A 144,179-nucleotide genomic window follows, 5' to 3' on the forward strand; every position below is an offset into this window, starting at 1 on the left:
CTGCTGCAGAAGCACAGCATCAGAGCAAGGAAATGCCTTTTACCCTCCATCCTCCTTATGGAACATCCCGTCCCCTCCTTGCCTTAACTGAAGCCATGAGGATAAACTCCTCAGAGACCTCTCACGTGAGGCTGGTGAACTCTTTGCCTCCTACAGCAAACTCCAGACGTGTATTGGGCAATGGTTCTGTGAAAAGTGTGCAGTGGAGGAGACCCGGATTTGATTCCTGGGTGGGAGAGAGCCCCTGGAGAAGGAAATGGCAACTCACTCCAGAATTCTTGCCCGGAGAATTCCATGGACAGAGGAGCCTGGTGTACTGCAGTCCGTGGGTCACAAAGAGTCAGAGATGACTGTGTGACTAACATGTTCACTTTCTGTGAAAAACAGCACTGTCTTCTTTGAAGTTTATGCCCTTTGGTCAAAGCATTCCCTCCTCCTCACATTTTCATGGGTTCCTGTTTAATCCTCTTTCCCCACGTCTTGGCCACCAGCCTTGTGCATGGTGTCACCTTTCACATGAACAGCTTAGCTCAAGTCCTGGCTCTTGATGGCTTCACTTCCTCTTATTCAATAACATATTCATCTCCTCAGCAACCTTCTTCCTCAGTCACAAGGAAAATTGTCACCATGCAAAACATCTCCACCTCCAAAACTTCCTATTCCAGGGTCCTCCATTTCTCACACATGCTTTTCCAGCCACTCTTATCACGACTGGGGTTCAGCTTTCTCAATGTGTTCTCCCACTCCCTGCTTTCCTTTCTCCCCATCCACCAGTCTCCTGTTGCTCACACTCCCTTGGTCTTATTGTCATGTGATGGCCACCATATCAACAAAAATCTTGCCAGTTCTCTAGTTGGATTTTGAGGCCTGTGTTTCTGTTACATGCACTGGAAAAGTCCAACCCTGGAGGCCCCAACTGTGCTCTTTTTATATGTCTATACCCAAGTAGTCAAGGAACTCTGAGGAAGAACAAGCAGCAGAGAATCATGATTCATTAGTCAAGATAAGCCATCTCCGATGGGCCCTCAAGTGTGTCTTAAAAGAGTTAGTCACTCAGTCGTGTCTGACTCTTTGACTCCATGTACTATAGCCTGTCAGGCTCCTCTGTCCATGAAATTCTCCAGGCAAGAATACTGGAATGGGTTGCCAGTTCTCTTCTCAAGTGTATCTTGCTGCTGCTAAGTTGCTTCAGTCGTGTCCGACTCTGCGCGACCCCAGAGACGGCAGCCCGCCAGGCTCCCCCATCCCTGGGATTTTCCAGGCAAGAACACTGGAGTGGGTTGCCATTTCTTTCTCCAATGCATGAAAGTGGAAAGTGAAAATTGAAAGTGAAGTCGCTCAGTCATGTCCAGCTCTTTGCGACCCCATGGACTGCAGCCTACCAGGCTCCTCCGTCCATGGGATTTTCCATGCAAGAGTACTGGAGTGGGGTGCCATCGCCACCTTACTAAACTTGTAGGTCATCTTACAGATATTCCTTCTTCCTCATCTTTAGGTTTCCTACCAAGCTATCCGTCCAGCACTCCAACTGGTCTGCCTCCGTCACAGTATATACTCTTTCCTCACAGGAATAGTCATGACTTATCTGAGAACAGGGGTGTGACTTTAAATGGAACCGATGCTACATTCATTTTCAGTAGTTCTATGGGCTTTCCTGGTGGCTCAGGCAGTAAACAATCTGCCTGTATTGCAAGAGACTTGGGTGTGATTCCTGGAAGGGGAAGATCCCCTGGAGAAATGAATGGCTACCAACTCCAGTATTATTGCCTGGGAAATCCCATGGACAGGGGAGCCTGGAGGGTTACAGTACATGGGGTCAAACAGAGTTGGACACCACGGAGTCCACCTGCACTTTGGGGGCTTTTCTGGCTGTTATCATGGCAATCATAGCCCTGGTGGGTGTGTCTTTGGCGTTCTAATGTATTACAATGAGTGTATAAGGAGGTTCAAGGTCTACTGGAAGTCAAGACTTCCACCATCTTGGGCCTAGAAGGTTCTACCCAGTTCTTGTTTTGTTCTCTCTGCAGCTTCCTTCTGAAACTTAGATAAGAGTAGTTGGTTTCCATCAGGGAGAGGCAGGGGTATGATTCTGTGGCAACAGTCTTGGCACAGTTATGCACTGTGCTAAACACATCCTTTGATTCTCGCCACAATCCCCCACCCCCATCCCAAGACAAGCATGTTCTCTAATTTTCAGATTAGCATATTGAAGCTCTAAGAAGTTAATGCTGTCCTCAGTTCACAAAGTTAATTACACAATAGAGGTAGGATTCCAAGGTCTCCACCTGCCATACACAAAGGGCATTCATTCTCCCTCATTGATTCATATCTTACATACCTCAGTAACCTAATATGAACATTCTCAGGAAAGCCATCTTGGATTTTGACCTTCCCCACCTCCCCACACCAAGTGGTTTCCATGCCTTGCATGTGTGTTTTATTTTTTTCCTACTGTTAAGTAGTTAGAATAGGAAAAAGGAATCCAAAATGGCAGTGGCTAAAAGACAGACAAAGAAAGGAAAAGGCCCGCAAAAACGGAGCAAAGGAAATATCCTTGGACCTGAGTAAGAACCTCGGGTGAAACAAACATGCTCCCCTGCTGGCTAGCTCTCATTTGCATAGGGCAGGCTCAAGGGGGAGGAGACAAAAGGTATAAAATGAGGGAGCCAAGAGTTGTTGAGGCTCCTCCTTTGGGGTTGGCCTGCCCTCATGCCTCTTGCTGCAGCAAGACAAAACCAAGGAAATTATGCACTCTCCCAGCACTACAAACTAGGCTGTTTCATCTAGAATAACTTGGATCTCAAGTTCATAGTCATTATCTTTGTATGTCCAAGGAAACATTAAGAAATGTCTTCCCATTACATTTTCCTTTGCAATTTAAAGACAAGCCAGAGTTTACAATCTCAGAAACTGAAACCTTTGCTGTGATTCACTGAGTATATGTCAAGAGTTGGTTACTTCTGGCTCTTGCTAAAAAATATTCACTGCAGCTTATTATTATTCCCTTTTTTCCTAATGAGGTAAGTGAGCCTCAGAGATGTTAAGTAATTTACTTAAGATCAAATTATCCTGAAAAACAGATTCTAATCCAAGGCTCTTTGAAAACTGTATGAAAGTCACACTATTTCAGTGAACTCCGAAAGAAGGGCTTTGTGATACTCTTCCCCTCCCTCTGCCTTCGATAGGAACTGCTGGTTCAAAATCATGGCTTGGTGCCTGGATTGTGTTTACTTCAATATCCTACAAGTTTTTATGTAGTCAGGTTTTATGGCATTTCAGAACCACTGCCCTGCCTTCTGGAAGAGTGTCTTGATGTGAAACCTTTAGGATGGCCTTTTAATGAGAACTTCACATCAAAGACCATTTCAAATTATGTTAGATTCTGATTTAATCCTCCCTTAATCTCCCTGTTACCAACATCTGCTGGATCATGGAAAAAGCAAGAGAGTTCTAGAAAAACATCTATTTCTGCTTTATTGACTATGCCAAAGCCTTTGACTGTGTGGATCACAATAAACTATGGAAAATTCTGAAAAAGATGGGAATACCAGACCACCTGACCTGCCTCTTGAGAAACCTGTATGCAGGTCAGGAAGCGACAGTTAGAACTGGACGTGGAACAACAGACTGGTTCCAAATAGGAAAAGGAGTACGTCAAGGCTGTATATTGCCACCCTGCTTATTTAACTTATATGCAGAGTACATCATGAGAAACACTGGGCTGGACGAAATACAAGCTGGAATCAAGATTGCTGGGAGAAATATCAATAACCTCAGATATGCAGATAACACCACCCTTATGGCAGAAAGTGAAGAGGAACTAAACAGCCTCTTGATGAAAGTGAAAGAGGAGAGTGAAAAAGTTGGCTTAAAGCTCAATATTCAGAAAGCAAAGATCATGGCATCTGGTCCCATCACTTCATGGCAGATAGATGGGGAAACAGTGGAAACAGTGTCAGACTTTATTTTGGGGGGCTCCAAAATCACTGCAGATGGTGATTGCAGCCATGAAATTAAAAGACGCTTACGCCTTGGAAGGAAAGTTATGACCAAACTAGACAGCATATTGAAAAGCAGAGATGTTACTTTGCCAACAAAGGTCCGTCTAGTAAAGGCTGTGGTTTTCCCAGTGGTCATGTATGGATGTGAGAGTTGGACTGTGAAGAAAGCTGAGCGTCGAAGAATTGATGCTTTTGAACTGTGGTGTTGGAGAAAATTCTTGAGAGTCCCTTGGACTGCAAGGAGATCCAACCAGTCCATCCTAAAGGAGATCAGTCCTGGGTCTTCTTTGGAAGGACTGATGCTAAAGCTGAAACTCCAGAACTTTGGCCACCTCATGCGAAGAGTTGACTCATTGGAAAATACCCTGATGATGGAAGGAATTAGGGACAGGAGGAGAAGGGGACAACAGAGGATGAGATGGCTGGATGGCATCACCGACTCAATGGACATGAGTTTGAGTGAACTCTGGGAGTTGGTGATAGACAGGGAGGCCTGGCATGCTGTAATTCATGGAGTTGCAATGAGTCGGACACGACTGAGTGACTGAACTGAACTAATCTCCCTGTTATTCTTATAGATAAGTGGGTTGAGGGGGAAAGTAAATAAAGTACAGATGAATTCCAAGAAAAGTACATTGTTCTTCCTAAGCAAAGAACAAATGAATAATGTGTTGTGCAAAGTAGAAAACAAAACAGTACGTTTGTTGTGTACGTAGAAAGTACACACTTAACGATGTATATACTTTTAAAATTTTTTACCCAGGGTATGTATTTGCCTCAGTGTGAATTCAGTGGGCAGAAGGAAGGAAGGAAGGAAGGAGAGGAGGAAGGAGACAGTGACAATATCTTTTTAGAATTTTACTAGCTGATCAAAAAAAAAAAAAATAGAAGTAGGAAACTTGATGGGAAAGACAAAATGCAGAGGAAGAGAGGAAATAAAAGATTTTAAAAAGTTATAATGAAATTCTGGCTAGCATCAGAAATGTAAGCAACTCTTTTTTGTCTTCTAATTATGTTATTTTGGGTTTTGTTGTTTTTGCTAGTGCGTGTGTGTGTCTGTGTGTACATGTGTTATTTAGAAAACTTAGAATTTGCCATGAATGTCAAGCATTTTTCAGCCCCTGCTAAGGAAAGCAGATGAATAGGTAGCAAGCAAAATATAGGCTCTATTATACTCAGCTTAAAAAAAAAAAAACTATATATATATATTTAATTTTTTTAAAGAAGAAGAAGGAAAAGCACCCTCTGGGGAATTTGCATACTAGTCAGACTCTGGTGGCTGCGGTGGGTGGTTCCGGCTGAGAGGCAGCTCTATTCTTAGCCGTCTGTGCTGAGGATGGAAATTGTTCACTGCTGCTACAGGACCTGCTTCTAGTCAGTGCTTTTAACGGGGTTCACCTGTCAGATCAAATTTCCCAAACCTGCGTAAAAGGTGATTGTAATCAGACGTGTCATTCCCTTCTGCTCATGGCAAATCTCCAAACAGGGCTCTTTCTGTCGGTAAAGTACTGAAATGTAGTCTTTCCCTTCCATTAAGAGGATTGCTTTCATTTTAGGGGCTCAGGGATTTTTTTTTTTCTTTTTTACTTTTTTTCACTGTTCTTTTTGTTAACAAAAATGTATTACAAGTGACTATGGTTTCCTCTAGTTTAAAAAAATAAAAAGTGCCTTTTTCCTTTGAGTAACAACATTGATGGGCCTGAGTTTCTGAAAGTGTGGCTCTTAAATACAAACCAATTGATATGAAGGATTAATTTAGTCAACCAGGCAAGAATAGTCTTTGGTGCCTATTTCAACGTTGTTTCTACTTGAATAAATTCATAGCTTAAAAAGCCAAAAGATAGTGAGGTTGCCAGTAGTCTATCTAGTGATTGAAACTGAGTCTTTAAGATATACATTTTTAATGTATCAGAATACTTACATGTTTAAAATAGCAAATTTTGTTTTAAGCTTTAGTAGACTGTCCGACACCCATGCCTTTGGGGAAGCCTACAGCCTGTCTGGCTTGGTTTTTGTTATCTGAAACTGCCTTAGAATTAGGGAAATAGATGTAAAGCCATATTCAAGATGAGAATTCTTCAATACAACATTTTTGGACTTTTTTCTCTTACTCTTAAATCGTGGACTACATAATCAAAAACATATGTGAAGAAAGCAAATATGAAAGCTTTCTTGATGATTCTAAATTGGTGCTTATCGCGCCATCATTTTGTCATTTGACCAGTAAAGACATGAATCTGGGGGAGTTAAAACAAAAGAAGTAGATACATTATAGAAGGCTTATTAATTTATAAATGAATGATGTTAAATGTGAATTCCCCTGGACTCAGAGGGAAACTTGGGAGAAACATAAAACCACCTTCAAAGGAAATGAAATGAGGAACAAATGTGATATTTGGGCCTTAGGAAAATATGAAGGTCAAGTGTACATGAGATAGAGATATACGATATTGCTATTTGATTTTCTATTTCAATGTGTACAGTTGTACCAAGTATCCTTTTTCAAGAGCATAGTTCTTTTGCAAAAAATTTCCCTCCAGGAATTTAAATGTGTAAGTGAATGGAAGTACACAGCTTCAGAAGAAAAATTGCTTTTAATAAAATGACTGAGAGGAGTTTGGAGAAATGTACTTAACCAATGGTTCGTGGATTTTCAGATTTCATACACTAATAAAATTTCTATCCTTAAAAAGGCACAAGGCATATAGGCTCATGAAAAGAAATAGTTTTTTTATTTTTAATCAAGGACATATATCTTTATTTAAAACTGCACTCTTAATACAAGGAACACAGGTTCAATCCTTGGTTGTGGAACTAAGATCTTGCATGCTGCATGGCACAGTCAAAAAATAAATAAACTTTTAAAAAGACAAATACTTTTATGAAAAACACTCTGAATTACTCTCTTCACTTTCCCATGAGCAGGAAGGGTTAAAAACTCCTGGCCAAATAGCAGTCATTGATTAAACATTTAAAACATGAACTACTTGGCTGACCAAAACAATGTCAGATATAAATGAGGAAAATTTGGTCTCCATTTATAAGGTTGCATAGAAAAATTCATCTGAGTAATCCCACAAATATTAGTGGCACTGCTATTTGGTATATTGTTTTTTCCTTTATCTTAGCATTTTTTTTAATTGGAGGATAATTGCTTTACACTAATTGTGTTGGTTTCTGCCATATGTCAACATGAATCAGCCACAAGTATGCATATGTCTCCTCCTTCCTGAATCCCTCTCCCATCTCCCTCTCCAACCCACCCCTTTAAGTTGTCATAGAGCACTGGGATGAGCTCCCTGTGTCACACAGCAAATTCCCACTTGCTACCTATTTTACATATAGTAATATATATGTTTCTATGCTATTCTCTCAATTCATCCCACCCTCTCTTTCCCACTGTGTCCATAAGTCTGTTCCCTAGGTTTGCATCTCCATTGCTGCCCTGCAAATAGGTTCATCAGTACCATCTTCCTAGATTCCATACATGTGTTAATATAGAACATTTGCCTCTGTCTGACTTACTTCACTCTAATAGGCCCTAGGTTCATCCACCTCATTAGGACTGACTCAAATGCATTCTTTTTAACAGTTGAGTAATATTCCATTGTATATATGTACCACAATTTCTGCATCCATTCATCTGTTGATGGGTATCTGGTTGCTTCTGAGAGAGTCAATTCTTAGGCAAGTTGATCAGAAGTCTGGGGTCTCAGAGGAGTTGAAAGGGGTCTGGGGCTCTTGAGAAGGAGAAAAGGATGAACTTGTTTTCTACATTCCTTCATCTTATAAAATGGCTTTTTTCTTTAAGCCTAGAGCTAATGATTACAAAACAAACAACTCAGCTTAAACCCTGCACCAGTGATTATATAACAACAATGTATCCTGCTCCAGGACATGTTTCTACTTCTTATGACCCTTCTGACTAATTCCGTCATCTTTAAATGTTATATTATGGCAGTGGGTCTAGTAAGATCTTTCTATTGTTAGCTCTAATCCCTTATCTTAAAATGTAAATCATGGGAGTGAGTCTGGTAAGACCTTTACAAAATTGAGACATTCTTTTGATTTACTGTAACAACCAATTGAAAAGGTATATAGCTCTCTTGCTAAGACTAGCAAAGGGGGCATGCTCCGTCCCCCTTCTGATGCCTATGTCAGAAGCTTCCTCTGTCCCTTTTTATACTTTAATAAAATTCTGCTATAGCAAGGAGAGACGAATCTCTTTAAGAAAATTAGAGATACCAGGGAAACATTTCTTGCAAAGATGGGTACTATAAAGACAGAAATGGTACAGACCTAACAGAAGCAGAAGATATGAAGAAGAGGTGGCAAGAATACACAGAACTATACAAAAATGATCTTCACAACCCAGATAATCATGATGGTGTGATCACTCACCTAGAGCGAGACATCCTGGAATCCGAAGTCAAGTCACTACGAACAAAGCTAGTGGAAGTGATAGAATTCCAGTTGAGCTATTTCAAATCCTAAAAGATGATGCTATGAAAGTGCTGCACTCAATTTGCCAGCAAATTTGGAAAACTCAGCAGTGGCCACAGGACTGGAAAAGGTCAGTTTTCATTCCAATCCCCAAGAAAGGCAACACCAAAGAATGTTCAGACTACCGCATAATTGAACTCATCTCACACACTAGCAAAGAAATGCTCAAAATTCTCCAAATGAGGCTCCAACTGTACCTGAACCGAGAATATCCAGATGTTCAAGCTGGATTTAGAAAAGGCAGAGAAACGAGAGATCAAATTGCCAACGTGTGTTGGATCATAAAAAAAGCAAGAGAGCTCCAGAAAAACATCTACTTGTGCTATATTGACTATGCCAAAGCCTTTGACTGTGTGGATCACAACAAACTGTGGAAAATTCTTAAAGAGATGGGAATACCAGACCACTTGACCTGCCTCCTGAGAAATGTGTATGCAAGTCAAGAAGCAACAGTTAGAACTGGACATGGAACAACAGACTGGTTCCAAATTGGGAAAGGAGTACGTCAAGGCTGTATACTGTCACCCTGCTTATTTAACCTATATGCAGAAGACATCATGCATCATGTGAAAAGCCAGGCTGGATGAAGCACAAGTTGGAATCAAGGTTTCAGGAAATATCAATAACCTCAGATATGCAGATGACACCACCCTTATGGCAGAAAGCCAAGAGGAACTAAAGAGCCTCTTGATGAAAGTGAAAGAGGAGAGTGAAAAAGTTGGCTCAAAACTCAACATTCAAAAAACTAAGATCATGGCATCCGGTCCCATCACTTCATGGGAAACAGACAGGGAAACAATGGATACAGTGACAGACTTTATTTTTTTGGTTTCCAAAATCACTGCAAATGGTGACTGCAGCCATGAAATTAAAAGACACTTGCTCCTTGGAAGAAAAGCTATAAAGCAGACATTACTTTACCAACGAAAGTCCATCTAGTCAAAGCTATGGTTTTTCCAATAGTCATGTATGGATGTAAGAGTTGGACCATAAAGAAAGCTGAGCGCCGAAGAATTGATGCTTTTGAACTGTGGTGTAGGAGAAGACTCTTGAGAGTCCCTTGGAGTGCAAAGAGATCCAACCAGTCCATCCTAAAGGAAATCAATCCTGAATACTCATTGGAAGGATTGATGATGAAGCTGAAGCTCCAATACTTTGGCCACATGATGCGAAGAACTGACTCATTGGAAAGACCCAGCTGTTGGGAAAGATTGACAGCACAAGGATAAGGGGACAACAGAGGATGAATGGATGGCATCACCAACTCAATGGACATGAGTTTGAGCGAGCTCTGGGAGTTGGTGATGGACAGGAGTGCCTGGAGTGCTGCAGTCCATGGGGTCACAAAGAGTTGTATATGACTGAGTGCCTGAACTGAACTAAACTGAAAACTCTGCTATACAAAACCTTTTGAGTGCTCAAGCCTGGTCCCTGGTCCAGAAGCTAAGTCTTCTCCTGTGGAGATCATGAATCTGACATCGTTCACTTTGAGCTATCACTTGCATGCCCTAGCCATTGTTAAAAGTGCTGCAATGAACACTGGGTACATGTGTGCGTGCTCAGTCACATCAGTTGTGTCCAACTCTTTGTGACCCTTTGGACTCTCACCTGCCAGGCTCTTCTGTCCATAGGATTCTCCAAGTAAGCATACTGGAATGTGTTCCCATGCCCTCCTCCAGGGAATCTTCCTGACTCGGGGATACAACCCAAGCCTGCCTTGTGTGCAGATTCTTTACCACTGAGGAACCAGGGACACCCAGGGTACACGCGTATCTTTCACTAGTGCTTTTCTCAGGTTATATGCCCAGTAGTGGGATTGCTGGACCATAATGTAGTTCTATTCCTAGCTTTTTAAGGACTCCACATACTGTTCTCGATAGTGGCTGTATCAATTTACATTCCCACCAACAAGGAAATAGGCACCCAAATCCGGGAAGCCCAGAGTCCGATACAGGATAAATCCAAAGAGAAATATACAAAGACACATATTAACCAAACTAACAAAAATTAAACACAAAGGAAAACTATTAAAAGCCACAAGGGAAAAGCAAAAAAAATAACATACAAAGGAATCCCCATAAGGCTAACAGATGATTTTTCAACAGAAACTCTGCAGGCCAGAAGTGAGTGGAAGGATATATTTAAAGTGATGAAAGAGGAAAACCTAAATCAAGGTTACTCTACCCAGCAAGGATTTCATTCAGATTTGATGGTAAGAATATTATCTTCCAGGCATCTGATTTTCAATATTATGTAAATTGGTTAAAAATAAAGACTAAAATAACTGCACTGTTACGCTGGAAAATAGAAATCAAAAGAGTGAGGACTAATCTCATCAATCTTGAGGAAAGAATTTGGATTACAACAAAATAGTAAATTACCTAATTAGTAATTTTTTCCCATAAATAAAACTTGAGTGAAATTTACTGTATGTCAAAGCCTTATGTCTGTAAAGAAACAATGTAAATGTGTGTTCCTAAGCCAGTTTTGACAGTGGATGGACATCAACTGATATGTTGAGTGTTACAATGAAGATAACGTGTTTCAATAGAGCATGGTATTTAATTTAATGAAAATTAAGATTTGGGGATGTTTTAAGAATGCTCAAACTACCGCACAGTGGCACTCATCTCACATGCTAGTAAAGTAATGCTCAAAATTCTCCAAGCCAGGATTCAGCAATACATGAACCGTGAACTTCCAGATGTTCAAGCTGGTTTTAGAAAAGGCAGAGGAACCAGAGATCAAATTGCCAACAACTGCTGGCTCATCGAAAAAGCAAGAGAGTTCCAGAAAAACATCTATTTCTGCTTTATTGACTATGCCAAAGCCTTTGACTGTGTGGATCACAATAAACTGTGGAAAATTCTGAAAGAGATGGGAATACCAGACCACCTGACCTGCCTCTTGAGAAATCTGTATGCAGGTCAGGAGGCGATAGTTAGAAATGGACATAGAACAACAGACTGGTTCCAAATAGGAAAAGGAATATGTCAAGGCTGTATATTGTCACCCTGCTTATTTAACTTCTATGCAGAGTACATCATGAGAAACGCTGGGCTGGAAGAAACAAAAGCTGGAATCAAGATTGCAGGGAGAAATATCAATAACCTCAGACATGCAGATGACACCACCCTTATGGCAGAAAGTGAAGAGGAACTAAAAAGCCTCTTGATGAAAGTGAAAGAGGAGAGTGAAAAAGTTGGCTTAAAGCTCAACATTCAGAAAACGAAGATCATGGCATCTGGTCCCATCACTTCATGGGAAATAGATGGGTGGGGAAACAATGAAAACAGTGGATGGCTTTATTTTTGGGGGCTCCAAAATCACTGCAGATGGTGACTGCAGCCATGAAATTAAAAGACACTTACTCCTTGGAAGAAAAGTTATGACCAACCTAGATAGCATATTCGAAAGCAGAGACATTACTTTGCCAACAAAGGTCTGTCTAGTCAAGGCTGTGGTTTTTCCAGTGGTCATGTATGGATGTGAGAGTTGGACTGTGAAGAAAGCTGAGTGCCGAAGAACTGATGCTTTTGAACTGTGGTGTTGGAGAAGACTCCTGAGAGTCCCTTGGACTGCAAGGAGATCCAACCAGTCCATTCTGAAGGAGATCAGCCCTGGGATTTCTTTGGAAGGAATGATGCTGAAGCTGAAACTCCGGTACTTTGGCCACCTCATGCGAAGAGTTGACTCATTGGAGAAGACTCTGATGCTGGGAGGGATTGGGGGCAGGAGGAGAAGGGGACGACAGAGGATGAGATGTCTGGATGGGATCACTGACTCAATGGACGTGAGTCTGAGTGACCTCTGGGAGTTGGTGATGGACAGGCAGGCCTGGAGTGCTTCGATTCATGGGGTCACAAAGAGTCGGACACGACCGAGCGACTGAACTGGATTATGAGAACAAAACGTGTAGCTACTGCACCTAATTATTTTCCCAACTGAGGCAACTAAAGAATGTCTAGATTTTATCAGCACCAGATGGTTGACAACCATGCGCCCAGTGTACACCGAACCTTGGCCTTGACTCCACTAAGAATGGCAAGTGGGGTTCCTGGATGGTGGCCAGGTGAGGCTTCTGCCTCAGTGACCACAGACAGGCTTAAGATGGCCTGCTTTTAGGGTTGAGGCCAGGCAGGATCACCATGGCACGCAACAGCTCTTGAGGACTTGAGTCCATCCCTACCATGCAGCAGCAGTGTCAGCTACTGGACAGGACATTCAAGGTGAAGGGGACACAGCTGGTCACTGTGGAAAAGCTCATTTCACTCTCTGTTAGTTTTTGCTGTAGGTACATATGCACCCAGTGAGTGTTAGCCCTGGAAGCCTTTCTTCTCCATAAAGCAGATGTTAAACATGCATGAAGTGGTGAGCCAAACATGTGGTGAGTCCCCAAATAACTTGCCAGTGACGCACAAGTCTATGCAGTACCTTCCTTTTATTTAAAATCATTCATGAGAAGGGAGCAATTGAGCTTCCTCCAGAGTCAAAATGGACGCTCAACATTTCCGGGCTGAGTGCATCACTCCCACACACAAAACACGTTCTGCTGAATACACAACTTCAAACCAAGGTTTTCTTTACTACAGTAAAATTAAATGTCATGAGCACTAATCCAGGAGACTGATTTGATTGTTCTAATCATCCAAAAGCCTAGTGAGTTTTTTATGAGAAAAGAATGAAGAGAGTGAATTTATATGACTTTCATCAACGAGCACGTCTATCTACAAGAAATGCAAGGTACTTAATATTAGTAATCATTTAAATATCCTCCATGGTTCAAAGAATCTGTTCTCTCTCTACCAGCACCACTAATCCACCCCCGAGCTATTTTACATAGGCCAGGACACACTGGTAATAATGTGGACATTTCTCTGCTATTTTTCTTACCTAAAACAGCTGCTTGGTGGTTAATGTGTTTACATATTTCTTGCTGTGCTTTCAAGCATTAAGAGTTCAAATTTATTTCACTACAGAAACAAGAACCCGCATTGAACCCTAGTATCCAGTTTCACCATTTCTTCTTCTCCAGTATAACCCACTGGCAACATCTTAAGTGTGGTACAGACTAGACTACTGAGATGATCATTGGAGGGGACTTCTTTCTGCTTTTTAAATCCTGTGTATTGTAACCCATAAAAACCGAATAAGGTCCCTCCTCATCCACTGTTCACTAGTGGATGAGGATGAACTAATTTTGGGAATTAATTCCAGTATACTGGCCCTTCACAAATTCTAAAGAAAATTTCTTAGGTTAGGGTCTATTTATTAGTCTATTACTATTATTTATTACTCTATTACCACCCAATCCACTCTTCTCAAACCTGGCATTTGATGGACTCAATCATGAGAAATCTTTGTCTACGATTAACTTTGGGGCTTCCCTGATAGCTCAAGCTCAGTTGGTAAAGAATCTGCCTGCAATGCAGGAGACCCCAGTTGGATTCCTGGGTTGGGATGATCCCCTGGAGAAGGGATAGGCTACACACTCCAGTACTCTTGGGCTTCCCTAGTGGCTCAGCTGGTAAAGAATCTGCCTGCAATGCGGGAGACCTGGGTTTGATCCCTGGGTCGGTTAGATCCCCTGAAGAAGGGAAAGGCTACCCACTCCAGTATTCTGGCCTGGAGAATTCCATGGACTGTAACAGTCCTTGGGGTCATGGAGTTTGACACGACTGAGCAACTTTCACTTTTCAGGATTCACCTCACTTTTAAGTGCTTTATATTTGAGATTTGGCTTTTAATAACCAACTGCAAAAGACCCAAACCACTACCAAGAGATTTGAGACAATTACAGCACTGATGTACCTGCCTTGCTGCTCCATAAAAACAACTGCTGATAATAATTTCCCAACCCCTTCCCCATCTATGGAATATGAGCAAACTGAGGGTCGCCATTCCAGCCCTGGGAGAGAAATCGAGGGACAGAGGTGACATACCTTCTGTTGGGACATACCTGTCCATCTCATAAAATCATCACCAGGCATATACACAAGCTAGTACTTCAGACGTGAAATGGGGTTTGTTTTAAACCTCTTACATGTAAGAGAGAAGCCTGCAATTAGAAGTGACTTAAAAGCCAATGGCACCCCACTCTAGTACTCTTGCCTGGAATATCGCAGGGACGGAGGTAGCCTACCAGGCTACCATGGTCTGTAGGCTGCAGACCATGGGGTCACTAAGAGTCGGAAACGACTGAGTGACTTCACTTTTACTGTTCACTTTCATGCATTGGAGAAGGAAATGGCAACCCACTCCAGTGCTCTTGCCTGGAGAATCCCAGGGACTGGGGAGCCTAGTGGACTGCTATCTATGGGGTTGCGCAGAGTCAGACACAACTGAAGCGACTTAGCAGCAGCAGCAAAAGCCCTAAGTCATCAGTGCAAAACCAGAACAGGAATCCAGTCACTCCAAAGGCCGGTTCCATGCTTGGTTTCACTCCACAGCTACCACGAATATGGTATACAAACAGATAAAATAACCTTCAGTGGTTTTACAACTTACCTGCATGGCATCTACCTAAAAGACCTTGTGATTCTCTTCTACCCAGCCTTTAAGTTCAAATCCATTTATTGTCTTACAATGTATTTCATTCAAAATATGTGACTTTTAATTAATCACATCCTCATTTTTTATAGAGTATATCTCCATAGACTGACACTGATCCAGCTCATTTTTTTAAACAAATAATCTTGAAGATCCTGCTTTATTTTTCTATCCAAATATACCCAAGAAAACTCCCAATAATTGTTCTGTTCTCTACTGAGGCAATGACCCAGGAGCAGGGAAGGGTCATGGTGGTAAAAAGAAAACCAGTAGTCTTCGTGACTTCATTTTAATTGTTTAACTTTATTACTGTTGCACCATTTATACAATTACATATAATTTCAATGCATCCATTGTACATTTTTTTTTGTTTTTTGTTTTTTGTTTTTTTAATTTTTATGTTTTTCCATTTTCCAATGAGTGGCGTGTTGGTGTCTGTGACACAGAATGGAAGAGAAAACTGGAACTGCAATGAACGCAGACTTTTTTTATTTTTTTTTTTCATTTCCACTGACCAATAAACAGAACTACAGGTGCACCCAACCACGGACATGCATTAACTCGTCATGAGAAATCTAGGGAGGCTAAGTAGGATGAGAGAATGTTTGTTATTCCCAAAAAGACCAGGGGAGGAAAAATGGAGTATTGGCATCAAGATACATGTGGACAGGCTACGGTGGGCTGTCTGAAAGTTGGCATTCATCCACAACATTAAAAAAATATCAAAATAAGAAAGGCTGTAAATGAAAAAGAAAACACAGAAAATACTGCTTTCATAAACATCTGATTGCCTTGGCACAGCCCTGCGGGCAGAATCAAACGCATCACTCCCCACCCCCTGCCCCTTGCAGAAAGACAAGATGTTCAGATCTTAGTGGCAGGATCGCATGTGACCGCAGTTCAGGTACAAAAGATGTACTGCACTTTCAGACATTGATCTTGAAAATCCAGGGCTGATCGGTAGAGTTGACTGAAGGTATATTAGATATTTCCCCACAAAAATACTATTTGGATTCTCCCCACCCCCTCCCTCCCTTTGATGGGACCACATCCTTATTCTTGGGCAATACATATGATTACTTCCGATTTGAAACAAGTTAGTATAGGAGAGAGAGACAAGAGAGAGAGATAGAGAGACAAGAGAGACAGGTCGTCGTTAAGCTGTATTCTTTTTTTTTTTTTCCATAGGCTGTCCTTTGTTACTCTTTCACTGCTACGGTTTGATCGGAATTAGCTGCCGGGGTCTCGGCAGGTTTGACCTCGTCTGCGGGGGCTGCGGGGGCCTGAGCCTTGGGCGTGGAACTCGGCGCTTCCGTGGCTGCCGGCGTCTCCTTGGAGGATGGGGCAGCCTCAGTGCTGCTGGGTTTTGAGTCTGAAGCTGGGGCCCCGTCACTTTTCGTCTCCTGCGCGGCAGGAGCGGCGGGAGCCTCAGTCTTTGTGGGGTCCCCTCCCTCCTTGCTCTTGTCATCCTTGGTGGGGGCTGCGGGCTCCGCTGCCTCGGCCTCCGAAGCTTTGGGGGCATCGCCGCCAGCGGAGGGGCCTGAGGCGGCCGCCGGCTCCTGCTCAGCATCTTTGGGGGGCTCCGGCTTGCCCTCAGCCCCCTCCGTCGGCTCAGGCTCTGCCTTCGGAGCGTCTTCCTTGGCCGCCTCGGCGTCTTTCTCACCTTCCTTGTCTTCGGGCTTGTTGGCGGCGTCCTGGGCCTCCTCCTCCTGCTTCTCCTCTTTGCCCTCCTTCACCTCTGTGGTCTCGGCAGCTGCCTGGGTCTCATTCTCCTTTGGGGTTCCCTCCTCTTCTGTCCCGGCTCCTTCGGCCTTCTTGTCTTTGTCCTTGGCCTTCTCATCATTGACATTGTACCCCTTCTTCTTCTTGCTCAGTTTGCCTCCCATCTTGGAGTTCTGTAACAATACAACATAAAACAAAACGAGAAAGAGTTACTTGAGGCTCTAGGCAGAAGGTCTGCATCCCCCCAAATTCATGGGTTGACATTCTAAACCCCTGGGTGACAGTATTAGGAGGCAGGGTGGGGTGGGTGGCCTTCTGGAGGTGATTAGGACATGCTGGTGGGGCCCTCATGGATATTAGCACCCTCACAGAAGCAACCCCGGCGCAGACCTCTCTGGCCCCCTTCCCCATGTGCCCTCGAAGCCAGGAACCAGCCCCCTATAATCTCAAAGCAGGTCCTCACCAGATACCAAATCTACCCACATCTTGATCTAGGACTTTCCACCCTAGCAGAACTGTGAGAAATCAATTGTTATTGTTTACAAGCCACTCTGCTGCTGCTGCTAAGCCGCTTCAGTCATGTCTGACTCTGTGCAACCCCATACACGGCAGCCCGCCAGGCTCCCCCGCCCCTGGGATTCTCCAGGCAAAAGCACTGGAGTGGGTTGCCATTTCCTTCTCCAATGCATGAAAGTGAAAAGTGAAAGTGAAGTTGCTCAGTCACATGTGACTCTTAGTGACCCCATGGGCTGCAGCCTACCAGGCTCCTCCGTCCATGGGATTTTCCAGGCAAGGGTACTGGAGTGGGTTGCCACTGCCTTCTCCCACAAGCCACTCAATCTATGGTAATTAGCTACAGCAGTGCTAAGATGCTTGTCAAGTATAAAAACTGAAAGAGGCTTCTATTTACAAAGAGAAGGGTTCAGAACACTACTGAACCGTGCACCTTAGAATGGTAAACGCGGTAAATCATATGCTACAAGTATTTCATCACAGTTAAAAATAAAATAAAATTTAAACAATGAATCATTTAAAGTATCTGATCAGTAGTAAGCCAAGGACATACCCAGCTAAAATCAAAGAACAGTGATTAAAAAGACTAAGACCGTCAATTGCAAAGAGAAACGGAGCCACGATTTGTGTATCTGCTTCCTCAAGTCCAGCTCAATCACCAAGGACTGAACAAATTGGCAGTGACAGCCGTTTTAGATTTATGGGAGAGCTAGTGAAAGGTGTCATAATTTTAAAACACATTCCAGAGAAATGACACAGCTGGAAAAAACCACACAGATCTCAAATTTCGAGAAAATAATCTCAAGCTTCAAAGTCCACTATTCGTATATGCACTCACATCTTCAAAGACCAAAGGCAAGGAGGATTTGGTCTATCTCATTAAGAAGGACCCATTAAAGGAAAACGATTGCTCAGAAAAGAGTGTCACCAGTTACATTTGGTTTGTTAATTGTGTCAGACTTGTATTCATTGCTTTTCAAGGTATTTTTGACTTAAAAGAAATAGTTCCATAGTAATATAACAATGTCCTTCATGATCAATTTCCTGATGAGAATTCAAACTAGATTACTCAACTTTAATGGTCATCAACGGCCTTTTCACTCAAAGGTAAGTCGCCAACTTCCAGGAGGCTGACACTGACTCTGGTATAAGAACCTGAGTGTACTTGATCCTCAATCTTTCTCCTCTGGTACTAAAGCATTCATCCAAATCAATAATCAGGTATAAATTTAGTTCAAATGTATTTTCATGGCATCATATATCAGTGGGAATCCACTGAAATGTTGCTCTTTGGAGGCAAATTGGTTGCTTTTCCTTGATGAAGTGCGGCAAAAATCACATGGCAATATTCTCTTTCTTCCCCACAACTAAGTTCAGGAGAAAAACAGAGAGGAAAACGTACCCTGTGCTTTGCGTCCCCGCATACAGGTGATGCCTCTGGTTCTGTTTCAGGTCAGAACTGACCCCTGGCAGAATTATATTGTACTCTGTGATGTGGTTTTTTTAAGTATTTTCCATTTAGAATAGAAAATTTTCTGCTTATTCATTCCATTCCTTGGACTCATGATTCAGGACAGTGATAACCTACATTTATCTTATTTAAGAGCCAGGTGTTAGATACAAAAGTGCTATTCTTCAGTCAAAATTTGTCTCACCATGATGTACGTGAATTTCCTGTCTGGAATGACTTTAATAGTTGGGGAGGAAAAAAGAAAAGCAATAAACCAAAAGATGACGAAAATACCATTCCTGTTCTCAAATAAGACCTTTATTATGTTATCAAAGTAAGAATTTCTCTTATACACATTTCTTTTTCAAAAGGGAGTGACTTTGGTCATAACCTACTTCAGACATCCGACAGGCTATATTTGATTTAATTTTGGGTTATTTTTCCCTCAGAAGTGAGAGCAAGCATATATGGTAAAAATACTTTAAATGCACCTTTATCCTGTAAGCAGTCACAAAACAATAAATGAAAATATGAAGAAATAAACTGGAGCAGTATTTTAAATTATAGTTTAAACTCTTTCACTGAATTCTAAATTACCCAGTGTGTATGAATGGTGCATGTCAAAATGTCAACTCTGATATTTCAAGATATTCTGGTACATTAGGTTAGAGCTGCCGCTGCTGCTAAGTCACTTCAGTCGTGTCCAACTCTGTGCGACCCCATAGATGGCAGCTCACCAGGCTTCCCCGTCCCTGGGATTTTCCAATTAAGAACACCGGAGTGGGTTGCCATTTCCTTCTCCATTGCATGAAAGTGAAAAGAGAAAGCAAAGACGCTCAGTCGTGTCTGATTCTTAGTGACCCCTTGGACTGCAGCCCACCAGACTCCACTGTCCACGGGATTCTCCAGCCAAGAGTACTGGAGTGGGGTGCCATTGCCTTCTCCAGCTAAGAAACAGAAAACCTGGCAGGTCTGTCTGGTAGGATCTTTTCTCAATTCCATAACAGAAACCCATGAACCGACTTAATTTCAAGTCTATTAACTGTTTCCAGGGGTCCAGGAGCAACCCTAATCCCAAATATGTTACTAAAGTATTTTATTTAATCTTCTCAACAGCACCATAAGATCATAAGTACACCATTAGTATCTTCCTGTTATCCCTATCCAAATTCTAACTAGCTGAGTTCATGGAGCAGCATCATAAAAGAAAAAGGCCAAGTCCTACAAAATTAGGTGAGGCAGGGTGGCACTGTCTAGGTTGTCACAGAGAACTCCATTGAGAAATTAGCAAGTGGGCAAAGTTCTCATCTCAGGAAGGGTATCCATCCTGAGTCACAAGGTTGGTACAGATCTAGGGCGACTCAAGATGTTGACATGATTAGGACAAATTTCAGATTTTCTGGTACCTTCTGTCCCTGTAACTTTTTATCATCCCATTTGCTAATGGAGCTTTGTATCAAAATCCTGAAGAAATAAGGGGTGGTGGGCATATATTTTTTCTCTTATTTCTATCCCTTATAATTTTGAAAGAAATCAGTTGGTGTAGAAATTCAGAAGTTTGAACTTCTAAATTAAAAAAAAAAACAAAAAACAACAACAGTTAAATACACACACAAGCACATCAACTAGTAATCCATCCTGGAAGGTACTTAAACCCAAATCTTTCCCTGATAGCTCAGCTGGGAAAGAATCCGCCTGCAACGCAGGAGACCCTGGTTTGGGAAGATCTGCTGGAGAAGGGATAGGCTAACACAGTATTCCTGGGATTCCCTTGTGGCTCAGCTGGTACAGAATCCACCTGCAGTGTGGAAGACCTGGGTTTGATCCCTGGGTTGGGAAGATCCCCTGGAAAAGAGAAAGGCTACCCACTCCAGTATTCTGGCCTGGAGAATTCCATGGCCTGTATAGCCCATGGGGTCACAAAGAGTCAGACACAACTGAGCAACTTTCATTTTCAAGCTACAAAGAAAGGGCTAGGCGACCTTTGCACTTTTCCACATTGGGACATTTCCCAGCCACTGAGTGACACAGCAGGAAAACTCAGACCTGTGCACTGAACTAAGTTCTCCATCTTGATATGACAACCAAACGCTAAAGTTGATTTATTAGTTACAACATCTCAGAGGAAAGCAAACTCAGGAGTTGTCCTTTGAAATTACAAAAGAATTGTATGTTACAATGGCCAAAATTACAGACTGATGGCTTCCAACTGGCCTAGAAAACAACTGACAACCAACAGCAAGAGACAGAAACGTCACTGTTTTTAACCTTGAAAATGTTGGACAGGACTTACTTCATGGAGACGTTGCACATGCCATTTCATGAGCCTGCAAAAAGTGCTAGTTCTTTCCCCCATCATTTAATTTTGCAATTCTTAGATAATTATGTGCTTGTAAACTGTAAGAGAATAGCAGGCCACAGGTTCCACAAACACACTCTAGAATCAGGAATTAGAAGCACTGTGGTTAAAATATTTTTTTAAATGGCATCAAGATTTTTGGTATTTGTGTTTCAAGGATGCTCCTGCTGACTGCATATGCGTGGAAAAGAAGTTTGTGTGGTTATCTGTTGTCGCCATGTGTGCATGAATGCTAAGTTGCTTTACTCGTATCCAACTGTGTGACTCTGTGGACTATAGCCTGCCAGGCTCCACTGTCCATGGGATTCTCCAGGCAAGAACACTGCAGTGGATTGACAGACATACCCTCCTCCAGGGGATCATCCTGACCCAGGGGTGGAACCTGTATCTCTAGTGTCCCCTGCACTGGCACCACCTGGGAAGCCCCTATGGTCACCTATTATCCCCATGCTGCTAATATTAATATTAGTCTACTCCTTTGATTTGATTCTTTAATGTACTTAAGATTCTTGAGGTTAGAAATCTTTTAAAAATATAAACAGTCTACTATACCAAGAAATAATTTCCCAGACAGAAGTAAAAATTATGGATCAGTCATCAAATCTACTTCCTCCCAAGCGCATACTCAGAGTGATCATAGAAGAAACATCATTTTCTCTCCCCACTAATTCTCTGTCACCTGGTCCATGGAAACAAGAAAAAAAACTCCCTCTCAGTTCTCAGGATGAACAGAGAATCCAAATTCTTCAATTAAAACTATTTGTTTTACTCATATTATATACATATGTGAAAGACAAAAAAAAAAAAACCTGACCTACACTTTATCTCAGGTAATAAGCTAAACATAGAATGTTTATGAGGGAAGGTAACAGTCAAATGCTACCACTTATCTTTTTTTTTCCCACAGATGAAACTCTTCTTTTATGAAGTTCCAAATCATTTCATATTTTTCAGGTACTACAGTATTCAAAATGGCTCACAGGTGCCGTGTGACTTATCTGCTCCTCCATTATTATAAAAGTGAGCCTCTATCTAGTTAATTAATACCCCTTGGCTATATACACAAATACTCCAGAAGAATGAAAATTCTGCTCTTTGGTGAAGAAAGTGACATTCTAGCACTGCTATGTGATTAAAGCAACCTGGAAGGGAAGGTGGGGAAACAGGAGAGAAGCCATGAGAATCAGAGGGAAGATCAGTGGCGGGTATGAAGCCCTGGAGCCCAATTCTTTGCCTACACCTCACATCAGGACTCAGATCACATCCATGTGATAGAGTACCTTCCTTGCCTTACCTTAAGTAAGGTAAGGCATTTTTTGGCCTCAGAAATAAATCCATGAAGTAAATAATAAATGGCCTCAAAATTAGATTTTAATTGTTTCTCCAAAACAAAATATTTGGAGGATTTTGTTGAGTCTTTGAGCTAACAAATATTTATTTTCTTGTAAACGGAATTCCTGTTTACAAGGTAATGGTCAACGACCAAGTTGAATACTAATATATATCTATGAAGAGAAAAAAATGTAATTCTACATATCACCACTACTGCAAAGCTTAAAAGAATTTTCTTTGAGGCATTCAGGCGAAGAAATAACTTGAAATATTATATGGTAATAATGATACTCTAATAGACAAAGATAGTCACTTCCACAAAGCTCTTCAAATTCTTTGATCCTTTTGCTCCAGGAAGGCCGTCAGAGAACACAGAAGATGGTCCTTAGCCATTCAAATCATCTAAGTCTGTGTTTATTTTGTACACACAATCCCAGGACACGCTAGGCAAAATTACATCTGTATTAGATGAACCACAATTCTTACAAATTCTAATATGATCAACTCATATAGGACTTTCCCAATATGTTTTTAAAGAACGTGCCTGCAATGCAGGAAACGCAGGTCAGAAAGATCCCTTGGAGTAAGGCATGGCAACCCACTCTAGTATTCTTGCCTGGAGAATCCCATGGACAGAGGAGACTGGTGGGCTGCAGTGCATAGAGTCACAAAGAGTCAGACACGATTAAAACAACTGAGCATGCACATCAGCATAGCCTACCAAATTAAAACTTGGCTTTCGTTTTGGGAAAATAAAAGTAGAGAGGCAGAGGACAAAGTGTCATTTTGGAAAAATTATAAATATTTTCTTTACAACTCATGTCAAAAACAAGCCACCTAGCACTCACTCACAGTATTATCATTTCCTTTGGAAGCAACCATTTTTGCTTTGTTTTGCTTTGAACTGAATTGAGCCTAGGAAATGGAATATTTCTTCAAAGAAAAAAAAATGTTTTTCATTTGCTTATAAAGGCCTGTATCTTTTCATGGATCCCCTTGCATGTTTAGAATCTGACTAGAAAATAGTTTTACCTAAGAAATCTCTCATGAGTTGCTTGTTTCCAAAATCAAGGGGTAATTCATTTCTACATCTATTGTAATGGAAAGCTATACCACACAAAACTAGGACACAGCTGCATTGTTACAGAGCTACTTAGAATGCAACATTTGAGAAGATTTTGTTTGGAGTTTATCATAAGTTGGGAAAGAGTTCCAGTCAGTTACAGATTTTTAATACCAATATCTTTGCTTTGGGAATATTAGCATGAGGTCATGGTGACTTTAATACAGTAAGAGCAAAGATTCACTGCGTGCTAAGTTGCTTCAGTCGTGTCTGTCCGACTCTGTTCAACTCCATGGACTGTAGCCTGCCAGGCTCCTCTGTCCATGGGATTCTCCAGGCAAGAATACTGGAGTGGGGTGCCATTCCCTTCTCCAGGGGATCTTCCCAAGCCATGGGGAACCTGAATCTCTTTTGTCTTCTGCACTGGAAAGCGGGTTCTTTGCCTCTTCTCCAGGGGATTGCAACTATCTCCCTTTACTGCGTATGAATATCTGCTCTTCGTCTGGATCCAGTTGTTCTCTGCACTTTAACTTATAGAAACTGAAGCCAAATATTCAATCCTACAGGCTTCTTGAGTAGGACAGCTTCAGAGGCAAGATAAAAGATCTAGCAGTGAAGGATTTAAATCTTGACTCCATCCTGCACCAAAGGCAAAGCGATGGTAGTAGCAACTGGAAGCCCACTGGGATAGTTTCCCTGTTCCCAGCTAAGAAAAGGAGCCCACTGGTAGACTATGGGAGTGGAGTCACTGAGCCAACCTGGTGCTGAGTAGTCTCTATAGAAAGCGGTTCCACCCCTTCCACTGACTAAGGTTCTCAGATAACCTGGCTACCACGTGAAAACACATGGCTCAGCCACTCTGCTCATATATTCCTTTGCTTTCCATCATGACAACTGTCTGTGTTTTAAGACACAGGAACTCAAAACCCTACCTATCAGGATAGGACTTAATCAGTATTTTAGCCATTGTGAAAGTGTTATGATTTTCCAAAAAAAATAAGATGTTTCTGGGACTCCTATTTACTCTTTCCTTTCTTTAGTCTGAAATAAAGCACTAAGTAATCTGGTTGTGTTCAGTGAGAGAGAATGGGGTAAATATTGAATTCCAAGGAGTTTTAAATTGGAGAAATAATGTTGTCATCACCAACTTTAAAATTTCAGTTCTTAGAGGCAGGTCTAAGGAATAGCATGCCACTGGGCATTCTAGAAGCAAAGAACTCTCAGGAACCATTCTGCATTCTGAAAGGAAAACTATTGGTGATTAAATGTAAAATGTTTATCTTGGCCCATGTACTGAATTGTAGATGTTCTGATATGCAGATGATCACCATCATTTAGGTAGCATTTTGTTGGTTACATTCATTAGTTGGCTTCCCATATCTTCAGATGAAAAATGCAAGTCCCAAGTATAGCACTGACTCTCTTCAGAAAATGCAACCTTGCATAATGTCACAGTTTCTAGGCATTAACCACCTGGAAACCACAGGGATTATGTGTTTCCTAGATTCTTCCTACAATGACTACATACTTCACGACACTTTCCAGTTCCATTTCTCCTTAGCATAATTCTGTATTTTTGTTACTTTGTCGGTGAACAATGATGTCATTCTGTGACAATGAAAATCACTGGCATACATTAACTGGTATATAAAACAAAAGAAGAAAATGATTAACAGAGTATTTCTCCATATGGCCTGAAGGTTACAATATTATGACTTCAATGCGATTCCTATTTATATTGCTCTCTGAACTATTATATAGGCATTTTTCTATATAGGACAGCTTGAATCATACAAAGGTCCCATCCACTGCCAAGTTTCTACTTTGAAAATACAAATTTGGATTAATTAATCATTTCATCTAGAACCAGGAGACTATAAAGTTCTTAGGGATAATGTCAAACAGATTACAGTGAAAAAGATGACACCAAGTCTATGGCAAAACCTAACATGAATATGCAACAGTATGTGTCGGAGACTGAAGTGTCATTTCTGGTTTGATTGCTGCTTCATCGTGTGATCAAGATGAAGAATAGTGTCTCCTTTTGATTCTGTTTCCATCTGTGAGGCAGATATATTTTCTGCTGATTATAAGAGGGAAACAGAATCAAAAAAAGATCATCCATCTTGATCACGTCATGAGACCCAATCAAGATTTCTTGACGAAGTTAAACATGTGGTCATAGCAAATTAAACTGTGTCACTCTGCAAATTCAGGGCTATAAAAACTCAACAGGTTTAAATACAAGAAAATCCAATTATTGTTTTTTTAAGGTAACATACAAAGTTAGAACTGACTCATAAAATGCATCTGCAGACAAATATCACCAGACATGCTGGTTTTATAATGATTCTGGCTGAAAAAATCCAACTTTTGATCAAACCTACCTGCATTTGCTTCAGGTAGGTTTGATCAACAACTTTGGTTTTTTTCTTTTTTTACCTTAAGGAAAGAATTTTAAAAGCATGGAGAAACACAACAAATTCAAAATACATTTACAATAAGAGTGGGGGGGGGAATCTAAAACATGATTGTTTATGTCCAGAAATTTCTGTTTTTAATAAATGACCTTTCAAATGCCAAAAGTTTTATTCTAAAGAGGAAAATGAAATAAAGATAATATTGCCCATGTGTATTTTCAGTATTCCTACCAGGGTGCACTATGTCATAATGATTTGCTCTTACGTGTTATCAATACCTGGTGATAATGTCCATTGTTGGAATTGTTGTCGGTATCTGATTCAATGAAAGCTTCCATTCGGTAACATCACCAACATTTAGGGATGGGAATGTCCTCCAGGGAGAGGGTACTACAGTAAGAATTGTCAACCCATGTCTAAATTTCTAAGGCAAACCTATTAAATACGAGTAAAAGTTTAGAGAAACATTTTCAAAGTTAATTTATTTCCCTGTCACAATAAATGTTCAACATTGTAAAAATGTACTGTAAAATGTGCAAATCTGTGGAAGGCACACAGATACACAAACACTCACCCAACTTTCCTAGAGAGCTGGTTAAGATGAGTTATAACTACAGTCAGAAAGCTCTCTTATAGAAAGGGAAATTAATCACCAATGACATTTCCGTTCTCCTTTATGAAGTCCAGGCCCTATAGAGCACCCTCTAGTATCTTTAAAGATCTCTCATCAAAAATTCAACACGCAGGGGCTTCCCTGGTAGGCCAGTGGTTAAGTCTCCGTGCTTCCAATGAAGGGGGTGTGGGTTCAATCCCTGGTCAGAGAACTAAGATCCCACATGCTCGGATAAAAACAAAAATCCAACATGCGGAGTTGACTTAAGAACTTAAAATCTTCAGAAATTATTCCAGATTTAAAAACAGACTTGCTCGTTAGTAGGAAAAGAAAAATTTTTTCAAGTTAAGTAAGACACAGCAGAGAACACATAAGAGCAAAAAGTCTACTCTAGTCTAGCATGAGGGTTCAGTTCAGTTCAGTCGCTCAGTCGTGTCCGACTCTTTGCGACCCCATGAATCACAGCACACCAGGCCTCCCTGTCCATCACCAACTCCCAGAGTTCACCCAAACTCATGTCCATTGAGTCGGTGATGCCATCCAGCCATGAGGGTTAGACTTACAGAAACAATTAAAATGAGACAGCAAAAAATTAGTTTTCCTAGAAGAGATGACCTTTAGTTGAAGTTGGGAGACAGACAGGTGGAGTTGGAAACAGCAGAAATAACCAAAGTATTTATACACTAGAACTCTGTCTGGGACTGTCTTACTATTTAATCTTTACATATATTAACCCATTAGGCCATAATCTCATCAATCTTATAAGAAATTATCACCACTTCCACTTTATCACAAGGAAACTAAGCCAAATAACCAGAGAAGGCGATGGCACCCCACTCCAGTACTCTTGCCTGGAAAATCCCATGGCTGGAGGAACCGGGTAGGATACAGTCCATGGGATCTCGACTTTCACTTTTCACTTTCATGCATTGGAGAAGGAAATGGCAACCCACTCCAGTGTTCTTGCCTGGAGCATCCCAGGGACGGGGGAGCCTGGTGGGCTGCCGTCTATGGGGTCTCACAGAGTCGGACACGACTGAAGCGACTTAGCAGCAGCAGCAGCAGCCAAGTAACCTACCCAACATGACACAACTGGCACTCTGGAAACTGGTGTGAAGCCACACACTCTGTCTCTGGAGTGAGGTCTCTTAAACACTATGATTTTCAATGAAAATGGGGAATTGGAAAGCATTTATGTTAGAGCAAACAAACAGGATGCTTTCAAATTGTGGTGTTGAAGAAGACTCTTGAGAGTCCTTTGGACTGCAAGATCAAACCAGTCAATCCTAAAGGAAATCAACCCTGAATATTCACTGGAAGGACTGATGCTGAAGCTCCAATACTTTGGCCATCTGATGCAAAGAGCCAACTCATTGGAAAAGACCCTGATGCTGGGGAAAGATTGAGGGCAGGAGGAGAAGGGGACGACAGAGGATGAGATGGTTGGATGGCAACATCAACTCAATGGACATGAATCTGAGTGAACTCTGGGACACAGTGGAGGACAGGGAGCCTGGCGTTCTGCAGTCCATAGGATTGCAAACAGTCAGACACAACTTAGTGACTAAAAAACAAACAACAACAGCAACAAATTCTTGACTGAAGAATCTAGCCAAGAGTGTATGAAAAACTTATTTACACTTTGGAGCTAGGTGAGGACTTATCTACCTGGAGGGAGGGGTGACGGAACATAATCTATCAAGGTTGCCTAACAGAATGTTTATACCTACATGGCAGAAAGCAGAAAACCAGATTTTTCCAGAAAAGGGGCAAAAATAAGGTGTCAGAAGTCAAGAAAGAATTTTAGGAAGCAGCTTGGAGGAGTTAGATTCTGCTACAAAATGAGTTTTTAAAAAAACAAACCAAGAACAGAAATTGTGCAATTTGATCTTGTGATGAGTTGTTTACTACTGACCCTGGAGTGACTCAGGTAGGAGTGAAGACATTCACCTCTTTGGAAAAGGCTCAAAAAGGACATGAGCCAGAAAAGATATCTACAAAAGCCCACACTGAAGGGTTTTGGTGAAGTGAAAGCAATCTCAGGGCAACACTTTACAATTTTGTCAATATTGGATTTTATTTGCTTATAAGGATTTAAAAGAACTGAAAATACATTTGGGAAGATGGGACGAGACAAAGAATAAAGAGAGAAACTAAAGTGGAAAGGTAAAGGAGAAATAATGGACAGGGCACAGTTCTTAAAGACTGCCAGTCAAGATTAAGCTTGGTAAGCAGGAACCCTTGCTATACAGATGGAGGAGGGAGAGGGGTTAAGTGAATTTCAGATCCAGTGGTTTTCCCAGACTGGTCATCGGCATAGCTCTCTTTTAAGTGCATGTAGTCAAATCCGAATTATTCCAGACCAAGGACTCAATAAGGTCTCTCTAGAGTCAACATGAGATCACGTGTCTTGGAAATAGCCATTGACCTAAGGTACTTTATCTTCTCAGTTCTTTCATGTAACAGTTAAGAGATTTCTCAAGTACTGGAAGGAAAAGGACTGATATTTCATCAACTAAAATGTGTGAAAATGCTAAAGAATGAATACAGTGACCACTAAACCAAGAGAGGCCTTATTGTGAAAAATCTGATGTGCAAAAGGAGAGCAAATAGGTTTAGTGCATTACAAAGGAGTTTAAGAGTTTCTTAGACAACAAATGCATAGTTGATATCTAGACCCATATTTTATATAAATATAAAAATGAAATTAATTTCTTTTTTGCTAAAGCCAAATTTATTTATTTATTATTAATGTTTACGTTGGAGTACAGTTGATCAACAGTGTTGTGTTAGTTTCCGGTATAAAGCAGAGCGACTCAGTTTTGCATATACATGCATCTATTCTTTAAAGGCAGGAAGAGAAGCGTCAAGAGGATGAGATGGTTGAGTGGCATCATCAACTCGATGGACATGAGTTTGAGTAAGCTCCAGGAGTTGGTGATGGACAGGGAAGCCTGGCGTGCTGGGGTCGCAAAGAGTCGAACACGGCTGTGCAACTGAACGGATTCTTTTTCAAATTATTTTCCAATTAAGGTTATTACAGAGTATTGAGTAGAGTTCCTTGTGCTGTACAGTAGAACCTTATTGGTTATCGATTCTAAATATAACAGTGTATACAAGGAACGTTAATTCTTAAGAACCTAATTACTACCCTATTATTTCCTTATTATGCAACCTAGTCTTAGATAAGCCTCTATTTTTGGTTATTTATCTATACCATCATTTCTTAACCCTTTTACATTGTGTTGTATTGTGTAGGAAGTTTTAGCAGTAAGATAGACTGGACCCATTTCAACATCAACCTGTAGTCTAACTTCAGATTTATTCAATGTAAATATAATGATATCAGAACAAAGATTCAGTTTTCAAGTTATAGGCTCAGAAGATGAGTTTATACAACCGTATAAATTGAGTTATATAAACTGGGCCTTCACTTAGCAGTAGAAATAAGGCTAAATTAAAACTGAAACGTCCGTTCCATTAAATGGGACATGGCCAAGTTCCAGGGATCATCCATGATGAGAAACTCTAAAGCATTAGAAGCCATCACATAATTAAAATGAGAATACACAGAAAATACTGCACTAATATTGACAAGGCATTTTTCTTTTAGATTACTATGTGTATATTGTAAACATCAATTTTTCAAAGCATATCTCCTAATTTATTCTACAAGCTTTGAGCATAAAACCCTGAATTGATGCTGTTGTTATAAATATGGCAGATGATGGTTAAGCTTGTCTTAACTAAATGCAGGCCTCACACAAGGGTTTCTTATCACCCCACTTTTAAAATATGCTACCACACAGAGCAAACACTATCAGAGAACATGTATTATTCATTCTCATTAATTGTCTAATATGCTTTTAGACTCTGCTGTATACACATATCGTTATTTATTTGCACTTAATGGGTGAGGTGGTCCTTTCAGAAGCCATGCTTAACTGCATCTAACATATGAGTTTAAATGAATCACCTGCTCTTTTAGTCAATAAAGCTGGTAAAGGAACAACAATCAGCCCAGGAAATGCAAGCCACTGAGATCACTTCTGAACCATTCCTCTCTTCCAAAGACCCAGGAAACTAGCATGTCTTATCACCACGGCTAATTTTGAACTCTCAAAACAGAGTTTTTAAAGCACAGGGAAAAAACTTACAGAAGCTAAGATGGATTAGACAGACCATCCTGGGCTCTGGAGCTGTACCAGCCTTGCTCTGTGTGGCTCATCTGACAAAAAGTGGCTGGTGGCCAAGGAGACAGAGAGGCGGCCACCTACACTGAGAAGAACTGCAATTTCATTCCAGTAATTTCTACATCCAATCATAAAGGGAGGCCTACACTCTCTGTGAACACCCAAAGTCACCATATATTGACATTTTAATGTGTCTTTTTCTTCTCCCATGGCACCAACAGCAAATGCAGTATTTCCAGACCACTTTTGATGAAAATCATTCTAAAATTCTCTATACGCATCCTTGATTTTTATTTTATTTTTAACTTATTTATTTTAATTGGAGGCTAATTACTTTACAATATTGTAGTGGTTTTTGCCATACATTGACATGAATCAGCCATGGGTATACATGTGTCCCCATCCTGAATCCCCCTGCCACCTCCCTCCCCATCCCATCCCTCGGGGTCATCCCAGTACACCAGCTCTGAGCATCCTGTCTCATGCATCAAACCTGGACTGGCGATCTATTTCACATATGATAACATACATGATTCAATGCTATTCTCTCAAATCATCCCACCCTCGCCTTCTCCCACAGAGTCCAAAAGTCTGTTCTTTACATCTGTGTCTCTTTTGCTGTCTCACATATAGGGTCATCGTTACCATCTTTCTAAATTCCATATATATATATACGCATCCTTGATTTTTAAACAAAGAATCTGCCTTTTTTCTTGGTGTTCTGCTTAGCACAAATAGGGATTCAGTAAACATATTCTGAATTAGGATACAATGCATTAAATCCACAGGCAAATAGTATGTGCTATACCTGTCTTCAAAAGGCTACTGCAATGGAATTTAAGCAAGAGTGTAACATTTAATGTCATCTGTCATCTGCCCTCTCCATACAAATCAAGTTTATTTCTCAAAACCTCTCAATCAAACATTCTATCCCAAGCTGTCCATGTTCATACTCCCTGCCATGCTTTTGCCTTCTTCAGAACTGAGCATCTTGGCTACTTAATGAAGCACTGAAGAGACATTAAAGGTTTGAGTCTCAGGGGGCTGTGAGATTTAAAAACACAACTGAGGGGTATTTCTTCCTAACCACGCAACTACCGAAAAAGAGACTGTCTTTTATTCCCAGACCAGGCATATGGCAAAAGCTCAATAGATACCTTTTGAAGTAATGAATCAATGGGAAAGAATTCTAATTAAAGCAACTAGAATTCAATACCAGTTCGTTCCTTATTCATGATGTCATTTGAAGCAAAGTCACTCAAATTTTCTTTTTGGTGGATATTTCAATATAATGTGTCAAACAGTAGTAGTGAAATCTATGTATGTAGAAATCACCAGTGAGGAGCCTGTTAAAAATGTAGAACCAGGGTCTCGTTACAGAGGTTAATTAGGGGGTCCAGAGTGGATCCCAAGAATCTGTTTTTCAACACATTGAGCAGGTGGAGCCAAAGCTAGTAAGTCAGAGTCATTATTGAGAAATACAGATATATGGAGTTTGAAGAGACACTGAGACAGTTAAGGGATTTTTCGCCATCTGTAAAAACTGAAATATGAAACCAGTGTGATTACTGGTGGTTACAAAGCTAAAAGCAATCACGGTAGAACATCTAGCTGGGTCTAACCCGGAAATAAGGGTGGAGAGAACAGGGTGGTATCAGCCCCAGTGAATGAGCCATTTTGTCTTTGAGTTCTCTTTGCTACCAGAATTATCTGGGCTTATTCTCCTTCTCCCAAACGTCCCAGTATTCAATCATCCCCAGCCTCCCTGGTGGCTCAGATGGTAAAGAATCTGCCTGTGATGTGGGAGACCCAGGTTCGATCCCTAAGTCGGGAAGATCCCCTAAAGGGCATGGCAACCCACTCCAGTATGCTTGCTTGGAGAATTCCATAGACATAAGAGCCTGGCAGTCATGGGGTTGCAAAGAGTCGGACACGACTGAGCGTGTAACACACACACACACCAGCGCTCTACCACCCCCTCCCTACCACTCTCCTCCCTGGGCCCCTCTCATTTTAGCCATGTGGGACACCGCACGAGCAGCCCACTTAGAAGAGCAAGGCTCCTTCCCTTGTTACCCTAGCAACTCTGCCCATTACTGGAGCGGAAACACAGCTCAGTGGATATTCGGCTCTATAAACTCCCTTCTTACATAACATGAGGTTTACACTGTTGTTCAAGGTTTACAGTCCGCCCTGTTGAGACAATACCGTTTTCAGAAGCATCCATTTTATGTAATTGAGAGTTCACGTTTCAGAAAACAGGTTTTCCTTTTTTAGTTTCAAACAGAACTTTGATGGCTTGCCAATGAGTTTTGAGACCTGATCCAACACTCTGTGGGGGAAATTGTACGGGCAATGGGGTCAGCAGGCCAAGTTCAGCTATGTGAACTTGGGCATGAACATTAACCTCAGCAAACGTGCCTCAACGATAAAAGAAACAAGAGGGAGAGGAGGCTATTAATGGAGAATTTTCAGGAAAGGACATAGTTCAACTAAAAACACACAGTAGATATTCAGTAATTTTTTTGTTTACTCTTTTACCTAAAACCATTTCTCAGCTGTGTCAATATATAATACAGAGTAATCTTGAATTTCAAGATTAAGGGAAACAGAGGTGTATACAAGTTACTATATTCAAAACAGGCAAAAAAAAATGAAAATGGATCCAATTGTAATCAAACTAGTAATCACTTCCGTTAATGTTTACATTCTATATTGAAGCCCGCAATATCCATTCTATAATCTGTAGATTTTAAAAGCAATAAATGTTACTATATGGGCAAAATCTTAAAATGATGAGAACAGATGTTGGTTCTTGGACATGAGTCCGCCTTCTCCCCAGGTTACCGGCCTCCTGAATAAAGCAATCTTTCCTTCCCAATCAACAGTCTCTAGTATTGGCTTTCGAGCAGTGAGCAGCCAAACCTGAGTTAAGCAACACTGGGAAAAGATGAATGCCAAACCAGAACACTGAAGGACCAAGTGTGCCCAGCATACATGAGAAAATGCTACAGGGAAAATCAGAAGGGGCAAAGGGTCTTAAAATGTGCTTTAAAGCAACCTTGGGAGAAGGGAGAGTCTTTTCCTGACTATTTTCCTCTCTTACTGCTTTAGACTGAGCAACTGTGGTGAAGGGCCATACAGGGTACCCCTGTTTTGCCCACGTCACCTGTCTGGAGTTCACACCATAAGAAGGAATGAAGTTTGGGCACATGCTACCCCATAGATGAACCTTGATGACATTACAAAATGAGCCAGACATCAAAGGACAAACACTGTATTATTACACTTATATGAGGTGCCCAAAGGAGTTAAATTCATAGAGAGAAGAAACAGATGAGAGGCTACCAGGGGCTGGGGGATGCTGATGGTAAAGGGGAATTTTTACTTAATGGGTACAGAGTTTCTACTTGAGACGATGAAAAAGTTTCAGAAATAGAAGTGGTGATGGGTGCACAGCACTGTGAATGTAATTAATACCACTGAATTAACTGAACACTTAGCAATGGTTAAGTTGACAAATTTTATGTTGTATGTATTTTTCCATAATTTACTGCTGCTGCTACTGCTAAGTCACTTCAGTCGTGTCCGACTCTGTGCGACTCCATAGATAGCAGCCACCAGGCTTCACCATCCCTGAAATTCTCCAGGCAAGAACACTGGAGTGGGTTGCCATTTCCTTCTCCAATGCATGAAAGTGAAAAGTCAAAGTGAAGTCGCCCAGTCATGTCCGACTCTTAGCAACCCCATGGTCTGCAGCCTACCAGGCTCCTCTGTCCATGGGATTTTCCAGGCAAGAGTACTGGAGTGAGGTGCTATTGCCTTCTCCGTTCCATAATTTAATGGAGTTTTAAATGTAATACACAAACTATTGAGTGTACACTTTAAACAGGTGGATGTATGGTATGTGAATTACATCTCAATAAACTGGTTACAAAATGATAATATCAATAAACCTTTTCCTTAGGAATATCTTATTCTTCACGTACAGCTATAAAATAATACATTTAAATACAAAGTAAAGGAAGGAATTACCAGATATCCTTTCTAGGTCTCAGGAAAAAAATTCAGGCAAGAAGCCAGTCGCTTCTCTATTTTTGCCTGTAAACTGAGAAAAGCAAGCTAAGAAAATCCAATTGTCTGAATCCATAAGCATGTTTCTTGGGAGTTGGACAGGTCCTGGGAAATGTGGCATTGAGTTCTGAGCCACACCAGCATCATGCTAAGACTCAGTCTGTTGACCAAGTGCTAAATACCATCCCAACATGGGGAACTTATAACAGGCCACCCATTTCATGCCTCAGTGGAGTCCCTCTGGGGCAGTTCAAGCCACACAAAAATTCACCTGAATCGCCCTCCCTCAAAAAAGAACTGACACCACTCCTTGTGAACCTAAATTTTTACGAGTATCTGTTAAGCCTGAGCTTGAGTCTCACCATAACCAATGCTGGCTGCTTATGTTAAAAAAGCCCCGTTACTTCCCACGGCTTGGTTATTTCATTCGTAATATAAACAACTAGAACTATATCCCTTATGTCTATAATCTTTCATCTTTACCCAAAGAAGCTGTAATAATGCACAAACTTAATGAGATGTTGCTGAGTACTCAAATCTGCTAATGTGTATATTTCAAGAATGCTACTAACGCCCAGGCGCTGTGCTGGATGGCCAATGGGAAACAAAATCAACTCTGACAGCCCCATCTGTTAAGTCCAGGTCAGAGGAAAATTCTTTTTCTGAAAAAGGTCAAAGGTAATGCTAACTTGTGGGCTGGATGCTAATGGTATAGCTTAAACTATTTCAACAAAAACATTTCAGCTCAATTTATTTTGCAAAAGTTAGAGCAGAAAATACAGAAGTAGGGACCAAAATCTTTGCCAATGAGGCTTTCTTTGGGGTGTCCTTCAAATTTTTTCCACAGTATCTGAGATGCAGACCAAGGTGGGAGCTGAAAGGACCAAGAAAAGCACTAAAAAGTGGGGTGGGAAAGCATGCTGATACCAGACAAAGGAAAGACGAGGGACACCTCTGACGTCAATGACAGATACATCAGGAGTCACTCAGTCGGGCACCAATTCCTTCTGACCAGGAAACCAAGGGTCCCATCTGTGCACTCAACCCGTGTTTCCTAGATGCGGGTACCTGGAGTTCAGTCTATAATGTGTTCTGATCTGTAGGACGTTGCTAAATGGAATACACCAGTGACGGTCTGAGTCTTAAGCAACCCAGGCGTTGTGACAGATACATTTGATGAGAGGTGTGCTGTCTTAATAAGAAAGTCAAAGGCAAACATAGTGTCCACTGAAAACAGAAGGTGGCGGTGATAGAGAAGATGCATTAACGTGACAAAGTTTACCTGATTTAGACAAGCAGGAAAAAGTAAGCCTCACTAGAGATCCTGAGGCTTCTACGACTCATCCCCACCACCAAGCTTGCACTCCCACAACTTCCTGCCTGGTAACACTTTCAAGGGTACTGGGTAACAATTACCACACTTCCTGATTGACACTAGGCATCAGTGTGGGGCAAGAGATTTCAAAAGACACAAGAGCCTTAGTCTGGCACAGGTACCACAGATGCTACACTACTCTTAAGATCCCTACATCCCAACAAGTTCCGTTCCAATCAGTTCAGTCACTCAGTCGTGTCCGACTCCCTGCGACCCCATGAATCACAGCACGCCAGGCCTCCCTGTCCATCACCAACTCCCAGAGTCCACCCAAACCCATGTCCATTGAGTTGGCGATGCCATCCCACAATCTCATCCTCTGTCATCCTCCTGCCCTCAATCTTTCCCAGCGTCAGGGTCTTTTCCAATGGGTCAGCTCTTCGCATGAGGTGGCCAAAGTACTGGAGTTTCAGCTTCAACATCAGTCCTTCCAATGAACACCCAGGACTGATCTCCTTTAGGATGGACTGGTTGGATCTCCTTGCAGTCCAAGGGACTCGTCCGTTCCAACAGCACATTTTAAAGTCCAATTTGTTCTTAAGTCCCACAGAGTTAGCCCAGGTACCCAACTAACACAATCGGCTATACAGTACTGTACCGCAGTGAGTTTACAGTATTACTGTTGGAGAAAGAAAGGGCACCCACTGCACCATTCATACCTAGAGAAATCCATGGACAGAAGAGCCTGGCAGGTGACTGAGCAACTAACACTTCACACAAATAATACACAAAAAAACATGTATACCTAAATACATAAAAAAAACATATGTATACCTATGGCTGATTCACGTTGACATGTGGCAAAAACCAACAAAACATTGTAGAGCAATTATCCTTCCATTGAAAATAAATAAATTTATTAAAAGAAATATAAAAAGATAAAGGGAATTTTTTAATCTTACAATACAGAACCTTGAAAAGTACAACAGCTGGCACTGAGTGAACAGACAAGTTACCGACTGGAAGAGGAAGAGGTAGGAGATGGTGGAGCTGAAGAATCACCAGCGATAGGGGGCAGAGAACAAGCTGTGCTTCACTCATGTCTGACACTGATGGCAACGGTTCCGGTTCCTTGCTGGAACCAGATGCATGTCCACATCTTTGAAAGTTTGCTCGTAGGGCACTTACTGCACAGAATCAAAGTGTGGAAGGTAACACTAGGCTATGACTCATGAATCTACATTAATGGGAAAATCCTAGTAAACCTCTTGCTTTTATCACTGTCCACCTGCTCCCCACCTCTCTAGACCTGTAATGCTTTTCTGTAAAACAAAGGGGCTGAGCTATTTCCTCTCTAAAATATCATGTGTCTAAATGATGATGACAATGAACTCTAGTATAGAAAAATTCACATGCCCCAAATTATTAACTTGTTTGCCAAAATGGGTCCAAATAAGTGAATAAATAAATGTTGCTGGTTAGAATTATCATGCAACATGAAGAAAAATCAAAGCTACACCTTCAGTCAATTGGGAGGCTAAAAGGAAGCACAAGGTGAGTTAAAATTACCTAAGACCACCTACGAAAGATGGAGCATCTATTAAAGGGCAAGATCGGTGTCTGAACCTTGTTACTTCTTTTGGTGCCAACTGAAATAGGCCAGCCAAGGTGCCATCCAGTGAAATAAAAAAATTCAACATAGACACTGCCTTAAGATTTACTCCCTCCATTTTAATATTGGATCACGTACTAACTTAAGCCTAACATGTCTTAGGGATCATTATGAAGCATGGCGTAGAGGAAAAATTCCTTATGATAAATCAGGATTCAACTTTGTGATGACTCAAACATGGGCTTTGCGATTGTTCCCAAATTCTTACCTGAGAAATGAACATAGTTATTCAAAGCTTATTGAATTCTTCATTAAATACAGAAGCTCTTTTTTGCAAATTAAACACGTCTAACAACTTACCTTACTTTACTTATTCACACAGGTTTATTCCATTTATAACACATCTGTGAAGCAGACAACGTTAAAATCCAAACCATCTTTTTTGGCAAAACTCTCTCCTTTTACTTGGAATTAATGAAAAGTGTCACAGGTGATTATAATAGATTCATTATAATAGACACCCAAAGTCCACCAGGACTTTTCAGTTCCCCCAGGCACTCAAATTTCAAAGACCTTCTGTACAAGAATTGTATATTTCCTGTAAGTCATGAGGAGAGCCAAAGGGCAAACAGATAAGCAGGACTCAACAGCCACGAGGGGGCCATTCCCCAAAGGTGCATCCTGTATTAAGGATGCACACAGCCAGCCTGGCCCGGGAGAGGAAGGGCACTCTGAAATGAACACACACGACGGATGAAAATTATTTTAGCAAAGATTTGCTTTTTCAATTACAAATAAATGAGAACTGCTAAAGAGACTCAAGAATCTGCTTATGACTCTTTTACAAATTCATTAGGCTCATTTGTTATAATCGGCACTTATTTGCATACAAAGTCCCAGGAATTTGTTCTTTCATGAGAAAAAGATAATTCCCTTAAAAACCCCCGTGTAGCTCATACCACCCCAAATTCTCTACTATAATACAGAAGAAGATTTGCAGTTTGAACCTACTGGAAAACTATCAACAGGCAAATTCCACCTAGAATGCTTCAGGCTCCCCCGTCCCTGGGATTCTCCAGGCAAGAACACTGGGTTGCCATTTCCTTCTCCAATGCATGAAAGTGAAAAGTGAAAGGGAAGTCGCTCAGTTGTGTCCAACTCTGTACGAGTCCCCTAAATGTCATACTGGTCTTTTCGTTGGTAAGTAAAATGCATGAAACTGCTAATAATGCAAGTAGCCAAACATTCAGATTCCAGTCTATAACACCACAGATGTTGGGATACACACATACGGATGATGATCAAAGAACTCAATGTCTCAGTTAGGTAATCAAGGCTTTCCATGATTTAGGGACTGACTTAAAAGATATTGATTATTTTGAGAGATGTGGAGGGACCTTCATAGCTCAGAATTCCATCAAGACTAGGCAAGAGAAAATAAAGTAGAGAACAAAGGAAATCCAATTTCATATTTTGCAGCTACTCTGCCCAAATTGTCATTACACTTATAAAAGACCATTATAGAGATAAGCTAATTTTAAAAACAATATTGGCTAAATATTTTGAGTTCTAGAAATGAGAAAGAACAACTGCATTTTTTTCACAATTTTGTCAGATGATTTTACTCGCAGCATTAAAAGCAGAAATTCTAGAACTTAGCTTTCTTCTAGAGTAGGGGTCAGTAAACTGGGCCACCTGCTCGTTTTTGAAAATAAAGCTTAACTGGAACACAGCCATCCCATTCATTTACACATTACAGCTGCCTTCATGTCACGAAAGCACAGTGGAGTAGCTATGGTAGAAACTGTAGGGCTGGCAAAGTCTCAAATATTTACCATCTAGTCCTTTAAGAAGATGTTTTCTGACCCCTGTCTAGGCTAGAGTCTTGGATGAACATACTTCACCAGTGACTCAGTTCCTACTATCAGATGAAAGTGTGATTCAAACCTAAAAGATGCTACAAAGATTAATCAGGCTCTTTTGAGCCTGCAACAATATTATCAGTAAAGACGAATGTCACATGGGAATGTTTTAAGATTGGGAAACAAGATAATTTTTTTAAAAAAACCTCTTATCACATACTTTGTATTCTGACTGCCTGAGATCAGAAAGACTTAGGTTTGATATCAACACAGCACCTCCAGTTTAAAAACTCTGGACAAGCCAGTAACAGAAAATTAGGTTGATTTTTCATACTTCTATAAATTCAATGCAGGTAATCTCACACACATACAATAGACAAGTTCACCAAAGAACACACTTTCTGTTAAGTGCAAAGTTTTTATAAAGAACAAAGTGACTTTTTATAGTCAGGAAGATCATGTATCAACTGAAATAGGAGGTGCAGTTTAGTCAAGACTGATTAAACAGCACAAGCAAGAGTGACTCTTAGCAATAAGAAAAAAGGAGAAAGGAGCTCTAGAAACACATGCTTAAGGGTGGACAAGAAAAAAGTTGTGGGTTGAAAAAAAGTAGGAAGGAGCAAAGCAAGCAAAGATAGAGACGTGCTGGTATGAAACATGATAGAAACTATTGGGTTGGCCCAAAAGTTCATTCAGTTAGTCAATCCGTTATTCAATCAAGTTCTTCATGAAAACTGAAAATATGTCTTTTATTTTTACTTAAAACCAAATGAACTTTTGGACCAACCCAAGAAAATGGCAACTCACCCATTCCTGCCTGGAGAATCCCATGGACAGAGGAGCCAGGTGGGCTACAGTCCACAGAGTCGCAATAGTCAGACAGGACTTAGCAACTAAACCACCATCAACAAATTGATGATTAAACAAAGAAAAAGGCTGTGTTTAGCAAGTGACTTTAAATAGTGTGTGTGTGTGCGTGTTTTTTTAATGTATGATGAGAAATACTGCCTTGGCACTGATTAAACAGGACTCCTAGGGTCTCACTGAACTAGTACCTGAATCTGGCTTGGAGAAGTACCACGAAGAAGGACCTGTACACTGCAACTCAAAGAGATGCAAGCTCAGATTTGTTGCTACAGGCTTAGAGGAGCAGATGTCTTCTCACCTGTGGCCAAATTTTTTTCCGGGTGAAAAATAAAAGGCTTCAGGAAGACTGACAAACACTGAGTCCCTTGGATAGCAAGGAGAACAAAGCAGTCAATCCTAAAGGAAATCAACCCTGAATATTCACTGGAAGGACTGATGCTGAAGCTAAAGCTCCAGTACTTTGGCCACCTGTTGTGAAGAGCTGACTCACTGGAAAAGACCCTGATACTGGGAAAGACTGAAGGCAGGGGGAGAAGGGGATGACAGAGGATGAGATGGTTGGATGGCGTCACTGACTCGACGGACATGAGTTTGAGCAAGCTACGGGAGATGGTGAAGCACAGGGAAGCCTGGCGTGCCACAGTCTGTGGGTCAATAAGAGTCAGACACAACTGAGCAACTGAATAACACAGGTCAGACCCACCCAATCAAGAGCAGAATTCAGCAAGGCAGAGCCAGCAACAGGGATGGTTCCAAGTCAGGCCCTGCATAACACGGTGAGGGTGTCTGAGCTCACAGGGGGCCCTGGAATGTATAAAATGTTGTGATCTCAAAGAAATTAAAGACAGCTTCCAAAATGCAAAAAGACCTCCAGATTTTAATGAATAAGTGTTTAACTGTTGCTACAGATTGAATGTTTGTTTCCTCCCCTCACCCAAAATCCACATGTTGAAATCCAGTCCCCAAAGTGATGGTGTCTGGAGGTGGGGTCTTTTCGAGGGAGCCCTGATGAGTGGGATTAGCGCTCTTATAAAACAGGTCCCAAAGAGCTCCTTGTCCCTTCTAGACACAAGTCTGCTGACATCTTGATCCTGGACTTCCCCAGCCTCCAAATCAAAGTGAAATTAATACTTATTGTTGAAGCCCAATGGACTCAGACAAATGCACCTACAGTAATACTTATGCCGATGAGCACCTACACTTCAACAAAGCAAGATTTAGTTATGTAAATTATATTAATTTGGGATGCTAGTGTTTTCATATTTAATTTGACATGGAATAAACCTTCCATAATTAAGAGATGCTGGAACTTGGAGGAATGGTGGTATGTGACTAGAAAAAGGTAATGAAGGAGCCTAAAGGAAGTGCAGTCATAGGCAAAAGTGCTCAAAAGGGATGAAAAAGCACAATGGCAATGTGGCCTGTGTTTATGAACAGTATTTGTTACTGTTCTAACAATGATACTGTCTGATATTATGGTGTCAGAGTCACCCAGTGCCCTCCTGTTTGACAGAGGCCCCCAGACATGCTTGTTTTAGGACATCATGCTCTACCACGGACTGCAAACCACCCAGGACAACACACTGCTCCTTCCTTCTGAGTTCAGGAGAACACTTCCGTGACTGAACTTGGTTTTACTAATCTTCTGGTTTATGCAATGGGAATGTCCCATAGAATAAACATTGGGAAGTGTAATGGTCAGCTCAACCTGAAGCAGATCTTTTTTAACGGTTCTGCTGAAGGGACATCCCATTTAAATTCACATAGTCGACTACAGCAGCAACAGTCACTGACATTCAGAAATAAATTTGAGTTACAAAATCCTTATCTGGCACATACAGCAGCAGCACATGACGAAAACATCTTTTATTTTAAAGTATGATGTAACTGTTTTCACACCAAATCAAGAAATTAAGGTCACAACAGAGGCTGCTCTGAAGTACACACTTGGTCACTTTCTCCAGGTAAGAGACACCAGGTGTGAACGGGGTCCTTTCGCTGCAGTAGGTTTATAAACAATAGCTATACTTAGTGTGTGCAGAGAAAGTCACACCTATAGCTTAAATGAGAATTCTGACAATATGACTATAGGTGACCATCTAAAATGTCATGAAACCATTTGCTCACTATCTTAGATCTGGAATAATTAAATGTTTGAACTGAAAAAAAAAAAAAAATCATAAGCAACTGAGAACAAGACAGAGGAAGCCTCAAGACTGTGGGGCTATGGATCAGCCCGTGCCTAAGGCAGCTTCATGGTGGCCCAGATGCAAAGAGATTCACAATTTCTCTGATCACTAATGTTGCTTTTCCAGGCAACGGTGGGGTACTGCTAAAGAGACCACAAAAATGCTAACTATTTCCCAAATCCTCTGCAATACATTTATCCCCTGCTTCTCATAACACAAACTCCTCTGATTCTTTTATGTTACATCTGGGCCATGTGAAGTGCCAAAGGATTTCCTAGCCACACACGTACCTATTCCTATCACTGTCTTAAACACGGAAAGAGATACAGTTTCAGACACATTGCTTATATCTGACTGAGGGGCGATTCCATCAAAGGCAGGCCTAAGTGCTGGCCCAGGAAGTTCATGAGCCACATCAAAGCTGGTTCCCAACCACAGATACCTTGGAAGGATCAGCATCCATGATACAGTTGCAGCTTCACATCAGTCTCGACAGCCTGACAGCATAGGGAACACACACCCACTGGACAATCTGGTGCTCAAATAACTGCTTCCGTAGTTGAATGAAGACACGGTAACATTTATGTTTTCCCAATCTCAGAACTAAATGAAAACATCTCAAAAACCCCTTGCATGTATCAAGTCAGGATCCACATCCCTTAGAGCCCATTGGAGCCCCCTTTTCACACGGAAGACTCCTGGCTCAACAGCCTCCCAGATCGAGTGGCCAGTACTCTCTATGCTGACAACTTTAATCCAACTTTCAGAAATCCAGATGACTTTTATAAGGTGACACAAAATGACAGAGAAGACAGGGCAACTTTCGTCCACAGTCACAGAGCTCAAAAGCCCAGAGACTCAGAGGTAGAAAAATGCATTTTGAAAAAGATCCCTCTCTTCAGATTTTGCCAAGTTACAAGTATCTATATAAGCTTGTATCTAGATGCAGGGATGTGAGCTGACCCAAAGCACAGCACCGTTCCTTTCACAGTGAGCTGCACTTAACAGAGTTTGAACTAAATCACCCATTACTGAAATAACAACCTGGGTTTCAGTCTAAACCTAGAAGTCCTCTAAGTTTACTAGTTTTCAAGTCGTCTAAGTTTACTAGTTTGCAGGTTAGCCCCTGGCACATGAATTTCTTTCTCTCCCTCCCAAGTAACACCTTTATGCATTGGAGAGCTGTGGATTTGGGAAACGGTGTATTCAGTTAGTTACCAGTCTAACTCCCCACAGCCATCTTGCAAGCGTCCGTTTTAACCTATTAATATTGATGGGATTCCCTGGTGGCCCAGACGGTAAAGAATCTGCCTGCAATGCAGGAGACCAGGGTTTGATCCCTGGGTCAGGAAGATGCCCTGGAGAAGGGAATGGCAACCCACTCCAGTATTCTTGCCTGGAGAATCCCATGAACAGAGGAGCCTGGCAGGCTACAGTCCATGGGATTGCAAAGAGCCGGACCCGACTGACTAATTATTATTATTATTATTATTAATTACTATTAATAGGGTTGTCTTCTGGTTCCTGTGAACTAGGCTCTCTCCCTTCCAAAGGTCTTTATGGGGAATCTTTAGTTCTTGTCAACACGGTTGAGACTGTCCTCTGAAGGGACTGATAAGTCTATACTCAAAGCAGGGACAAATCTTGTTGATAAAGCCTCCTTCAAATACCTTTGGGGGGACTTCCCTGATGGTTCAGTGTAAGACTCCATGCTTCCACTGTAGAGGACAGGGGTTGGATCCCTGATCCAGGAACTAAGATTCCACATGTCATGCAAAAAACAAACGAATGAACCAAAAAACACACAAAACCTTTGAGTATGATGGGGCTCTACCACGAGGCCTTTCCCAGTAATTCTAGAAAATTCTAGGGAAAAAGTTCTAGAAAAAGCTATGCCCTTTCCTTTTCGAGAGTGCTCTTCACACGTTTGTCTCTGTCTGTACATTTACTGACATCATTCAACACATCAGGGCCTCACTAATGGAGCCCAGGTTTGTTCTGACTCCAGGAAGACAAGCACAAGTTCAAGCTTTGCACACACAGCTCCTGGTACTTCGGGGTTATCCGATGTATTCATGCACTCTGACCTCAGTTTCTTCTCCTCTCTCTTCTTTTCTGGTCTTCCCTCCCTTGGCCTTTTCTCTATTTTTACCTTTTCCCACCCAGCAAGTTTTCTCTCTTTTGTTCTTTTCCAAGTGAGACAAACAGTAAAGACCAACGAGATTCTCTTCCTAGAGGGGAAAACTGTAACTTTCTATGTGCAAGTGCGCATGCTCAGTTGTGTCCAACTCTCTGCAACCCCATGGACTTTAACTCACTAGGCTCCTCTGTCCACGGGGTTCTCCAGGCAAGAATACTGGAGTGGCTCGCCATTTCCTATTCCAGGGGATCTTCCCTACCCAGCGGTTGAACCCATGTCTCTTGCATTGGCAGGTGGATTCTTTTACCATTGAAGCACCTGGGGAAGCCCCAACTTTCTATGTAGAACCTAGTAATTTTTAAAGGCCTATAAAATTATAAGTTTATCCTTAATCTCAGGATCTCAGATATTAAATTGCTGAGGTGAGAGTGTTTATAAAAGAAATAAAATTAATAAGGGAGGCAAGGTGGCATTTATAGATTTGTATTAGTTTATATACAAATATTATTTAGTTGGCGTTTATATTTAGCATTTATAAAATGTCTGTTAACCATTAGAAGAGTAAAACCAATCAGTGTTACTCAAATAGCTCCACTGAGACAAAACAGCATAAGGATAAAATGAACTCCATCTTCAAAATCAGTTAAAAAATAATTTTTAAAATTTTAATTTAAAAATAATTTTAATGTTAAAATATTAAAATTTTAAATAACTTATATATAATGTATTTGACATCCACTAAAAGAAAAAAGGTCTTAACTACCTTTTTAAAAACTGTAATGACAGTATTTTGCACATAAATATACATATATATTCAATGCCTAAACACCTATCAAGGCCCCTACACATTAAAACATGACTTCAGGATCTGTATATATATAACAGCAGTGTGCATGTGGGTAACTCATAGACCCTTTGGTCATCAGTTCCCTCACCCCTAAAAGGGAGAACCGAAAGACAGGGCTTCCAGGATTCAATGTCAGACCTCAACTCAGCAGAAGTTACTGGCTAGAATGTATGTCCCCAGACATCCATGGATACCATACTCCTAAGTCATTATGTGTTTCTTGATACTGGACAGCTCTTTGATGTTTTATTCATGTTTGTGACTTGATATAATTTTTACCTGTCCTGACAAAGCAAATCAAACAAAACTGACATTATACAAAATTTGGTCTGAAGTTAAAGCAAGGTCACTCAGAAGTATAAATCCAATTATTCTGGCATGAGTTAAATTACTAGTTTGGAAGAAAAAAATAGCATAACATTGGACCAGCCTTTCACCTACTTATTCTGTCCTCCAGACCTTGTGATGTATAATACATACCAAAAGGGCATATATTGAAATATTTAACATAGAGATCCTTACTGAAGAAAACGTTATCATCCAATATTTGAGAGCCCGAACTATCAAAGAGAAACCTTCAGTGTAAGGATATATTTGCAAGGAAATGGACTGCAAGGAGATCCAACCAGTCCATTCTGAAGGAGATCAGTCCTGGGTGTTCGTTGGAAGGAATGCTGCTAAAGCTGAAACTCCAGGACTTGGGCCACCTCATGTGAAGAGTTGACTCATTGGAAAAGACTCTGATGCTGGGAGGGATTGGGGGCAGGAGGAGAAGGGGACGACAGAGGATGAGATGGCTGGATGGCATCACCGACTCGATGGACATGAGTTTGGGTGAACTCCGGGAGTTGGTGATGGACAGGGAAGCCTGGTGTGCTGTGATTCATGGGGTCGCAGAGAGGCGGACATGACTGAGAGACTGAACTGAACTGAACTGAACCGAATGTTACCTACAAGGAATTCCAACCAGTCCATTCTAAAGGAAATCAGTCCTAGAAGTTCACTGGAAGGACTGACGCTGAAACTGAAACTCCAATACTTTGGCCACCTCATGCAAAGAGTTGACTCATTGGATAATACCCTGATTCTGGGAGGGATTGGAGGCAGGACGAGAAGGGGACGACAGAGAATGAGATGGCATCACTGATTTGATGGACATGAGTTTGAGTGAACTCCGGGAGCTGGTGATGGACAGGAAGGCCTGGAGTGCTGCAATTCACGGGGTCGCAAAGAGTAGAACATGACTGAGCGACTGAACTGAACTGAATGTTACCTGACTTTACGTAATACGAAGCACGTATGGCACTGGAGAAACCATGTCTGATAAACACTTTGGTCACAGGTCCAGTGCTTGGTTTTCTGCCGCCGGCAGGGGATAGCTATGCACTGAGAACATGTAAGGGGCACAGTGCAGGAGACAGACCTGGGCTGGCAGCAGAGAGCTTCCATTACCGCCTAGTAAGGAGACAGCATCACACACATATAAGACAAGACCATCAACGAGAAGATCGTATGATAGCATATGGTCCACAAATAGGTATTATAACAAAGATCTGGATAAGAGCCACGAGGGGAGTAACAGTAACTATCACTCCTTCTTGAGGCACTACTCCAGGGCAGACCAATCCTCACAGCAACAGGAGGTAGATACAGTTCATGTCAAATTAGGCACAAAGTAACTGAAGCTAAGAAGGATGGCAGAACTGACTCAAGTCAATGTAGATATAAATAAGGCAATGTAAATAAATAAGGCAAAGATTTAGGTCCAGGTGGGTCTATCACTACTCCCTCTTACCTACCATCTATTGCAGGACTCTGGTGGAGACAGTAGGGTACAGGTGTTCCAGAATGTTCTTTTTCCCTTCACATACAAGATCCAGTCTTATACTCAGATTCTGAGGAAAAGGGCAAACTTCTGGGCATGGAAGGGCTTATAAACAAAACACACCATTTCATTGTGCTGGCCAAAAAGTTCATTCAGGTCTTCCCATATGGCGTTGCTGCAAAATCTGAACAAAGTCTTTAGCCAACCTAGTATTAGCACCCTTGGTGGCTCAGATGGTAAAGAACCTGCCTGCAATGCAGGAGACCCGAGGTCGATCCCTGGGTCAAGAAAATTCCCTGGAGAAGGAAATGGCAGCCCACTCCAGTATTCTTACCTGGAGAATCCCATGAACAGAGGAGCCTGGTGGGCTACAGTCCATGGGGTCTCAAATAGGCAGATGTAACTGCGCACGTGTGCGCGCGAGCACACACACACATACACACACACACGAACTACAAATTCAGTGTGGTGGTGGTGGTTTAGTCACTCAGTCGTGTCCAACTCTTTGCAACCCCATGGACTGTAGCCCTCCAGGCTCCTCCATCCTGGGATTCTCCAGGCAAGAACAATGGAGTGGGTTGCCATTTCCTTCTCCAACAAAATCAGTGTAATTGATAGTAATTGCCAAAACATCAAGAATCTTTCCACTCTAAGGAGCAGTCTGAGACGCCAGTGCCTTACGTGGTTTCACTCCTCTCTCTGCCACTGAAGAAACCACACAGAACATAAGGGAACGGGGTGTCTTCTCGGAGATAACCACCTTCCCTTAAAATACAGTGCACCTCGTATTTTGTAGGGACATCACAGTATGGTTCAATATTTCAGTTGAGTCCTCTGATTTAATTCTTTAAGCTTAAATTGGAGTCTCAGGAATTCCAAAGTTTGCATGCTGAATCATTGGACGAGTTTTGCAGCCTGGTGCCCAAGTCCCCATCTCCTGGTCGCCAATGGGTCTGGGGTCTTGGTTTTCTTTTGGTAAATTGACCCACAGGATCAATTCCCACCCACTGCAGCCAAAGGGGCTGGAGGAGAGGCAATGAGACACTGGTAGCCCGCAGTCTCACAGGCAGACACAGGGACCTCTGTGTACACTGGCTCCACTCCAGCCCCCGAACAGACATAGCTTCTGACTCCTGTTCTATTTCCAATACAGCTAATGTATGGCACTTACTTAAAGAGGTCAAGAAAAGTGACCCAAATTGGAAGCAACAAATTAAGTTTTTCCATTGACTGGAATGCTTCTGGCAAGTGAAGCGCATAGACTGTGGCCCAGAAAGGGTTGGTCTCAGAGGCTGTGTGAGCTGGGATTTACGGCTCTGTTCATCAGTCTTCTCATCTGTACAATGGGAGGATAACAACACGTCCCCCTTCAGGTTGCTGTATCCTAAAACGTCGGGATCTGTGAAGCCTGTGGCACTACCTGCTTGGTCTCTGCTAAGCTTGTGTTCAGCACACTAAAAGGGTTATTTAAAAGAATATAAAATGCTGTGAAATGTCATTTGAAAACCATATCTTTGTATGGTTTTACATTCCCTGTAATGATGGTTTCATGTTATCAACTTTTAATCAAAACCATAACATCCCAGGCCTTTTTAGAAGCACCTTTGAAACTGCATCAACTATTAACAGTGTCAAATACAGGCCTACAGGTTGAAAGACTGAAAGAAAACGCAAACACCACCACACTCCTGGGTGGCTTTCCTGAAGACGCCACTCTGCAGTGGTTACCAGTTAAAAGGATTTCACGCACGGGGGTAAAAGGGGAGGGGAAATCCAAACTGGAGCAGTTTTGCTTCCCTAAGGGAAGCTTCTGTTTTCAACCATTAAAGGCCATTAGCAGATGCATATATGCCAGACACATCTCAGTTCCTAACTGGGTCCAAACTGGAATCAGCCTCACATTGCAAAGATCCTGGAAGGAAGGTAACCCAAGCTGTAATTAAGATGATGGCCCTAGCTATCTCAACACATCCTTTAGGACTCTGAGACCTAGGGTCCAGCTGAGTGGGAGGCCAATGGTTATCACCAAATACACGGCCCTCTGTGCATGCACCAGCATCAACCCGGGGTCTTATCTGGACCCGGGGTCTGGTAACTTGAAAGGAGAAAAAGGGGGAAAAAAATGAAGTGAGAAGACTTTTCATCTATGCTACACATTCTTTCAGAAGGAGCTAGAATACTGTATAATATTCGGTTAAAATGAAAGGGAAAGTCACTCAGTCGTCTCCAGCTCTTTGCGACCCCATGGATTGTAACCCACCAGGGTCTCTGCCCATGGACTTCTCCAGGGAAGAATGCGGGAGTGGGTTGCCATTCCCTTCTCCAGGAGATCTTCCTGACCCAGGGATTGAACTCGGGTCTCCTACATTGCAGGCAGATTCTTTACCATCTGAGCCATCAGGGTAGCCCAACATCCAGTCAAGTGCTGAGTGATTAGTCAAGTAAGAGTGAAGGGCTCATGCGGCTTTACTGTCACTATTGTGACACATTCCTTTGGCTCAAAGCAGCTAAACTGGCTTCTTACCGGCCTGAACTGAGCAAGCGCTAGACAGTCGTCCTTTTCCAGCCATTCACTAGAGAGCTGTGTAGTCTTCACCTGAGAAGTTGGGTCCTTAAGACATACTGAAGATAACCAACGTTGGATAGAAAGTAGATGATTAAACAGTTTAAACTCAGAAAGAGGCTTCCACATATTCTTCGGGAAATCATTGTGATATCAATATTTAAATATGATTCCCAGTGAATCACGTTTAAAGAGGCATATCCTTTATGCCACACTTCAGGTAGTTATGAGAAATTAGGAGCCAACGTGGAGCTGGAAAATGGGACGGCAAACTGGAGATGGCATGAGGCCCAAGAAGAAAAGGAGACAGGGAAAAGGCGGGACAAGCTCAGATGGGAAACGGCTGGGGCTGCACGTCAGTGCATTTGGTCATCAGGGAGCCAGGTGAGCATTTTTACTCCAAGCTTTCATGGATTCCACAGAAACCCATGATCAGAGAGTATCAAATGCTCAACAAAAAATATTAAAGCTTTCTGCACACGGTTCTGAAACTTGATATTAGTCTCTATTAACACTTGACTACATGTTTCATCAAATAAACCTCAAATTACTCCCAAGATAAACACTGGTAGGTGTTAGTTGAAAGGGAGAGAAGGGATGCTCAAGCTTCTTCGGCGTCTTTGAAGTTTTATTTTGCCTTCAATAAAAACTCAGATAGGCAGCTATGTGAAGTGAGTTGGCTGAAAATGGTGACCACTCTTCCTGGATGAAACTAAGCTGCCGAAGAGAACCAAAGAAATCTGCAATGAGTTTAAGAAGAAAGCGCAGCGCTGTTCTGAAAAGAGAAAGCGACTGAAACAGAGGGGGAAAAAAACAAACGAAAGGCACCTGGACAATTGAATAAGTATAATTCGCAAATATATCCCAAGTCACACACCAAGGAAAGTGTTAGGGGAAGTGTCTCAAAGTGCTCAGACCCATCCAAGAGAATGTGACTGAGAAACTCAGAGAAGACAAGACTCCAAATAAGCATTTATAACGCACGTTTCACACACGTTTAACAAACGTCTTCACACACGTTTGTACTGGCTTGGTGACACACGCCACCATCATTGTTCAGTCACTCAGTTGTGTCCGACTCTTTGCAACCCCATGGACTGCAGCATGCCAGGCTTCCCTGTCCATCACCATCTCCCGGAGTTTGCTCAGATTCATATCTACTGAGCTGGTGAGGCTATCTAACCATCTCATCCTCTGCCACCCTCTTCTTCTGCCCTGGCCAGGTTACAGAAGCCTCATTTAAACACCTGTCTCTAGAGGTCTACACAGTAATGCCTTCAACCCCAAGCCCAGATTTAGGCAGTTTTCATTCTTCAAAATGAAAAGTGTACAAGTCAGTAATGTTAAAAACAGATCTTTAATCTGTGCTTTAATTCAGAAATGCATTCCTGATGCGCTCAAGAAAGGTTCTTTGCTTCCCTCTCAGAAAGCCTTATCAGTCTTGCTTACAACACCTCCAGAAAGAATTTGTGGTTGTTTACTACAAGGTGAGCTGGGAAATTCCATTAACAAACTTTAAAAGGTATACAGAAAAATTCTAGCTCTTGAAAATATCAGGATTTACACAGTGGTTTGTTTGATATGAAGACCTGATATATTTACAACAAGACTTTCTGTTAAGAATTTTTTCTTAAGATGGATCTAATTAGAAGTGTGCTTTACCCAGTACATTTGACTTACTCAACATCTAGATATTAGGGTCTACAAAGATGATATAAATAACAATGACATGAAAACTAAACTCTTAGGACACGGTCTCAGGATATATTCACTAGCCATTTAACTACTTAAAAGAATATCAACAGAGCAATACTACTATAATTCCCATCTATCAGCCAGAAAATTAGTTCTCCGAATGACTTGCCCTAGGGACTCACAAATGTATCACTGGTTTAAATTCATGTAATAACAAATGTTTAAAATGTACAAAATAATCATTCTTGCATTTCTCCCTCAAGGCAGATAGTTTCTAAGACTAATACATTGATTTACACTGAACAATATTTCTGAGACAACTACTGCCTAAGTTGTAGAAGAACAGCAGTCAGTGGACAGGGTTTCTATGTCCAACAAGTTTCCCTGTGGGGTTGAAAAATAAATCAGTCAGCTGGTACAGACAACAGGTAGTACAAATCAAACTAGAAGGTGAAGGTTAGAAGAACAATATGAGATTGGTTACCAAACTTGCCATGAAGTCATTGAGATTTCTTTTTAAAGTCATGTTCACGAATCTCTGTAAGCTATCTGCAACACAGAAGTCAAGAGAAACCAGCACTTTAGAGCAAAAAGGATTAGACACATAAGGAAATATAATTCCTATGACAAAACATGGAATACTAACTGAAAAATGATCTGTTACTAACTTTAGCACTGCAAACTTACCCAATCCAAGAAACTCTAGAATTAAGATTTTCAAAAGCACCTTTTATCAAAATGAACTTTGTGCAGAGATACTCCTTAGTCCCAGGTCTGAGTCATTTCCACACACCTCCCATTGTGTTCCTAGAGATTCCAACTCTCTCTAGAACAAAGGACAAGCGTCATTCATTCCCGAATTCAGGAACCAACTTCCCAAGAATAAAGATTTGAAGGATCCTACAAAGCATTAAGTGTTTTTCTGAGACTTTCAAAGGAAGAACAAGAGAAATTCTTCCCTTTTATTTCTCAGGCTGAGCAGCCTGTCTTAAACTGGTCAGGGGGCACCAGCTGGGAACCCTTCTCAGATACTGAAGAGGCCGCTGTGCTTGAGACCTAAAGCATATTCATATGTGTTCTGAGAACTAACTAGGCTTGAAGGCTTTCCCTTCAGTTTATAATCCCAAAGTACTATGTTCTTAATGAAAATGTAAGATACGTAAATGACTTCCCTACCGAGTGATTAAGACCTTTGAATTAAATGAAACCAATGCTGGATTCTATATTCTCAAAAGTAATAGTTACATAAAACTCTTTAAATAATAGCCTACCAACTCAGAATATCCCACATGGATGGCTTAGTCAAGTAGAAAAGATGGATCTACCAACAGCAGAACAGAGAGGACAGAGGTAATGATTGATCCATGCTGCTAATTCAGTAAGCATCTAATATCTCTACGTGGATACAGACCAACGCTTTTGTCTCACTGTAATTACTGGTGTACCTGTTTGCCTTCACCAACTGTAAACTCCTTAAAAACAAGGTTAACAGGTCTTTGCGTCTCTCAGCTCAGCCAGTAAACAAATATTAACTCTACAAGATTTTAATGTGGTTTGTATTTTCCTACACTGCATTTAACAGAGTAGCAAACTCCCACGTCGGCTGCTCATTTGAACTGCTTTTAAAAAGCTTAGTCTTAAAAATATGCTTACCAAAACCACTGCCTGTTTTATTTTGTTTTTTTTTTTAGAAAACCATTGATATTAAAATAAAGACTGAATTCATTACCAAGTAATGCCTGTACCTTTACACTATATAAAATAAAATTTTAAGCTTACATCTTCAAATGTGTGCGTGTACGTCACGTGCACCCAACCTGATAATGCATTTATAGAACAGAAATAGAATTGTCTTCACAAAAAATTGAAGGGGAGTGACGTAGGTATCCACAACAGCGGGAAGCCCACATAGAATGCTTCCTGGAGCTGCGGGATGGTGGGACTTGAATATCTAAGCCAACCATGTCTTGGGCTTCCTTACTGCAGCCACAGCAACTTTTCTGTTTATATTCCTCAACTTTAAAACCAAAATGACATCTTTATCTTAGCAAGCCACATTAAGATGGTTTTTTTTTAAAATAAATCAAGGAAAATATTGCTTAGTAAATTCTTCTTGGAAATACACATCCAAAGGTCTATCAGTCATCCAGTTACTCATTTGTGTCATAAACCGCTGCTCAACCATCAATACCATGTCATTCCGGCTAATCACATATTCCAAGTACATAATCTACAACCTCAAGGCTTCAAGACAAGAAGTCTGGTATGTGAGAAGCCAGCTGTCAGTATGGTGAGTTAGGGATACTCAACAGCACGTAAGACCAAAAATTAACTGCAAAGAGCATCACTGCCCTTTTCATCCTACTACTCAATTTAAATCCAACTCATGGCCCTACAGAGTCGATGATCCCAGGCTGAGCTCTCCTTTCTGATGGCCAGTTCCCTTCAATCCATGCGGATGTGCCATCCTATGTGTTAGCAGGGAGGGACATCAGCAAGCAAGGGGGAGACAAAGGAGCCACAGCTGCAGAGAATGCCACTGGCTAATTCACAAACTGAACTCATTGAAAATGAGACCGTACAAGTCTACAGCCATCTTGTAGAATGCGCCCCATTTCATCTAAAATGAGACCATTTTAAGACAAAGTATTGATTTACTAGTAAAAGTAGCACGTTTATGGTATTAATCATGTAGATGGTATGAGATGCCCAATAGCCAGCCCAACACAGCTCAAAGATAAAGACAATCGGGACCCAGAAATCACTTCACCTATAACCGCACAGTGAATATGTTTTTTTAAAAGTAGACACTTAAAAATGTTGCAAATAAAATATCAATATCTAGAAATGTTTCAGAATAAGTTGTATTGTCAGACTAGACTTGCTTTTAACTGGAACCTTACATTATTATTTCTTAACTACAGGTTATTTTAAAAATCAATTTCCTATGATTGTCAAAAACTACAAACTTTCTATCATTAAGAATGAGGTTACTGTCCTGTGAGAGATCTCAGGGCTGAGAAGAAAATATTTATCTCTAAGAATTTTAGTTCACACTGAAGCTAAAAACACTCAGGGATGAGACAATGAAAGTTGAATACTGACCATCAAAGAGTATGTGTAAATGGTGGGGGTAAGGGGTGGATGAGGAGTAAATTACAACCGTTTAAATTGTGTTCACCCCAACCAACCCAAAGGAAACACTGTGATATCTGCTAAAAGTTACAAGCTGGTTCCTGGATGTGGAAGTACAGCAAAGGTCAGTGCTCTGAAATATGCCTTTATCTGCACAGCGAGATGTCACATGGCCGTAAAACATGACCTCTTATGCCTCCAGTCCTTATTGGACCATAGGTTTCGTGCTAGAAACTGACGTCCAGAGATGAACGAAACAAAGCCTTGTGCTGGAGAAACTCATCATTTAGAGTAAGAGGTCGCAGCATAAAATCAGGGCTGTGTGCTCAGTCGTATCTGATTCTTTGCTACCCCATGGACTGCAGCCTGCCAGGCTCCTCTGCCCATTAAATTCATATTTACTTCATTAGGTTTATAATCTATTAGGGTTAAAATCATTATGCTCATCTGGGGGCCTAATACTCCCGACCTCACAAAGTCTGGTATAAAAATTCAGTGGTTAAGATGCTCAATATGACCGATTCATGGCAGACCCGTGACATTCAAGCACTTGAAAGAACGCATGAGAAGTACAGCTACAGTCTGCCCCAATGTTCACTTGCTATAGTTTCTGTCTGGAAAGACCTCACAGGGTAATACTGCTGTTTCCCAAATAACACAAATTCATTATTTGACACCCTACCTTAGGAGGAAGCCTGGATGCACGAGCCATTAGTACTAATTACTCCATAATGTCACAGGCCTGCAGAACAATTACCACTAAGGTTGGTGCTTGGAAACAGAATAATTACACTAATTGGAGTTCATCAGGTATTCATCTTCACAGTAAGCACAACTGATGAGGTGAAATTGCATGTCAATACATGGAAGTTATCTCAGCCACCAAAGGTGACTTTCAGAGGATGTGTGCCCTCCATGAAATATATGGTCCTGTGGGCAACCTTGACACCGAGCAAATATGAAGCGCTAAGTAAGCCCCAGAACTGCTGGACAGCTCTGTCACGGATCATCAAAACTGACGCATCCCTGCCTCCTGGGTCTTTCCATCCAGAGGAATGGAGACATTAAATAATCACGTCATGTTTTGATCAATTAAGAGCCAAAAGTGCCAAGTGCTCTGAGAGGGATGGGGACAGTCAGGAAAGGAACGTCTGAGAAAGTGGCATTTTTGGGTTGAGGAGTACTTGGACAATAGAAAAAAGAATATTCCAGGAAGAAGAACAATGGGAAAGAGCCTGGAGCATTTGGAAGAACTGAAAGGCAGGCCGCACGGGTGAGGATGGGGATTAGAGGAGGCTGAAGAGGAAAACAGAAGGTGAACACGAGGGAGCTTACAGATCGGCAAAGGATTTTGATAATTTTATTCTACGTGTAACAGAAAGTCATGATAAAAAAGTGTTCAGCACAGGAATGCCATGCATGCATTTAGCAGAGTAAGACCACAGTAATCGAGGAGAGGGGTAAAAACTTCAACTAGGTTCACGACTTAGCGTAGAGAGGAAGGGACGGATTATGAGGGGCAATGATCAGGGAGATGCCCCAGACCCTTGTTGGCAGGAAGATCCCCGTTTTCTGGAATGAATGGAAGAAGGTGCTATTGATCAGAAACTGAACACCGAAAGAAGACTGCAGACATTGGCTCAAAGACAGATGTTGCATAACTTAAAGAGTTAAAAAAATTCTACAGTAACATTGCAGGTTTTATGAAGAAAATTATTTCCATAAAAGATATTAAACAGTACCAACTTTCAATTAGTTTAGGGCCGGTGGCTCATCTAGCTTCGCCAAATTGAATTACTATATTCAATTAGACTGTGGCTTAGTGAGGTAATATTTTTATTGCTATAGTTAAACACAACATGACGTGACCTGCAGCTCGAAACAGAAAGGCAATGACTGAATCACTTGAAAGGGCACTTTCAAAAGTCAAGTGCTTTCTGAAAAAGAGCCGCCAAAGTGTTACGTGAAGATACAGCCACATCCACACTTGTTGAGAATGCCCCCTCAAAGAGTCCCTTCAGTATCACTACTTGTTTTACTTCTTGGAAAGGCCCCAGAATTCATAAGCCTTGATTTTTTCGTTATCAAAAACTTCATATGACTCCTGACACTAACTTCCCTCCACTTACTGTCCCACTGTAGAGAAACCTGTCAAAATTCCAACCATTCTTTCCACATTTGCTTTCTGTTAAAACCTGTATCTTCTAATGTCTTCAACCATCCATCCAATAAAAACTTGCCCACAGTAAGATTCTTCTGGACCCTGAATCCCTACCAACAAGCATGGATGCTGGTACAGGATTTTAAACTGGCTTACACATCTGGTCAACCCTTCCATCTACAATAAGAAAGGCTCTTGACCAATGCCACTACTGGTAGGAGTTGTCTTTTTTCTTTTTCTCCCCCCAGAATACCTCTATTTTAATTTACTCAAGAATAGGTGTCCTTTACATGACCTGGACTATGTCAATCCTTCTCTCTTCCTTTATTCCCTTGCTGTATTTAGAAATATGGATAACCAATGGAAAAGGCTTCATGCAGAGGAAAAGCATGATCATATAGTGCTGGAATGAAAACAGGCTTCACCACATATTAATGCCTATTGATTGGCGGCAACTGCCTAGGGCGGTGCTGAGGAGGATCCTGAGGCCTCATCCCACATCTATCCTGAGTACAACAGAGAGAATAGTACCTGCACATACCCTTTGCCATCCACAGCCCAAGGGAGCCATAGAAATAGGCTTTGAAGTCCACATAGGTTCTACCTTTCCTAGTGATGTGAATCTCAAGGAAATTAATTTCTCTGAATCTCATGTTGTTAAAAGAGAACACTGCTCAGGCTTGCCTCACGTGGATTTGCAAGGAGTAAACCACAGGCACTGAAAGGACTGAAGCTGAAGCTCCAGTACTTTGGCCACCTGATGTGAAGAGCTGACTCTCTGGAAAAGACCCTGATGCTGGGAAAGATTGAAGGCGGGAGGAGAAGGGGATGACAGAGAATGAAGACAATTGGATGGCATCACCGACTCAGTGGACGTGCATTTGAACAAACTCCGGGAGATGGTGAAGCACAGGGAAGCCTGGCATGCTGCAGCCCATGAGGTCACAGAGAGTCAGACTTAGTGTCTGAATAACAACAAAACCAGAGGCTCCAGGGGAGCTGATTCTCCCCACCTCCTTTGTCTTGAGGGCAGGGAACGGGACACTTTGCACAGCGGCTTTGAATATTCCTCTAAACCACCTTTCCTAATATGAAATGGGCTGTGCCCTGCTTTCATGCATATGCTGAAGTTCTAACTTCCTGCACCTCAAAACTTAAGAGGTAAATTAGGTGAAAATGAGGCCAAAGAGGTAGGCCTAAATCCAATAGAACTGGTGTGTCCTTATACAAAGAGATTGGGACATAGAGAGAGACACCAGTGGTGCACACACACATGGAAGACCCGAGGAGGACGCAGCCAGAAGGCAGCCATCTGCAAGCCAGGGCGAGACGTCACAAGAGGAAGCTGAACGGGGCAACACCTTGACTTTGGCATGGTAGCCTCCAGTTCGGGGAGCCTGTCATGGCAGCCCTAGCAGAGGACCCCAGGAACAAAGTGTCCTCCCTCTGCAATTCCTGTTACACACGAGTATCTCCAGCTCTCCTCTCCTGCCCCTCGCCTGCCTCCTCTCACTCTCCAGGTTCCTTTTCTCCCCTGAAAACACTAGAAAGAGGGGGTTGGGGCTTAGAAACGAGGTCACCGACTGCTGATCTAGAACAATAGAGTTTTGCTTCCTGTATTGTACTTACCAGAAACCCTGCCCACACAAGGGGAATCCAGACACTCTCAGGAACAGAAAGGAATGGTGTTCCCCTCTCTCCATCCAGAAACACAGCTGCAAAAATACCCCGTGGAAACTTCCCTCAAGCATAGCCACTTCCTTCTTTTCAGAAGGATTTTCACAAACCAGTATTTAATAAGAAATGCTATTACTCCCAAAGGCGTCTCCCTCTCTCAAGATGGGATGGTTTAGTTAGGGTGGTAGGTAAATGTGTTATCAGAATCAGAATTCAATGGAAATTCTTCCGCAGCCAACTTACATTTCACACTAACCACGGTGCACGTTAGCGATCTAAAACATTTGTTCTAGCAGTTAGATATTTTCTCTGCCAGGTAAACTATGCAAACAACTGCTAACATGTCAGGGCTTGCTGCTTCACCATGCTGTGTGCTGCTAACAGTAATTTTATTATATGATGCTATCTAAATACCCTAAGGGTTTAGGAAATTAAGGGGGCTGGTTTTTCGATATTATCTGCCCCAGATGACACCCTCTTCCAACAGAAATAATGCTCAACTCTATTGGGTTGAGCTTTTCTTCATTTCACTTATAACAGCAGTAACATCTTTTGCAGTATTACATCATTCTGGACTCTTTACCCTTTATTTGGGATCCTTGGCTATCTCACTATAGATAGGAGAAAAAACACTCCTTAAGTAGTGTGCCTAGCAAAGGGGATCACTAACAGGAAATACATATGCAAGCGGTCACTCTTGGTCATAAAGAAGGCAAGTTAAAGGTGGCAGCGTGGGTACAAACCCTAATTTAACTCGGGACAAACCCTAAGTTGCCAACTGATTCCTCTAACCACCACATCTCCCCTTAATATGGTAATATTTGTTGCTGGAAATAAGGATACAGTCATAGAATGTATTACTACTGACAACATTAAAGTTTAAAGTACAACCATGTGATATTTTTCAGGCAGGAAAGGACCAATTAACATGGTTGGGTGAGGCAGAGACATGAGAAGCTTGGTGACCTTCAGACTCAGTTTTTTTTAAATTCTTCTCTTACCTTAGTGGAAGTATGTGTCATAATCCCATCATGTAGTTGCTTTTCTCTGCATTGTAGCCAGCTGAGTTCTCCTAGGAGGACCTCGTACCCACCCACCCAGGAGACTTTAGTATAAATAAAATGAAAGCTAAGCTCTTTGGAAGGTAGAAGCGGAAGCCAGTTAGAATAGAAAGGGTGGAGGTTAAGAGGAGTGGGCTATTGGTTCTGTCTCTTATACCAATGAAACTTTCAATGAGACGTTTCTTTAGTCAACCACTGAATTAGGTAATGGACAAGAGTGATACTCAGATGTGAGTCACATGTAGAAACACATACCTGGGAAACCATCAACCTTGTGTTAACAACCTGTGGGAGACCATTGCTACAAATGCTCTCTGTGGCAGACCATTGCTACAAACACTTGTTACTATTTGTCTGAAAACCACATAGTAGAAGTTCTGGAACCAGGTTTCTAAAGTCCAGCTGGGTGAGCCCTGGGAATTCAAAGCTTGAAGTCTCAACAAAAGATGACCAGGGCTACTGAGAAACTCTAGTCCCGTAATAACCTCTGGTCAATTGTATTCACTGAGACTGGGCAATCACAAGACTCTGTTAAGAACCATTGTCACCATTAATTGTTAATTGAAACTCTTTTTTTCCTACCTTAGGAAAATGAGTCATGCAAATTAGATTCCAGAACACCTCATTTAATCAATCAAGTCTTTAGTGAATACCCAAGTGGTCATATAATCTCACCCAACCTCTTGGATGGAATACAGGATAAAGGAGGAAAGCCATCTCAAATCTATCTGTAAGTCACTGATTTCTCTAGATTTTCCTTTTTCCCAAGTCTTCAACATGCTTAAAGCAAACTCAGATGCTCTTATCCCATGTTGAAACAGCTGAGAATATTCATAAAGGTCAGAGTCAGCAAATCTTCTACAGCCCCTATAGTTTCCAAGACAAGCTCAGAGAGGCTTAAAACAGGACTGTGGGAAGATCCAGTGATTCCAAGGAAATCTGGATGTCCTCACAGGCACTAGATGGTTGTTATTGCTTTCTCTTTTGATATACTATTTCCCCAAGTAGATCCTGTTACTGTTTAACTTGGCTATTGTATTAGTCTATTGGCAATGGTGTTTTGAATGGCCACCATCAGGTAATTGATGTGGGTCTTTTCAAAATTAGTTAGCCAAGCAATCTAGGATACTCGTAATTTAGAAAGCTTAACCAGGAGAAGCTGTTCTCTGATATCCTTTGCCTCATAAACTTTAAAAAAAAAAGGGTTTAATTTGGCTTTATTTAAGAAATATTTCCATTTCTGAACCTGCAAAACTATGATAATTTAAAAGCATTAACAAATTGCAAAGTCATTTGTTTACTGCAGGGTTCCCTGGGGAAAAAATATAAATTTATCTAAGACTCATTCTCTACTTACTGAAATGTCTAAATAGATTGTTTAAAATATGAATTAGAACTCTCTTATCTAAAAATAAACTTATCACAGTTTTCTCCAAATACAAATGCACACAGTTTACATTGCTAAAATTCATTTCAAACATCTGAATATTAAGCTTTATCAAGTGTTTTAACAATTTAAGTACTTCAGTTTCATATTTTAATGACTACTTCAGAAACTTACTGCCCTTTTAAATCCTCTAAATCATCCCAAATACCACAAATGATCATTCTGATCATTCTAAAGAAAAAAGATCAAACCTCACGTTTCATGTAGCTCTCAAGCCAGTAACCCAGACTGTCTGTGTGTGCTAACTCGCTCTGTCTAACTCTCTGTGACCCTATGGACTGTAGCCTACCAGGCCCCTCTGTCCATGGGATTCTCCAAGAAAGAATACTGGGCTAGGTTGTCACGCCCTCCTCCAGGGGATCTTCCTGACCCAGGGATCAAACCCACTGTCTTCTACATATGTTGTATTGGCAGGCGAGTTCTTTATCATTAGTGCCACCTGGGAAGTCCAGATAACCCTAGGAATGGCCAGAAAAACTCATGCCCATCTCTACAGCACTGTGCACACTGGATCTTCCAAGAGATTCTGGAGCATTTCTAGGGCACAATGCTTCACTGCTCTGCTCACTCCACAGCCCCCAAATTAGTCTAAAACCAACTGGCTTTCTTTTCAAACTCCTACCCTCCATCTGCAGGCTCCAAACCCTGCAACATTTGTTTATTTTAGGAGAGAAACAAAGATATGACACAAAAATTTAGTCTTCTGGGCGAAATTATTTTAACGCATGCCATAAATTCTTTAGCATCTGAAGGAAACCACACGCCTATAATAAGAAGAAAGCGGAGAAGATGGCATGTCGAAAAAGCAGCAGCAGGCAGTAAGCACAAGTGGTGCTATCGAGAAGGCGGAACTGGGTCTCTGCTGGAGAGAAGACAGGCTCAGGACTGGATTTTCAAAAACTGTTATCAGGGACTTCCTGGTGGTCCAGTGGGTAAGGCTTCCCCTTCCAAGGCACAGGGTGTGGGTTCCATCCCTGTTTGGGGAACTAAGATCCCACGTACCTCGAGGGTCGAAAACCCAAAACATAAAAGAACAGAAGTAATATTGTTAACAAACTCAATAAAGACTTAAAAAAAAAAAAACCAAAAACTGGTATCAGAGTCAAAGAAAGGAAAGAATTTTTTTTTTTTAAGCTGAAGATAGTAAGAGTTTGACTCAATTAGACCAAAAGGAGGGCTGGTAGGAATGGAGTTTTAGCGGGAAATAACCTGGGTTTCCACTTGGCCACTAACCAGCTCATGGGACCTTGACTAAGCCACTAACATTTCTAAGGTCCTCTGAGTTCCAAAAGAAGTGTTTTAGTGATGAGCTTACAATCCTTCTGTTAGGATGATGCAAGAATTTACAAAGAACACTGAGGTTGCTTTGATAATTAGGAGAGTATTTAAACACAGCCACCGACTTCGTGTAAATGAACCCTTCGTGGAGGTAGAGTGAAAATGGGGTCACGAGTTCAGGACTTGGTTTATTTCTGATCAGGCAACTACAGAGCTGGAAGAGGGCTGACTAGTGTCTCTGATTACTATTTCAAAAGCAGAATTACAGATAAGGCATTCGAGTGATTATTTCTACCTGTGAAGTGCAATGAGGCCATTTCTCTACAGTCCTCAAAAGCAGCCTTTATCATCGTCATCCCCAGAAAAAGAGATGACTTAAAGACATCAGCCTATCTTCACACAACAGGAAGCATTTCTAATCTAGAGGCCACTAAATGCATTTATGGATTAAATATGTATTAGACAGTGTATCTCTTCTAAGATAATTTTTCAGAGAAGAACCTAGCACAACCCTCTCTAAATGAATATTGAAGAGGTTAATATGTTACAATATATTATCCATTTTATCCCAAGTGTCCATATTACATGAGATAAAATGGCCAAGGCTTACGGGAAAAAGCAGCATTGGCCAGCAGAATAGGACTATTAGACATGGATCCAAATTCTATTAATTTCTGTTAGCCCTAGGATCTTATGTACATTATTTAACCCTCTTTTTTTTTTTTTTTTTTTTTGGTCATTTATTCACAGGCAAAATGCCTCTTACAATTTAAGGGGATAAATTTCAATTACAGCATAAGACACATAATAGTCAATAGATGTCCAATTTCATCCCTTAACTTCTCCATATTTAAAAGGAAAAAGGAAATTTCTTCTATGATACACTTACCATACCCAAAAGCACTTTCCCACAGTGGATATCTGACAGATAAATTAATTTCCCTTCTGATTCCATAAGATTCAAAATCCTGTTTAAAGAAACTATTAGAAAAAATAATTTAACCAAAATGAAAATGATTTTACCTTCACTCAACAGTAAAGCCCAGTGTCCAGAAGGCCAAAGATGAATCACTTAGGCAGATCCCTGAATTAAATGCCTGAAAAGTCAAAGTGATTCCAGGATGAACCATCTCAAATATCTCAAAGGGCAAAAAACTTCTTTTTTTTTTTTGGTCACAGTGACTAAGGTTGCCAGGGGGATAATTATTTGCAGATATTTTGTCAACAGGTAACAATACCTTCACATCCCTGAATAAGACAAGCTTTGGTTTTACTCCTGGTGTGGGTGGTGGGGATGTGGAACAGTGTCCTCAGGATTTTAAATATCTAAATTGGTTTTTACCAATCTTTGTACTGACTCCTTTCAGATGCCAATGAATGCACCTTGGTTCAGGACACTACAAAGCCAAGTCTTTTCAGGTATGAATGAATTGTGTCTATACCTAAGGTCTTCCAGTGGAGTCCAGATCAAAACAGAGAGGCTTTCTCTGAAGATCTCCACTGGAGTGGGTTGCCATTTCCTTCTCCAGGGGATCTTCCTGACCCAGGGTCAAACCTGGGTCTTCTGCATTACAGGTAGACTCTTTACCATCTGAGTCACCAGGGGCTGTAAGTTCCAAAGACTTTCACAGTATTGTTTTTCATTGTAATCTAATCCATATGGGGGCTGGGGACCCACTCTGGACTTTTAAAACTAGCATAAGTATCTTGGCAACAACTTCAAGGCATCAGAGCTGCATTTGGAGGCTTTTCTAAACCAGGTTTCTATGTTCTACCTGTCCAAGGTACCCCAACCAGACTTTCTTGCAATGATAACCTTTGAAGTAAGAATATAAACAGCTATAGATACAGAGGAGGAAGGAAAGAAAGCTGGTCCTCTCACCGCTTTACAGTGAGTGTGCATTATGAAGGTTTACAGAATGTATGAGGTATTCTCCTGTTTGATTACTTAATATTTACAGAAACTTTATATTGTAATCTTCATTATACAGATGAGAATTGAAGCAGAGAAGTTAAGCAATTTGACAAATGTCACACAGCTAGTAAATGGCTGAAACGAAATTCTTAAGTCATCCAAAATGATTAAGAAAATAAATCAATTCAAAAACAACTTTAGAAAGCATCTTAAGTGATAAGAAGGAAATGTGGAAATACTTGGCCTTCCCAGCTGAACACCATTTTCTTATATAATCTTGAAATGTGTCCTTATGACCTGGGTCCCTGTGGCGCTTGCAGATGGCTTCCATTTCAAAGACTCTTAAAGCTTTCAGGAATTTACTCCTAGATTTCGAGGCATGCTCAATTAGCACCTCCCCTCTCTAACTTCCTTGACTAGTCAAAAAAACTCTTGCTTTCCCTGTTTTTGTTCAAAAACATCTACTGCCTTTGGAAAGCCTGATTTTTAATGTTCCTTAAACCCTTAGGGTGCAGAAGAAGAAAAATATATTATGAGACTCAGCATCCACGTCATCCCATTTCTGAGTTCCAGAACAAAGAAGAGAATGTCGTTTAATCACTTTGCTTCCTAGGCTTGTGTCTTTTCAAAATTACAATTTAACTACCCACTGGTAAGATCTAGATGATTATCATTTACTTCTGATACGGTTTACTGGACATTTTCTTCTTACATGACACTTACCTAGATGTCTGTCTTGATAGCAGGGGAGGGGACGGCATTTAACAACAATCTTTTGACAGGCTGGGAACTTCTGTGGTTTTAAGACCACCCCTGTATTTTCTCAAAAGAACTGAAATGCCGTCTCTTGAGTTATGTAGGCAGCCGTGGGAAATTCAGTGAGGGTGGCCATTCTGGCGTCATTCAGTTCACATGGGAGCAAACTCCCATTCGGTATCTCATAGAATTTCAAATATGTATCTCCATGAGGTTTGAAATATCCTATTTCTGACTGAATATACTGAAACCCTCAAATCTTAATCAGTATGGAACAAAAACACAGCTCAATATATAGAAATTAGTTACTGATGTCAATCACACTGATGACTACATTGAAAATGCAGACTGAGAGGGCGAGGGGCCCCGAGGAGCCAGCCACTGTACTTAACGCCCTTTTCAGACATGTGTGATCCTTTTTATAGCCTAAAATTAGGAATTATTACTCCAGTTTTACAACTGGATAAAATGAAATTCAGAGTGGTTTGAAGCAATTTGGTCAAAGTGGCCCAGCCAGTGCCTAGAGATTTTTCAAACTGACTCTCCTTTCGACTACACCCTAGGAAACCCCCCTATCAAGAATATTTTCTCTCTAAAAAACATTCTGGCTATTCACAGCCTGGGTTATTTCCTGATACTAATCCACCAGACTTAAGCTGCAAAATTCCCATTGCATTGTATTACCCGAAGTCTTAAGAGTCAGAATAAATGGACAGGATTCAATGAGTTAAGAAAACGTGATAAAACAACAGATTCTGTTCCCATCCCCCCACCCACCTCCAGAACTTCAACTCATATACAAGCTCAGTTTTACCTCCACAGTACCTGGCTTCCAGTTTACCAACTAAAATAATCATCAAGAAAATGTTAATCTTTTGATAGAGGATATAAAGTAGTAAGTTAAAACTACATATTAGAAAAATAAAGACCTAAGCAATTCAGAACATCTCTTTCAACAGAATCAGACACCAAAGGAAATCAATTGCTTTTGATGAACAATAGTGAGCAGGCCTCTTTTTAAATATTTTCGAAACAAAATTTTATAAACAATAATAAAGATAAGGCAGAGCAACTTTATAAATCTTCTGTTTAGTATAAGCATTTGTTTATTACAACTTTTAAAATGCTTTCATGTGAATGTTTAAGACCCTAAATGAACATGCTAATTTAAGATGCTCAATGCAACCCATTTATTTCAGGGGTACACTGGTAAAAATCGGAAACAAGTATCTTAGTAGACCAGCTAGGCTCTCCCTTCTATATACATACTGAGAAGAACAGAAAACTGATTATTTTCCAAAGACCAACATGAAGCACTATAAAATGATATTCTGTATAAACTATTTTGTTTCATATCAGTAATAAAATTTATTTTGTAACATGAGTATATATACATACAAATTGTGTGTGTGTGTTTATACATATGTATATACCTGGCACCTTACTTTCCTTAAAAATGGTTTTGGATTTTGGTAATTTTTTACAAAATTACAGTGGATATTACAGACATCCATTTAACAGTGACCAAATCTCCTAAGTTTTTCATACTCCCCTTATCTTGACTGTGGAATGAAAATGGTTTGAAATTTTCCTTACTATGAAAAAAATTTTAAAGACAAAAATTAACGAGACACAATACATCCAACCTGAGATTATAATATGGTTTGTTCTAGTAAATCCAGGAAGACTGCAACGGATGCCTCCAAAGATAAGGAGCCAGAGCCCTGTAGGACTCTTCCACTCAAATCAGATGTTCAAATTAGGATGGTCTACAGGGAGAAAAGGCTCTCTTCTGCCTGCATAATAAGAGCAAGTGTATCAGTTAAGGAGAGATACGCCACTGGCGCCCCTGATAATATGGTCATTGTTGGCGCATTTTGTCAAAAGGCTCAGCTCCCTTTCTCCACCTGCTAAAGCTTGCCAAAAAGCTAGCCGGGTAAAAGAATAAGGTAACCGATCATTTATAATTCAATTTAAAAATTATCTTGCTCAAAAACCTGAGACTGGTCGAATTGGGGCATACTGGTATATACTTGTTATTGCATGTGATCTATACTCCGACTCATCTGTTCCTCAAAAACATAACCTAAAGAAAAAAAAACCCTACCCCTAGCCCTCTAAACCCTAAAAAATCCACCCAATACTATGGAGGACAGTGGGTAGCAGGTGGCTACCCTCCATATCAAATAAAGGTCCTGATACATTCAACTTGATCAATATCAAGTTTTATTAACAGGAACAAAAAAGATAATTTCCATTTTCCTGCCACGTGTTGTCTTACCAGGGTGTACTGAGAATACTGAAACATAAAATTCTTTCAAGTGTAACGTACCATGGCAAAATGTAATTATTTAGCTCCTTTTTATACACAACAGTTAAGTCTCTTTTTAGCTGGTAGAACAAACTGGCCCAAAAAGAGGCCATAATCTGCATCACTGGAAAGAAAAATCAGTCATCAACCATCAAATGTTGTGTGTCTATGTCCACATATGTATATATATATATATATGGAGACATATATCGATATATACGGAAAAGAAAAATTAAGAACTTAATAGACCATCTTCACCCCAGCAGCCCCATGTGCCTTCTTCCTCCCCTACCAGTGGTCTCCATCTCCATGGGGTTCTTCTCGGATTTTCCTAATGAAACAATGAGGTAGGAATCAAAAGAAAACAGCGTTAGGATCCTGACAAAGTAACGATTTTCTCAGCTCTGGGTTTTGTAGGCCCTCTTGTTCGAAGAAATGCCAAATGTCTTAATTTTTCCCGTAGTGACACCAGGGGCAAGACCCACTGTCATTTTTGAGGCCAATGTCTCTTCATCAAACGGCCAGCAGCAAAAATCTTTCAGACAAACGGTTAACTGATGCAAATTAATAGGGCCACCATCACTGCAGTGCGATACGTTACAGGAAAAAGAACAATGAACTGCACGAGAAAGGAAAAGAGCAGTGTTCGGTTACAAAAACATTAAACCCCACAGTTTGCCCTCAGCATCAAGGCTAATCTTATTTTTCATCAATTGAAATAGCTAAGAAGGCAAAAGATGAGATAGCCTGGGAGAAGAAATATACGCACGGGGTGAGGGAAAACTGTCATCTGTATCCAAGGGTTTCACGCAACATTTAGGGCAAACGCCTTTGTTCCTGGGCTTGGGAAGGGAGTGGGTGGGTGGGTGATGGAGGGATCAGATGGGTCGGCCCGGGCCCTCCACACCCTGCTCTCCGGCGCATGCGCGAGGCCAAGACAAAGGAATAGGTAATTACAGTCCGGATTCATTCATTTTGCCCGCAGTACTGAGGTCTGTGAGCCCCGGTTGTAATCCCTGCGAGGCTGATCCACACCCCTAGTGCAGGAAGACCACCTCTTTGACACTGTTTGATTTTAACCTGCCGCAGATATGCTAGTGGCCTCGCGGCAGACCGAGGCGTGGTTGTCAATCCTGTTCCAGATACTAAAAAATGCACCCATGTGCGCTGCGTTATTTTAAGCAGGGTGAAAATTACACAGGCAAAGACTGTTCACTGAGTTCGTTTCAAGGCGGAAATGTCTCTTGAGGAAGCAGATAAGGAGCCCAGCCAAACGTTCGATGAATATTCATGAAAAGAATGCGGTTTGTAGCCACGCATTGTGTGTGCGCTCGGATCCAAGGATTCTGCAATTTTTATTCTTTGGGGAAAGAGGGAGGAGGCGATTGGGCGAAGAAGGGGGAACAGGGACCAGGCGTCGGGTTTCAGTATTAGCGCTTTAGGCAAAACCTACTAAACCCTAAACCTTCGCTCCCGGCCGGGCTGGGCGGCGAGGGGCCGCGCGCTGTCAGGTTCAAGCTCACACCCTCCGGGCCAGAGCCGCCAGAGGAGGCGCCCAGCGCATTCTCCGAACTGAGTGCTGGAGACTAGGACACGCTCAGATGGAGCCCACAGGTTAATGGCAAGGCAGCTCGGCCCCCTCCCGGGCTGGGGCTCTGATCCGCTCAGTGGTGCCTCGGGAGGCACGTTGTCGTGTGAACCTCGCATTCCTCGGCCACCCCAAGCCAAGATTCAGGAGTCCCAGCGGCCAAGGAAACCCATTTGCTGAACCAAAAAGCCACCTCCTTCCTTCTGATCACACCACGTCCCCCCGTATCCCTTCTCCCCCTTACACTCTCGCCCCACCCCACCCCCACCCTTCGTCTTCTGCCGCTGCGACCCCCGCACCCAGCGCCTTCTTCCCGGCGATGAGCCGGGCGGGTGACAGCCTCTCCCACCAGACTCACAAAACGGTCTCTTCGGGACTCAGTGCACCGGAAGGGCTTCACGTTCCGCAATCTCCTGCTGCACTAGCTGCTTTCCTCCCGCTACCCACCACCAACTCCGCTTAACAGGCTCACCAGCCCCCCATCCCCCCAGCCTCCCCACCCTGCGAGTGGCTGCAGCCACCCACCTCGGGGGGCCGCTCCCCCCATCTCTCCAGTCCCCCGCGGCGCGACGGAGCCCTCCCCGAGGGATCCCCACCCCCACGACCAGCGCCGTCTAATCGGGGGCCCCGCACCACTCCCCCTCCCCACACCCCCCATCCCGGGCCGCGGCGCCGAGAGAGAACAAAGGGCCTGGGGGGGGGGGGCGGGTGCAGATGGGGAAAGAAGGGGGTGCCGGTGGGGGGAAGGGAACGGAGGCCCCCGGGGTGGCCGGCACCCCCGGTCCGCGGCGGCTGCGGGGGCCACCGGGGCGCGCCTCCTTACCGGGTCTGGGTGCCTGTGGCCGCCCCGAGGCGAACGCGGTGCCGCGGAGGGGCCCGGGTCGCTGGGCGTCGTCCGGCCGGGTGCCTGGCCGCTAGGCGGGAGGCTCTCTCCCCGGCTCGACGGCGGGGAGCCCGGAGCGAGGAGCGAGCTGTCGCGCTGCTGCCGCCGCCGCCCTCGCCGCTGCCGCTACTGCCCTCGCCGCCGCCGCCGCAGCCTCTGCATTTCTCGCGCGCGCGCTCCCCCTCCCCTTCCTGCCCTGCGCCCTCCCCCGCGCGCCCGCCCGCCCCCGCTCGCCCCGCCCCCCGAACGCCACTCCCCTCCCTCCCGCTCGGGGCCCCGCCCGCCTCCGGTCCGCTCCCCGCGGTCCCCCAGCCCCGCCCGCCCGGGTACCCCCGCCTGCCTTCTCCAAAGGGCTGGTTCCCCTCTTCTCCCCGTCCCCTTCCCTCCATCCCCGGGCCCCTCCTGCCTTCCTAGCCCACTCCCAACCCACCTCCCCTCCACTCCTCTCCAGTCCTTGGCCCCCCATCTCCGCCGCCTCCCCTCCCCCCGCAGCGCCGGCGATGTTTGGGGCACACACACACACACACACACACACACACTTGCTCTCCATTGCGCCCCCCTCTCTCTCTCCGTCTATTCTGTTTGGAACGGTTGGGTAAGAAGGTATCGGGCTCTCGCTCAGACCTTGAGAGGCCGCCTCGAGGTGGTGCCTGACGCCCCCTGCCCCTTGCTACCCTTTCGCAGCATCCCATCCGAACGCTCGCGATGTCCGGCTGAAATTCTGATACCCCGGCGGGCAGTGAGGTTCGGGGGAGGGGTTGACCTGGTGGCTCCCTTCGGGCCATTAGGACCGACGCCCGAGGGTGGACAGTGGTCTCCCAGGGCAGGCACGCCTGGGCGGCGCCCGGGTGCACCGAGTGTGCTGCGCCCCGCCAGGCTGCGGCTTTGGACCAGCGCGGCGTGGAGGTCCAGCTGGCCGGGCGCGCGGCGTCGCCCCTGCGAGGATGCTCTCAGGACTTGGGAGAAGGAGGGAAGACCAGAGCCCTAGGCACGGAGCCGTCGGGTTTTTGTTTGTTTTTTTGGTTTGGTTTTTTTTTTTTTTTTTTTTTGATGTCTGTGCTTTAACGGAGGCACCAGTTCTCAGGAAGAGAGAGTTAGCCGAGACAAGCCGCACAGTGCAAGCTCAGAAACGCACAGGTCAAAACCGTGGCCAACTGCGGGGTGTGGGGTGTCCCTGGGGGGCTGCCACTTTATCACAGGAATACAAAATAACCACCAGGGTGGGGATGTATGCTCACCTTGCTTATCTGTTGGCAAGAAGCAAATGCGAAAAATAACGTAACACGACATCGCTTAGAACAGTATAGCTCTTTTCATTAGACAAAAGCCAATTTTACCCTTCCTGCAAAACCCTTCTGAGGCTTTGGAACTTTCATTTGCGGCATTTGGGCGCCCTCTGGCGGTATCTGGATTGCTTTCTGGCTCGCCTACATCGCAGCAAAGAAAACCAAAGTATGCTGCGGCTGCTTCTCCAGGACGGTTCTGCCCTCTTGACCTGGGCGAGGATTCGAGGATAGGAATGTATCCAAAGCCGGAATGATACAGTGTAACCATATGTTACAAGGAGGCAGACGCCAAAGGCAAGTGCATCCGCATTCAAGTGGGAAAAGGTAAGTCCATTTCCGATTAACAAGGAATAAACTTACCAGAATATAATTGCTATATTTAAATTAAGCTGGGTGACAATATCAACCCCATACAAGCCTCGAAGTTTTGCAGTGGAACAAGGCTCCCTGACTGTACTGATATTTACAGTTTATGTGGGTCACGCCGAATTAGACAAAGGCGTGAAAGCTGGAAATATACACCTATGAAAGCCAAAGGGGCAAGGGAATTCTGCAGTCGTTTTCATTTTTTTCTTTTGTCTGTTTCCTATTTAAATGAAATAACAAAGTGTGTGTGTGTGTGTGTGTGCGCGCGCGCGCTCAGTCGCTAAGTCCTGTCCAACTCTTTTTGACCCTTGGACTGTAGCCTACCAGGCTCCTCTGCCCACGGAATATTCCAGGCAAGAATAGTGGAGTAGGTTGTCATTTCCTCCTTCTAGGGGATCTTCCTCATCCAGGGATCGAACCCACATCTCCTGCAGCTTCCGAATTCGTAGGAGGATTCTTTATCACTGAGCCAAAGAAGTAAATATGGTACAAAAACAGGGAAGCAAATTACAAATAAAAGCATTTTATTTATTTGAACATAAATGTTCAATAATTTTCTGTGTTCAGTATATGTCCCTCATTCCAGCACATTATTTATGAAGTTAGGTGTTGGGTTTCTGAGTGTCCTGTTTTGGACAGATAATTTTCTGATGGGGGTGGGGATTGGGTGTATCTGTCCAGTGTACTGTAGGTTGTTCATCATCGTTATTGACCTCTATCCATCCACTAGTTACCAGTAACATACACAGAAACACACATATCACCCCCACCACCACCACTTCTGACAACCCAAATGTCTCCAGACATGGCCAAACATCCCCCGGGAGGCAAACATCCCTCCAGGTTGAAAACTACTGGCCTATCTTTTTTTTTTTTTTTTGAACTGTTATGAGCAAGTCTTTAAGTTTTAACCCTATGCAATTAAATGAGCACTTACAATTTTATGCTCATAATATGTATTGAATATATTTGTTAGGGTATCTGCGTAGTTATTTCATTTAGCATTCAGTTTTCATTCCTGTGATCTTCCAGTCATGTAAACTCATCCCCAAATGAGTAAATATGTGTTCCTAATGTGTTTGTGTGGTAAGTCTTTGGATGTTATCTTCTATCTTTTCATTTTTCAATTAAAAAAAAAAAAACCCTAACAATTAATGTTTGGTACTTTCAGTGCTCCTAGCTAAATTTTCACGATGGAGAAAACAAGCCTTTCAAAGGTGTGGTTAGAATATAGATCGCAGGTTACCATAGAAACAGGAGGCAAAAGCTTACATCAGTGAGACTTCAGGTCTCTTCAGTTTGGTCTTCCATCAGATTTGTTTATTTAAAAGATTTTTAAAGCAATTCTTCTTTAATGAAATAATGATGTAACTGGCTGATAGTGCTATTAATCTTAAGAATGGAAGCTTTTCCAGAATTTATAGATATGCACCAGGTGGTACCCAACACGTTATATCTGTTATATCTCAATACATTATAAAATCCAATTTGTTGATGTTTTTAGACTCATTTTTAGTTGTTCATCTAACATCTTACATTTTTAAGATGCATGCTCTTGAAAGGTTTTGTTTCTTTTTTTTTTAAACCCACACTTAAGGAATTAATGACTAAGCAATTTAAAGCTCTGGAGTTCAGAAAATTGTTAACATAAACTATTATGGATACCACTCGCTGTTTAGATTATAGACAAATTAACTTGGAAGTAGATGTTAAAGGTGCAGTTTGTGACAAATGTAATTAATTTTCAACATTATATACATGAAAATAAAAATTGCTTTACTCTCTAAAAGGAGTGAATAATTTTTCATAAAGCTAGACTTCCTGGGATGTAAAATGAATTTCACTGTCATTTTCAATTGCCTACATATTTTGCTTCAGTGAGGCATAACCTACATTATGGAAATATTCATCAAAAAGATAAATGATTCGGCCACTACTGATTTTTACTAAAGGATTTGCTATAGAATTGCTTGCAATGAAATGGACTCATGTCACCTAAATGAGTAGGCTTACAAAAACCTCAATATGTGTTCAGCTTTTAAAATCATATCTATTGTTATTGAGACATATAGGGTAGATTATTATGTAGACCTCGCCTCACATCCAAAGCTCACCCACAACTCCCCTCTCGGTACCTCTCATATCACCCACCGAGGCCAGGCACCTTCCCAGTTCCCCAGTCTTTCCTCCTAAATACTGAAAAGAGAATTACGACCCCAAATAATACCTGTGGACCAACATGAATGAAGCAAAAGCATGGTCACAGTCAGGTCAGCCCAGTGTTCCCCTAGCCACCTTTGCCTGACATCTTTTTGACTAGCTCTTGTTCAGGGCCACTGAATTAATGCAAACCCACAGAGACCTCTATAGAGAATTTGATCAATTCAGCAGGACAGCTAAGTATTGGGCGAAGGATTGAATTGCTGCAGTTTGTTCACAAGGTCTCTTCTATGAATTGCAAGCTAAAGGTTAGACAGGCAGTATTACATATGAAAGTAGATAGCTGTTCTTTCTTAAATACACTCATAATTTTTAATCAAAGGAAAATGTTGACGTGCATATTTGCGTCCTCTTTCTCCCTTTCTCCCTCCCCCTGCCGCATCTTCCGCCTCCGTTATCACAGTCTCAGCCTTCACATAGCTGAGAAAGGACTTTGTTTCAGTCAATGGTTCTCAAGCAAGGGCTCTTCTGAGTCCCAGAAGACAAGCGGCAATATCTCCAGGCTTTGGGGAAAACTCATAAGGGGAGAAGTGGTGCTAATAGATAAAGATCAAGCATCTTTAGATTTAACTAATAGATAAAGACTAGGGTTACTGCTAAACCTCCTACAATGCACACCGAACAGCCCCCATAACAGGCAGTTGCTCATCCTGAAATGTCAGTAACAGCGAGTGGAGAAACCTTGGTTTAACACCTGATTTTTCTGAAGAGCACGTGCTGCCTGAGGAACTGTCTCTTGCTGTGGTTCAAGGTGTCAGTGGAGGCAGCAACTCTGGAGGTGCAAAGAATTAACAGATTTCCTTTGAGTAGGGGCTGCATTGCACCCTGAGCCCCTTCATTGCCACCTTTCTTGGATAGATCACAGATCTAGGCGGTGACCTTCAGAGCCACGGCAAGGATTTTTAAATCACTGTATTCCTACATGCTGAGTAAAAGGAAGAAAACAACTCACCTGGCCCCCTGTTTCACACTCCTCTTTCTGTCCTGTAAGAGGAGAGCTGGAAACCTGAGCCAACGTGTGTTTACCACGAAACAGTGGACCTGAAATGCAAGGAGCAACCTGGCCTTGGCACCACACTGGGAACATTTTTGGCCCAGATAAAAAACGGATAAAAAACAAATCTTATCCTCTACCTGAATAGTTCTCATTCCCAACTCTCTCCTCCCTTTCACAGATAGGAATTTCCCCACCTATCCTGTAAATCCCAAAGCACTTTTATCTACTCACTAGCATTTTCTATGAAGCACATACACAAAACTAGACATAGAAAATGTCAACTACAAACTGACGCTTGCCAAGAGCTCTGACAATGACTGAACAACGAGGGCATTTGCCATTTGCCTCTGCAGAGATGGACTGCCCTGTTTGCTCAGAGGGCAAAGCGTCTGCCTGCAATGTGGGAGACCTGGGTTTGAACCTTGGGTTGGGAAGATGCCCTGGAAAAGGGAATGGCTACCCACTCCAGTATCCCGGCCTAGAGAATTCCATGGACTGTATAGTTTATGGGGTCGCAAAGAGTGGGATACGGCTGAGCAACGTTCACTTTCATGTTAGGATCTCAGTCCTTGCATCTCCTTTTATCTAGCAAAGCATTAAATCCCTTCATGGTGACATCAGATCCTCACTACTAACAGAAAACCTTTTATAAAATGAGTGCTTAATAGTTCTGAACTTGGCCTTCTCCAAAACCTTATATATTGACCTTCCCCCACTGCCTCTTTGGAGCAGTCTCTCAGAGATATCTGAGGTGCTGCCTCCCAGGCTGCAGTCCTCATTTTGCCCCAGATAAAACTTAACTTGCAACTCCCAAGCTGTGCATCTTTTTTCGTTGACAAAAACAAACCTATGGTTACCAAAGGGCAAAGGTGGTGGAGGTTTAGTCACTCAGTCATGTCCGACTCTTTGCAACCCCATGGACTGTGGCCCACCAGGATCCTCTGCCCATTAAAATCTCCAGGCAAGAATACTGGAGTGAGGGAAGATTCCCTTCCCCAGGGGATCTTCCCCACCCAGGGATTGAACCTGAGTCTCCTGCAAATTGCAGGCAGAGTTTTTACCATGGGAAGCCCCAAAGGGAAAAGGGGGAGGGATAAATTAGGAGGTTAGGATTAACAGATACCTACTACTGTTTATAAATATGACCTATATAAACAAGGACCTACTATATAGCACAGGGAACTATACTCAGTATTTTGTAATAACCTATAAGGGAAAAGACTTTGAAAAGGAATGTGTGTGTGTGTATAACTGAATCTGCATACTGTATACTTGAAACTAACATGATACTGTAAATTGACTTACTTCAATATAAATAAATAAAAGAAAATACATAAAGCCAGTGATCAAAGGATATTTGCCTCCCTAACCAGGGAGGGCTTTTTTCAAGCACTGCTTACCTGTTTCAACAGACACAGGGCAGAGGATTAGAACAGAGGGACCTTAGTCTTGGGGAAATAGTCCTTAATTCTTCAGCTGCCCTTCCTCCATAATCACCCATTAAGCTCTTCAAATAACAAGTGACTTTACAATGGCATAAAGAAAGAATGTTGTAGAACACTTTTTCATACGGTTTTCCTTTTGAGTAAAAGAGACTATAGAGGTTCCAACATTAAGTATTGTGAAGCTTAAGACCAGCATTTCTTGTTACCACCTGCTTCTCTCTCAGATCAAATACTCTACTGGTATTTTTACTTTTAACTCCAATGCAAGAAATAGTGCCCCAAATAAACTGGTTTTAAGTGCAAAGTAAGTTGCCAAGCAGAAGGCAGAGAATGCAATTTTTTTGTTTTGTTTTTGCTGTAAATTAGTAAAGCGATGCTGCTTTGCCTGCTCCTCCAAGTGCAAATATTGTCAAATTCCAACATCTCCCCAACTCTGCTCTTTGGATAGACTTCCCAAGACTTCCAAACAGAAACCGTAACCCTCCTGCTTCTTAAGCCTAGAAATCTCCTACTCAGCAAAGTTCAACGTAATGTCAGAAAGAATGATTCCTCCCAAAACAGAAAAGCAAAATAGTAAGAAATAAGAAAGCCAAATTGCAAATGTATTCAAGAAAGATCTGGCGAAAATGGTTGAGGATATCTAAAAACCAACCAACCACAAAAACAGCTATAGTATCAATAGTTTTAATGGGACCCAAAAGTCATCTGTGAAAATGAGTGATGGGCCAGGAAATTGGACACACAAGGAAAGCATGGTCCCTGTCTTAAAGCATCAGCGTTTCTGGAGGACTTAGAACAAAAAAGAAAAGCAATCTCATTGTAGTAATTAAAAGACTCATGTGATCAAAATCAAACACAAGGAAAGATGTCAAAAACAACTTCCTAGATGTCTAAAGTAAGTTCCTGAATGGTATAGAAAGTATTACTGTCCCTATATTATGCTATACATAAATACACAGGGAGGAGCCACAGGATTTCAGCCCAAACTGTTCACTGTAGCTCTCAGTGGGAGTCAGTGTCATTTCAGAGGTGGGGCAGAAGGTTACTCAGCTTTCTAATATCATGTTCTAAAGTTCTGTGTTGAATGACTGGTTTTGCAGTGACCACTCATTACTTTGGGAATCACAATGTATAATTTTGTACACTGCTCGGGAGACCTGGGCTAAGAAATCACTACTTGGAAACTGCCTTCTCATCAGCTTTCCTGGCACTCCGTATTTTAACACCATACCACTGCTTCTTGCATCTCTCTGCTGCTTCACCTTTAAATTAGTGGCTCGGTTTGGATGAACAATGTGGCCGCAGCCTTGGCATTCTCCTTTCTGCTGCTGGCCGAGGTCCCTGGGGTGCCCTAATCCAGTCCACTTCTAATGTAGAGAACTGCCTCCCACTCCCATATTCTGAGATGGGGATTTCATTAATAGCAGGAACAAGATTTTAGTCTATAGTTAGTTCCTGCCACTCCATCCATGTAGTAACTTAATTTTTGTATTTGCATAATCAAAACAGAGTTCTGTTTTCTTTATAACATTGTTTGTTATGTCTTCCTCATCAGTGAACTTCTAGTACACAGCATTGCTGTTGAATCAAAATCACCTGAGCATTTTATCTTCTATTGAAGACTAGTTATCTCCTTTCTGCTAATAATGCTGCAGTGACAGTTTTGGACACATGGTTCTCATCTTTTAAAGTATTTCCTCAGTTTCTAGAAAGAGGACCCATACATTGACACTATGCTGATTTCTATGGTTTTGTCCACCAATAAGATTAAACAAATTTTTTGCAACCAGAAGAACCTAAGAGAACCTACCTCTACAGAGCTCCAATGCCAAAACATTTTATGATGGTTTTAAGTTGCATATTAATTACAGACACGATTAGACTGCTTTCCCAATGTCAATTCATTGCTTGGATTTCATTTGATGTCACAGTCTCAGTCTCTTGTGAAAAGGTTAATATCAATTCTATGGATAAAAGTCTTCTGTTAGTAATTGCTCATCCTATTAATCTTTTTTTTTTCCCAATGGGAAAATTGATTCCATTTTTACAAAGCTGGTCTCTTTGACATCTGTTGAAACCCACCAGAATATGACTGGGAGAGATTGTCCGTCTCAGTGATTGAGTTGACCAGCTTGGCTTTTAGGTGATAAATGGTATCAAATCCTAACTTTGCCTTCACTTTCTAGCTTTACAATCCTTCTTGTCTTTTAGCCTTAGTCTTTTCTTCTGGAAGATGAGAAAATTACCAATTTCATTGGACTGTTCTGAAAATTATATGAGAAAATGAATGTAAAACTCTTAGCCAATTCATAAAACATAACTCAGAAAATGTGTTCTAAGGAAGCTAATTTTGTAGCCCCACCAATATGACCTTTGAGGACGGGATAAAATAACAAAACTTAAGTAATGAATCAGGGAAGACGGGAGGGTTCAGAAAACCATAACGGAAGGCCTGAAGTATGTTGCCATGTTTGCACAAAGAATTTAGCTCTAAGTTTCTTGGAAGCCAAGAGAGAAAAAAAATCAAAATATTATGGACTATTAATTTTTCTGATAAGGGGAAACATTTCAAGTGTGTCAGAAGGAACAACTCTTCCTAGCAATCAGCTTTAAGAAGAATGTATCTCTATATCCTTTTCTGTAAAAGATACTAAATTTCTTAAAGGAAAAATTTTCAGTAATGACTTCTACTGGAGATATAGCAGTTTTCTCATGAGGCCATTTATTGTATCAACTTGCAAATGCAGAAACCATCTTAGTATAATTTTGCGAAAATGTTTTTATGAAAAAAGGAAAAATAATGAGGTCCAGACCAGCAACTGTGGCTGGAGCACCTAGACAGGTTCTCCATGTGGGTGGAGGGCACAGGAAGGGAGCAGGGAGAGTCTCCTTGCTCTGGGCAGTGTCCACTGCGGGAGCAAGGTAGGTTCAAAACACGTGTCTACTCTCGCCCCCACGCCCTGGCGCTGCCTCTCCTTTCAGTCTTAGGCAGAAGTTTTCAACCTGAGACTCCAGGCTCCTAGGGGACTAAGGGGTGGCCATCCGTGAACTCTTCACCCCTCCCCTTTGGCTCAGTTCAGTTCTGCTCAGTCACTCAGTCATGTCCCACTATGTGACCCCATGGACTGCAGCACGCCAGGCTTCCCTGTCCATTATCAACTCCTGGAGCTCGCTCAAACTCATGTCCATTGAGTCAGTGATGCCATCCAACTATCTCATCCTCTGTCATCTCCTTCTCCTCCTGCTTTCAACCTTTCCCAGCATCACGGTCTTTTCCAATGAGTCAGTTCTTCACATCAGGTGGCCAGATTATTGGAGTTTCAGCTTCAGCATCAGTCCTTCCAATGAACACTCAGGACTGATCTCCTTTAGGATGTACTGGTTTGATTTCCTTGCAGTCCAAAGGACTCTCAAGAGTCTTCTCCAACACCACAGTTCAAAAGCATCAATTCTTTGGCACTCAGCTTTCCTTATGGTCCGACTCTCACATCCATACATAACTACTGGAAAAATCATAGCTTTGACTAGACGGACCTTTGTTGGCAAAGTAATGTCTCTGCTTTTTAATATGCTGTCTAGGTCGGTCATAGCTTTTCTTCCAAAGAACACACATCTTTTAATTTCATGGCTGCAATCACCATCTGCAGTGATTTTGGAGCCCAAGAAAATAAAATCCATCACTGTTTCCACTGTTTCCCCATCTATTTGTATGAAGTGATGGGACCAGATGCCTTGATCTTAGTTTTTTAAATGTTGAGTTTTAAGCCAGCTTTTTCACTCTCTTTCACTTTCATCAAGAGGCTCTTTAGTTCCTCTTTGCTTTCTGCCATAAGTGTGTGTCATCTGCATATCTCAGGTTATTGATATTTCTCCCTGCAATCTTGATTCCAGCTTGTGCTTCATCCAGCCCAGGGTTTTGCATGATGTACTCTGCATATATGTTAAATAAGCAGGGTATACAGCCTTGAGGTACTCCTCTCCCAATTGTTCCATGTCCAGTTCTAACTGTCGCTTCTTGACCTCCTTTCTCAGAGGCGGGTAGGTGGTCTGGTATTCCCATCTTGAAGAATTTTCCAGTTTGTTGTGATCCACATGGTCAAAGGCTTTGGCATAGTCAATAAAGCAGAAGTAGATGTTTTTGTGAACTTCTCTTGCTTTTTCTATGATCCAACAGATGTTGGCAATTTGATCTCTGGTTCCTCTGCCTTTTCTAAATCCAGCTTGAACATCAGGAAGTTCTCAGTTCACGTACTGTTGAAGACTAGCTTGGAGAATTTTGAGCATTGCTTTGCTAGCGTGTAAAATGGGTGCAATTGTGTGGTAATTTGAGCATTCTTTGGCATTGCTTTTCTTTGGGATTGGAATGAAAGCTGACCTTTTCCAGTCCTGTGGCCATTGCTGAGTTTTCCAAATTTGCTGACATATAGAGTGCAGTGGTTTCACAGCATCATCTTTTAGGATTTGAAATAGCTCAGCTGGAATTCCATCTCCTGCACTTTGGCTGCTTCTTACTAAATGCCAGATATTTTGGAGTAAAGGTGGCTCAGATGGTAAAGAGTCTGCCTGCAACACAGGAGACCCAGATTCCATCCCTGGATTGGGAAGATTCCCTGTTGAAGGAAATGGCAACCCACTCTGGTATTCCTGCCTGAGAAATCCCCTGGACAGAGGAGCCTGCCAAGCTATAGCCCAGGGGGTCACAAAGAGCTAGACACAACTGAGCAACTAATACACTTTCACACTTAAGTAAAAGCTGAGGTGCAAAAATCAACTTCTCAAGTATTGTATTGACTGAAAAATAATAAGAGAATATTTGTATTTTAAGGTTTTCTTTTTCTTCTTCTAAATTTAAGACCCTGGCTTGTATTTTGGCCAGGGAGGGCTCCCCTAGGTCTGCCTGAAGGGGTGCTGTGGGAGTCTGGTGATGGACACCCTTCCAGTGTGGCTCGCTGCAGACCCTAGCAGAGCGCAGAGATGGAGGGGCAAGGGGCAGAGCCCTGAGGGCTGAGAAAAACAGGATTGGCCTAAAGGACATGTGTAACTACTACTAGAAAATACCACCCACTGCAGAAATGTGTATGCTATATGACATTTCTTAGAGTTATTAACTGATCATCTCAAAGGGATTGATACTTTTTTAAAGGTAAATTAAAAACTGAAGCTAAACCTAGAATTCCTTTCTTCAAAAATATACAATCTAGGGAATTCCCTGGTGGTCCCAGAGGTTAAGACTCCATGCTTCCACTGCAGGGACTCAATCCCTGCTCAGGGATTAAGATCCTGCATGCTACATGGTGTGACCAGAAAAACTAACCAAGTATATTAAAAGGCATATTAAAACTACTTTAAATAGTAAATTAAAACATAATAATAATAATCTAATGGAGAAGCTTATAAGGCCCTCCTAGAAAGGGCCAAAATAGTAAATATTTTAGTTTTTGCAAGCCAGGAGAGTTCTATCTGCCACAGGGACTCTGCCATATCAAAAGAAATCAGCCACACAGACCATAAAGACAAATGGACATGGCTGTGGCCCAATAAAACTTTATTTACAAAAACACATTGGCAGGTCAGCTTTGACACAAGATCAGCAGTTTGTCCAGCCCTGGTATGCATCATTAATAACTTCCTCCCACTAAAATCACCAATCACTATCTTTTCTTTGCACTGAGATAAACTCTACCCATTCTTTTAAGTCTCTATGTCCATTCAGGTGTTTTTTTATCCACTCAAAACGTTTATGAGCGACTGAGTGAACTATGAAGTGATGAAAATTTGCATTTAATCCTGATCTTCATTAAAAGGTGCTTACACTCCCTTCTGGGGTTCATTTTATCTTAATCTCATTAATTTCACATTTATTATTCCCATAATGGAAATAAAGCTTGAAATATTCGTCAGTCTAGCCTGGGATTATCTCCTTGTAAAGAAGCAAAATGGAAGAAAAGAAAGCAAATGAAGCCAGCCAACTAGAAGAAAAGATAACACATCTAGGGAGATAAAATAACAGACATAATAAATACCAGACAGTGCAGGACATTTTTCTGAAAGGAAGATTTTTAATATACAATAAAATGCTTTTCTTTCAAGATATAGGATATCAGATGAATTCTAGTTAAATAAATGGATGTAGATCCCTTTCAATTCATCTTAGATGTATTCCTAGAGATTGTGGTTTATAATTTTGAATCTGAATTGAAATCTTACTCTATCATTAAATGTTGAGAACTGCTCAAAGGTTTAAATCTAGTTCAAATCTAAAATGCAGTTGAAATGACAATGTTTTGGGAATCTGTCTTTTCAAATCATTTCACAATTAGAGCTGAAGGAAGCCATGTAACCCAGGAATGCCCAGCCAACACCGTCTTCCACATCCAGTTGGGCACTGCTAATCAGTCAATATCAATCAATCACAATATTCTTTTACTCGGCAAAAAATTCTTTGTTATACTATACCCAAGATGCCACTGTCAATTAGATCTTACCCCAAGGCTGATATGTAATGGTCATCTCCAATGAATTCCAGGGCCTCACTTTACAAATTGGGAAGCCGTAAGATTAAAGCATCTTTCCAAGTGCTAAGCATAATTATCAACTTAGTGCTTTTTCTGGGGCTTCCCTGGTGGCTCAGACAGTAAAGAATCTGCCTGAAATGCTGGAGATCCAGGCTCAATCCCTGGGTTGGGAAGATCCCCTGGAGAAGGGAATGGCAACCCACTCCGATATTCTTGCCTGAAGAATTCCAAGGACAGAGGATCCTGGTGGGCTACAGTCCATGGGGTCGTACAGAGTTGGACATGACTGAGCGACTAACACTTTCACTTTCTAGTGCCTTTTCTACTTCTGTCTTCCAAACACCAGATTACCCAGAGACCAGGGTTGGGTGGGAGTTGCCATTCTTGCAATATGATTTCATGTGTAAACTAAACATTTACCAAGCACCTACTAAATGCCAGGAACTCTGCCAGAGTGCTGAGAATTTAGTAATAAACAAGGCAGGCGAGGTCCTTGTAGGCACAAAGCATACAAACAAAACCTTGAGAAGTTTTATTGTGATGGGAAGCGGAGAAATGCAGCATTAGCTAGAGAGAGTTTGGAACAAAGGAAAGTGTTTTTTTTGTTTTTGTTTTTGTTTTTAATGACAGCTATTGGAGCATGTGTATGTGTTGAAGGGAATGTACAAAGACTGAGAATGTAGAGGAATGAGGGGTTAATTATAGTTGCCAAGTCCTTGGGAGGGCAAGAGGTATATGAATTTGGAGAATAAAAAGGGAATGAACTGACATTTATAGGAAGAGGTTATTTTGCTTAAACATAGCAGGAAGAATGGTAAAGAACATGGGGTCATATCTCCAAATTTAAACTTACATACAAAAGTCTTTTCGCTTTCAAACTGAAGTTACAGGAAGGCAGAGATTCTTGTCCATTTCATTCACTGTCATGAGCCTAGTATGTAGGACATTGTTTGGTACACATTATGTGTGTGCTCAGCCACTCGGTCTTGTCCCTGACTCTTTGGACTGTAGCTTGCCAGGTTCTTCTGTCCATGGAAACTTTCCAGGCCAAGAATACTTGAGCGGGTCACCATTTCCTCCTCCAGGGGATCTTCCTGACCCAGGGATCAAGCCCGAGTTTCTTGCATCTCCTACACTGGCAGGCAGATTCCTTACCACTGCGCCATATGGCGTTGTTGTTGTTGTTCTGTTGCTAAGTCATGTCCAACTCTTTGCAACCCGATGGGCTGCAATATGCCAAGCTCCTCTGTCCTTCACTATCTCCTGGAGTTTGCTCAAATTCATGTCCACTGACTCGGTGATACTATCTATTTCTTTCTCTAATCCCCTCTTCTCCTTTGGCCTTCAATCCTTCCCAGCATCAGGGTCTTTTCCAGTGAGTCAGCTCTGCGCATCAGGTGGCCAAAGTATTAGAGCTTCAGCTTCAGCATCAGCCCTTCTAATGAAAATTTAGCACTGACTTCCTTTAAGATGGACCGGTTTGATCTCCTTGCTGTCCAAGAGTCTTCTCCAGCGCCACAGTTTAAATGCATCAATTCTTCGGCTCTCAGCCTTCTTTATGGTCCAACTCCCACATCCATACGTAACTGCTAGAAAAACCATGGCTTTGACTAGGCGGATATTTGTCAGCAAAGTGATGTCTCTGCTTTTTAATATGCTGTCTAGATTTGTCATAGCCTCCCTTTCAAGGAGCAAGTGTCTTTTAATATCGTGGCTTCAGTCACTGTCCACGGTGATTTTGGAGACCAAGGGAATAAAATTTGTCACTGCTTCTACTTTTTCCTCTTCTACTTGCCATGAAGCCACCTGGCATTAGGAGGTCAAAAAATACTAATTCAAGGAAAAGTACTGCAGAACACTTGTTTTACCAAATCTGATTTTCCAAATGACCACAAGATGGCAGGCTTATACCAAGAAAACACTGTCAACTCGTTGGCTGATTTCCATAATGTGATAAACGCTAAACCCAGGGAAGTGGTGGCTTTTCAATGAATATTTGAATAAACTGGAAAACAGTTTCCAGTAGTGAGATGTGTATGAACTTGTCTTCACAAGTACTTACTTGACAGACAAGACTTTATGTAACCATTAGAAAGGAAATAAAATGCAAAGATTGACTAGGTACCCAGGAGTTTAAGATACACTTCTCATGATGGGAAACTATTTCCTCTTAAGATTATATCCCCTTAAAACAATAACGCTTAAGTGCTCCAGCTATTCCTCACATTTGGCAAATTTAGAGTCACGTGGTAAATGTAAAACACTACAGAATCCCCAAAGGGAAACAGGATCCTCTTTGAGACCACCTAAGCTGTCTGAAATCTAGATTTTAGAATCTGAGTTTAATTTGTAGAAATAACATTAGATTGGTCCTTTTGTAAAGAAATCTCTTGGCGTTATTCCTCTTAGATAATGCCTTAACATTTTCTTTTTCTTTCCCAACTACCTCCTAGAATAATAACCTACAAAGGAAAATTATTTCTCTTTTTGAAAAAGTTGCATACAGGATTTGATTCTCACATTTCTGCATTATGAAGTCCTCCACGTTGTGTTTTTGTCTTGTTTTGCTGATTTTGTTTTGTTGATAGTGGGTTGCATTCCTCAAAATATTTGTTGCTTTCCCTGAAGAATGACTGGACTTCTCCACCCACAGGGAGTAGGCATGAACATGTGATTTGAGATGTGTTTCCATGAAATAGGACTTCCCAGGTGGCACAGGCATAAAGAATTCACCTGCCAGTGTAGGAAATGCAAGAGATGCAGGTTCAATCCCTGGGTTGGGAAGAGCCCCTGAAGCAGGAAATGGCCACCCATTCCAGTATTCTTGCCTGGAAATCCCAGGGACAGAGGAGCCTGGAGGGCTACAGTCCATGGGGTTGCAAAGAGTCTGACATGACTGACTGAGCAACTAAATCTGCGCGCACACACACACACACACACACACACCCCATGAAGTAGAATAAAACCTCCCTGACACGTGCAGGTCAGGAGTGACTATGTGACTAGCTTCAGCCATTCAATGGAGGGGAGAAATGACATGTCATTGAGTAGAAATTTTGAGAACTAGGTCCTAGTTTACCAGCTCTCCTCTCTCATCACCTGAAACTACCAGTATCCACCACCCAGGAGCTGCCCTACCTTGGGTCCCTAGTGACACAGTTCCACGATGGACATGTCATGTGAATAAAAAATAAATGTGTGTTGTCATAATCCTTTGAGATCTATTTTTATCTGGGGTCTATTTTTTTTTTAACTGCAGTGTAACTTAATCTAAATTGACTGATACAATATCTTACATAGTAGTTATAAAAATAAGTGAACAAGTACATAAAAAATGCTTAGCCTTGTGTGTGGTGGATATTAAGCAATGAATAAATGTTAAGTTATTCATTAGTATCATTGATCATTGCCATTCATCCACTTTACCTACCACATTCATGATAAAGAGCACCCTTAGGTCTTATTTAAGTTGCATTAGAAGGTATTGGCATCGTTGTGAGATTTAAAATGAGATTTAGAGTCCAATAAAATGGCAGAAAGTGAAGAGGAACTAAAAAGCCTCTTGGTGAAAGTGAAAGAGGAGAGTGAAAGAGTTGGCTTAAAGCTCAACATTCAGAAAACGAAGATCATGGCATCTGGTCCCATCACTTCATGGCAAATAGATGGGGAAACAGTGGCAGACTTTATTTTTGGTTTCCAAAATCACTGCAGATGGTGATTGCAGCCATGAAATTAAAAAACGCTTACTCCTTGGAAGGAAATTTATGACCAACCTAGATAGCATATTCAAAAGCAGAGATATTACTTTGCCAACAAAGGTCCGTCTAGTCAAGGCTGTGGTTTTTCCAGTGGTCATGTATGGATGTGAGAGTTGGACTGTGAAGAAAGCTGAGCACTGAAGAACTGATGCTTTTGAACTGTGGTGTTGGAGAAGACTCTTGAGAGTCCCTTGGACTGCAAGGAGATCCAACCAGTCCATTCTAAAGGAGATCATTCCTGGGTATTCTTTGGAAGGACTGAGGCTAAGGCTGAAGCTCCAGTACTTTGGCCACCTCATGCGAAGAGGTGGAAAAGACTCATTGGAAAAGACTCTGATGCTGGGAGAGATTGGGGGCAGGAGGAGAAGGGGATGACAGAGGATGAGATGGCTGGATGGCATCACTGACTCAATGGATGTGAGTTTGGGTGAACTCCCGGAGTTAGCGATGGACAGGGAGGCCTGGCATGCTGCAATTCATGGGGTCACAAAGAGTCGAACATGACTGAGCAACTGAACTGAACTGAAAAAGACTTGGGCTTCCCTAGTGGCTCAGATGGTAAAGAAGCTGCCTGCAATTCAGGAGACCCAGGTTCTATCCCTGGGTCAGGAAGACCCCCTGGAGAAAGGAATGGCTAACCCACTTCAGTATTCTTGCCTGGGAGATCCCATGGACAGAGAAACCTGGCATGCTACAGTCCATGGGGTCACAAAGAGTCGGATATGACTGAAACATTTTTTACATAGAGAGTGATGGAAAGTATGAGCGATTAAGTGCTATCCATGGCTCCATGGAATGCACATACTCAAGAATATTTATTAAACAACTAGTGTTAATTTCCCTGGTGTTGCTACTCTGCATTTACAGCCTGTTAATCAGAAGGTACTAATTTCTTTTTTTTTTTTAATTAAAATATATTTTATTTGTTACCATTCATTCAACATTTTTTATCATTGTTGAGAATCTACTGCTATACTAGATAAATTCTGTGGGTACAGAAATAATTAAAAAAAAAAACATGTGGTTTCTACCCTCATGCCCTCTTAAGGTTCACAGTCTGGTGAAGGGGAAGAACAGTAACTGAATATCTTAGTCAGCTCAAGCTGACTATAGACCAAATGGTAAAATAACAGACATTTATTTTCTTACAGGTCTAGAGGCTGGAAAGTCCAACATCAAGCCAGCAAATTCAGTATCTGGTGAGGACCATCTTCCTGGCTTGCAAATGGCTAATAAGGTACACATTTCTTTGACTGCTAGGTACATTCAATGAAAACAAATTACTCAACCTAAGATATTCTGATTTTAAAATTCCATTTCATTAAATAATTTTGTTCTCTTCCCTTCTGTTTTTGGCATCAAGGAAAGGAAGGGACATCTCGCCTACGGGCCCCAGGGCATGGTAACAAAGCAACATCTATTTGGTGCCAAATTAAAATTATTTTTACATCCCCTTGATGTTTCTGCAAGAATGCATTCTAATGTCCGAAAGAATACAAATTTACTTTCCCGTTGGTGACAACTTAGTGTTCTTAATACAGCTTTCAGTGGGTGCCTCTTAACAGCCAACTTGCTGAGTCATGTAGATTCTAACCTGCAGTTTCTGCTGATTCTTTCAACCCAGATCGAGCATCACAAATTCCACCCCATCACACAATTCACAACAATACTTTTTCAACTAGTCTTTTTAATGAAAAACAAAATGGCTTAAACTGTAATTCTTTCCCAGAAGGATTGGAAAGTCAGCTTACCCTATAGAGCCTTCAAAGATCTAGGATTTCAAGTTGGAAAATACTCAAAGGCAGGGGACACTGCAGGGGTTTGGTTGACAGTCTCTGCATAGAACAAATGTACCCCCAACTTCCCTCCCAAGTATTCAACAGAGGCAACCACCTCCAAGCTCCCTGCCCCAAGCCTTAACTGGACACTTGCTCTAGAGAAACTGAGTCCAACGTGGACAGACTTAAGAGTGTGTCATACAGAGTGAAGTGAGTCAGAAAGAGAAAAATAAATATTGTATATTAACACATGTATGTAAAATGTAGAAAAATGGTACAGATGAACCTATTTCCAAAGTAAGGAATAGAGAGGCAGACAGTGAGAATGGATGGATGAACCCAGAGTGAAAGAAGGGGAATGAGATGAATTGGGAGATTTTGACTAACATACACACTACCATATATAAGACAGATAGCTATCAGGAAGCTGTTATATAACACAGGGAGCTCAGCTTGATGCTCTGTGATGACCTACATGAGTGGGAATGGGGGTGTGGGGGTGGAGAGGTCCAAGAGGGAGGGAATAATTGTACACATATAACTGATTTACTTATTATACAGCAAAAACCAACACAACATTGTAAGTCAACATGAAACAATCATGTCCAACTCTTTGCAGTCCACCAGGCTCCTCTATAGCCCACCAGGCTCCTGTGTCCATTAAATTCTCCAGGCGAAAATACTGGAGTGGGTAGCCATTCCCTTCTCCAAGGGTTCTTCCTGACGCAGGGACTGAACCCAGGTGTCCTGCACTGCAGGCAGATTCTTTACTGTTTGAGCCATCAGGAAAACCCCACTATACCCCAATTTAAAAAGAAAAGAAGCACCAGTCTAATGGTTAATGATGAGCACCAGAAAGAGGTTGAGGTAGGCCTGAAAGTAGGGGAATTAACTAAGGGTCAGCCTAATCATGGTAGAATACTCAGTCCACTTCCTCACAACTTGATGCCAGAAACATTTCTCAGAACATGGTTCCTGCTGTATTTTCCTGTAAGCAGAAAATAACATCCCCACGCACCCACCCAGTAGAAGACTGGAGGCTTCTCTGGAGAAATGGCTCGCTAATGAAAAGACCAAAATTTTAGTTAGACGTAATTGTGAAGCCTGCAGCTCTAACCACACAAAGAGCTTGCAAATTGTTTTCAAGTCTCTCAGTCTTAACTACAAAAGGACAGCCAAAGATTGCCACGTATTTAAGAAAATTTGTTCATGAGTTGGAGGAGATGGTAGAATTGACTCCAGGGAATATAGAGACGATGCAGGAAGCAGGTGTGTGTGTGTGTGTGTGTGTGTGTGTGTGTGTGTGTGTGTGTGTACCATCAGAGCTATTAGAGAAGAGAGTTTGTTTGTAAAATAACAAGTATCAAAGAGCAAGAGAGATTTCTTGAGAATTAAAAAAAAAGAAACTAAGAAATTTCAATAAGAAGGTTACAATATAATATGGAGCAAATTCTAGAAAGTAAAGTAAAAATATTAAGAAATAGAAAGACAAGTCTGGAACAAGACGCCCAACATTTCTGAAATTTGAGAAAGAAAACTAAAAGGAAGAAATTGTCAGAGTGTTTATAGAAAGTGTTCCCCAGGCCTGAGGATCACAAGTCTTCAAATGAAAAAGGCACACTGAATGCCAAGTACAGTGAATGAAGAGATCACAACAAAGCAGACTCTTGAAAGTCTCCAAGGATAAAGAAAAGACGCTAAAGCCATCCAGAGAAGAAAGACACCAATGGAATCAGGAATAAGAATGAAAACACCAGAAGGAAAAGCTAAAACATTTTAAATTCTAAAGGAAGATTGTTCTCAATCTAGGATTTTATATCCAGCCAATCTATCCACCAAAAGTAAGAGAAGAATAGACGTTTTCAAACTTTAAGGATCCCAGTAGAATGAGGGCCGATACCAAAGAGAAGTGGGACATGGAACCAAAAAAAGATGTTCAACATAGGAAAGAAAGGGAAGTCCCGGTAGAACAACGGTGCTGCCAGTTCAGTCAACACCTGGCCCAGACTAGATCAGGTGAACAGAATCTGTGGGAGGAAGATTTCCTAGCAAAACCTGAGCTGAAAGATTATATGTTGCATTTGAGAATTTGGAAAATAATACTGACAAGCACGTTAGTTTTATGAGAGCATTTGGAAATAAAATGAACGATAGTTTCAGAGACAACAAAATGGAAGTTTAGGGAAAAAATAAGCTCGTATACTCTATTTGGCTCAGTGATAAACCATATTATATAGTCGTGATTATGTAAATACTGACTAATAATTTAACTGCAAAAGTTGTGATTTTATTAGGAAAATGTAAGCTGAAAGGGTGGGTGGGAATGATGGGAGGAAGAACACCCTATGTTTATATTCCTTAGCAGAAATTCAATAGATAGCCTATAAATGACAATTCAGGAACTAGAGAAAGAAAAATAATACATGGAGGAATTTGCCAGAAGAACCAACTAAGAATCGAAAAGGAATTCCTGTAAGGAATGTGAAAAGAAAGATGGGAAGGAAAGAGAAGTGGTATTTTTCACTGTAAGTCTTTTCTGATGTACTGATGACATTTTAAATTATGTACACATATTATCTTGATTTTTTTTAAGTTAAAATTAAAACTTATCATCAAAGAGTTACAAGTTAGTTGGGAAGATAAGCACAAGATATTAATAATAGAAGTTTCAAGAACAATTAAAGACAGTAATAGAAAATAACTCAGCAAGTAGTTTGACTAATTTCTAAAAGACTATTTTCAGAGTCAGAGAGAGGAACACTCACTGAAGACTTAAGGCTGTAAGGAAAGACTTTGTGAAGAGATGAGATTGGGCCTGAGTTTTCTTGGAAAGGTAGAATAGTCTACTTGATCATGGGGAGGGTAGTTCAAGGACTTTAGAGGCAAAAATGAGGACTACTTGGAGAGGATCATGAGCAATCCACTTGTACTGAAGTCTAACTCTGTACCTCCAGTTTGGTCCCAGGTATATGACCATCTGAGCAAGAAAAGCCAGCAGAGACCAGGTTCTGGATGGTCTAGGAAGTAGGGCTAAACAGTTGGGACTTTATCTGAAAAAAAAAATGGTCCCCAAAGAGATGATTCAGTTACATATAACTGAACCACTTTGCTGTACCACAGAAATTAACACAACATTGTAAATCAACTTTTATATTTATATTTAGCTCAGCTGGTAAAGAATCTTCCTGCAATGCAGGAGACACCAGTTTGATTCCTGGATCAGGAAGATTCCCCTGGAGAAGGGATAGGCTACCATTCCAGTATTCTTGGGCTTCCCTGGTAGCTCAGCTGGTAGAGAATCTGCCTGCAATGCTGGAGACCCAGGTGCAATCCTTGAATTGGGAAGATCCCCTGGAGGAAGGCATGGCAACCCACTCCAGTATTCTTGCCCAGAGAATTCCCATGGACAGAGGAGCCTGGCAGGCTGCAGTCCATGGGGTCACAAAGAGTCAGATATGACTGAGTGACTAAGCACAGAGTATATATATTCTTTTTCATATTCTTTTCCATTACTATTTATGACAGGATACTGAGTATAGTTCCCTGTATGGCAGGACCCTGTTATTTATCCATTCTATATGTAATATAATCCTGCTAATCCCAAACTCCCAATCCATCTGTCTCCCACTCCCCTACTTCTCTTGGCAACTGCAAGTTTGTTCTCTATGTCTGTAGGAGCACTTTCTTGATGCTTTTAGCCTAAAGGAATAATTTAAGTTCATGAACACTCAGTCCTTCCCCGTTTTTAAGGTACTTTCACACTAATTGTAAATTTGGGATGTAAATGCATTAGTAATAGTTATGATTTCTATGGTACTCAGCTTTCCCCAGGTGGTGTTCTAGGAACTTTAGACATATTAACCCATTTAATCATTAACTCACTTAATCCTCACCGAAAGCGCTATGAGTTGGTATCCATTTAGTACTTATTATCATACCCACTTCCCAGATGAGGAAATTGAGACCAAGGGAAGATGAATAAGTTTCCCACCATCAACTGGTAAAGCTGAATTCCAACCCAACAAGTCTAGTTCAAAACTACACACTGCTGCTGCTTTTAAGCCGATTCAGTCATGTCCCCCAACGCTGTGCGACCCCATAGATGGCAGCCCACCAGGCTCCACTGTCCCTGGGATTCTCCAGGCAAGAACACTGGAGTGGGTTGCCATTTCCTTCTCCAATGCATGAAAGTGAAAAGTGAAAGTGAAGTCGCTCAGTCGTGTCCTACTCTTTGCAACCCTATGGACTGCAGCCTACCAGGCTCCTCCATCCCTGGGATTTTCCAGGCAAGGGTACTGAAGTGGGTTGCCATTGCCTTCTCCAACTACACGCTAAACTGCTACAAAGTGTAATCAGTGGAGCTGTTCATAAATATTTCCTTTTGAGTTGCCAAACCACCTAATTCTATAAGTTTCTCAGACTTCTGCTCCAAAATTTGTCAATTAGAAAATAAGCCAATTTATTTTTGTTGACTGCTAAAGAGTAACCAAAGCCTCCACCAATTCTATGCATTGCACAGCTCATAAATTGACACATAAAAAGTAATCATGAGAATACACAAAGGACTGAGATCAGTGTCCTAAAAGGGGCAGTAAGATGTTGACAGTTGGAAAATAGCGTTAAATATGAGAATAATGGATGACTAGCACTGCATGGCATATGTGTTGAATGTAGCCTTAGAATATTGGAGACTATATCAGTTTCCTGTGGCTAACTTAACAAGTGACAGCAAACCTGGTAGATTAAAACAACAGAAAGAGGAATTTCTGGCAGTCCAGTGGTTAGGACTCCATGTTTCGACTGCAGGAGGCATGGGTTCATTCCCTGGTTGGGGAACAAGATCCTACCAGCCATGTGGTTATTTTTTAAAGCTCATAAAAATAAATAAAGCATGCTGCTACTACTGCTAAGTCGCTTCAGTCATGTCCGACTCTGTGCAACCCCATAGACAGCAGCCCACCAGGCTCCCCCGTCCCTGGGATTCTCCAGGCAAGAACACTGGAGTGGGTTGCCATTTCCTTCTCCAATGCTTGAAAGTGAAAAGTGAAAGTGAAGTTGCTCAGTTGTGTCTGACTCTTTGCTACCCCTTGGACTGCAGCCTACCAGGCTCCTCCGTCCCTGTGATTTTCCAGGCAAGAGTACTGGCGTGGGGTGCCATTGCCTTCTCCAAAATAAAGCATAGGTAAATAAAATAGAAATGTATTCTCCCTCAGTTCTGTAGGCCAGAAATCCACAATCAAGGTGTTGGCAGGGCCACGTGCCCTCTGCAGACGCTAGGAAAGAATCCTTTCCTCACTTGTTCCAGTCTCTGAGAGACGCCAGCATTCCCCGGCCTATGGCCACATCGTCCAGTCACTGCTCTCATCCTCACATCACCTTCTCTGTATTCCTTTCCCATGTGTGTCTTTCATAACGACACTTGCCACTGGATTTAGAACCCACAGAGATAATCCAAGATGATTCCTATTCGAAGATCCTAGACTTCATTAGATCTGCAAAATTACTTATTTCAAATAAAGTAACAACATTCACAGGTTCCAGGGATTAGAATGTGAACTAGAGGATGGGATGTGATTCAGCTCATGACAGAGACACCATCAAAACCAAAACACTGAGTTAACTGGGTGAAATATACAACTGATTCAAAGGTTGGCAACATAAGACAAGGCAAATGGAAAGATACATAGTCAAGAAAAATATGAGGAGAAGAAACAAGATGGCGGGTGAGTGGGTGGATATAGAGTGTATCTCTCTTCATGGATGCCTTCAGGTGCAGAAGACCTCCCAGAGAACCAGCTGAGAACTGGCAGGAGTCCCTGACCACCAGAAAGGAGTCTATAGATTCACACAAAACTTGGTAGGAAGAAGAAAGGAAGGGGAAAAGGGGAGAAGAGTGAGCAGACTGGACCTGCACCCAGGAGGTGGGAGAGCTGAAGCGGGATTGAGATCTCCACATTTGGCCAATCAGTTGGGATGAAGGGGCAGCGTCTGAGGCTGTTGGAGGGTGAAGCAGTTGATCTGTGACAATTTGCATGGAGAGAGGACTGCACAATCTGTGCCACAGCCCTGTGTATCCCAGACAAGGGATGCAAGACCACTGGAATGTACAGCAGCTGGGAGCTGGAGTGTAGGCGCTGGAGAGCAATCCCAGGGCAAGGACTACTGTCGACCGTGGAAGACAGTCTGAGGGAACAGGAGAGAGCAGACTGCATCGGAAAACGTGTTCAGAGGAAAGACAGGCAGCTATGGAGGCAGGGTGCTGCTGCTGAGTCATGTGCAGGGGGCGGAGCCATCAATGTAGCTTCTCTCTCCCCATCTTAGTCAGCGCTGGCAGCTAACCAATAGAAAGACCTCAGAGAGGGTGGCACTTTAAATGCCTGCTTCACCAAACAATAGAGAAGGACCAGCTAGGGAGGCCCTTTGAACACCAGCTGCTAGAGGCTATACAAAGATTCTAATAGCACCATATCTTCTGTGCCCTAGGCCACTGATTTTCCCATGTACCTGGCACTGCCAGGGTCCCTGCAATCTAAGCAGCTATGCCACCTCCTTACCTGTTCTCACTGGGGCAGACCCACTTCCTCCAGGGAAGTCTCAAGAGCAAACTCATATGGATTACCCACAAGTAGAGGTAGGGATAAAACCACAGTTGAGCTCCAAGAATGGAGTGGCTAAGGAAGAGGATTAAAAAGCTCTCTACTAGCTGTACAAGGTACATATTAAATCCACGGGGTCAACTAGATAGCCTCTGTGTCTATGGAATATGTGAAAGGACAATGAGTGTTTCCACAAAGGAAAATGTCCTAGCCCCAACAGCTGTGGACATTGGAGGCAAGAACACTCCGAGTCTGAACTGTCCCCACAGCAGATCAAGAGACCACCCTCAGTATTGGAGGGCCTCCTAGGAAGATGAAGGTGGGCTGTGAATAAAAGCAAGGAAAAGGATGCTGACAGCTGAGACCCAAGAAAAACATTTATTATTGTTCTTATATTTTAACTTATTCTGTAGTTGATTCTGACCTTTTTTTCTGTTTTTTTTTTTCCTTTTCTCTGTTACTGTGATTGTTGTTATTATCATTATATCCATTTAAGTTTTTGAGGATTTTTGTTCACCTACATTTTTTATTTCCTTTGTATACTTCAACCTCTACATTGACTTTTTGTGGTTCTATGGGATTTGTTGTTGCTGCTGTTGTTGTTTTCTCCTCTCTCTTTTTTTTCATTTGTTTTGTTTCTCTTATTGTTCTTTTCTTGGTGAAGTTTTTCTCATATACATATTTCTCATATATATAAATATTTCTCATATATATAAATGTTTCTCATATATATACATATTTCTCATATATATAAAAATTATATACTTCTGTTTTTTCCTTCTGTTTGTCACCATGTTGGTTAGTCACGTTTGTTCTCTTTGCTTTATTCTTCGGTAGGCTCTAGGCTTTGGTCTTGTTTTCTGTTCTGAGTTTCAGCTATTGTTGTTTTTAATTTGTTGACATCAGTTTTGGTTCTGTCTGGTTCACTAGGTCACTCTCTTGGACTTTGTTTTCTTTGGGCTGTTTTGGTTTTGTTTGTGTGTGTGTGTTCCTTTGCGTTTGTTACTATTTGCTTAATATTGCATTGACCAGTTATCTGGGATTCTTTTTTTTTTTTTCTCCCCTAGTTCTTTTTGTTGTTGTTCTCACTCCATTCAGACTATTAAGAAAACAAAAATATTGTCCATTAAGACAATTAAGAAAATGCAAATAGGAACATACGTATCAATAATTACTTTAAATGTAGTAGGTTAAATGTTCCAACCAAAAGACACAGACTGGATGAATAGATACATAACAAGACCCATATATATATATATGCTGTCCATTATAGACCTACTTCAAACCTAGAGACACACACAGATTGAATGTAAAGGATGGAAAAAGATATTCCGTCAAATGGAAATCAAAAGAAAGCTGGAGTAGCAATTCTTATGTCAGAAAAAATAAACCTTAAAATGAAGAATATTACAAGAGATAAGGAAGGACACTACATAATGATCAAGGGCTCAATCCAAGAAGACATAATAATTGTAACGATTTATACATCCAGCATTGGAACACCTCAGTAGATAAGGCAAACATTAACAGACGTAACAGGGGAACTCAACAGTAGCACAATAATAGCAGAGGACTTTAACACCCACTCACACCAACGGACCAATCATCAAACCAGAAAGTGAGAAAATACAAACCTTAGATGACACATTTTACCAAACAGACCTAATTGATATCTTCAAGACATTCCATCCAAGTGCAGAAGAATAGACTTTATTCTCAAGTGTACAAAGAACATTTTCCAGGATAGATCACATCTTGGATCACAAATCAAGCCTTGGTGTATTTAAGAAAATTGAAATTCTGTCTATCATCTTTCTGACCACAGTGCTGTGAGACTAGATATCAATTACAGGAATAAAATAAGAAAAACTGTAAAAAACACAAACACATGGAGGCTAACCAACATGCTTCTAAATAACCAATAGGTCACTGAAGACATCAAAAAGGAAATTTTTTAAAAACCTAGAAAACGATGACAGTGAAAACACAATGACCCCAAGCCTATGGGATGCAGCAAAAACAGTTCTGAGAGGGAAGTTTATAGCAATGCAAGCCTACCTCAAGAAACAAGAAAACCATCAAATAAACAACTTGACTATACACCAAAAGCAGCTAAAAAAGAAGCACACAAAAAAACCAAAGTTAGCAGAAGGAAAGAAATCATAAAGATCATAGCAGAAGAAAATGAAGAAAATAATGGTAAAGATCAATAAAACTAAAAGTTAGTTCTTTGAGAAGATAAAAGTACCAGATCATCAGCCAGACTCATCAAGAAAAAAAGGGAGAAGACTCAAATCAGCAAAATTAGAAATGAAAAAGGAGAGGTTACGATAGACAATGTGGAAATGCAAAGGATCATAAGAGACTATTAGGAGCAACTATATGCCAATGAAATGGACAACCTGGAAGAGATGGAAAAATTCTTAGAAAAATTTAACTTTCCAAGACTGAACCACGGAAAAAATAGAAATTTTGAGCAAACCAATCACAGGCACTGACATTGAAGCTATGATCAAAAATCTCCCCAAAAACAAAAGCCTTGGGTCAGATGGCTTCACAGGTGAATTCTGTCAAATGTTTAGAGAAAAACGAATGCCTATCCTTCTCAAACTCTTTCAAAAAATTGCAGAGGAAGGAACACTCCCAACTCATTCTATGAAGCCAACCTCACCTTGAAAACCAAAGCCAGACATAGGCATCATAAAAAAAGAAAATTATAGACCAATATCACTGATGAACATAGATGCAAAAATTCTCAACCAAATTCTAGCAAACAGGATCCAACAACACATTAAAAGCATCATACACCATGATCAAGTTGGATTTATCCAAGGGATGCCCAAATTCTTCAGTACATAGCACTGACTCAATTTGACACGCCATCTTAATAAATTAAAACATGAAAATCATGGTAATCACAATAGATGCAGAAAAAGCTTTCTGACAAAGTTCAATACCCATTTATTATAAACTCTCCAGAAAATCAGCTAGAAGGAAGTTACCATTAAGGTAATAATATATAACCCTAAAGATACTATCAGAAAATTACTAAGAGCTAAAGCTAATCAGTGAATTTAGCAAAGTTGCAGGAATACAAAATCAATGCACATATATGATAAACCCACAGCAAACATTGTTTTCAATGGTGAAAACCTGAATTTCCTCTAGCATCAGGAATAAGACAAGGGTGCCCACTCTCGCCACTGTTATTCAACATAAGTTTGGAAGTCCTAGTCACAGCAATCAGAGAAGAAAAAGAAATAAAAGGAATCCAGATTAGAAAAGAAGTAAAACTCTCACTGTTTGCAGGTGACATGATACCATATATGGAAAACCCTAAAGATACTATCAGAAAATTACTAAGAGCTAAAGCTAATCAGTGAATTTAGCGAAGTTGCAGGAATACAAAATCAATACACAGAAATTACTTGCATTCCTTTACATTAACAATGAAAAATCAGAAAGAGAAATTAAGGAATCAATCCCATTGACCATTGCAACAAAAATAATAAAATACCTAGGAAGATCAAATTGCCAGCATCCGCTGGATCATGGAAAAAGCAAGAGAGTTCCAGAAAAACATCTATTTCTGCTTTATGGACTATGCCAAAGCCTTTGACTGTGTGGATCACAATAAAATGTGGAAAATTCTGAAAGAGATGGGAATACCAGACCATCTAACCTGCCTCTTGAGAAATCTGTATGCAGGTCAGGAAGCAACAGTTAGAACTGGACATGGAACAACAGACTGGTTCCAAATAGGAAAAGGAGTACGTCAAGGCTGTATATTGTCACCCTGCTTATTTAACTTCTATGCAGAGTACATCATGAGAAACGCTGGGCTGGAAGAAACGCTGGGCTGGAAGAAACACAAGCTGGAATCAAGATTGCCAGGAGAAATATCAATAACCTCAGATATGCAGATGACACCACCCTTATAGCAGAAAGTGAAAAGGAGCTAAAAAGCCTCTTGATGAAATTGAAAGAGGAGAGCGAAAAAGTTGGCTTAAAGTTCAACATTCAGAAAACGAAGATCATGGCATCCGGTCCCATCACTTCATGGGAAATAGATGGGGAAACAGTAGAAACAGTGTCAGACTTTATTTTCTTGGGCTCCAAAATCACTGCAGATGGTGACTGCAGCCATGAAATTAAAAGACGCTTACTCCTTGGAAGAAAAGTTATGACCAACCTAGATAGTATATTCAAAAGCAGAGATATTACTTTGCCGACTAAGGTCCGTCTAGTCAAGGCTGTGGTTTTCCCTGTGGTCATGTATGGATGTGAGAGCTGGACTGTGAAGAAAGCTGAGCGCCGAAGAATTGATACTTTTGAACTGTGGTGTTGGAGAAGACTCTTGAGAGTTCCTTGGACTGCAAGGAGATCCAACCAGTGCATTCTGAAGGAGATCAGCCCTGGGATTTCTTTGGAAGGAATGATGCTAAAGCTGAAGCTCCAGTACTTTGGCCACCTCATGCGAAGAGTTGACTCATTGGAAAAGACTGTGATGCTGGGAGGGATTGGGGGCAGGAGGAGAAGAGGATGATAGAGGATGAGATGGCTGGATGGCATCACGGACTCGATGGACGTGAGTCTGAGTGAACTCCAGGAGATGGTGATGGACAGGGAGGCCTGACGTGCTGCGATTCATGGGGTCGCAAAGAGTCGGACACAACTGAGCAACTGAACTGAACTGAGGAATAAACCTACGTAAGGAGACAAAAGAGCTATATACAGAAAACTGTAAGACACTGATGAAAAAAGTCAAAGACGACATAAACAGACGGAGAGACACACCATGTAATTGGATTGGAAGGATCAATATTGTGAAAATGACTATACTACCCAAAGCACTCTTAATGCAATCCCTATCAAATTACCAATGACATTTTCACAAAATTAGAACAAAGTTTCATAATTTGTGTGGAAACATAAAAGACCCAAAAGAACCAAAGCAATCTTGAGAAAGAAGGATGGAGATAGGGTAATCAACCGTCCTGATTTCAAACTATACTACAAAGCTATAGTCATCAAGACAGTATGGTACTGGCACAAAAACAGAAATATAGAGCAATGAAACAAGATAGAAAGGCCAGAGATAAAACTCACACACTTGTGGGCACCAGGTCTTTGACAAAGGAGGCAAGACTATACAATGGAGAAAAGATAGTCTCTTCAATAAGTGGTGCTTAGAAAGTTGGACAGATATGTGTAAAAGAATGAAATTAGAACACTTCCTAACGCCATAAACAAAGGTAAACTAAAAAAGAATTGAAGACCTAAATGTAAGCCGAGAAATTTTAAATATCTTTAGAGGGAAACATAGGCAAAACATTTATTGACATAAATCACAGCAAGATCCTCTGTGAAACGCCTACTAGAGTAATGGAAATAAAAACAAAAATGAACAAATGGGACCTAATTAAACTTAAGAAACTTTTGCACAGCAAATGAAATCATAAACAAGATGAAAGGACAGCCCTTAGAATGGGTAAAGCAACTGACAAAGGATTATTTTCCAAAATGTACAAGCAGCTTATGCATCTCAAGAACAGAAAAACAAACAATCCAATCAAAAAATGGGCAGAAGACCAAAACAGACATTTCTCCAAAGAAGACATCCAGATGGCTAATAAACACAAGAAAAAATGCTCAGCATCACTTATTATTAGAGAATTCCAAAGCAAAACTATAGTGAAGTATCTCCTCACACTAGTCAGAATGGCCATCATCAAAAAACTTACAAACGATAAATGCTGGAGAGGATGTGGAGAAAGTGGAAGCCTCTTACACTGTTGGTGGGAATGTAAATTGATAAAGCCACTATGGAAACAATATGGAGATTCCTTTAAAAACTAGGAATAAAACTATCATATGAATACTCAGCAATCCCACTATTAGGCAAATACCCTGAGAAAATCATAATTGAAAAAGACACATGTACCTTAGTGTTCGTTGCAGCACTATTTACAGGACACGGAAGCAACCTAGACGTCTGTCAACAGATGAATGGATAAAGTGTGGTACATATACACAATGGAATGGCAGCCCACTCCAGTACTCTTGCCTGGAAAATCCCATGGACGGAGGAGCCTGGTGGGCTGCAGTCCAGGGGGTCGCGAAGAGTCAGACATGACTAGGTGACTTCACTTTTAATTTTCACTTTTCACTTTCATGCATTGGAGAAGGAAATGGCAACCCACTCCAGTGTTCTTGCCTGGAGAATCCCAGGGACGGGGGAGCCTGGTGGGCTGCCGTCTCCGGGGTCGCACAGAGTCAGACATGACTGAAGCAACTTAGCAGCAGCAGCAGCAGTTACTCAGCCATAAAATGTAATGCATTTGAGTCTGTTCTAGTGAGGTGGATGAACCTAGAGCCAGTTGTACATGAGAAAAAACACATATCATATATTAACACATACACTTGGTATCTAGAAAAATGGCAGGGCAAGAATAGAGACTCAGACATAGAGAACAGACAGACTTGTGGACACGGGGGGCATGGAGGGGGGTGGCTGGTAGGAAAGATCAGTTCAGTTCAGTTCACTCAGTCGTGTCCAACTCTTTGTGACCCCGTGAACCACAGCACGCCAGGCCTCCCTGTCCATCACCAACTCCCAGAGTTCACTCAAACTCATGTCTATTGAGTCAGTGATGCCATCCAGCCATCTCATCCTCTGTCGTCCCCTTCTCCTCCCGCCTTCAATCTTTTCCAGCATCAGGGTCTTTTCCAATGAGTCAGTTCTTCGCATCAGGTGGCAAAATTATTGGTAGGAAAGATAGAGTGGGACAAATTCAAAGAGTAGCACTGAAACAGAAATATTAGCATGTGTAAAACAGATAGCCTACGGGAAGTTGCCGCGTAGCACAGAGAGCTCAGCCTGGTGCTCTGTGACAACCTAGAGGGATGGGATGGTTATGGGAGGTGGGAGGAAGGTTCAAGAGAGAAGGGGACATGTGTGTACCTGTGGCTGATTCATGTTGATGTATGTTAGAAACCAGCACAACATTGCGTAGCAATTATCCTCCAATAAAAAATTAATTAATTAAAAAAGAAAATTATGAGTAATAGTATGCAGTGCATTAACTTCCAAAATGCACAGAATAGGAGAATCCATAAATTATGTAAATATTTGGTGTCAACTGGACATTGGGACACTGTGGCCCATTTGGAAGAGTACATGTGAAAAGGGAACTAAATTTGAAAAGAAAACCTAACAATTAAATATTTGTAAAATAAGGGCTTGGCTAAGAGAAAGCTTAGACTCTAAAATAACTGATCCAAGCCTAGTGGGAGAAGGCTCTCAAGAAAGTTCTCTACTGTTGTGTTTTCCTAGACTCACAGGGCTCCTAGTAAGTAGAGAGTGTGCCCCAGGGGGTGGGGTTAAGTGTAAGGTTAAGTGTCAGGAGAGCCGAGCGCAGCCATCCACCATCCCCAGGACATCTGCGTTCAAGGCTCCATCACTGGGCACTGGTGCTTACAGGCGAATGCCAGCCCTTTCAAAGAGCATCTCACTGAATCTGCTTGTCCTTTGCCTCTTGCAGGTGAATTAGTGACCTTGTAATATGGGGAAATTCAACTGCATGATTTTAGTCCCACTCTGGCTGTAAATTGCTGATTCTAAGAGTCTGAGGATTTCCTTTTTAAGTGTGAGCGCTACAGGGGTTAGCGTTGCCATGTACAACAGTGCTTGGGCCCTGAGCATGAGCACAGCCCATCTCTCCAGGATACTCCACAGGCGGTTCTGCACTAACCCGAGAGGATTAACTAGGCGGTGTCTTTGGGTCCTGCGGTCCCCAGGGTTCTCAGTGATCTGACTTTCTCATGTACCCTCCACAGCAAGCAGAGCCCAGCAGGGACAAATTCTGTAACCCCGGAGGGTAGATTCTCTTTTTCACGGTTCGCCTATCCTTATACAACAGCGGGCCCTGCGTCTCAGTTCCAAAGAAATCACATAGTGGAGATGCATTCCAAATTACCAGGGAGAGTCAAAGTTCAGGATCAGAGCTCCCCAAAGTCAGTCCACAGACAGCTGCCAATTCAGAACAAATTTTTCCTTGTTCTATGGTGAAATGAAAGACAAGGAAAGACAACAACACATACATATTATATATATATATATAAAACACAACTTCCTCTGGATGAAATGTCCATCTATAATTACGTCTCATCTTTTGTATTAAACTGTTCTCTCTTTTATGAACTAATGTGGATAGTAATTATATAATTACTACTTTTAATGCCATTTATTGGAGAAAACATTTTTAAATTAGCAATCATTCTTTAATCCCCCATTTAGAACTTTCCTTCCCTCTTGGCTCGTTTGCAAAATCTCAAGTGTGGGGATCTATACGATAGCTTCAGAGAGGACTGAGAACCCCCCACTCACACCCCAATCTGTTTCCTGTACAAGATAATACTTACTTGAATCCCTAGACTTTGTGCCGCACAGTCTTCTAGAAGCTACAGAGCCAGGAAGTGAGGCCAGGGCCTTCACCTCCACCCTAATTGTGGGCCAGAAGGAGCCAGAGCCCACAGAATAGCTGGAGATCCCAGGAGTTGCTGATTAAAATGGGGATAAAGTTCAGGGCAGAACATCTTTATGCAAAGCAGTAAGAAAGTGGCCTTTAACTGGGGACCCGCTGTTTCCTCCCCATGTACTTGTCACAAGCCCTCAGGCAGAAAATAGAGGTCAGACTGTGGCTGCAGAAATTCATATCCTTATCCTGTTTTAAAAATTGTTTAGTCATGTAAATCTCAGTTTTAAAGCTTCACTATACCGTATTTCCAGAGCTTTTGTTTTTCTAGACACATACATCCGGAGAAGGCAGTGACACCCTACTTCAGTGCTCTTGCCTGGAAAATCCCATGGACGGAGGAGCCTGGTAGGCTGCAGTCCAGGGGGTCACGAAGAGTCGGACACGACTGAGCGACTTCACTTCCACTTTTCACTTTCATGCATTGGAGAAGGAAATGGCAACCCACTCCAGTGTTCTTGCCTGGAGAATCCTAGGGACGGGGGAGCCTGGTGGGCTGCCGTCTATGGGGTCGCATAGAGTGGGACACGACTGAAGCGACTTAGCAGCAGCAGCAGCAGCAGACACATACATCATGTTACCGAGCACAGTTCTGAAGTCCTCATGGTCATTTCCTTCTGTGCCTGTTTGATTATATCTCCCTTCCTTCTCTCTCCTTTCCTGAAATTAGCAGGGGACGTGCAGAGAATTTCATGTGAATAATCAGAGGATTATACATATACATAATTTGGTCATATATTGGAGTGAACTTTCATTGAAAAAAAAAAGAAAAAAATACAGACCTACTTTAGAAAATAATGTTTGCTAAAATGCATTCTTCTATTTCTGGCAAGTGATCAACCATGAGAACCTTGTTAGAAAAGTATCCACTAGGGGGCACTGCAGTCAAAGCAGACAGGAGTGAACAGCCAAAGGTTTCATCAATTTGGATAAACTGGAGTCATTTCATTAATACTGTCAAAAGCATATTGTTTTTGCAAAAATGAGAGGCCACCGTGTTCACATTTTGTTGAAGGAAAAGTAATCCATTTTCTGGCAGCAGAAGCTAAAAAGTAGCTGACTCCAGTCATCCAGAATTGACCCTGTACTCAGATGAATATACACGAACCTGCACGAGAATGTGAGCCGAGACTGTCAGGCTGGAGGTGACAGCGAGTCTTGGAATTGTCCCTGGTGGCTCAGTGGTAAAGAAGCTGCCTGCAATGCAGGAGATGCGGGTTCGATCCCTGGGTTGAGAAGATTCCCTGGAAATGGCAACCCACTCCAGTATTCTTGCCTGGAGAATCCCATGGACAGAGGAGCCTGGCGGACGGCAGTCCATGGGGTTGCAAAGAGCTGGACACGACCGAGCAGCTGAGCACACAAGCGTGCGTGCACTCTGCTGGAAGTGTCCTCCCCTGTCTTTCCTCCTCTCCTCCCACCCCGTCACCCCTGGTGATAACCATATGCAAGAAAATGCAGGAGACTCAGAGAAGCTTTAAAATAAGATTCAGCAGTAGAAGGCATTTAATTTTGTAACGCATCTGACATCACCAGCTGCTTCCAGCTGAGCGAAGGCATCCTCTCTGGGGAGGGGGGCATGGTCTCTTTGCTGCAGAAGGTCAAGAGAACTCCTTTGTGGCTGTGGCAGATAGAGCCGAGGAAAACGAAGCGGAGTGCAAGAGGCCAAGAATGCATGTTCTGACCCTTTTTAAAAAAAATACATTTGACCTTTTTATTTAACTAATCCATTTTTTTAAATGGGAGTATAATTGCTTTACAATGTTGTGTTAGTTTCTGCTGAACAACAAAGTGAATCAGCTGTCTGTATACATAGGTCCCCCCTTCCAACTAACTCTCATTTTAAGTATTTGATTTATCTGATAAACTAAAAATAAATGTCTTGGACAGAGAGCAGAAGGACAACTGAGGCAGGGTTGGGGGTGGCTAGTTGAGGGCACTATGGTACCCAGGGAAAAGTTGCATAAAGGCACGCGCAGCACAATTCACTTCCCTGCAGCTCAGTCCCTGGGCTTCCTGCCTGCCCTAGAAGGTGCCCCCAAGACGCCTCACCCACACAGAGAGTTGCCTTCATCACCCAGGCAAAGTGACGGCTTAGTTTTAAGTTGGTCAGTATTGTAGGTTGAAGTGTGTCCTCTCCTCAAAATACGTTGAAGTCTTAGCCGTCCCCAACACATGTGAATGTGACTTTATTTGGAAATTAGCTCTTTGCAAACTAGGATGAGGTTGTTAGGGTGGACTGTAATCCAGTATGACTGTTGTCCTTATAAGAGAATGGGGGTTTTGATGCTGAGAGTCACAGAGAGAAGGCCTTGTGAAGAAAGAGGCAGAACTGGTCATCCAACACTCACAGACTTAGAGAATAAACTTAAGGTTGCTGGTGAGGGAAGGTTGGGGGAAACAGATAGATTGGCAATTTGGGATGGACATGTGCACACCACTGTGTCTGAAATGGATAGCCAACAAGGACGTACTGTGGAGCACAGGGAACTCTGCCCAGTGTTATATGGCAGCCTGGATGGGAGGGGAGTTTGGGGGAGAATGGATACATGTATACATATGGATGAGTCCCTTTGCTATTCACCTGAAACTCTCATAACATTGTTAGTTGGAAGCCCACTCCAGTACTCTTGCCTGGAAAATCCCACGGACAGAGGAGCCTGGTAGGCTGCAGTCCAGGGGTTTGCTAAGAGTCGGACACGACTAAGCGACTTCACTTTCACTTTTCACTTTCAAGCATTGGAGAAGGAAATGGCAACCCACTCCAGTGTTCTTGCCTGGAGAATCCCAGGGACGGGGGAGCCTGGTGGGCTGCTGTCTATGGAGTCGCACAGAGTTGGACACGACTGAAGCAACTTAGCAGCAGCAGCAGCAGCATACTCTAATTGTTCAGTCACTCAGTCGTGTCCAACTCTTTGCGACACCGTGGACTGCAGCACGCCAGGCTTCCCTGTCCTTCACCATCTTCCAGAGCTTGCTCAAACTCATGTCCATTGAGTCAGTGATGCCATCCAACCATCTCATCTTCTGTCATCCCCTTCTCCTCCTGCTTCCAATACTCCAATATAAAATAAAAATTTTTTAAAAAATTAAGGTCATCCATCTGCAAGTGAGGAACACTAAGAATTGCAGACAATGGCTAGGAGACAAGAAGGACCAGATTCTCCATCAGAGCCCATAGAAGAAACCATTCCCACCTAGACGTCCAGCATCCACCACTATGAGAAAGTTAATTTTTCTTGTTTTAAGCCACCTACTTTGCTACTGCGTCCCTAGGAAGCTAATTATTTCTGTGAACTCAAAAACAGTAGGATGGAATTCTGGGAATGACAATGAAAAGAGACTTAACTGAGCATAAGGTTTTAAAGAATTTTTTTCTATCACTTCCTTTTTTCCTTTCTACCCAATGCCAATACTCCACTTTCTTATTAAACATAAGATATTGTTTTTAGCTTTCTTTAAATGCACAGCTCAATGCTTTCTAGAGATGTCTGTGCTTTTTTCCTGCTGCATTTTATAGTTCTCCTCAAATACCTAAAAACTTCACAGACCAGATGGCATTTTTAAAGCACTTTGCTCCCTGAAGTTCCTCAAAGTATGACATGAATATTCCCTTATTCTTCATGACATCTTAAAGGAGATTTTTCTTTTTTTTAATCAACAGTTATTTTAAACCTCAGGAAATGTAGAGGCAAGTTAAGCATCTTGTCCTAAATCACATGGCCTTTCATTGGACGAACAGTTTGAGAGGCAGACCTCCCAGCTCTTTGTATACAGTAGTTCTCACTTATCCAAGGTTTCACTTTGCGTGGTTTCAGTTAACCAGGGTCAACCACAGTCCAAAAATGTTATAAGGAAAATTCCAGAAATGAACAATTCATAAATTTAAAATTGCACACTACTCTAGGTTGCATTATGAAATCTCATGCTGTCCCTGTGTCTCACCAGGGATATGATTCATCCTTTTGTCCAGAATACCTGCCCACTAGTATAGGGGAAAACGTAATATACAGGATTTGTCATTATCTGTGGTCTCAAGCATCCACTGGGAGTCTTGGAATGATCCCTGTGGATAAGGTGGTGGGGTGGGGAGCTTCTCTGGTCGCTTTTAAATATTGTATAGTTCTATTTTATACTTAATTATCTACCTATAAGAGGATAGTGAAGACATCCTTCAGAATCACGGTCAATCAGGAGTTACCTTTTGGGTATCTTTTCTGTGTTTTGGATAGAAATGTGTCTGTTGCTCTGGGAATTCATAAAACCTCAAGCCGCATGGACAAAAGTATGTGGTCATGTTCTTATCTCCCAGTATCTGCCAGAGTTTCTTCTCCCTTCCTCCCCATTCCATCCTGAGAAAGGGCCATGCCACCTCTCAGAATACGCGAAAGATCAAGCGCAAGCCAGGTTAAGCCTCCTCCCCATCTTTCCTGCCTCCCCACATCCCTGGCACAGGAAGGTCATTAGCTTGCTGGCTCTGTGTGCCAAGATCATTCCAAATGCCTTAGGAAGCCCTCCATTCAATTCCCTCTGCTGTCCCCATTCCTCCTCCCAAAGAGCCATCTTCCAAGTCTGCCTCATGCTCGGACAGAATTCCTTATCCTTGTGACTCAGCAGGGTTGAGACAGACTGGAATTTCCAAAAGTCCCAGTTTAAGAGAAATCGAAGAAAGTCAGGGAAGCACAGAAGCACCGCTGGGTTTGTCCCGGGACTCCAAGGTCTTTGTCTGAGCTCAGGCACTGAATTCAGGTGTTGAAGGTTACCTCCTGGTGTCCTCCCTACTGGGCCATTCCCATGTGAGAGTGCCACCCTGCTTCTCTGCCAAGAGTGTCCTAGATGATCACCCCCCGGGATCAGCGCCACTCCTGACCCAGGGCCCAATCTCCAGATGAGAGGTAGAGGGTAAGATCCTTCCCAAAGGGAGTAGTTTAGTCCCATGTCCATCCTTCCAGTGGAAGAATTATGAAAATATAACCTTAGAACAGGCCTGACATTTATATGAGATAATTATCTATACAGCACAGCCTGTGTAGGTTTAAGGAAAATAAGTCATCTGACCAAGGCTGAAGGGTTCCACCTGGTGATATAGAAAGACAAGGACAGGACTTCCCCTGAAGTCCAGTGGTTAAGATTCTGGGCTCCCAATGCTTGGGGGCATGGGTTCGATTCCTGGTCAGGGAGCTAGGATCCCGCAGGCCACACGGGGAAATAAAAATTTAAAAATAGACAAAAGAAAGAGACAAGGATATGATGGATAAGAAGACAGTGACCCTGGCAGTGAAGTGTAGACCAGGACATTGTCATAAAGAAGTGGGATGGGGGCGCGGCAGAGATGCCCCGATTCAAAGAAGGCAGGGATCGCTGGTGGGGAAGAGCTTGGGTCATTCCTAAGAACACTGACGTTTCCCCAGCTGGTGGGATTTGGGAAGGAAAACAAGCAGCCCAGTGTGATCATAGTTAACAGTTCTCAAGTTATGCCGGAACCGTGCCAATCGCCTCATATGGATCTTCTCACTGCATCCTTGCAACTACTACATGCTATAACAACTACCGTTATCTATCTGCATTTTTCAGAAGAGTCAACAACCTTAAAAACATTCAGGTACTTGGCCAAAGTCACGCAAACAAGTGCATACAAAGCAGAAATTAGAATCCAGGTCATCAGATGTTGCAGCCAGGGTCTTGAGAGTATATAGGTATACACACATACACACAGAGTCACATCTTAATTGAATTGGGGAAGTGGGAGGGAGCAATCACCAGGCCATCCCAGAAGGAGACAAAAAGGAGGAAAGAGAGGAATTACACAATGTCAAGGAGTCAACAGATGGGGGATTATTTTCCAAAAGGAAGAAGAGTGATGGATTGCAAATGATTCAGGTGGGGGGATGGGTTGGGGAGGAGAGGACTGACATACCATAAATCCCCAACCCAGGTGATGGAAAATAGAAAAGTAGAAAGCAAGCCAGATTTCAGTTAAGGTTTGCATCCTTGGAAAACTCTGAGGATGCAAAAGGGATTATCCACCTCGTAGCCAGGACCCAGACAGCCCAATGGGACCAGCTGGCATGGAAGCAGAAGAGGAGTCAGAAGCCCATGGATGGGAAAGCCACAGAGCGGCAGGAGGCCAAGGAGACAGGTTACCGGGGTGCCGGCACTTGGATGATCCCTGGAGATGGCAGAGTGGCAGGCAGGATGGGACGTGCCAGCCTCCAGAAGCCCCGCAAGCATCCAGTCCCGTTGTTTCCAGTCCTCTGAGCCTCCAGGGCACTGGAGTGCTCGATCAGCTGGGCGCTGCCCCAGGTGGAAGGGGCGTCTTTGGGGCCACAGGTGCCTCAGAGAAGGAAGGAATTCTGCCCCACCAGCTGATGGCTGGGAGCTGCCAGTCCTGCAGGAGGAGAATTAGCTGCTCTAGGAAGCTTACCCTGGCGTGACAGAGGGAAGGTACAGTAATCTGCCTAATGGACATTCCTTTTTCCACTGGAAAATCTGAAACAGAGAATAATTTGCCTTAAAGCATGACTGTTCCTTCTGCTTGTCTGGAAGGGGTGGGACACACAGTGACGCCAAAGAGCCTGACTTGTAGTATGTATGATAATTAAGACCCTAGAACCAAAGCTCTCTCTTTTGGCTCCCAGGTAAATTCCAGTATGTAGCAGCCACATAACTAATCTCAGGATCATTGGTGTTGGTCTATTTTTCTAACCTTCAGGTCCTGTTGCTATTTGGAAACCATCTCAATCAGCTGCTAACGATATGTCATAGACTTTCTCAACCGTCTTGTACTCTTGCCCTCTCTGACTCCTCCCAGGCTGAGCTGTGTTGAAATAGTTTTTGAGTGTGTTTAAAGTTCCAGGAAATATTTTTAAGGTTTCCTTAAAAGATGAGTTGGAACTAAATGGAAGTCGTGCTTCTGTTTAGCTATTCTCGAAGGTTCTGAGAACAGCCCCAAACGAGGGTCATGATCATTTTTTTTTTCTTGGCACTGTTTTCTCTCTCCTTTTCCTTGTTTTACTATGGAAAGTTCCAAACTGGCACAACAGCCTGGAGGGAAGAATGATGACGCCCTAAGTATTCATCACTCAGCCCCAACAATTATCAGTTCATTTTGGCCACTAGATTCAATAGACAGTATTCCTTTGCAAATGCAATGAAATGTTGCACACAGTTTGGAGTACTATCCCCATTCCCTCCATATTTCCAAGGGGGCATTGAAATAGTGCTTAGCACAAATGGCAAACAACATGTTTTTGCAAACTTCTTTGATTCTGAATTTCAAATAGATTTCAAGGAAATCATTAGGGGATGGGAACTAGGGGCCTCCTTACAAGGGCACGTATCTCATCGTCACTTGCTATTTTGAATGTGACTCTAAAACAGAAATGATCCTTTATGCCAGGCTCACATTTTACTTGTTGGGGATTTTAACCACATGAAACAAATTCTGGTAAGAAGCTTTAAAAATTTCCCAGCTAAAGAAATGCTGATGGTGGCAGGATAGGGGCGGGTACAAATAACTTTGAATTTCTGTAAACTTCAGCCAAGTCATGCAAGTTTACATTGCAAACTGTTGAAAAAGGGTCCATGGGAGATCCCTTGGAGGTGAGTCAATGGAAGCTACTCTAGAGGGAGTCAGACTTCTTGAATAAGGAGGAGAGATTGATCTGTTTGCTGAGTTTCTCAAAAGTAGAAACTTCCCTCCTTCTTTCTCTCTTTCTTCGTCTCTTTTTAAAGAGCCGGGTCTTGTTAAGAAAATGAGAATTTACCTCATCAGTATTAGCAGTCACACACTCTCTGTCTTCTGTTAGCAAGTGAAAGTGAAAAGAAAACTTATGAGCAGGAGCTTCCAATTCTTGCTCAAGATCTAGCTATATTATATATTTCCAGAGTCACTGGAAACTTTCCGTTGTGGGATATGGTGAACTCAAATGATAGCCTCCAAATCCTGACCATGTCTGTGTAACAGTAAACAATAGGTTTGGCATGAAATAGATCAGGGCTGAAATCTTGGCATCTGCACTTCCACGTGTATTCTTCCTTGGAACAAAATGTTTAAGACTTATCTCTAAAATAAATGCTGTCCCATGGCGGAGGCTAGATAGCTTACACACACACATACACACACACCCTCCATACACAAATAGAAAGAAGGAGACCCATTATCTTGGGCCGAGACTGCCCTAGAAGGCTCCTTGCTAGGACCCTGAAAGGGAAGAGTTTCTTCAAGGACCCCAAAGGTGGCTGCATGCACTTGGGACAACTTTTCACATTCTTGACCGTCTGAAGAGATGCAAAAGAAAAGACCACCCTCTCGAGAGTTAGTGGCATGGGTTTTATCTGTGCTCCTTCAGGGATTTAAACTGCAGGATTTAACGTTCAGCTAATTTCTTTAGCTCTGATGATCTAAAGGTTTAAACGCAGATCTAAATTCACGGTGGGCTATGAACACAGACCAGGGCTTAGCATCTGCTGGCGACAAGTCTTAGCTCCATGCATACAAGCTGTGTGTCCACGGGAATGTCACTTCACTTCTTCCACAAACTAGAGAGGAATGCCTAGGTCACAGGTTCTGGTTAAGGACTGCATTCTTTAAACATATAGAAAGTGCCTGACCTATGGAATATGCCATAATGCTGATATTCTCCTTCCTAAAATGCTATTATTTCAAACATCACAGGGTCTGAGAAGGTTGCCTGTCCGGAACACAAGAAGATAATTTAGTCTAAAATATTTCCCACACTAACTTCTTACTCAGAGTAGAATGAAAATCATGGGTTTCCCAGGTGGTACTAGTGGTAAAGAACCCACCTGCTAATGCAGGAGACACAAGGGATGTGGGTTCAATCCCTGGGTCGTGGAAGATCCTCTGGAGTAGGAAGTGGCAACCCAATCCAGTAGTCTTGCCCAGAGAATCCCATGGGCAGAGAAGCCTGGGGACGTTCATGGGGTCACAAATAGTCGGACATGACTGAAGTAACTTGGCACACACACGTGCCCAGAATGAAAATTATGCAAATTTGGGTCAGTACCGCTGAAAAATGCACACGAGATCAAAGTATCGCATAGTTCGTGTCTTACGGGAGATATTTTTACATTTTTTTCCCCTTTGTTTGTTTCAGTTCACTCAGAAACTAAAAAAAAAAAAAAAAAGATATATGCTAAACCAAGCTGGAAAAGTGAAGTCTTTACAAAGTTTATATTCCTAATTAAATTAAGATTTCTAGCAGATCAAGGCCAAATAACTGGGTTCAGCCAAATATTTCCTTTGATCTTGAGATTTTTTTTTTTTTTTTTTTACTTCAAAGAGTAACCAGTGGGATCGCACAGGCTGCCAGGGGCTCTTCCAATCTCTACAACGAGGGGCTCATGGTGAAAGAAGAACTTGTGAGGATCCGGGGCTCGTGTTTGTCACTTACCCACATCCCATGAGAAAGCCACTTATTTATCTTGTAGATTTGAAATAATGTTGGGTCTTTGGATACACCAAATACTCAAATCAGATTAAAAACTAAAACCCCAGCAGGGGAACTTCCCCGGTGGTCCAGTGATAAAGAGTTCATCTTGCAGTGCTGGAGGCTGGGTTCGATCCCTGGCCAGGGAACTAAGAGCTCACATGCCCACAGAGTAAATAAGCGCGCGTGCTCCAGCGCCCGGGCGCCTCATTGAAAGACCCCCTGTGATACAACGTAGACCCCACCACAGCTCAGACCTGATGCAGCCAAATAATAATAAAGCCCAGCAGGGTCCTACAGCGGTTGGACCACAGTTTGTTTTTTTTTCCTCCCAGAGTTTGTTCACCATCATGTCTCTGGTGCTTTGACAGCACGTGCTCACGATTCTTTGCTGACTGAGCAAGGGACACAGAGAGTGGTGAAGGATGGACCCAGGACGGTCTGGCCCTCAGGCTTGCTCTTCCCTCCTCTGGGACCATCGCGGGTATCCTGCCCTTGCAGCCCTGATTCTCCTTAGTCCTGTCCTGTGCTATCTGCTTAGTCGCTCTGTCATGTCTGACTCTTTGTGACCCCATGGACTGTAGCCCACCAGGCTCCTCTGTCCATGGGGTTCTCCAGGCAGGAATTCTAGAGTGGGTTGCCATGCCCTCCTCCAGGGGATCTTGGGTTCAAACCTGCATCTCGTATGTCTCCTGCATTGGCAGGCACGTTCTTTACCACTAGCACCACCTGGGAAACCCACTTAATCCTGGAATATAGTTTGTTTTTTTTTTTTAAAGAAATACCAGAAATACTAGGCTGGGGAGGCAGGGATAAGGGCAGTGGAGAGGAAGATAGGGGCCCAGCCACAGGCAAAGGAAGGGCGGGTCTGGGGGCAGAAGGGGACTTCCTGTGACACCCGCCTTGACCCAGCTCAATGTGTCCCACACTGTCGTGGTCAAGAGCGTCTCAGCATTATCCCCCTAAGCCCATGTTTATTTCTGACTGAATGGATCGAACATTCATAGGTTTCCAAATTTTCATCAACCCCAGGAGACAATCACCCTCCTTTCCAGTAAAACACAACTTCAAGTCAGCCTGAATTCTTAGTCACAGAGGAAGGCTTGGGAGACGGGGGAACCCAGACATCGACTCCATGATGAGAACATAATGAATAGACTTGAAGAATCTGCACTGCAGCCGTTACAGATGTTTTTCAAGTCTCCCTGTCTCTCTGGGTTTCTCTCTTCCACATTACCTCTGGACAAGCTTCATTTATCAGAATCAGAGATAAGGGCAGGAGCAGAAAGGCCAAACTTTGTGATAATTTGAGCTCCTAGGTAAGCACGGGTAGAATCCCCCTGTGAGCGTCTCCATCTAGATATTTCAACACCGGGGCTCCCAGGCCTCAGATGGATGGTTCTTCCCTGACGTTGGGGTGGTTTCCTAATCTGTGTCAGCAGTGAATCAGCCCCTAGCGGGGGCATGATTCCATGGACCAGCATGGTCGGGAATTCCAAAAGACAGAGACTCACTCAAAGATACGATATCAGTCAGGATGTTTGAGGCTGCAAGTCACAGGAAACCCAGCCTGAAGTGGCTTAAACACAAGGACGTGTATTCTTCTCACATACCAAGAAGTCTAGTGACTGGTTCCAGGGTTATGCCGTTCTCTCGGTTCTAGACAGGCAGGATGGTGTCACAGTGAGAGGCATAGCCTCTGCTCTCGGTGTCCCTGGGTTCAAATCCCAGCTGCGGCGCTTCTTGGTTGTGGGACTTCTGTCCAGTTAACTACTCGAGCCTCAGTTCTGTCCTCTGTGAAACTGGAGGTAACTCAGCACCTCCTGGGGTCTTGCCAGCATTAAACTAGTTAGTATTAAATTATTAAATTAGTATGTGCAAACTGCTTGGCCAGGGCTTGATGTATGGCAAACACTGCATGAATGTTAGAGGTTTTGTTTTTGTCTACACAGCACGTGGGGTCTTAGTTCCCTGATCAGGGATTGAATCCGGACCCTCCGCAGTGAGAATGCAGAGTCCTAACCAATGGACCACCAGGGAATTCCCCATAAATGTTCATTTTTATCATCTTCATTTATTAATATCACCCTCTTATCAACACAAGAGGGTTGCCAAGCCAGCAAGCTTCACACTACACGTGACAATGTGTAGGGCAGGGAGGGAAGTGTGGGCAGGGGACAAGGCAGGAGGTGAGAAGGACAGGTGCTTCCTGGTGCATCCCTCTCCATCATCAAGGAGAAAAGTCCTTCCCAGATGCTCTCATCCCTTTGTACCAGAGCCTGGAGGTCAGGATTGGGCCAGGGGGCCGTTCTGACAATACCTGGCAAAGAGGACCGGAGCCATCATGGTTTGGTGTCTTTGTGCCATCCTACATGGTAGCCATTATCCACCATGAAGTGATTTAGAGTTACATGACAATTAGTCACAATTAGAAATTCAGGGACTTCCCTGGCAGTCCAGAGGCTAAGACACCGGGCTTCAACTGCAGGGGACGCAGTTTTGATGCCTGGTCGGGGAACTAAGATCCCATATGTTGCTTAGTACAGAAAAAAAAAAAAAAAAAGAAAGAAAGAAAGACATTCAGTTGCTTGGTTTCACAAACCACATTTCAAAGACTCGATAGCCACATGCAACCAGAGGTCTCTAGAAGGGACAGTTCGGATAGAGACCACTGCCCCCTTCCAGAAAGTTCTATTGGATGGCACTGGAATCCAAGTTCATAACTGAGGGACGCACTTTCCCTAAGCACATTTTCTCCTGTGTGTGAACAAATTGAGGGCTCTGTTCACAAGGAGGATGCGGAGGTGGATACTGGGCTGGTCATCCACCACAAAGGAAGACCAGGAGGAGGACCAGCATAGACGCTGCTGTGAAGGTGGAGGTGGGGCCCGGGGTAGGCTCAGCACAGTTAAGGAAGTTCGGTTATAGTTCAAGTTTACCACCCTGGCCTCTATGCTCGCTAGGCTCCCTTACACACAGGAGCCCAGCTATTTGACGGTGATGGAAATTGGGATTATCAAGAAGAACGTGCCAGACCCCCATCTGAGTTGTTTCAGATACTAAAGGACAAAAATGAGACTCCAGTCCGCCTCCAGCCTGGCCTCCCAGCTAGTGTTACAACAACACTTTGCAAATCCCACACTTATATTGACTATTTGCGTGATGGTGAAACGTGGGGGTGATAGCCATTTTCCGCTTTGCCTAATCACCCTGACACGCAACAGACCCTGACAAAGCCCTCGGGAAAGTTCTTCCGGCCTAACTGCAGAATGCAGCAGTGGGATCATGCTTGTTTACCCAGGGGATCCTGGGCAGCAATAAAATCCTCAGCACTCCCGCTAAGTGTGTGAGAAGGTGTTGGTTGACTGTGGCAGGAATTAAGACAGAAAAATAATAATGACAACTGATGTGCGCTTATTCTTAAGTATATGCCAGGCATTTGCCTGGGTCAAGAAATGGCCAAGAGGGACATGCACCTAGAAGTTTTGCTGCCCAAACCCTCTGACACACTTCCTTCCCGGGTCTCCTGATGACTAAGCTCTTTAGGTCAATGGCATGCAAGTTTCAGCATGCAGCACAGTCATCCAGAAAGCTTATTGAAACACAGCCCTGTGGTCCGCTAGCATGCTGGAGCTGGTCCCCCTATCAGCTTAGGAGGGCAGATGGTGTGTATCTTTCCAACTCAGCAACAGCACATTCGATATTTTGCTTTGGTAGTTTCAATGCAGTCATAATGGGAGAATCTAAACCATAGGAACCAGCAAATTCTGAAGCGTCTTTTCTCCTGGTGAGCCAGTTGTTAAATCTTTATCAGTACATCACCCAGAGTCTCTGATTCTGTAAATCTTGGATGGGGGGCCTGAAAATTTACATTTCAAGTAAGTTCCTAGGTGATGCTGATTCTGCCGGTCCAGGGACCACACTTTGAGAACCTCTTCAGGGAGGCCTGAAAAGGATGGCAGGCTCTTGTCCTGACATAAGTCATCACTGGTGTGAGAATCCTGAAAGTCTCAGCAAGGAGTGTTGGCCGTAGATGATCCCATGTCAAACCAATACTAGTTAAGAGATAATGTTTACAGAGTATTGATGGTAGGCAGCTACTGTCCTAGTCATGCCTTGCAGTAACTCAATTGTCCCAACAACCCTGAACAGTGGGTTCTATTATCGTGAAAGTGAAAGTGAAGTCACTCAGTCGTGTCTAACTCTTTGCAACCCCGTGGACTGTAGCCCACCAGGCTCCTCCGTCCATGGGATTCTCCAGGCAAGAATACTGGAGTGGGTTGCCATTCCCTTCTCCAGGGGATCTTTCCAACCCAGGGATCAAACCTGGGTCTCCTGCATTGCAGGCAGACACTTTAACCTCTGAACTACGTAGGTGAGACCAAAACCCAGCACAGTCAAGGTTGTACAAGGAGTCAGCGGACCTGCTGGGATGTGAACATGGGCAGTCTGGTTCCAGAACCCACAGGTTTCAGGGGTACCACAAATCACAGATGAGACCACAGATGCTAGAAGCAGAAGGAAGTGGCGGGTGGAGAGGGGAGAAGAGAGGAGAGGAAGAGCTAGGGAGGAGAAGAAGGGGGACTTCAAAGAACGCTCACATAAAAGCAGACTCAAATTTGTTTCTTCCAAGTAGACTTTCCTGACTTTACAGGAAAAAATGGATAAAGATGTTTTCATTGTCCTTCCTTCAACATCCTGAATGTGCAGAGCCACATGACAAGCTGATGAGAAAGTCATTCTCCTGGACTGAAGTGAAATCACTCTTATGTCCAACTCTTTGTGACCCCATGAACTGTAGCCTGCCAGGATTCTTCTTCCATGGAATTTTCCAGGCAAGAGTACCAGAGTGGGTTTCCATTTCCTTCTCCAGGGGATCTTCCCGACCCAGAGATTGAACCTGGGTCTCCTGCAGGGGTTGGTAAACTTTTTCTATGAAGGAAAAGGTAGTAAATACCTGAGGCTCTGTTGCAGCTACTTGACTCTGCTATTGTGGCTGGAAGCAGCCGCAGAGGACACATCAGAATGAGAGGGGCTGTACCCCAGTAAAACTTTGTTTACAAAGACAAGCATAGACCCTACTGACCTCTGGCCTGAAATCTGATGACCCGTCCTACATTTATCTGTAAGTTACTCCTTGTGTATGGTGTGCTTAGTTGCTCAGTCATGTCCAACTCTTTGTGATCCCATGGACTGTAGCCCACCAGGCCCCTCTATCCATGGGGATTCTCCAGTCAAGCATATTGAGGTGGATTGCCATTTCCTCCTCCAGGGGATCTTCCTGACCCAGGTGTTGAACTTTCATCTCCTGCATTGGCAGGTGGATTCTTTACCACTGAGCCACCAGGGAAGCTCCTAGCAGGAGCTATACCTTCATTAAATTTACACAGAGTTTTAGACAAGAAGCAAAACCAAAGAAAGCATGCCAGCTTATCTGAGTAATCATAGAACAGATTCCACTGGGAGCTTCCTAAGAAGACAGTCCATTTCGCTGGTTCTAATGTGGTTAGAGAAGTTCTTCCTCAGTGTTAGGTCATGGCGGTTGGTTTCGTTGACTGGAAAATCATGCTACTGAGATAGACTTCCACAGATCCAAAGTTTGGTTTGGTTTCAGATCTCTGGGTCAAGAGGGGAACCAGAGTCATGACCTCATTTGATCATCTCAAATACATCATGACTAGTCCAGAACCAATTCAGAGTCAGTCACGTCATCTTTCTTCTTAAAAGATGAAATGTTCATTTGATTTTATAAACCAACAGTGATACCAAAGAATATGAAGGTGGTCTGTAAGGAATTTGAAAATGATGGACCCCAGATTATCTTCTCATTAACATTGAGATTGCTGCCTTCTTGGTAAACGCCCCCATAACCTTTCTCCAAGTCTCTAAGCTGTTCTCCTTACCTCCAGGTCTTCCCTACCCTCATTCACTTTCTTAACATTCATTCCTGTTCCTTTACTCTCCTAATCAAGAAACTCTCTCTGAATTACCATTGCATATTGACTTAAAGCCAAAATCATCAGAGCAGCATTCAAAGAGCTGGTAAGATCTGGCCTCACTTCTGTCTCTCTCTGAGTTTATCTCAAATGCACCCAATTTCTATACACCCACATAATCATGGAGTAAGAAGTTCCAAAGGCTGAGTCAAATGAGACAAGTGTACATGCAAGAACCACACGTACATGCAAGAACCATGATCACAGCCAATAGAAAGACAGAGTTGAAAGCAACAAGGTAATATAGAAATCAAAGGAAGAATGTGGGACAAAGTTTCAGAAATCAGACAATAGAACATGATATTACCCTTTTTCTGTGGTGTCTGGAGAGATCTGGGACCTTAAGAGATAAATACGGCTAATGCTGTAGGTCAGTGCTTTCCAAACTCACCTCTCTGTTAGAATCACTTGGGTGGTTTTTAACCATAAATATTAAAGTGCTGCACTCAATATGTCAGCAAATTTGGAAAACTCAGCAGTGGCCACAAGACTGGAAAGGGTTAGTTTTCATTCCAATCCCAAAGAATGACCATGCCAGAGAATTTTCAAATTACCATACAATTGTGCTCATTGCACATGCTAGCAAATTAATGCTCAAAATCCTTTAAGTTAGACTCCAATAATACATGAACCGAGAACTCCCAGATGTAAAAGCTAGGCTTTGAAGAGGGAGAGGAACCAGAGATCAAATTGCCAACATTCACTGGATCATGGAGAAAGCAAGGAAGTTCCGGAGAAACATCTGCTTCACTGAGTACACTAAAGCCTTTGACTGTGTGGATCACAACAAACTGTGGAAAATTCCTGAGACAGGACTAGCAGGCCACCTTACCTGTCTCCTGAGAAACCTGTATGCAGGTCAAGAGGCAATAGTTAGAGCCAAACATGGAAAAATGGACTGGTTCAAAATTGGGAAAGGAGTATGACAAGGAGTATTGCCATTCTGCTTATGTGTAGTATACATCATACGAAATGCCAGGCTGAATGAGTCACAAGCTAGAATCACGGTTTCTCGAAGAAACACCAACAACCTCAGATATGCAGATGATGCCACTCTAATGGCAGAAAGTGAAGAGGAACTAAAATGCCTCTTGATGAAGGTGAATGAGGAAAGTGAAAAAAAAAAAAAAACTGGCTTAAAATGCAGCGTTCAAAATACCAAGATCATGGCATCTGGTCCCATCATTTCATGACAAATGGAAGGGGGAAAAGTGGAAGCAGTGACAGATTTTATTTCCTTGGACTCCAAAATCACTGTGGACGATGGTAGTGCAGCCATGAAATTAAAAGACACTTGCTCCTTGGAAGGACAGCTAGGACGAACCTAAACAATATATTAAAATGCAGAGATCTCACTTTGCTGACAAAGGTCAATATAGTCAAAGTTATGATTTTTCCAGTAGTCAAGTATGGATGAGATGGACCATAAAGAATGCTGAGCACCAAAGAATTGACACTTTTGAATTATGGTGCTAGAGAAGACTCTTGAGAGTCCCTTGAACTGCATGGAGATTAAACCAGTTATTTCTAAAGGAAATCATTCCTGAATATTCTTTGGAAGGACTGATGCTGGAGCTGAAGCTCTAACACTTTGGCCACCTGATGCAAAGAGCTGACTCATTGGAAAAGACTCTGATCCTGGGAAAGATTCAAAGCAAGAGAAGAGGGCGGGAGAGGATACAATGGCTAGATAGCACCACTGACTCAACGGACATGAATTTGAGCAAACTCCAGGAGATGGTAAAGGACAGAGGAGCCTGGCGTGCAGCAATCCATGGGGTCGCTAAGAGTTAGACATGGCTTAGTGACTGAACAACAACAACTCTAATAGTCCCCATTCCATTCCCAGGAAAAGGGCCAGAGAATCTGCATTTTATTATGGTAAATGCTTAAGATCATTTTTATGATTGTTCATGTTTGGGAAAATGCTGGCTTCAAATTAAAATCACCTGGAGGCCATACAGAGCTATCACATGGAGAGGCCACATGAAGGTGTGCTGGCTGACAGCCCAACCAACGCTAGGCTGGGCCAACAGCTAGTCTCAACTGCCAGCCATGTGTGAGGATGCATCCAGACCATCCCAGATTCCAGGTACCAGCATATCCCAGCCGAGTTTCCAGACATCACGGAGCAGAGACAAGTTACCCCCTCTTTGTCCTGTCCGAATTCCTGACCAACAGAATCCAGGAGCTTAATAAAATGATTTTTTTATGGTTTTTTCTTTTTTTTGAAAAAATCATCTAGGGAGCTTCTAAAAAAATTCTGTAGCTTAAGTCTTGTCCCTAAGACATCCTGATTTATTTTGTCTAGAGTAGAATCTGGTATTAATTTTTCCCCTGCTTTTTGTTATAAAAAATTTAACATTAAATTAGATTTAATGTTTAACATTAAGAAGAGTAGAGAAAAATACATGGAAATCTGTGAACCCATCACCCTCGTGAATATTTCACAATAAGATAGATTCATAGAGGATAAATAGCTGATAGAGACATAGATGATAGACATATAGAAGCTCAGGTAGATACATAGATACAAGTAGATACACGTAGCTGAACTATTTGAATATACTTTACAGGCATAACATTTTACCTGTGAGTACTTAAACATGACACTATCCAAAGCCAAAGGCATTGTCCTACATAAACACAGTACCATTATTATGCCTAAGAAAATAATAGCAACTCACCAATATCCCGTCCATATTCAGATCTCCCCAGTTGTCTCATGCAACGTAGGCAGATTCTTTGCTGCTGAGCAGTCTGGGAAGCCCTACCCCAATTGTCTCCAAAAAAATCTCATTTTTTTGCCTTTTTTTTGTTGTTTGTCTGCTTGTTTCAGGCCAGAATCCAGTCAGTTTTCAGGTATTGCATTTGCTTGTTAAGACTCTTTAGTCGATCTTCCCTGGTGGTACCATGGATAAGAATCCACCTGCCAGTGTAAGGGACCTGGTTCGATCCCTGGTCTGGGAAGATTCCACATGCTGCAAAGCAACTAAGCCTGTGCGCCACAGCTACTGAATCTGCACACCCAGATCCCGTGCTCCACGACAAGAGAAGCCCCCACAATGAGAAGGCCGCGCTCTGCAACTGGAGAAAGCCCACGCAAAGCAGCAGAGACCACGCACAGCCGAAATAAATACATAAATACATTTTAAAGGGTTTATTTCTTTAAAAAAGACTCTAGCCTATTGTTCCCCCTTTATTTTTATTTTAAATCTTGTTGACATTTTAAAGCAATTAAGCTGCTGTCTCATAGCATAGTCTAAAATCTGTGTTGGTCTGATTCTCTCTCAATGGCATTATTTAACTTATACATCTGTTTCCAGTTGATCCTAAACTGAAATTTAAGTTAAAGAGACTAGGCTCAGTCGTGTCCGACTCTTTGCAACCCACAGACTGCCACACGCCAGGCTTCCCTGTCCATCACCAACTCCCCGAGCTTGCTCAAGCTCAAGTACGTTGAGTCGGTGATGCCATCCAACCATCTCATCCTCTGTGGTCCCCTTCTCCTCCTGCCTTCAATCTTGCCCAGCATCAGGGTCTTTTCAAATGACAACTTCAGCATCAGTCCTTCCAATGAATATTCAGGACTAATTTCCTTTAGGACTGACTGGTTTGATCTTGCAGTCCAAGGGACTCTGAAGAGTCTTCTCCAACACCACAGTTCAAAAGCATCAATTCTTCCTAAACAAATGTATGTATGTATTAGGGCAACTGCCACCCCACTCTATAGAATAGTTTCCCCCACAAAACCCCATATCCTGTTCCAGTCAGCCCCCAACCCCAGCCCTTGGCAGCCATTCGTATATTTTCTCTCCCTTTAGACTTGCCTTTTCTAGAATGTCACACACATGGAATCATACATGGTGTAGCCTTTTGAGTTTGGCTTCTTTTACTTAACAGAATGTATTTGAGACCCATCCGTGCCATTCGTGCATCTGTTAGTTTTTCCTGTTTATGACTGAATAGAATCCCGTTGCAGGAGGGCACTGCAGTTTGTTTAGCCATTCCAAGGTGAGGGACATTTCAGTTGTTTACAGTTTGAGGCAATTACGAACAAAACCAGACAAACATTTTTATCCAGAACTTAAGTTTTCCTTTCACAAGGGTAAATACTTAGGAACAGGATATCTGGGTTGTTTAGTAAGTATATGTTTAACTTTATAAGTGGATGCTAAATTCTTTTCTTCAGTGGCTGTACCATCTTACATTCTCACTCATGATGAATGAGTTAGATGCTTATTATTAAGATTCCATCATCCTGTATATTTTTTAACTGGCAATCTCTCATGGTGGTGAAAAACATTTTCTCAGTAACTTAAGATGAACTATATCTCTTATCATTAAGGCAGAGTAAATGCTAACTCATTTTGCTTAATTACTAATTTTTAGAGAGTTTTTACAGGAATCACCTCCAGCAGTAGCAAGCAAGGTTTTCTTTTTTCTTCTTCTGTCTCTTTCTTTTGAATAACTATGGACTTCTGAATTTATTTTACAATCAATAACATGTATCATTCTTTTAAAGTCTCAGTGTCCTAAATTTGCCTAGTGGAAATGCTATCAAGTTGGTCTTCTGACCTTTTGATGACTTCATTAGCCTTTGAAGGCTGGCATAAGATTTTTTTTTTTCCTTCCTGGCATAAGATTCCCATTCTCACCTTGAACTTCTCTTGACCCAAGTCTAGAACTGACCATTTCTCCAAAAGTACCAATTTCTTTAAATGATGCTAAGAAACTAAGTGTCCGGTAGCCTTCTTATGGCTACTGGGATGTCATCACTTTTAGTTTCTTTCAGTAGAAAGACACACACACACACACTTTAAATGAAGAATGAAGATATCTATAGACATGCAAATCATAGAAATGCAAATTCATACCAGTATTTCCTGTTCAAATTCCTTGACATTTCTTTTAGCCTTCTCAGCATTTTTGACTTTTTAATCTCTTTTCCCCTTCACCAAATATTAATAAAATGAATATACTTACTAATCTGTTCTATCTCATCACACAAATAAAATTGTACCAAGATCACAATGCCAGTATGGCTACTAATAAAGCTGCTGAGGGAAGTTTAAGAATTCTTTGCAGTTCTTTTAATCTTTACAATACTTCCAGCTGGAGAAGGAAATGGCAACCCACTCCAGTATGCCTGCCATGGAAAATCCCATGGACAGAAGAGCCTGGTGGGCTACAGTCCATGGGTCTCAAGAGCTGGACATGACTTAGGATGTCTGGGTACCAGGAAGGACGTCCAGTCAGAGTGCTAGTGCTGGTGCTTAGTCACTATGCTGAGTCTGAGTCTCTGTGACCCCATGGACTGTAGCCCGCCAGGCTCCTCTGTCCACGGGGATTCTCCAGGCAAGAATACTCGAGTCGGTTGCCGTGCCCTCCTCCAGGGGATCTTCCCGACCCAGGGATTGAACCTACGAACCTTTCTTTACCACTAGCGCCACCGGGGAAGCTGATCTGAGTTCAGAACTCAATTGGAATCATTCTTTCCCTTGAGTGGTTATCTTCCAACTTGATATACAGTTAGGTATATTTGTTCCGCTTTTTTTCCATTTTATGATCTGGCCTCAATATGTTTGAAAAGCTCCCTGAGGATTCCAGGGTGCAGCTCTAGGCTGAGAGGCACTGACTGGGTGTTTGCTCTCTCTTCCCTCTCTCTTCCGTCCCTGATCCCAAACCTACTTCTCTCCAATTTCCATTTTTGTCTAGAGAATTGTGGGAGATAATAATAATAGTACTGTTACATTCCTCTGGACACCTCCCGTGGCAGCTTCGGATAGAGTCTGAAGACAAGCGTTCACCCAGCATGTGCTAGAAGAAATGGAGACCTCTGAGCTTCCCTTATAGCCCAGTGATTAGAACCCCCACTTCCACTGCATAGGTTCAATCCCTGGTCAAGGACCTAAGATCACACCTGGTGCACAGCATGGCCTCAATAAAAAAAAAAAGACACCTACATTACAAAAAAAGAAATGGATAACTCAACACAATGATGCTGCTCATTAAATGTGAGGCTGCTTTAAGAAGACCAAGAGAAGAAAAAGAAATTCTCATTTCTTTGTTTCTGCATCTGCTCTCAGAGGTAAAGAGATGTCTCTCCCAAAAGAATAACAGCTCTAACTATTGCCATATTTATAATTTCAAAGGTTTCAGTGAAGTTAAAAAAAAGCTCTGTGGAATATGTTAGTTTTTGTTTTATTTTTGTCAAGGAGAGTCAAAAAGTGAAAAATGATGGAATTCTTTAAAACAAAAAAATCAGCCTCCCTTTCATGAACCCTATAGCCTTTTGACCATTCCTAATAGAATTTCTAAATCCAGTTCATACATCTGGAAGTACAGCTGGATTTCAAAAAGGCAGAGGAATCAAACATCAAATCGCCAACATCTGTTGGATCATAGAAAAAGTAAGGAAATTTCAGAAAAACATCTACTTCTGCCTCATTGATTACACTAAAGCTTTTGACTATATGGATCACAACAAACTGTGGAAAATTCTTAAAGGGATGGGACCACCAGACCACCTTACCTGCTTCCTGAGAAATCTGTATGCAGGTCAAGAAGCAACAGTTAGAACCCGACATGGAACAATGGACTGGTTCCAGACTGGGAAAGGAGTATGTCAAGGCTGTATACTGTCATCTTGCTTATTTAATTTATATGCAGATTACATCATGTGAAATGCCTGGCTGGATGAAATATCAATAACCTCAGATATGCAGATGACTCCACTCTAATGGCAGAAAGTGAAGAGGAACTAAAAAGTTTCTTAATGAAGGTGAAAGAGGAGAGTGAAAAAGCTGGCTTAAAACTCAACATTCAAAAAACAAAGATCACGGCATCTGGACCCATCACTTCATGCAAATAGATGGGGAAACAGTGGAAACAGTGACAGACTTTATTTTGGGGGGCTCCAAAATCACTGCAGATGGTGATTGCAGCCATGAAATTAAAAGATGCTTGCTCCTTGGAAGAAAATTTATGACAAACCTAGACAGTGTATTAAAAAGTGGAGACATCACTTTGCCAACAAAGGTCCGTATAGTCAAAGCTATAGTTTTTCCAGTAGTTATGTATGGATGTGAGAGTTGGACCATAAAGAAGGCTGAGCACCAAAGAATTGATGTTTTCAAACTGTGGTGCTGGAGAAGACATTTGAGAGTTCCTTGGACTGCAAGGAGATCAAACCAGTCAATTCCAAAGGAAGTCAACCCTGACTACTCATTGAACGGACTGATGCTGAAACCGAAGCTCCAATGCTTTGGCCACCTGATGCGAAGAGCCAAGTCATTGGAAAAAACCCTGATCCTGGGAAATACTGAAGGCAGGAGGTGAAGGGGATAATAGAGGATGAGATGGTTGGATGGCATCTCCCACTCAATGAACATGAATTTGAGCAAACTCCAGGAGATAGTGAAGTAAAGGGAAGCCTATCATGCTGCAGTCCATGGGGTCACAAAAAGTTGGACATGACTAAGCAACTGAACAAGAAATAGGACTTCAATGAAGGCAAAACATTGCAAGTTCCACCTTGCAGTCCTTGTGTCAAGAGTCAGCACACTTTGACTGTGAAGAACCAGATAGCAGATACTGTAGGCTTTACAAATCATATGCATCTTTATCACACACCCTTCCTCTTGTCTTTTAATTCTTCATATTCTCAGCTATCAGGATGGACAAAAACAGGCGATGCTCTGAGCTTCGGCTTTTGGGGTGTTGTCAGCACCTTCCTTATGTCACCTTATTTCGAGTGCCCTGGGGGCAGGAGAGGTCTTACTCATCCCTGTATGCCCCACTTACAGCCGAGTACATGGGAAGAGAAGCACACTCAGGGGGTGCAGAACTCATGAATATACAACGTCAGTATACAGCACACTTACAAGAATTTGTTATTAACACAGGAAACTGAGCTCTAAAGCAGAACTATAAAAACACCATATACTATCACAGAACAATGGTTAGAGACCTGAGTGTCTAACTCTGACAATGGTTAGAGAACCACCCTGAGTGTTCAGACACTTGCAGAGCCTTCTTCCAAGGGTGAGAGGAGATTGGTGGCCGTGTGTAGGTCTGATCATCGTGGACACGGAGGTTCTTAGGGCTAAACACAAGTGGCCAGGAGAGCAACTTAACAGCTACAAATGTACAGGAACAGATAAGATATCAGAGGAGGGAGCAATGAATCTTCCATCCTTGCAGCTCCCAATACCTGGGAAGGTGGGACCTCCCTTCCCCAGGAGATGCTCACAAAATGAGAGGCAGCTCTGGTTTTCAGAAGCTTGACTCCATCTTCATCTGGGTCTGAAAGAGAAGCAGAGATTGGTACCATCTGGAAGAGAATGGAAACAGATTTGTAGCTCATTTCTAGCTCTTGAACATTCTGAGTGTATTAGAGCGAAAGAAAAGAAAATAGGGCAGGATTAACAGTCTGCATGGGGTTTCTCTGGTGGTTCAGCTGGTAAAGAATCCACCTGCAATGCGGAAGACCTGGGTTCAATCCCTGGGTTGGGAAGATCCCCTGGAGGAGGGCATGTCAACCCACTCCAGTGTTCTTTCCTGGAGAATCCCATGGACAGAGGAGCCATGGTGGGCTACAGTCCATGGGGTCGCAAAGACAGACACGACTGAGCAACTGAGCACAGCAGTCTGCACAAGGGCAGGGCAGTATGCTAAAACCCTCCCCACCGCACCCCTCCCCACACCACCATCACCTTCCAGCAACAGCTCCTTAGTGCAAAATGCTACTTTTACTAGAAAAAAAAAAAAAAGAAAAACTGGAAATACTTTTAAAAAATCTATTGTCTCATATTATGGGAAGTTTCTACTGACACTAAAGTTCCACTTCTGACCTAAATCCTGGTGTCCGGAGATGTTACTTCCCATGGCAGGGATCTCCTCTTCTAAGCACCTCACATCTCACATTAAAAAGTAGATGTCTTTGTGGCTGCAGCCAAGAAATTTAAGAGTTCATTTGAAGTTTTATCAGTCCAACAAAATTTATTTCCATGTGTAGTGGGGATGAAAACTATATGCAATCTGTGTAAAACAAATGTGCTTTATAATAATGATGTTTGAATTTACAATTTTGTTTCTTCCCTTAGCCAGCCTTATCTTAAGCCATATGTTGCTGTAAATTAAAAGAAAAGGACATTTAAAGCAAATGGTTTCTCCGCATAGCATTAATCCCATCAAGAGTAGTTTGTGACAAAAGGTAAAGATTGTGCTCTTGCCTTTTAGGTACAACCAAATCAAACATTTGAACTTTTTCTGCTGTCTCTTAAATACTAAGATGTAACACATTGGTGATATTTGTTGACATTTGTTATACTTCTGCTGAACAATTAGCCCACAAGAATATTAACAGGAAATTCCATTCATGAGATAAGCAGCTGGCCCTGCAAGGCTTCAGCCAGATCATGGGACCAAAAATCTTCTTTATGCAACTACTGTTTGTTGAATAGTCAGCATTCCTTACGTCTCCAAAAGGAAATGCTTTGAAAATAACTTTTAGGGCTAATTTTGACTCTTCCATTTTCATAAGGAAAAAATGATTTTTATGATTAATTAGGGGCTCTGATGCTTGCAATTTGTAGAATGTGAGTATTTAGTAGTGTCCTGAATCACCATGTGAATTTCAAATAACGGCACTAACCAGTGACTAATTCCAGTAATTTCCAACCTGTAATGTAGAGTCGTAAGTCCAGACTTAACAACCCTAATTCTTCAGCATAGCCTAGTGCATTCTTATTTCATTCTTGACGCAAAAAGCTGGGTGCCAATCTTTACATGCAACACTCTCTTATTCAAAAGTACGAATCTCTTCCATTTATGAGCCATTAAAACATTTAATGTAATGGTCACATTGCAACATTTAACTTAGCATCTACTAAATTGCTACAAATACATATCTAAAAGACAGACAGGAAAACGACTGGTAACTAACTAAGTGGATTGCAATGCCATCACAGAATTGATGGCAGTTCTGTAGATGTGCTAGAAAGACAATACATTCCTCACTGAGTGCCAGGGTTTTATCAAGGATTCACTCACAAACCACCAGTCACCAAATCCTAGATACCATTCCCGTCTGTCTCTTTCCCAATTGCTTCATCCCCTCTGTTCCATGCCATCAGTTCAGTTCAGTCACTCAGTCGTGTCTGACTCTTTGCGACCCCATGAATTGCAGCACACCAGGCCTCCCTGTCCATCACCATCTCCCGGAGTTCACTCAGACTCACGTCCATCGAGTCCGTGATGCCATCCAGCCATCTTATCCTGGGTCGTCCCCTTCTCCTCCTGCCCCCAATCCCTCTCAGCATCAGAGTCCTTTCCAATTGAGTCAACTCTTCTCATGAGGTGGCCAAAGTACTGGAGTTTTAGCTTTAGCGTCATTCCTTCCAAAGAAATCCCAGGGCTGATCTCCTTCAGAATGGCCTGGTTGGATCTCCTTGCAGTCCAAGGGACTCTTAAGAGTCTTTTCCAGCACCACAGTTCAAAAGCATCAATTCTTCGGCACTCAGCCTTCTTCACAGTCCAACTCTCACATCCATACATGACCACAGGAAAAACCATAGCCTTGACTAGACAGACCTTAGCCAGCAAAGTAATGTCTCTGCTTTTGAATATACTATCTAGGTTGGTCATAACTTTTCTTCCAAGGAGTAAGCGTCTTTTAATTTCATGGCTGCAGTCACCATCTGCAGTGATTCTGGAGCCCCCAAAAATAAAATCTGACACTGTTTCCACTATTTCCCCATCTATTTCCCATGAAGTGATGGGACCGGATGCCATGATCTTCATTTTCTGAATGTTGAGCTTTAAGCCAACTTTTTCGCTCTCCTCTTTCACTTTCATCAAGAGGCTTTTTAGCTCCTCTTCACTTTCTGCCATAAGGGTGGTGTCATCTGCATATCTGAGGTGATTGATATTTCTCCCGTCAATCTTGATTCCAGCTTGTGTTTCTTCCAGCCCAGCGTTTCTCATGATGTACTCTGCAGGGTGCATCAAGAAGTTAAATAAGCAGGGTGACAATATACAGCCTTGACGTACTCCTTTTCCTATTTGGAACCAGTCTGTTGTTCCATGTCCAGTTCTAACTGTTGCTTCCTGACCTGCATACAGATTTCTCAAGAGGCAGGTCAGGTGGTCTGGTATTCCCATCCCTTGAAGAATTTTCCACAGTTTATTGTGATCCACACAGTCAAAGGCTTTGGCATAGGCAATAAAGCAGAAATAAATGTTTTTCTGGAACTCCCTTGCTTTTTCGATGATCCAGCAGATGTTGGCAATTTGATCTCTGGTTCCTCTGCCTTTTCTAAAACCAGCTTGAACATCAGGGAGTTCACGGTTCACGTATTGCTGAAGCCTGGCTTGGAGAATTTTGAGCATTACTTTACTAGCATGTGAGATGAGTGCAATTGTGCAGTAGTTTGAGCATTCTTCTGCACTGCCTTTCTTTGGAATTGGAATGAAAACTGACCTTTTCCAGTCCTGTGGCCACAGCTGAGTTTTCCAAATTTGCTGGCATAATAAGTACAGCACTTTCACAGCATCATCTTTCAGGATTTGAAACAGCTCAACTGGAATGCCATCATCTCTACTAGCTTTGTCCATAGTGATGCTTTCTAAGGCCCACTTGACTTCACTTTCCAAGATGTCTGGCTCTAGATTAGTGATCACATCATCATGATTATCTGGGTCATGAAGATCTTTTTTGTACAGTTCTTTCACGTATTCTTACCACCTCTTCTTAATAGCTTCTTCTTCTGTTAGGTCCATACCATTTCTGTCCTTTATCGAGCCCATCTTTTCATGAAATGTCCCCTTGGTATTTCTAATTTTCTTGAAGAGATCTCTAGTCTTTCCCATTCTGTTGTTTTCCTCTATTTCTTTGCATTGATCGCTGAAGAAGGCTTTCTTATCTCTTCTTAATATTCTTTGGAACTCTGCATTCAGATGCTTATATCTTTCCTTTTCTCCTTTGCTTTTCACCTCTCTTCTTTTCACAGCTATTTGTAAGGCCTCCCCAGACAGCCGTGTTGCTTTTTTGCATTTCTTTTCTGTGGGGATGGTCTTGATCCCTGTCTCCTGTACAATGTCACGAACCTCATTCCATAGTTCATCAGGCATCCTATCTATCAGATCTAGGCCCTTAAATCTGTTTCTCACTTCCACTGTATAATCATAAGGGATTTGATTTAGGTCATACCTGAATGGTCTAGCGGTTTTCCCTGCTTTCTTCAATTTAAGTCTGAATTTGGTAATAAGGAGTTCATGATCTGAGCCACAGTCAGCTCCTGATCTTGTTTTTGTTGACTGTATAGAGTTTCTCCATCTTTGGCTGCATAGAATATAATCAATCTGATTTTGGTGTTGACCATCTGGTGATGTCCATGTGTAGAGTCTTCTCTTGTGTTGTTGGAAGAGGGTGTTTGCTATGACCAGTGCATTTTCTTGGCAAAACTCTATTAGTCTTTGCCCTGCTTCATTCCACATTCCAAGGCCAAACTTGCCTGTTACGGTTCTATGCCATAAAGGACAAAAAAAAAAAAAAAAAAAAAATCTGGAAGGCCCTTGGGTTTATTTTAAAGTACAACAAAAGCCCATAATTGTGTCCCCATCAGTAAAATATTTCTGAGCAGGCATTCCCAATCTGTGTATATTTATTTATAAATTATACACATGTAATCCTCTAAAGCAGTGTTTAAATATCAGTCAAATTCAGTGTCTTCTTTTTCAAATAGAAAAGTACATCTGCAGCCAATATTCTCCTAATATTTTCTGGCATGTTTTTCAGAGTACAGGAGTCCCCTGCAACTTGTGAGATCACTGCTCAAAACAGTCACCAGAGCAAACCTTCCGAAATGATATCAGATCATAATTAAGACCCTTTCTGAAGTCCTGCGATTTATGGTGTTCAGCTTTTGCTTTAAAGGCTGGATTTCCTTTTTTGCTCACTGTAGCCTCCGATCTGGCTCCAAAGATAAACAGGTCTCTGCTCAGATAAGCAGACTCCACGTGTCCCCCAGATCCTCACTCTCATTTTCCTGCCCCTCACCCCACAGCACATCCAGCCCTCTGCTCCCGTCCTGCAGAATTTTTGGCAGCAAAGGAGTTAAGACAGAAAAGGTGGAGGTTCTTGACAGCCAGATGCCAAGTTATTCTCCAGTGGGGAACACTCTTGAGGTTTAACTGGCCAGAAGTCTGAAATACGATCTTTCAGGATTAAGAAGTATCCCTTTTAGTGAAGGCAGCTAAAAGGTGCAAACTTCCAGGATGAGAAAAATAAGTCCTGTAATGTACAGCATGGTGACTATAGTTAATAACACCATACTGAGGACTTCCCTGGCGGGCTAGTGGTTAAGCCTTCACGCTTCCAATGCAAGGGGCTCAGGTTTGATCCCTGGTTGGGGAACTAAACTCACACATGCTTCAAGGCATGGTAAACCCCACCCCCCTGCAAAACCAAAAACCAAAAACACTGTATTGTACACTTGAAAGTTGCTAAGAGAGTAGATCTTAAAAGTTCTCAATACAGGGGAAACAATTATGTGTGTGGGGATGTATGCTAACTAAACTAACCTTGGCAATTCTTTTGTAATATATACATATATCAAAATCATTGGTAAACAGTACAGTCTTATATGTCAGTTATATCTCAATTGGGAGGGTTAGATTGGGAGTTTGGGACTGACTCCTACACACTGTTATATTTAAAACGAATAGCCAACAAGGACCAACTGTGTAATAGCAGAGGGAACCCTGCTCAGTGTTATGTAACAACCTAAATGGGAAAAGAATCTGGCAAAGAATAGATACACATATATGTATAGTTGAATTACTTTGCTGTATACAGCTAAAGCTAATATAACATTGTTAATCAACTATGCTCCAATATAAAACAAAAAGTAGATATAACCTCTGAGGATCACAGCATTCAGTGCCTCAAACTATTATTTTCAGCTGCCGTTGTAAAATAAGCAACAGGAAAATTTTTAAATCATTAGAGTCTTTTCTATTCATTTCATAATGACTCTATGTTCAGTTGCACTGTGTGGGTCATACTATATACAACTATTATAAAACAGAAGGCTATTTGAGTTACTCTTCTAGAACATATAGTTGAGCTAAATTTAATTTTGTTATCCATCCAAAGTAACAACCAAGAAAAACACAGTCCATAGAAGAAATATCGAGGATACTAAAATCACCTATCAAAGTAAAAGACTCTTAAAATGCCCTATCAAAGTAAAGCAAAAATAGAAATGGGAAAAAGCAAAAATAGAAATGGGAAAAAGCTCCGAAGGAGATTGCGGAGGAGAGATTGGGATGGACCTTCCCCCAGGAAAGACATCTACTGTATATCAAGTACCTGGTGTTTGAAATCTTTAAGCAAACTGCCCTGATGGTAATTCAGTTGCTGAGTCATATCTGACTCTTGCAACCCCATGGACTGCAGCCTGCCAGACTCCTCCATCCATGGGATTTCTCAGGCAAGGGTACTGGAGTGCGTTGCCATTTTCTTCTCCAAGGGATCTTCCCAACCCAGGGATCAAACCCAGGTGGTCTTCTGCACTGCAGGCAGATTCTTTACCAACTGAGCCACCAGGGATAAGCAGCAGGATGGGGCAAAATCAGACAACTCCACCTCACATTTCTCCAAGGTAAACCCAAATAGTCAGCTTACTTACCAAAGTGAGGAAAAATTATGAAGACTTTGAATGGATAGACATTAATAAATTTAAGGAGGGTCCTGTCTGACTACCCTTTCAGGTTATATGCATCTATGAAGGCTTATACTTACTGTCTTTGGGCTATTTTATAGCTCTGTAAGTTGTGAAAAACTAAAAATGATGCAAATGATACTTGTCCATAGAAATGCAAATGAATTTTTTTTCCCCAGTGGAATACAACTGATAATATTGTTCTGTAAAACAATACTGACCTTCACCCATTTTGCACCTATTTTTTTGGATTCACTTTATCATTCCTTATTGCCTACATATGTGTGAGTTGTTTGAATTTTCCTTTGAACCAGTTGGAACATCTTATTAGTTCCCTCATTTAGTTACCACGTTAAAGAATATCTTTGACATATATTCCATTTTCAGGAGTCATGAGATCCCAGGAAAGCTTCTGAGACCTGTCACATAAGAAAGTGTGGCCCCTTGATAAGCAAACAAGGAACCAAGAGAAATTTTGCTTCTATCATCTTTCTGGTCTCTGAGTAAATAGAGGTGCTACAGTTTGAGACTAGAGAGGCTTAAACTTTTCAAGAAGGCAACTGCCTCTGGCTATTGATCTCTGATCTGCAGTAGCCTTTGCAGAAAATTCTCTGTTAAAATGAAACAAATAAAAGCCCCAAACTTAGACCTTCCAACCTACCACCGGTTGTCAGCAATGTGGGCCCACCCTCTCTTCCCCATATGTCCTAACCTTCTGCTTCTAGGACCCCTTGCTCAGCCATGGAGTGCTTTGCTTCATCCCCAGGGCTACTCCCTCTTTCTAGAATGGGGGTGGAGAAGGAGGGGAATTCCCTCCCTCCCTTTCATCCTTCAGGACCCTGTTAAAAAGTTTCTTCATCCTATGACACAGTTCAAACACTTGTAGGCATGACTAATTACATCTTTTACAAAATTTTCAAAGAATGTGTGTTAATCTCTACTACTAAGATGTTAACATTTGATCCATTTGCTTGAATATCAAGTTAAGAAATCTCATTATTCCCAGCAAGCTGCAGCAGTTCATTCTGAGATGGAACTGTATTTGTATAAGAATATATTCGTAGGAATAGAAGCTGAGGTCCTGAGGGTGTAATCTGCAAGCAGACGGAAGAAGAGAGTTCAACAGCTCTGCTTATTTAGTGAAAGAGAATGAGATGGATGGAGTGAGTGTGGTTATGGAGAGCAGAGAAGGCAGTCAGAGAAGGAGAGACAGAAAGAAGAAAGGCAGAGAGATGAGAGAGCAGAGAAGTAGGTGGACGTGGAGTACATCTCTCCCCACAAATGCAACAGAAATACATCTGCAGATGCGGAAGATCTCACGGAGCACCAGCTGAGAGCAGGAACAGAGAGTCAGACATAGAGAGCAGACTTATGGGCACAGTGAGGGAAGGAGAGGGTGGGACGAATTGAGAGAGTAGTATTGACATATATACATTACCACGTGTAAAATAGAGAGCAAAGTGGGAAGTTGCTGTATTGCACAGAGAGCCCAGCCTGATGCTCTGTGACAACCTAGAGGGGTGGGGTGGGAGGTTCAAGAGGGAGGGGACGTGTATATACCTTTGGTTGATTCATGTTGTTGTAAGGCAGAAACCAACACAACACTGTAAAGCAGTTATCCTCTGATTAAAAATAAATACTTTTTAAAAAGAAGGAAGGCAGGGAACAGAAAGAGACCTCAGCAAAATAGTGGAGGAATGGAATTAGATTTGGAGGAAATGCTCAAGACACATTTTGAAGAATAGGGGTGTCAATTATTCAGTTTTAAATTAATCACTCTATGGCCTTGCAATGTAACCTTTCTTGTCATCAAACTTCCAACAGAAATCTACTTCGCACAGCTGCATCATGTATTATAATTTAATTGAATGAGAAGAAATCAAGGGTTGTGTCCAATGTTTGGGTTGATTCCAAGGAAAAGATAAAGGAATAACTGCAAGACATAGAGTGGAGCCTATAAGTTCAGCAGAAGCTGGAAGCTGAAAGCAAAGGAAGGTGACACCAGGAATGGATAGAAGTTTTGGCAACAGCATTCAACTTCCTGGTAGATGAGGAGTTTCAGCAGATCTGAGTCAGATCTAAGAAGGGCAGAGTGGGTAGCCAAATATATAGTTTGTTCATATATATGACCCCATTATATTTGTAATTTTTGAGATCCTAAACAAGGAACTCCCTGAGGATAGGAGGATAAAGTGTTTATTTTCTCCTAGCAGAGCAAAGTACCTAGTACATAATAGGGGAGGAAATGTCAACCCATTCCCATATTCTTGCCTGGAAAATTCCATGGACAGAGGAGCCTGGCAGGCTACATACAGTCCATGGGGTTGCAACCAGACATAACTGAGGGACTGTCATTCACTCACAAATTTTAACTAATAAGTACTGAGATGTCAATTATCATAGTTGGCAGCCTAAGATTATGTCATTGCTGGACTACACGATTTATTATCTAAAGGCACACCATGTTCTTATATGTATTATATAATAATAGTCTCTCTTGAGAGTACCTTGGACTGCATAGAGATCAAACCAATCCATCCTAAAGGGAATCAGTCCTGAATATTCATTGGAAGGACTGATGCTGAAGTTGAAGCTCCAATACTTTGGCCACCTGATGCAAAGAACTGACTCATTGGAAAAGACTCTGATGCTGGGAAAGATTGAAGGCAGGAGGAGAAGGGGACGACAGGATGAGATGGTTGGATGGCATCACCAATTCAATGGACATGAGTTTGAGCAAGCTCTGGGAGTTGTGGACAGGTAAGCCTGGTGTGCTGCAGTCCATGGGGTCACAAAGAGTTGGACACAGCTGAGTGATTTAATGGAACTGAACTGATAGTAATCTACTTACACTTTTAGATTTTTTCTGGGATTAAAACATTCCATACTTTTTGATGGTATCAAGCAATGTGTTAGGCCCTGGAGATTACCATCATTCTTCAGTGCAATAATAAATATCCTGAAAAGTTCAGGTCCCACTTACTGCTAAGGGCCAGAAGATGACCAGTCCTCTAGGGATTGTCATGGGGTGGATTGTGTCCCCACTATTTCACCCCACCCCCCAAATTCATATGTACTTATTCCCAGTACCGCAGAATAAGACAGTTTGGGACATAAAGTCATGAAATAGGTAATTAAGGTGAAACGAGATCATATGATTGGGCCTTAATCCAGCCTAACTGTCATTCCTACAAGAAGGGGAAATTAAGACATTAATGTGTGAACACAGAGCCAAGACCCCATAAAGACACAGTGAAAACATGACCGTCTACAAGCCAAGGAGAGAGACCTCAGAAGAAACCAGCCTGCCAACGTCTTAATCTCGGACTTCTAGCTCCAGATCTGCACAAAACTCAATTTCTATTAGGTCCTCATCCCCCCAGTCTGTGGCACCCCTAGAGAATGAATACAGGAACTATATTTTCCTAATGGAAAATTAGGACATGTGGCCTGACAAATAATGTGATTTATAGAATCAATTGACTGGAATCCCCTTTATTTGAAACCCAGCCATACCTAATCCGTAGTCTCGCTTCCAAATAGGACATGACTTAATCCTAGAAAAATAACCTTTACTCCATTCTTTACAAAAGGGAGCTCTGTTACCACCACTGGAAATGTACCAAATCCCAATTTTGAAACTGAAGTTTTACCGCCATGTATCATTTTGACACCATACCGAAACCAAACCAGAAGTAATTTAGAGAGAATTAAGGGTAGAAACTCACGGACATTTTGTCCTTAACATATAAGTGTAGGCTAAATGACTGAGCGCATACTGTTCTATTTTTAGGCAAGAGGAAATCTAAGACCTCAGATGCCTTCAAGAAGACAAATCCTTTCAGAGAAATGGCATAGGCCAGCATTTCAGACTCTTAGGCCAACCAACTACATAATTAGAAAACACCAGGGAGTGGGGGTGGAAGAGGATTATTTTCAACTAAATATTTTTCAAGATCCAAATCAAGGGATGAATTGGAATCTGTCCATTATTGTTGATTCTGCACATGTTAAACAAAAATGCCCATTTTCACCCATACAGCTAGAATTTAAAAGTCAAAGCTCTTATTTATTAATATAGACAACACAAAATTACTGACATATATGTCTTTAAAGCCCATTGGGATAAAAAGAAAATAATGGAACATGTGGGATCCTCGTCAAATGCAAGCCAGGTGTGAATTCTTTTGCCTTGCTCCAGGAAACTTCAGACTCACAGATCTCATATTACAACACTGCCTCCCCAAGCTCCCCACAGGTTAGGGAAATACAGCTAAATAACAAAGAAAATTAAATTATAAATGTTTCCAAAAGAAATACAATTATTTGACTTGTGGGATCAGATGACAAACTGGAGCCAAATTATAAATTGCTCAATTCACAAAAGCCAGTGAAGAAAAGAAGGAAAAGCATAAGCTAGAGAAAAAGAAATTTTATCAACTGACCTTACAACAGATAAGGAGAGAAAATTCAGGTTAAATCTTTGAAAAGTGTTACCCAGAAAAACATATGTGTTTATAAAGATGGGAAGGTGGCTCATAGCCTTCTTTTCTCAGAACAAAAAGGTAGGTAGGTATCAAAACAAAAAGGTGGGTAGGTAATATCATTTAAAAGTGGACATTTAATTTCCAAATACACAGGGTTTTTTAAAGTATTTTTGATATTAATTTCTCATTTTGATCTTATTTAAATACACTCTTGTTTTCAATCACCCTTTGCATTTTTCCAATCTTTTAACTTTGTCAGGGCTTTCAATGGCTGTCAAAAATCTCTCTTGGTAAATACCACATTGTACCTGAAAATATGTGATTTGTTTTAAAATACTTTCTGATATTGATTTCTAACATAATTGCACAGTGATAGAACAGGCTTTGTATGATTTCAGTACCTTTAGACCATGAAATTTTGCAACTTGTTTTATGTCCCTGCATATGTTCCAGTGTCTCCTGGTTTATAGTCAATGAGAACTTGAATAGAATTTGGATCCTGCTGCTGTGTGAAAATTGGGTAAATCTTAATTATGTTGAATTGGTTCATAGTGCTTTTGGGGTTACTATATACTTTTACTTTTCTGTTTATTCATTCTATTAATTTTTGTGAGTTTAATATTGAAACTCCAGCTAAAAATTTTTGTCTATTTAAAAAAATAATTGTAATATATAATGGAGCTATATATAACTTTGTTCTATATTTTCCAAGTCTCCTGTAAATGTATTATTATACTTTCATAATTTAAAAAAATTTTAAAAAGAAAGAGAAAAATGAATTTTAAAAAAGATGAGTGGGTAAAATATTGGGAGAAAAGTTCCCTAATTTCTCCCTCATTTAAAGGAAAACAGCCTTGGAGCAGCTCAGAGGAGTAGAGTGGAATATCTCCCTGGAATAAGAGTTTCAACCTCTCTGCCTGCTGAATCATCCACTAGAACAATTAAGAGAGAAAAAAAAAAAAGTGCATAGAAGCCTTAATTGTTTCTACTAAACAAATAGGCGGTTCTAAATATGAAAGACAAAAGAGAAATTAAAGAGCAGTAATATTATAGGGGTGCAAAGCAGGAGGTTGCACAGAAGCCTCATTTCAGCTCCCCAACCTCTCTTTAGAGCAAGATTGCCATCACAAGAGATGGGGTACCAAAGAGGCTCCACGCCTAATTAGCTGTGTGACCTTGGCCAGGTTACTTAACATCTCTTAGCATCAGTTTCCTCATCTGTAAAATGAGAATTATGACACCTACATCTGAGGATAAACTGAGTTAATATAGAAAAAGCACTTCAAAACTGCAGAGCACATAATAAGCTATGTGTTGACTATCATTATTCTAGACTCATAAATTATATGAGTGTTGACTATTGTTGTTATTGTTATTGTCAAAGTCCATAAACCTCTCTCTCCTTTTTTTTCCCTCTGGCTGACATCAATGTGGGGGCCCATTAGGGGCCAGGTGGCACCGAAGATGTTGTTAGTTGCCAAGTCGTGTCTGACTCTTTGAGACCCCATGGACTGTAACCTGCCAGACTCCTCTGTCCATGGGATTTCCCAGGCAAGAATACTGGAGAGGTTTACATTCCTTCTCCAGGGGATCTTCCTGACTCAGGAATTGAATCCACATCTCTTGCATTGGCAGGTGGATTCTTTATCACTGAACCACCAGGGAAGCCCAACAGCTAAGATACTGGTGATGTAAAATCAAGAGTCAATGCCTGGCTTAGTGAAGCTCCCCATCTATTGAGAGAGGGAAGGGGCAGACAAATGACCCATCCATGCTCTAGCAGCAGCGATTGCCCTGGTCTGTCCAAGACTGAGTACTTAAGCAGTCCTGGGAGGAGGTTTATGGAAGAGATTGCCCACTGCCAACACCAGCCATCAACTCCTATCTCAGTGACCGACTGTTTCAGTCATTTTTAGTCTATGTTCTTCGGCTCTTCTGCTCTTGTGTTTTGCACAAAAATCACCACCTAAGCTAGCTCCTTCTTGTCATATCTCTTGCACAATGCACCATTGAAGTGTGGGTACATTAAAGCTCAGCAAAACTTAGCTCTTAAGCTCCTGCCTTACACACATAAGCATCTCAGTTCAACTTGAACTCATCTTTGTCCTGCATTCCTCTTGAATTAACATAGCAATCCTTCACATGTAAATTCCTCACACTATATATTTTTTAAGTATGATTGATTGACAAGGCTGTGCTAGTTTCTGCTGTAGAGAAAAATTTCAGTTATATATATACATATTCTTTTTCATAGTCCTTCCCATTATAGGTTATTACAAGACAGTGAATATAGTTTCCTGTGCTATAGAGTCGGTCCTTTGTTTATTTCACATATAGCAGTTTGTATTGATTAATTTCAAACTCCTAACTTATTCCTGTCCCTTGCCCCTTTGGTAACCATAAATTTGTTTTCTATGTCTATGAGTTTGTTTCTGTTTTGTAAATATGTTCATTTGTATTGTATTTTAGATTACACATTTAAGTGATATCATTCGATATTTGTCTTTGTCTGACTTACTAAGTATAATCTCTAGATCCATCTATATTTTTGCAAATAATGGCATTGTTTGCAAAAATGACATTATTTCATTCTTTCTATGGCTGAGTAATATTGCATTGCATATATGTACCGATTCTTCCTTACCTGTTTATTTGTTGATGGACATTTGTGTTGCTTCCTTGTCTTGGCTATTGCAAGTAGTGCTGCTGTGAACACTGGGGTGCGTGTATCTTTTTGATTTAGACTTGCCTCTGTATATATGCCCAGGAGTGGGGTTGCTGGATCACATGGTACCTCTATTTTTAGTGTTTTAAGGAACCTCCACACTGTTCTACATAATGACTGCACCAACTTACATTCCTACCAACAGTGTAGGAGAGTTTCCTTTTCTCTGCAACCTCTCCAGCACTTTTTATTTGTAGATTTTTTAAAATGATGGCTAGTCTGACCACTGTGAGGTGATACCTTATTATAGTTTTGATTTGCATTTTTCTGGTAATTAGTGATTTTGAGCATTTTTCATGTGCCTATTATCCATCTATATGTCTTCTTTGGAGAACAGTCCAATGAGGTCTTCTGCCCATTTTCTGATTGGGTGGTTTGATTTTTTTGTTATTGACTTGTATGAGCTATTTGTGTATTTTGAAATTAAACGCTTGTCTGCCATATAACCTGCAGATGTTTTCTCCCACTTTGTAGGTTGTCTTTTTGTTTTGTTTATGGCTTCCTTCAACACACTTCACTCTTAACCTTTTCACCCCTCTTCTCCATTCCTGTGATCCTTAAGAACAAAGAATGAAAAAAAAGCTTAAAAGTAATGGCATGATATATGACTGTGCTGATTTTGCAAACAAAGTTCCTAGACTTGCACAGTCCACAACCTGAACAACCCTGTGCAACAGCTCTGCCATCATGAGTCCTAACAGCATGTGATATGGTTCATGGGAAGGACAGGAGACAGAATGTTCAACTCGATTTGGGAAGATTTAGGAAAAGCTGTTCAAAACAAGTATTCATTGACCTGGACCTTGAAGCATGAGTAGAGATTCTCCATTCTTTCGGAGTTCTGAGGAGGGTGTGGTAGGGAGAAGAGGCAGTGTGTAAAAAGGCACAGAAGCATAAAACACTGCAACATCCGAAGTGAAAGTGACAGTCACTCAGTGATGTCTGACTCTTTGCGACCTCACAGAGTATACAGTCCATGGAATTCTCCAGGCCAGAATACTGGAGTGGGCAGTCTTTCAATTCGGGGGATCTTCCCAACCCAGGGGTTGAATTCAGGTCTCCCTCATTTCTGGCAGATTCCTTACCAGCTGAGCCACAAGGGAAGCATTACAAGATTAGCAAGATCTAGGGAGTAACTGGAGCAGAGGGGATGATGGCAGGAACAGCTGGAGGTGAAACTGAAGATATAATCGTGTAGGGACTTGCATAAAGACCAATGCTTTTGAGAGTATGAAGAACCTTGGGGGAGGTGGATTATTCAGGACCAGATTGCCTTAGAAAGATCACAATAGCAGTGTAAATACACTTCTAAAGTGGGGCTGGGGTGACCTAGAGAATATTTGGGAGCTCTCTCCATAGTCCCAGAACTAGTGATGAGAATCAGTACTGACTAAACACAGATATTCCACAAATATTTAAGAAGCACCATAGACAAGTCATGCTCAATAAATGGAGTAGAGAGTAAGTTATTTGAGAAAAGAAGAGAAGCTAAAGGCAAAGAAGAAAAGGAAACCCATCTGAATGCAGAGTTCCAAAGAATAGCAAGGAGATAAGAAAGCCTTCCTCAGTGATCAGTGTGAAGAAATAGAGGAAAATAATAGAATGGGAAAGACTAGAGAGCTCTTCAAGAAAATTAGAGATACCAAGGGAACATTTCATGCAAAGATGGGCTCAATAAAGGACAGAAATGGTATGGACCTAACAGAAGCAAAAGATATTAAGAAGAGGTGGCAAGAATACACAGAAGAACAAAAAAATACAAAAAAGGTCATGACTCAGATAACCACGATGGTGTGATCACTCACCTAGAGCAAGATATCCTGGAATATGAGGTCAAGTGGGCCTTAGAAAGCATCACTACGAACAAAGCTAGTGGAGGTGATGAAATTCCAGCTGAGCTATTTTCAAATCCTAAAAGATGATGCTGTGAAAGTGTTGCACTCAGTATGCCAGGAAATTTGGAAAACTCAGCAGTGGCCACAGGACTGGAAAAGGTCAGTTTTCATTCCATTCCCGAAGAAAGGCAATGCCAAAGAATGCTCAAACTACCACACAATTGTACTCTTCTCACAACCTAGTAAAGTAATGCTCAAAATTCTCCGAGTGAGGCTTCAATAATACATGAACTGAGAATTCCAGATGTTCAAGCTGGGTTTAGAAAAGGCAGAGAAACCAGAGATCAAATTGCCAATACCCGTTGAATCATCGAAAAAGCAACAGAATCCCAGAAAATCATCTTCTTCTGCTTTATTGATTAAGCCTAAGCCTTTGACACAGTCCAACTCTCACATCCATACATGACCACTGGAAAAACCATAGCCTTGACTAGATGGACCTTTGTTGGCAAAGTAACGTCTCTGCTTTTCAATATGCTCTCTAGGTTGGTCATAAGTTTCCTTCCAAGGAGCAAGTGTCTTTTAATTTCATGGCTGCAGTCACCATCTGCAATGATTTTGGAGCCCAAAAAATAAAGTCTGACACTGTTTCCACTGTTTCCCCATCTATTTCCCATGAAGTGATGGGACCAGATGCCATGATCTTCGTTTTCTGAATGTTGAGCTTTAAGCCAACTTTTTCACTCTCCACTTTCACTTTCATCAAGAGGCTTTTTAGTTCCTCTTCACTTTCTGCCATAAGGGTGGTGTCATCTGCATATCTGAGGTTATTGATATTTCTCCCGGCAATCTTGATTCCAGCTTGTGCTTCTTTCAGCCCAGCGTTTCTCATGATGTACTCTGCATAGAAGTCAAATAAGCAGGGTGACAATATACAGCCCTGATGTAATCCTTTTCCTATTTGGAACCAGTCTGTTGTTTCATGTCCAGTTCTAACTGTTGCTTCCTGACCTGCATATAGGTTTCTCAAAAGGCAGGTCAGGTGGTCTGGTATTCCCATCTCTTTCAAAATTTTCCAGTTTGTTGTGATCCACACAGTCAAAGGCTTTGGCATAGTCAATAAAGCAGAAATAGATGTTCTTCTGGAACTCTGTTGCTTTTTCGATGAAGAAAACTGAGTGCCAAAGAATTGATGCTTTTGAACTGTGGTGTTGGAGAAGACTCAGTCCCTTGGACTGCAAGGAGATCCAACCAGTCCATTCTGAAGGAGATCAATCCTGGGTGTTCTTTGGAAGGACTGATGCTAAAGCTGAAAGTCCAGGACTTTGGCCACCTCATGCAAAGAGTTGACTCATTGGAAAAGACTGATACTGGGAGGGATTGGGGGCAGGAGGAGAAGGGGACGACTGAGGATAAGATGGCTGGATGGCATCACTGACTCGATGGACGTGAGTCTGAGTGAACTCCAGGAGTTGGTGATGGACAGGGAGGCCTAGCGTGCTGCGATTCATGGGGTCGCAAAGAGTCGGACACAACTG

General features: G+C 41.9%; 2 protein-coding genes across 3 annotated transcripts; one reads left to right on the forward strand and one right to left on the reverse strand.

The window, feature by feature from the left end:
* On the reverse strand, positions 16,223-109,584 carry BASP1 (brain abundant membrane attached signal protein 1). 2 transcript variants are annotated; one of them, XM_018065749.1, is made up of 2 exons: positions 109,562-109,584; positions 16,223-16,948 (listed from the first exon to the last, which is right to left on the reverse strand). In XM_018065749.1, the coding sequence occupies exon 2, from the start codon at positions 16,937-16,939 to the stop codon at positions 16,253-16,255; it is 687 nt and encodes a 228-aa protein (XP_017921238.1). In that variant the 5' UTR covers positions 16,940-16,948; positions 109,562-109,584; the 3' UTR covers positions 16,223-16,252. The 2 variants fall into 2 exon arrangements, with proteins under 2 accessions (XP_017921238.1, XP_017921239.1); XM_018065750.1 differs by lacking the exon at positions 109,562-109,584 and adding an exon at positions 69,860-70,087.
* Positions 61,983-70,333, forward strand: LOC108638396 (basic proline-rich protein-like). The gene is made up of 2 exons (XM_018065477.1): positions 61,983-62,120; positions 69,503-70,333. The coding sequence occupies exons 1-2, from the start codon at positions 61,983-61,985 to the stop codon at positions 70,331-70,333; spliced, it is 969 nt and encodes a 322-aa protein (XP_017920966.1).

Source organism: Capra hircus, chromosome 20 (assembly GCF_001704415.2).
Source record: "Capra hircus breed San Clemente chromosome 20, ASM170441v1, whole genome shotgun sequence".
Lineage (NCBI taxonomy): Eukaryota > Metazoa > Chordata > Mammalia > Artiodactyla > Bovidae > Capra > Capra hircus.

Coding starts and splice junctions, on each gene's coding strand:
- BASP1 (XM_018065749.1), bottom strand. CDS start 16,939: ATGGGAGGCAAACTGAGCAAGAAGAAGAAGGGGTACAATGTCAATGAT.
- LOC108638396 (XM_018065477.1), top strand. CDS start 61,983: ATGTCGAAAAAGCAGCAGCAGGCAGTAAGCACAAGTGGTGCTATCGAG. Junction 62,121..69,502: donor ACTTCCTGGTGGTCCAGTGG/GTAAGGCTTCCC, acceptor TCCGCTTAACAG/GCTCACCAGCCCCCCATCCC.